The sequence below is a fragment of the Centrocercus urophasianus genome, unplaced genomic scaffold, assembly GCF_019232065.1.
Source record: "Centrocercus urophasianus isolate 14NV4802_14NV808 unplaced genomic scaffold, USGS_Curo_1.0 seq_10, whole genome shotgun sequence".
Lineage (NCBI taxonomy): Eukaryota > Metazoa > Chordata > Aves > Galliformes > Phasianidae > Centrocercus > Centrocercus urophasianus.
In genome coordinates this window covers 76,825,447-76,942,738 of record NW_024884142.1, presented here as the reverse complement: position 1 = coordinate 76,942,738, position 117,292 = coordinate 76,825,447, and the positions used below count along the sequence as shown (strand labels likewise).

The window sequence follows — 117,292 nt, the reverse complement described above, 5'->3', positions numbered from 1 at the left end:
AACTCGTGCCGTTTCCATTCCTTTCCCATCTTTCAGAGATGCTTTTGCCTAAAAAGTAGTCCATCTGCAGAAATCAGCATCTGCAGAAAGAGTCATCTTGGGTGCCATTCTAGAAAGGGCTCCATTTGACATAGTTTATACAGAAGATCCCTTTAAATAGTAAAATTTTCGCACATTTGTATTCAGAGCTGTTACGATTTTATTTTTGAAGGGAATGTAGGTGTTCGTGAGCAGTGGGTGGGAGACTGACAGCACTAGACCAGAGCTCGCCATTGCGGAACAACTGCTGCATAGCCTACTATACTGCAAACCTCTGTGATGAAGACACAAAGGTTTGAGATAGGCTGTCCTTCTCAAGCCTGTTACTGTCCCTGTGCCTGTTCTCTCCTTGTGCTCAAAGGGAATCAGCTGCTAAGATGGCCTGTGTGTGTGCACTTGCAGGAGCAGACACAAGATTACCAGGCCTTCCAGACAGTAATTACTTTTAAGCTTTAGCACTGCATTTGGATTTTGCACTCCAGTGCCAAAGAAGTAGCTTTCTGTGCAACGTCACACTCACTTAACCACATGCCTGGGTCTGTTTTTTCTTTATTTGTCAACTGTTTGTTCTTAAAAACGAACAGCTCAAACTCTGATGCAAAAGCTCTTACCAGCTTTCTGAGGGCTGGTACATACGCATGCTGGTCTCTTCAAGAAACCACCCTTGATATGCAGTTTTCCATAACTGAGGTAGCTTATGCCTCTCAGCATCATTTAATGGGGACTCTGCAAGGAATCACACTGATCCTTTCTCCCACTCCACCCCACTCAGAAACACAATGTGGGGAAAAAAAAAAAACAACACAAAAAACACCTCCAGGACAGAACCCCTCTGAACACTTAAAACCCTCTTTTAGTTCTTACCTGATTCCACATATGATAAGGTCAGTGGTGGTGCCAGCACAGTGTAGATACTTCCTCTTTCTTCAGCTGAGCCAGGTAAATTACTAAATTGAGTTCACACATTTTCCTCCAAGACTATAAAGAAATTTCCTTCATGCTATTTCTCTGGATCTTCCAGCTAATGTGCTTCAGATTTTGGTTCAAGTTATTCAGAAGAATTCTTTAGCCTATATTTTATTTCCTGGGTTCCTTTGAATAATTTAGGGTCAGACTACTGGCTGTAGTCTTGTACAGAGAACTCTGAGCTGCAAGCCTAAATACCAGAGCCAAGATGCTCCAAATTCTGACCTTGCAGAGAAATTCTGCCTCTGCACAAAATAACAGTCTCTTGCTGTGAGATCATCTAAGGCTTCTTGTTCATTCTCTAGATTTTATGGTAGGATCTTTTGTGATGAGTTGCAGCTCTGCCCTCCCTTCTTTCATGTTTTGAAGCACTTTTGCTGTAATCACTCCTCTGAAGCACCAATCTTTCCTTTGAGAATTTGGGTTAAAGTGACTGAAGGGAGTGACAACAAAGGAGTGATTGTCATCAGGTCCCAAGGATTTGATATGCTGTTGGTTATACAATGCATTTGGACAGCCCAAGTTGTGTGCCAGATTAATATTTGATGTCATTGGACTTGACTGGCTGTAAAGAAAGAAGCTGGAGACAGTGTTGGGAAAATGGCCATCTCCCTTTCACCGAGGAGCTGGTGCTCATGGAAGTTGACAGCCTGACAGCCCAATCTCCCATCCACCCATACACTCTAGCCGGTGCAAGCCGTGAGCTGTGGCAATGCAAGTTTTCCCATATTTAATCACTGGTAGCTGAAATTATTCTTGTCACCCCTATGTATCATGTTTACTTTATATTACCAGAAACAGCTTTGCTTAGTGTGTATTTTATCATTATTTCCTAAGTCATTAAATAACACTTATAGTACTGATGTTTAATCTGTCCTTACTACATATGTGTGGGACTCCTCTGTGTAGTCCATAAAGGTATGTGGTCACTTGATATGCTCAGAAATCGTACATTCACTCACATATGTCTTAAACAAGTAGAAGTAAATTTTGGGCTCTATCGTTAGAGATGTCGTAAATGGTCAGGTTTTGTTTGTCTTCTGATCCTTTATCTTAACTTATCCAAAATACTGCTAGGCTAATGAGGCCCATGTGACAGTGGTACTTCATTTAAAAAGGGGGAAAAAAAAAGTCTTGTGGCACACGGATATTAAAAAAATAAATCAAATAAAACTTGGCGTTGTAAATGGAAATCAATGGACTGCAAAATTGTATTTGTTCTAGCTGGATAGAGTACTTGCCGAGTTCCAAGCTGTCTGTCCCCTGCTGAGGAGAGGCAGGGTCTGCTCTATGTGTAGAGCAATTGCAAAGCTATTGTGTATAAACCTGCACCTCTCCATATCCAATGCAATTTATACCTTAAAAAAATAATAATTAATTTTACAACATCCCAGGAGATGCATATATTAGTCCTCTTTTACGGACAGCATGAAATGAGACTGGATATTTTGCCCAAAGCAAGTCCCTGTTAGGGTTGAAATTTTTGGCTCCTGGTCTTATCCTCAGGAAATTTGACTATGCCTGTCCTAAAATTCTTTCAGTATCTATGAACTGCAGACAGCATAATATCTGAATAATAATACTAGGTATAGTGTTGCTCTGTAATTCCACGTGACTTCTGGCTCACTCTGACTTCTAGCTCATGTGGACATGTCACCAAGGACAGTGTTGCTTCTCAGCAGTGCTACACTCAACTTGGCTGCTTTTCTACAAGTCTGGTTCTTGATCTTTTGATAAATCCTAAGAAAACCATATATGACATGGAACTCTGCTAAACTGAAATAATGGAATATCACCACATAGAATAAATAAAAATATTTCTATTATAAGCAGCTGATTACCACTATGTCTAAAATATTTGGTTTTTGTCTTCTTTCCTATTCTGTAATTTTGATAATGATGACTATTCATTTTAGGCCTATAAACAACTAGTGTTTCTTGTATGTCCTCATTGACTTACAATGCATGTATTTACCATACAAAAGGTAACTTCTTCAAAGAATTGTTATTACATGAAATGGCATTGCTCCAAAACCCTCCAATACTCTTTTCCCAGGATTTCTATGTGTACAGTCTTGAGAACCCAAGTATTTCATTCTGCAAAGACTGGGTTTTGAAGTTTATCATCCTGAGGAAGGAAAGCCAACCAAACATACTTTGAGAGCCTAAAGAAGTCTTTTTCAGGATGGAGGATGTACAACTGGACAGGAAGACTGGCAACCAGGATAACACCTGCCAGCTCTGGCAACAGGATGAAAGCTAAAATAGAAGAGAGAGGTAAAATTAGCACATCTAATTCTTTGAAGTTTCATCAGGTGATACTTGACATTAGAATAATGCAGTAAAGGATTATTAGAGCAAAATGCTGTGCTGTCAAAGAACCTGGATGCTACCAGGACTGTCCTACCAAGGAGTCCTGTCCTCTAAAACCGTTCTTTGAAAATGTTAACCATATGGAGTATGCTATGCAAAGCAGTTATCAAAAAATAGATACCAGCTCTGTCCTTGATATTAAATAGGATCATTTGGATTACTGCAATCAAATATGAAAAAATAGCATTCATTATGAATGTGAATTTACATCCCTTCAACTGTAGAAATTATCAGGAGAATATCTCATTTAAAATTAGCATTATTTAAGTAAGGCTTAAAAATTAAATTGATTGGAGAATAATAGCCTATCCAGACCTTTGGTGCCTTGAACTCCTGCGTGCATTTACTGCCAAAGTCTATAGTAAGAACTTTTTTCCTCAGAAGTATACAGAACATTATTCTTTTTAGCCCAAATCAGTTACACAGCCCAGATCTAGGGGCAGGAGTTACTTTTGGGGTGGTCCCTTTTGGGTGAGAAGGCTGATGGAGTCAGGTAGTTCTTTAAATGAACACCTTTGATTAACAAAAAATGCACAAAGCCTTTTTTCCTTGAACATTTAAAACAAAGGTCAAAGAAAAAGTGGGAGTTTCATTTGCAATTACAATTGTCTTTAGCTTGGGAAGAACTCTGCCCAAAATCCCATTCTTAGCCTTAGAGGTCACACTCCTGCAGGTTCCCCTAGCTAGGTCTCAGCCTTCCTGGCTCTCTGTCTTGTTTCTGTCCCTCTTCTATCCCACAAGGAATTGCTGTATTCAGGTTGATCTCTGCCTTAATGGGAATGCTAGCCCCTAGCCAAACCACCCTGCTGCTGGGTTCAGATTCCTGAGAAGCCTTGGGGAGCACCAAATATTTCTGTTATACGTCAACAAAAGAATGCTTAATTATTCTGTTCTCATCCAGACCCAGCCCACTGGATATGATGCTGAGTACTTTCTGAAAACCCCTGAACTCAATCATTTCAAAGGCTGCCCCACCACTACTGTTTCCTTAAAGCTGGAGCCCAGGAATACGTCAGCCCAGCATCAGGTGCTCCCCATCACTTTGTACAACCTGCTGGTGTGTCCAGATGCTGGATGTTTTTCGGAGTGAATGGTACTAGGCCATGGGCAGCAGTCTGGGACTTGACTTTGCTGCTCATGCTGGTATCCTGGCTACAAACTAGCATCATCTGTGATGGCTTTTCCTGTGTGGATTTCCTGACATGCTTAATGAGACATTACAGTGCAAACGGTATCAAATGGGAACCTACTTTATGGCTCCTTAAACCTGGGCTCTTTCCTTACCAGACACCATCTGCCATGAACTTGTCCACTGAACACTGTCATTCCTATGTCATACTGCCCAGGCTGGGGGGCACAAAGCTCTTCACTGGTCCATGATCTACAGTAGAATTTATTATATTTTCAGAGGTTTTCAAGAGGGAAATATGCACTTTCGTGCTTAAAAAAAGGACAAGTTATCTGCAAAGTATGGACAAGTTCTGGCAGTCAGCACAACATGTTCATAGATTATGCGCTGAAGGAAAGGCAGATCATTTCTTAGGGATCATAATCCTTATAGTCCTTTTTGGTTCTGTGTTTTCTAGTTCGTGTTTCTTGTCAGTTGGCCGACTAATTTTCCTTCTGTTTCAGAGGAAATGTGCTAAATGGCAGATCCCAGGCTGGTCACTCGACTGACATTTTATGTTAGGCTAAAACATGTGATCTTTGACCCTGACAAAAGCAAAAGTCAGCCACACATACACAATATGTATATATACACAGAGTGTGGAAAAAGAAAAGGTAAGAGACTAAGCCACACCACCACAAAAGTTATAAGTAACCAAGCAGAACAAAGGTCTGCCCTTAAATGCTAAAGATAAGTGTAACACTTTTTATGGCTGATAATGTGCCTTGCCCCATTGTTAGGCTGAGAACTTTTTACAGCTGAGCAAAAGATAACAACCAGCTTTTATGTGGCATGCCTTGTAAAATAATAACTAACAAGAAAGTGCTCTGCAAAGAAGGCCTGTATTGTTATCTCCATGTCTCAGAAAGGAAACCTGAGCAGCAGAGGGAACTTGCTTAAGGTGCCTTACAGGTGCAGGTGACTTTCCGTGTTCCAGCACAGATATCAGAAACAAGGATGGAGAAGCCAGCCTTGCTTTGTTGGGCAGCTGAATGCACTGCCCTGCTTACAGCAAGTATCTCTGGAATGCTACAGGCATTGGCTCCACTCCACAGGCTGCACTGCGGGCACTGTAGCAGCCAGTCTGGGGCTGTGATGGAGGCAGAACTGGTGGAGCAGCCCTGCACCATCAGCTGGGTGGGAAACTGCAGCGCTTTGTCTGCTTCTGAAAGTGGGACACCAGCCATGCTGGGAGGGCAGGAGGCTAAGGAAGGGCAGGGTAGAAAGGCAGCCAGGAGAGAGGATTTACTGAGGCTGTCACTGCTCGGGGATGCTGGCTGGTCTGGTGTCCCGCATGCCCCTGAGAAGCAGTGATGGCATCCACTGCCTCCACAGGATTGCTTGCCCTCCATCCTGCATGTGCAGAGAAGGAACAACCTCTATAATAACTCATTAACCCAAATTGCCTCCTGTTCTTATCTAGCTCTGCCACTGAGGCGTAGCAACAGCTCTCCAGGAAGCCTTGGAGTGCCCAGTGAAGGGCCTTCATGTGGCTCCCTGGGCCCACCAGACACCCTCCAGCAACATGCTGCCGTGGGACTGAGCAGCTCAGCAACCAGAGCTCGAGTATACAGCTCACCCTCTGAGAAGGTTCTTTCATTTGACACCGGCTTATCCTGCTTGAATGATGAGCTGCAGTTTCCACATTAAATCCCAGCACCTTTCACTGCAGCAGCCCTTGGCCTGCCTTCAGCTCTGTAGTGGGTGAGCTAAGAGCAAACCGTCTGCCCGTGTGGATGTATGGAGCAGAATGTGCATCTATACGTTGTCATGGAGATGCCATGGGATACATCCTCGGGTTTTGCTGGTTGGGCTTCTTCTGTATCACGCGTTTGTGCAGAAATGAGGCTTTTACTAAAATACAGTATCCAAGATTTTCTGGAGCATAAGTGGAATGTAGATCTGTGTCAGATCAGATGAGGTCACTTCATTTGTGATCACTTGCACGGGTCTTACTTTTTATTTTCCACTTACACTGCCCCTGATCACATATGCACATAGCATCAGTAGTTTAGAGAATTAAACAAGTCCGAAATAATGGAGGGGGGAGAGAAGCAGGCCATATACTTCAATAGTAACAATTCAAAGATGCAAGATGAGGTGGCAGGATACAGTGGATTTTGCAAATACAGTGGACTTGAAATAATCGATGGGGAATTGCCCTTAGGAGCTAACTTGAGATATGTGAAATCTCTGTAATTTTCCTATATTACCTCATGTGTTAAGGTAAGCAGTTTTATTGTTCGTGTCCATCTGATCTTCTGTTTTTCCTTAGTAATAGTCTCACAAATATAGTAACAGATATTTTCAGTGAAACAGGGCCTTCAGAAAAAGAGTCATTAAAAAGGAGAAAGAATTATTGATTTCTAAATTATACCTTGTCCATAAAAGACAAATCACTTGGCCAGTGAAGATCACATTCCCAATATGTGTAAGCAGTCAAGGACTGCAATCAGAGGGGCCGAGGCCCTGTCTACCTGATAATTACATAACCAGAAGCTAACTCCAGAAGACAGCACCATCTCACAGCCTGCAGACCATCTTCAATCTAAGCACTGTTATAAAAATATCACCTTAGTCTTTCTAAATAATGTGCTTCTGATACAAGCTTTGCTGTGTAGCCACAGCTAAACCTCTACCCAAGCTCTCATCTGATTGTGCTAGATTTTGTTTTCTAATTGTGCTTGGAAATGATCGTCAGTTGTTGGCCTCTTTCTGAAGTTATTCAGATCTGAGATTACTCTGGAGAACCTGCTGCATTTTCATAGCACTGCTGCTGCAGGTCCGCCAACCAAGAAAAGCTCCCCTGTGCCTGTTGACATGAATAATCCCCAGCATTTTTAATACAGGCTGTCTTCGCCAGTTGGCTGACACTTGTGCTATGCCATGAATAAAAGCTATTTGATGACAGATGAAAAATGGATGTGAAACACTTGCTGCTATATTTCCTGTGCTGTATGGGAGCTGCTCCCTATTGTTTGTCATGTGCAGGAATGTTAAGATGCTAAAAGCAACTTGAATGCAGACAATGATGACATGAGAGTGCAAGGCAGTAGAGAAAACAAGACCCCATACCTATTCTAATAGCCTGCATCTTGCATATATTCCTTGAACAGCTTTAAGTATAAGTTCAAAAATGTGTGTTTTAATGGCTTTACCTAGCCAAAGTGTGCCCTCAAATCAGCACAGAAAAGATTCCCCTTGTTACCTGGCTGGAGACAGTTTAGTTTTACCAGGGAAGAAGATGGGGATTCAGGGTAGATTGGACAGACTGAGAGAGGGAATGTTTGGCTAATGGAAGATAGGAGATGGACCCAGCTGCCAGATGAGCATGAAGAAGAAAGGAGCATTGAACCATCCAAGAACAAGATAAAATGAACAGGAAAGAGGAAGGACTGAGAAACAGAGGCAGGAGAAGAAGGGGGAGGAGCAAGTTCAGAGATTAAATTATGGGGGGCCTCAGAGGGGAGATTTGGAGGTTTCACTGGAGATGAGATGCTGGTGGGCCAATGTGTCACGGCTGTGGAATACTTAGCAGGAGCTTCCAGGCAAAGTGACGGAAGAAAGCATAAGGAGAGGAGGGAGGACGAGCTACTGCAGCACAAACTGCTGTGACATGGGCAGGAGTGTTCTGAAGATGGGCAGCAAAGGAAAGGCAGGCTATAATGAAGGTTTAAGACATCCTAACACCTTTGGAAACAAAGCTTACAGATGACCCCCTGAAGCCTTTTCATATGAAGAAAGCAAAATATGCCCAAGTTTTAAAGGACTATCAGGAAGAGAGCGCGCATCATGTACTAAGCAGACAACAATCCTTAGAAAACATATCCAGTGGAACGCAAAAGACATCAACAAGAAAATGATCATTCTCTACCATTCACTTGATTGCAGACCACGTTGATCCTTGCTCTGGGTTTTGCATTCATTGAGAAGGATCAATAAGCAGACTTATAATCAACTCTGAGCTTTCTCTCCCACTTCAGTCTCCGCCAGGGCTCTCTGGAGAGCCTCCCTCCTCTCCCTTATCGTCAGCTCAGAGCTGGAGCTGGCAAAGCACACCTGCCGCAATGACTCGCTGCTCACAGCCCTGTGCCTCCAATATAAAGTTTCAAGCACCTGATATTAGTATGACGCAGGTGAGCTCTGCAGCATCTGTACACAGACCTGGGTTTTGCAGAGCCTTCAGCTGCTGCAGGGCACCTCAGGGCCAAGCAGTGCTGCTATAGTTGAGGGCTCAAACGAGGGGAGGTGGGATCGTGGCACTTCATAGCCAGCTCTGCAGCAGTAAGGCCTCTTTTCTCTGGCAAATGGCTGAGCCAAGAAGCAGTATGACCACAGCAGCATGAGAAACAGAGAAAGAAAAAAAGAATTTCTTTTCCTCTAACAGCAAAAAAATAGTGTGTGTGAGCACATACAGTGTCTGGGTGATTGCAAGGCAAGACACGGTGACAGCATGATGGCATAATTTCCAGATGACATATCAAGCAAAAATGCTTTGGAAAGCTCTGCTAGCCAGATCAGCTTTGGAGATGTGTGACTAACAGCAATGGGCCATAATAATTATTTTTTAAATGTCACTTTAAGCACAGTTTTCTCCTGATTATCACTAGAGCACATTTCTGGCACAAAGTGCCTTTGTACAGTATATCTTCATAGTATGTGAAGCTAGCACTCAGCTCTAGGCAAGGATGGTAAAAAACAGTATATCATTTTGCTCTTGCAAGGAAGAATCTAACAATTTGGCCATCTGCTGCATTCCACAGCAGTGACAGCTCATGCTTGTGTTTGGTGCTAGAGCTGGGGCTGGCGATGCAAGAGCAGCCCTTCCTCCCCACCCTCCTCCAGACTTAACAGCTATACCCATCCCCATTGTGCCATTGCTTCTCTTGTGCCCTTCCCACTACCAATTTCCCTTCTCACCTGAAGGTGGGTGAACTGTCGTGCTGCCTTGCTGCATCTCCCTGCAGCTGGTCTCTGCTCCTCTTGGTTTGCCCAGCCTTGCTCTGCCATTGCCACTGCTCAAGGTGGGGATGCTGTAGCTCTAGGTCACTGGTTGCACAATGTTCATTCCCATGTCATGGCAAATGGCCAGTGAGAAGAGAGCTGCTCCTGCCTGTCCTCATGCAGCTTGAGTCTTCAAGCCTATTTCAAAGAAGAATGAGAAAGCAATTATTTGGCTGCACTGATTTCAGCCTCCCTGCATTCATTATGAGGGGACCTGATAAAACGACATCTCTGCAAGTAACTGCACCCAGGCTCAGAGATATCCACTCTTCTTTGAAATGCAGTGGTCAGCTCTGATGGCAAGGAGCTTGCCACAGCTGGGCTGAACCTTTAATGTCCCTGCTTGATCAGCAGTTGGACCAGATTGACCCAGAGTTCCCTGCTGCCATCAGCTGCAGCCCAGCTTTTCTCAGAGCCACAGCAGAGTAAATCCACTGCGGTGCTCCTGAGCCCTGGGCACATCCAGCTCCTGCTGCAAGCTCCTTGTACAGCACAAGTAGATAGCATGCCCACCAAGCTGCCACGGTGCTGCAGGCCCTCCCTTGCCTTTCCCACCCTGCATCTAAGCACACTGATGTGCATCAGGCACTCTCCTGTTCCTCTTACCCTCCATGTCTCCCCAAAAGACAGCTTCTACCTGCTGCTGGGGGCAGTGTGCCTGACTCACAAGGACTTGCTTTCTTTTAAAAAAGATGGATGTTTCTGAAGGTCACCATTTTTACAGCTTTAACATTCATAATCCTGTGATCCTGCAATAGTTACGTTCAGCATCTGAGTTACTACAGTGCACAAATTGTATTTGTGGTATCCTCAGAGGCCGAGTGCCAAGCTGGGAGCAGATAAACACATTGCACACGGCTTACGAGGCACAGAGGCGCAGAGCAGCCCCGTGCTCTCCGACACAGCAATTTGCCTTCTTGTGGCACATGAAACATATCAGCATGTGCTCATCGGGAACCAAAGACCCAAGCACAGGAAGGCAGACTTGGGGCTTAGCTTCACAACCAATTTTCCTCTGGTAGCTCTGTAGAAAGCTAAATATTCATGCACGCTAAATAACACTCGTTTCTTTAAGAGGGTTTGCTCTCCTAGCACTAATCTCTGCTGAATTGCTGAGTTCAGTGGGATGCATTCACCTGTGGGGTTTAGCGCAAGGGTCTCAGCATCCTGAATGCAGGCTGCTTTTGGCTCTCTATCCTGAGCAGGGATCTGGAGCCTGGGAGATGGTCGGGTCGATGGAGACGATGCTCAGTGCTCGTCATGGGGAAGAGGACGCGCATGCTGCCAGGCAACGGCTCTGCAGCGCCCGTGCCAATGGCTGCAAACACCTCTGCAGAGGCAGGTCTGCAGCACGAGCATCCAACCCGGTCTGCTCACTGCCTGGGGGCCTGTGGGCACATGCCTGCCAGGCAGGGAGATTGAACTGTGCCCCTCATGCCTGCAGGGAGCAGGGCAGAGAGGACAAGCCCCTTTTGGAGTCTGGGCAGGGCTCTGGGGGTCTCAGTGCTAGCGTCAGCCAATGCTGCTCAGTGGCAGCTGAGAAATAAAGCCCTTGCCCCACTGTTTATATTAGGGTGGGGAGGAACGGCAATTCAGGCACATGGGCTCCAGAGGGATGTCTGATGTTCTGGTCTTCATCTGGGTCTTTAATTGCCATCCCCAGGCTCTGCTGCAATCTGCCATACACAGCTTGGTAAAGGAGGATAGAACAGATTTTAATCACAACAGATATGCATATGTACATGCATTCACATATACCTATGCATGAAAAATTCATTCAATGGGATTAGGTACAATTACCTTAGGATGTGCAAAGCAGCAGTGCCATCCACAGCAAGCGTTCCCTTTGCTTACTCTTTTCAATGAACTACTTTGATTTCTCCAGTCCCTCATTCCATGAATATTCTTCCAAAAGCAGTGCAGTGGTCTGCCTACTCAGTTTCCAGAAGTTTGCCTGCAGTGGTAGTTAGGTCTTTACTACTTGATATCGCCCGAGGAAATGTTTGTAAAGATTCTTATTCAGCTTTTATTTTACAGCTTAGGGGCAGATACGTACAATGCTATGGAATAAATCTCTTTCCATCCTGCTTTGTCCTTCCTGGGCAGGATTTGGCCACAAGTATAGAAGAGAGACATAAGTTATTCTGAGACATGCAGATGACATGCACTCTCGACACTCAGCACAGCTCAGACCCTAGAAATACCAATGTGAGGTGAGAGCAGGTGAAGAGAAGGGCGAGGCCAGATAATTTATTGCAGCTCCCCCTGCGGGAGTTACAGATAAATCTCAAGGGATAAAATAATGTTTGCGGAAGAAGTTTGCAGCTGGGGGATAAGAATTGCGTCTCCTCCTGGTCCCAGGAGCAATTCCACTGTGGGGACAGAGGCTCTGCAGCAGTAGCACAGCACCATTCTGAAGCAGTGTTTGTCCCCGAAGCCCCCTCCCTTTCCCACTGAATTCCATCACTTGGGCTGTGGCAGGCGGGCAGCAGGGCTGCAGGCAAGCACCCCACCCATCAGCTGGCTTTTTGGAGTGCTGATGCCCCTGTTTAAGGGTAACACCACAAAGGACTACTGCTAGGAGGTTTGGAGCAAGGGCTTAGACAACTGCCTCAGTGTCCCATCGGTCCAGATGAAAGCCAGGGCTGAGCCCCAGGGCTCTGAGTCAGCTGGGTCCCGCTGTGGTGACAGGGAGGGCTGCCAGCTGCCGGCCAGCCTGGGCACCGCTGTCCCAGCACAGTGAGAGCTCCTGAGTGTGACAGCCAGCACGCTGCTCTCCTATGCGTAATTTGCTGCGATCGTGTTATAAATCAAGATGAGACTGCTAAAATTACATATGACCTCATTTGATAGATTATCTAATAAGGAATTTGCTAATGCAGTTTATCACTTAAAAAGCCATATGACTGTTAAGGATGAGTACTTTGCTGCAGCACATTTAAACCTAATTGTCAGAGGAGAAAAGCAAGCAGATTTCAGAGGTGAGTTAGAAGAGCATCCTTATGAGGATGATGTCTTCACTAAATCAGTGGTGCAATGCAGCAAGCAGGGTGGAAAGGAGTCTCCTCTGGATAAAGGTACAGAAAGCTGCTAGATGAGACCGGCTGTGGGAGCATTCTGCATGCAGCACTGATCGGGAGAGCCTTCCTGCCTGTAAATATCCGTACCCCAACGGCATGCTTGATTTTATTGTTTGACCTAATGCTATCTTTTGTCATTATAACATTTCAGTTCTGCTTCCCTGTCTTGCAAGTAGATCGAAAATCTCTGGTAGATTGAAAGGAGTTCTGTGCCCAGACCTCCAGCTCTAACTAGCTATTCTGGTTATTGTGCTTGTCAGAATGAAAAGAGTAATTGTTTTGCTGCTATATGTTACCATCCAATATTTTTGTTCTTCCAGTCCTGTGACTCATTTAAAAATACTGAACATCGCTTCCACATACACAAACAGAACTATAAAGCAGCTCAAGCCAATGAAACAAAGCTCGTTTCGCAGGTTTGTTAACCAAGTGTTCTGTTCCAATCCTTGATTTATGATTAATATAGATGTCTTTTTATTTCTTGACGATTTTATAAAGCTCATTGTGGGGTCTGAATGCCTGCATACATTCCCTGGATGGATGATACCGTTCAAAGCCTCCAAGAAAAACATTAAACCTGCTCACAACTCTCTCCGTGTGTGGGGAGGGGGAGGTGTTAGAAAAGTGACGATTTTGAGCTCCATTTTAGGCTTGGGCAGAATGAGGTGGAGACGTGAAAGAGCTCACAAAAGGCCACACAGAAAATCGATAGCAGAGCCAGGGCTAAAGCTCTTGACTTCCCTGATCCTCACTTCGTCTCCTGGCTCCCAAGAGCAAAACCAGCAAATGTCCCCTTCCTATCCCCTGAGCACACCCTGCTTCATTTGCAACCCTCTGAAGGTGGAGCTTGTTCTTTCTCAGAGGAAATCATGTTTTATGGCAGGAATGGGGAAGTTGGACATTGCTTTACAGGTAATAGGATGTGATCGTTGGCAGAATAAGGGAGAAGGTAAATTTTGCAGTGTGCTACTGAGTCAAAATGGTAGGTGAACCCTGTATTGACTTAAGTGAACAACTGCTGATTTGGGATTGTACAAGAGCTGCCGGTGTCACAAGAACAGCAAAACTACCCACAAAACATTGCAAATGCCAGGGACAGTGACCAAGTGAGCTGAAGGAGGATATTTTAGTAGAGTCATACACTGGAAACATGCAAGGAAACCCCCTGTGACATTTGCATCGAGGCCCACCTGACCACTGTTACGCCTCAATTAGTAATGCAGTCCCAAGAGAGTAGTCGGGCCTGCTTCTGGGAGAACTGGAGTCTGTTTCTGCATGAACATGCCAGTGTGTGCATGCATCTGGCTGGAATCATTTGCCTGCAGAAGTGGAGAACAGAAAGTAAAGGAAACATCACTGGCCTCGCAGAATAGCCCTGTTCTAATCCAGAGAGGCCATGTGAGGGCTGAGCACAGTTCATCACTGTGCCACATCAGTGCTTGGCGTTTCCCCCCAACACTAGCTGATACAAACTGAGTCAGTGGATTTTACATTGAAAACACATCTCTACAGCAAGCTGGGCTCACTTACCCTGCGCTGTCAAATAATGCCAGTCATAATCCTCAGTCACAGTTGACATAGACAAAAATTTCACCATGAAGCCCTCACTAGTCATTCCATGAGCCATCCAGCCTCATGAGCTCTTACCACCACCAAGATAAGATCTAGATAAGATACGATGATAAGCCTCATTCAAGACCAAGGGAAAACCGAGAAAACCAGGAAAGGTCACAAGGTTGTGGCTTTTAAGTATAATCATCGAATCACAGAATCATTAGAGTTGGAAAAGACCTCTAAGATCACCAACCGTTCTCCTTCTGCCAATACTGCCCACTGTACTATGTCCCTTAGTACAACATCTTCCTCTTCCTTAAAACACCTCCAGGGCCACTGACATAAAATCTCCCCTGAGCCTCCTCTACCCCAGACTGAACAATCCCAGTTCCTTCAGCTGCTTCCCATAAGACTCACGTTTTTCCCCCCAAAACACAGCCATTCAAAATAGACGTTTTTCATTCCTTCCAGGCAGTAAGCCCTACCATGTAACTGCAGGCACTGTGTTTGGCCATATGGTTAGTAATGCACTATGAAGCTATACACGTTATAAAAATAGTACTTAGTCAAATTATTCTTAAAACGTCACTTATAGGGCAGAAAATATCCTCTAGAAACAGACTGTAAAATTACACTTTGAGGTTGCTATCTGGCACAACAGTTAAATTCTCCTGCTGTGCAAATCAGGAGGTGGACTGCTTTGAAAATACGAGGTAAACATTCCTAGAAGGACAGAACCAGAAGGTGTGGCAGTGAGTGAGTTTCTGCTGATCAGCAGCTCAAGACCTCTCAGAACAGCTGAGGATGCACAGGAGAGCAAGGCCTGTACCTGAGGGCCACATTCTGCTCTCCTAAAGGACAGAAATCCCACCCCATCATACGTCCTCTGAGATCATCTGGGAGATCTGCAGCTGAGTCACCATTAAATAGCAATGCAGAAATTTCCAAGACTGTGAGCAGCAAAGTTTTACAGACATCCTATTATGTTCAGCTTACGTAATGTGAGTGCTTAGCTGCTCAGATAATACAGTTATAGAGCTTTGTGGAATTAAAAAAAAGGAAACGCTTCCTTCAGTTAGTAGTATGGCAGGAATGGAATTGCAGTGCTCCAGAAATAAAGTCAGTGCCACTTTTTTCCAGGCTTTATCAGATATTTCCAACAGGGACTTGCTGCAGCAAAGATGACACCTCAGCTCCTATAGTCGTGACATAATTTACACTGAACTTTGGCTTTTCAAAGCATTATCTTGCTTTTGGAAACAGAAGCCTCTGGTGACTCAGAGGTACAAAAGAGCAATGGTCAAGGTTCAAGCAGCAGTCTAAAGACATCTGTTTTCTTCCTGCTGAACTGCAAGACTTGCTTTAACTTCTGCTTAAATTCTTACTTCTGTTTGTACACAGCACCAGCATTTTGCAAAAGACAGGCAACTCCTATCTCCATCTTCCCTAAAGATAAACATGAGCCTTGCACAAGCATCTGCAGCAAGAAACTGCAGCTAATATGGTGGAGTAATGGCAGAAACATGTTATACCTAGAAACATTCTTTGCTCACAAATTTTTGAGCTTATCTATGTTACATAAAATACCAAGGAGTTCAATCTTCCACTGGTTTAAGTCACAGCTTTATCAAAGCAAGTGGAATTATGCTGATTTGTATTAGATGACCATGTATTTGAGAAACATCTTTTGGCCTAGGTGGCTGATGGACTCCAGTGGGGCTCTCTAGGGGAAGATAAAGGCAGCAGTAGGAAATGAGCCCTATAGAAAGTAATACGCTATGCTTTAGTGAGAAGCGTGCAGGGTGAAAAATGCACCCTGTGTATGTACAAGACACACCGTGTCCCCAATGAAATAACAATAGCTCATGATCCAGATGCAGCATATGCACACACATAGACAACACAAATTAGTGCTTACTCCAGATGTGTTTCTTCCACGTGGCTTCTGGTGACTTCCTCTGCTTTCTTTTCTGAAGTAGCATCTTTGGTGTCTCAGACTCCAAGTGGGTCATCTAAGGGCTCTTTTTCCAGCACTGCTGTAGTTGGAGAGATGTGATTTATCTGAAAGGCAGGCTATGCAAACAAACATACAATAAACTTATGCAGTTTCACATTTTTTCCACTCCGGAGATTCTTCCACCATCGCCTGACCCTTTGGTGCAAAACGCACCAGCAGCCTCAAAGCTGGTATGTAAACTTAACATGCCAGACAGGGGGAATGCTAAGGGCATCCATAGTCACACAGTTTCCATGATGGGAAGTGACTGTATTCATGCGAGAGTGGAAAACTTGGTGTACCAGCAGCCAGATCATTTGCTGTGGAATAACTCATTCACTATTGAGCAATGACTACATGGTGCAACTTCTCCTGGGCTCACAGCTGCCACGATCAAAAGCAGGGCTGAAAAGAGCAAGGAATGGTAACAGAAGGACTCACACTCCCTGCTGCCACAAAGCAGGCCTGAGTTCCAACCAAACACTAGCTATTAAAAATTGGCTCACGACAACATCAGCATTTCCTCTGTGGAGTCTCATGCCCAAGGGATGAGAGATATGGTGCCAAGCCATCTTGCTTATTGACAAGAATAAGTCCGCCAGTTCTCTGCAGTAATAGTAATAAAAAGGTCACTACCAGCAATGCTGCTATCCCATTACTTTGAAACCGATGCTCAGGACTATTACTTTTTGTCTTTATTTATTACCAAGCATTATTGCTTGGCAGGCAAAACTCTTGGACTGTGATGTGTACCGATCCTTCCAGCATCTAGGTTTTCACAGTGATATTAATACTCAAGAGTACTGGAACAGATCTAAGATAAATATCCTAGTGTCCTCTCTGCTGAGTCCTACACATCAGCCACTGAGTTCAGATGGAGAAACATTCGGTGTTCCAGAACAGGATGGAGAACAGCCAAGGGAGCTTTCTGTATGCAAACGGAACAGAATACAAACCAAAGCTGCTCTTTGGGCCTGCTACCGTGCAACACACACTGTTTGACTTCACACCCACAGCCTGCAGCCCCTTCTCTCCTACACTTGCACAGATGCAAGGCACCACCTCGCGTCCCAGTGCTGCTAAGTGGCTGGGTTGGGTTGCTGCAGCATTAACAGGGCCAGAATGAAGACAGGCAGGACAAATAGGAGCAGAGCAGGTGCCACATCCCAAGGAACAGTGCAGCAATCCTCCCTGAGAGGAGCAGCAGACTCTGTTGTTCAGCATGCTTCCAGCTGATCGCCATCCCCCCCTGCTGCTCCCAGAGCAAGGTGTTCCCCAGGTGCTATGACTTACCCCTCCCAGGCATCAGGCCTGTGCACCCATGTGAGGACAGCTGGGTGTTTCATGCTGAAACAGCCGAAGAATATATTCAAGAATCTTTGATAAAAGCTACAATTTTATGCACCATAGAGCATCCATCAAGGAAATGCGCGGAGCTAGTGCCACAAAATAATTACATGTGCAGAGTCCATTGTAAACACAGCTTTTGTGTGCATCAGCACAGCTGGGGACAGTGTTTAAAAATATAATTATGTAGTGCATTTTATGTAGTCCGTGAGCCATTCAAGTGATACCATCAGTTCAGCAAAATTACATGCAGCAGTTCTGTGTCTATTGGCCCGAGCAAAGAAACATTTTTCAAGAGCATTATTTTTTTTTTCCTGCTATGAAATAGATTTGTCTCTGATGCTTACGGGGAAGTTGTGTCTCTGTCATTGGCCACTTTCTCTTCTTCTTTCACCAATGAAGGAGAAAGAAATGGGGAGTTATTTTTGGCCCTGCAACAGACTCCAGCATCTAAATCAGTTAGTCCTGCAACCACTTGGGGTGGTGGTGGTGTTGGTTCCCTTTTAATGGCTTCACAGAGAAGGAATTTGTGATGTTTGACTGCTAGCAAAAGGAAACAAAGCAGCTGTCATTGGATAGAAGGGCAAAACAAGGTTAAGACACTGTGTAATGAAGCAGGGTCTGGCCTTTAACACTGAATCAGTGTGCAGCAAACGATGAGCCGTGGCCAGATCAGCACAGAAGAAGCTATTACTCAGCCATACATATGCTACAGCATAGTGGGTGATCTCCATCATAGCAGCTTTGCAGCTATGCTTATTTCTGACCCTCCCACTGTTTATTTTATCCTTGTAAAGCTTGTATCATATTAGCTGCAGAAAACATACAGGAAGCTTTCTTTTCCTTCTCATATAACTGCAGCTGCAGCTGAGTTGAGATGATGCAACAGTAAAATTCTGAGACAGTGCTTAACCACTGCTGCTAAACGGCAGTAGCAGCATGCACGCTTACCTGAGACAAAAATAGAGCTTTATAGATATTATCTGAAGGCCATTTTAAGGCCCCAACGCTTTCACTGCTTTGTAGACAGTAGCTTATGTGTGTTGGCCAAATCCCACCTGCAAAAATTACGTTTGACCTACCAAAATCTACACCCAAAAAGCAGATGGCTTTTGCTTTTAAGACCATTTAAATAATTCTGTACCTAGTTTTATAATATGAGATTCACAGGTGGGAGTAGTGAGATAGCTTCTGCTGCTAGTCAGGAGCTGCTTGGCACAGAAATAGGACTTGATGCTAATTTCTAAATATGGGATCTGAAAGCTGCAAAGAGATTTCCTCTTCTCTGTTAGCTGCTGGGCCAGGTGTGGCATACTGGATTGCACAAAAAGGAGAACATGGACCAAATTTCAGGCATCTGTATTCTTGCTCCATGCTCATTCTGCTCCTCCCTAAGAATATTGCGTTTCTTTTTTCTTAGTGGAACAGCATTGATTGGAAGACAGAAGATACAGCCTGCCGTGGCAGAGCCTACTGAAGTGGGAGCTGTGCACTGAGACCTCATTAGGATGATCAGCAGTGTTCAATAGAACAGCAGAGCAGCTGAAAGTTCAGCACAGACATGTTTCTAAAGGGAAGTAAATACAACAGAGCTGTTTGAAAAATAGCAGAATTGCCATATATTTATCTCCAGAGCTACTAAATGATTTAGGTCCTTCCTTCCCCACTGACATCTCTGTAAAATACATTTTGAAGATGTAGCTCTTTGTGCTCTCTGGTGGAGTCTGCATGCATTATCTAGATAAAGACTTGCATAGTGCATGCCACCTACGATTCACAAGGGAAGCTGAACAGCCATCATTCCTTTGCCTTCAATGCACAGACTGCTGACAAAGAGGTACGCTGGTGACCATATGTCAGGTCAGCTTACAGAAGGAAAATGCATATATGTATTCAGGCTTACATATATACGTAAGCGTATAAATACGCAGCGTATGGATACCGAGTAGAATTTTTATATGGCATTAGGGAAGACTGGCACTGGGGAGATCAAGGTAGATAAATGGCATCTATAATTAAACTTGAGGAAAAGCAAACTTCTGCATTTTTAAAGTTGCACTCAGAAGCAGAATTTTTGGAGAGAAATTTATCAACTGAAAACAATTGCTTCTTTGCAGCATGGAGGTATGTGGTGCAGTCAGTCAAAATGAAACTGTTACTGCTTCCTACCATGTAGACAAATGGAAGGTATAAACAAGCAGCACTTTTAATTCAATTTGCTAAGCAGAACTGGTCAGTAGCCCACTAAGAAATACTACACTGTGTGGTATCAGCATTGAATGTGGGAGTTTTGTGGCGGCTGAATTGTTTTTCTCCCTCTAAAATGGAACATTTTATATTCTCATGGGAATCTGTGATTGTCAGCTCAAATGTGTTTGTTGCGCTGAAACAGGATGCATTTAACACCGTTCCTGTGTACAGGGAGCTGGATTTTCAAAAGCACATTGTTGAACAAATACTTTGATACGGATATACGTCTGCAGTTTGCTTATGCAGAAGGCAGTAACTTTGAAAGTCTGGCTCAAGAAGTATCTCTGTAACAGGTGAAGACCAAATTCTTCTTCATCTATCTTATCCAACCCAAGTGAAATGGTATCTCTATGACGAGGTGACAGATTTACAGTCTTGGACCCTACAATGCTATACTAATTAACGTGTTTCCTTTGAAACACAGTAGAGTTCTGTCAGCAGATGTGACATGGGGAAGAGGCAGGAACGGACAGGCAATGGAACTTCCTCAGGATCACGTAACAGATTGGTAGAGGAATTCACAGCAGAGCTCCTGACTTGTGTGTCACACATTACTAATTGCACCTCAGGTCCAAACTGCTCACAGTATGCCTTTCTGTACAAATATCACAACACTGCTCTAACACAGCAGCATCAAAGAATGTGTTCACTGGACATTTGTTATACAGATATCTTTTAAAGTTCTTAACACAAAATTTACTTGAAGAGATATGATCTGTCCAAGTGCATTCAACGCAGACATTTGGATCAAATGCTAACAGAAAAAAAATTGATTGAGAAAAACACTTGTCAGTAGAAACTATTTTCGACAACCAGAAGGAATCTTCAAGAATAAAAATGTAAATAATTCACTGAAGTATTTTCTAGGTGAAGCCTAGCTGTGAATTTTGAGGCAAAAATGTGCAGGCATCATACTGATGTCCTAGAAATAAAGGAACAATGCCACTTCTACCTTTACCAGCAAAAGGATCCCAGCATTGACATTTAGAGCGGGGAAAATTAAAGTTAAAAACAGAGGGAATCTTTCAGTCTGTGTCTGCAGATACTCCTGAACAGCCACAATGAGGTTAGTGCCAGATATATTCATTAGTTACCAGATTTACCTAGCTGTATCCACAACTCTCATTCCTTGAAACCGATCTATCATTCTTAAAATATGGTACATATGTGAAACTGTTACCTCTTCCAAAACAGACAACTGCCCTGGCACTGCAGAGTAAGTAATACTGCAGGGTAAACAGTGGGTTTTGGTAACATGTTCAAAAGAATATTGTAAGAAGAACCGTCAACCCTACGACCTTAAATTCCTACAATGCTCTTCTTTAATCCCTCATACTAATGTTATTTATCCAGTGTTAATTAGGGACTCAGTTTAAAAGTGGTTTCTAATTTCAGGTGCCTCACTTAAGTCACTCAACTGTTAGAAATACGGCACACCAAACTCCAGCTGAAATAATGGAAGCAGTGGGCAGTGTGTACATAATCCCATCTCATTCCCTGCAGTCACAGTAATAGCATCCCCGCTCTTCTAAACACTGCAGCTAAGCCAACATAGCTACTCAAACTGTATTTCCTTTCAAATTGGGAGTTAGGAAAGCATTGGATATTTGGAGAACATGCATCCACGATATAATTTTTTAGGTAAGAAGATATCAACAGATAGATTTCTTGAAGAAAAAAATGCTACCCAAAATACCATAGCCACATTGTTAAAGAGAACAGGAAACATGAAACAAACTGAACCTGTAATGATGTCTTGGTGCTGTGCAGTTGCAGATACTAATCATCTTCACAGTTCAATTTCTCATCTACTTCCATGCTCATGAAATGGAAAGTTGAGAACATGGCTAACTTGACTGGCAGATAGAACAGGTAGATGGCAGTTTTGAACTGGGAAACTACAGGAGAGATTCAGCCTTCAGAACAGTAAAAAGGTGCCATGATGATCCTCAAATACCTCTGCTCATCAGGATGGTTCCTGCTACTTGCTATGCATGACAACAAGAGAAGTGGTGCTATGTCCTCTTCTCATCAACAAAGGTAACAACAAAACAAATTACTTAAGGAGTGTGTGATGAGCATCATTACCTAAGAGCACTGAATGTTTTTTTCACCATGGAAATTGTGTAGGTAGATGTGGAAGAAGTTCCATAGAAGTGCCTACCTGCTGTAATGTCCCAAGTTTTTATAGCTGTTTGCCAACACCTAGATCCAATTTTGGGTACCCTTTCAAGGCTCATGCAGTTGAGAACTTGGTCTGTTATAGATTCACGAGTTTAAGTCAAGCAAGGACTATTACATCCTAATGCACATATCACTGCTCTTTTAATTTCATTCAGGAACTCTGTATAGAACAAAACAACTATTAAATAAATAGTTGATATAATCTGTCTTTTCAAAAGTTATTCAGTATTACCTTAAGGAAGGGTATATCAAAAGTCACTAGGAAGTTTTTCTTTAGCAACGTGTCACCTCAAACTCTAAGCCAAATTTCTGGTTTGAGTGTGCTTAGCCTCAAGTTCCAGATAGTTGAGCTGCTCTCCACCATTTTGCCACACATTCTTGAGCCATTCAAGATATTAATTTTTTTTTGTGTGTGTGACAAGTACAGTATTACCATGAAATAACTTTATACTAAGTAAACAACTCTTGTCTTCCTTTAAAAACTAAATAGAGAGATTCCAGGCTACTATAATCTGTTTGTGGCTTTCAGCACAACTGTTAGAAATACCCGGGCAACCAATGTATCAGTCATAAACACTCAACGTTATTTTGGTGTTTGATTTTTACATGCAAATATAGAAATAGAGAAGGAGGAAAAAGTGTGTGTGCCCTAATCAGCAAGTCAGCAACATCACAAGAGACATCATTCAGGTTTAGACTTCATCTGTCTTACTTTGTTTACCTAAGTTCAAACTTTACCTTGTAGCACCATAGGAAAAAAAAAAACCAACAAACAAGGGAAAACATTGCATTTCCATATCTGAACAAAGATTTTAGATCCCTTGTGTTGTACATGGGACTGCTTAGCTGCTGCACAGAACAGCATTCAGACAAAGGCTGTGGCTGCAGCAGTGTAAGGAGCACAGCCAGGCCACAGATGCACCCCGCAGGCTGGCTAGAGGGGTGGCTGGGCAGCAGCATGCGTCCCACTGCCAAGAATGAACTGGGACTGCTTCCATGCAGCCCTTCTGTGGGTCACCTGTTTTGAGCTGGAACAGAGTGCTGATATTTGGGCTTCGGGCTGTGGCTATTCAAGGACTGAGTTCATGTTTGCTAAGCTGTTAATTACTGCGCAGGACTTAGTGTAATACCAATGACACAGCAGGAACTACAAGAAAGTGAAGAAAGTCTTCACTTTCTCATTCTGCACCAGTACCAAGGGGACTGTAAACCACTTCTTACTTGACATTATTCTGTCTTGAAAAGAGGTAACCATCCTAGGAACGGCAGATAGTTGAAAGAAAGGCAATTTCCAATTACTACACTGGGTAAAAGCCAGAGATCAGATTCAATTACATTGCACTTTGCAATTTACAATCTGTTGGTGCTCATTCCAGCAGAGGCTTGTTAAATGCTCTCTTACTGGAGACCTTCAAAATATGCTTACCTGCTGAAAAAGAAGAGGTTCTCAGCCCCCATCCTCACCATAACTTATGCCATCAAAATCCAGGCCAGACCCCAGCCTCCACTTAAGCAAGAGCTGCACATGGCTGAGCTCTCTCTCTGTACAGAAACTTCATGGGTTACAGAGCAATACCGGTGGGAGACCAAATTTGAAACGCAAATTCATTAGAATGCACAATTCTATCACTCAGATTCTGACAGGCACACTGGCCTACTACTTACATGCTTCTAAATCTAATACTTGAATGTCTTCCTTCAGTTTTCCTTTTTTGAGAATCACACTCTTGCAGCTTCACAGTGTAGTTGCTATTGCTGCCATACATCAAATCTCCAACTTGCAAAATCCAAAGGACCATAGACGTAGTGAGATATGCAGGAAGGTGTCCATTCAAGCCTCTTCTCATATCTGCAATGCAAATTATCCCTTAGGTTTGCCACTATAAGGAGCAAGCAGCAGTGCTTGCTTTTGGCTCTCTGTAGCAAATAGTCTAACTATGATATACGGATTGACTGAAGACACCAACACAAGATTCCAACGATGTGATGGCTCAGGAAAAATGTGAGGTGACCTATGACCTGTCACAACTAAGCAAATTCAGTGCGTACCATCAAGAATGCTAACAAAAATATTTGTGAGAATGGAAAACGATTACATTTTTACACTCATCCCAGAACTGAATTCAACCCATTCACGGATCTACTCCTTTCCCCTTCCTGCACATTTACTTGTGCAGACCTTGTCAAACACCAGAAAACATGTAAGAGAGGAACACCAACAGAAATAGCAGAACACATCTCTTAGTATTTAAAGATGAGACTCATTTCCAACAACAAAATCACCAGAAACAACGAATAGATCTTCTAACAAGGCAGATCAAAATGATCTAAACATTATTTGGGGGACTAGATATCAAAAAGAGTAATTTCCATCAAATCTTGGCCATTAATAACGGTAGAGTGTGAAATCAGAACACGCATCAATGGGCCACTGACCTTATATTGTGGTTATTTAAACTACTGTGTAATGGAGCAGCATACCATGAAAAAATGCAGTTCAAAGTGGGCAGCTACCACTGTAGATATAGATTTCAGTCTCTCATTCATTTTGTGTGTTCAATTCACATCTACTTCTTTCAAAAGTTGTGACTTCTTTGCTCCCCTTTCTGCATTTCATTTTTAATGCTTGCCTTGCTGGGTGCCGGTAAGTTTTCATTTTTGTTTTACTGCGTGGTTTGGTGGAAACTAAAGATACCTATCTGCTATTGTTCCTGCTAATAATGAACTACGTTACTAGTAACACGGGCTAAAGGGTCTTTGTATCATCAGAGCAATTTCAGAGAAAAGCATGGAGTCAAGCTCAGGTTGCATACATTACTCCAAAGTCACAGGAGGAACCAGGTCATGTAGCAGACGGCAATCTAAAACCTAGATTTGAACAGGTGTCAGTTGACCCTCCTGCCATGAAAAATGATCAGACACAGCACCCGAGAAGGATGAGTGGAACGTATCCTGAATGAGCTGTGAGAGCCCCAGTGCTCGCAGATGCTTACCAGCGCTGTGCTCCTCCCTCTGCAGCCGTCGGGAAGCACAGCTGCAGCATGTGGGTTGCATCCAGTGAGAGTTTCTGCCCCTAAGCAGTGGTGCTGAGGAAGTTCTGAAGAGGAGGAGGAGAAGCTGACTTTGGCAGCCTTGAGGAAAATCCCAAGGCAGTCCCGAGGTTAAACAAGCGGAAATCTGGGAGTCAGGCAGACTTGGAAATGCAGCAGCTGCATTATCTATGAAATGGAAGTCACGTGTTGATTCTGAGCTGCGAGTGTCATAGGGAAAAGGAGCCAAAGGGAGCTTTGGAGCCGCACGTTCCGAGCTAAACAAACTAAATGCTAACAGAAGGCACTGACATGAAATTGGCGTTTACAAGGAAGAACTTTCCCTTCCTCCCCCAGCCAGGCAGCCTGCCAGGCTGAGCACCAATGCCCAAAGGTCAGGCACCACTCCTCAGCCTCATTGGTTACCAGGATCTCTTCTGGAAACAAATGCTTTCACACCACCATTGCGCGTGTTACTAAGGGTTGCTGAGAGCTACGTTTCAATTAATGTGAGGTAATAAACACTGTGGTTCTGGGCAGCATTGGAATGACAGCTATCTCGAGTGGCAGCAGGTCATTACCCCATTCCTAGCAGGCAGGCAGCTACTGCTGGCTTTCCCCACCTGAAAGGGGACCAAGGGGCATGCACACATCACTGTGCCTGCACTGTATGAGGTTTTTGGATAAACTGAGTACTGTGGTTCCCATGATTATCAGCTCAGCACCATTACTACAGCCCTATATAAAATGTAATCATAGAATTGTTGGGGTTGGAAGGGACCTCTGGAGATTGAGTTCAGACCCTACTAAAGCGGTTCTCTACAGCAGGTTGCACAGGTCCAGCAACTTTTGAGGATCTCCAGAGAAGGAGACTCCACAGCTTCTACGGGCAGCCTGTTCCAGTCCTCTGTCACCCTTGCAGTAAAAAGTTTTTCCTCATGTTCAGATAGAGCTTCCCATGTTCCAGTTCGTGCAAAGCACCTCTTGTCTTGTTGCTGCACACTGCTGAAAAGAGCCTGGCCTCATCCACTTGACTCTCATCCTTTAGGTATTTATAGGCATTGATTAGGCCTCTTCTCACATATTTCTCCAGGCTGAACAGCCCCAGGGCTCTCAGCCTTTCCTCATAAGGGAGATGATTCAGGCCCCTCATCAGCTCAGTGGCTCTCAGCTGGACTTTCTCTGTAAGATCCCTGTCTTTCTTGAACTGGGGAGTCCAGAACTGAGCACAGTACTCCAGCTGTGGCCTCGAAATATGCTTCTGAAAAACCCAAACTCCTGCAGGTGGAGGGGCTGCTAACACCAATTCTGAAAGCTGGCTTTCATCCACATTACTGCAATGCCCCTCTTGCCAGTGTTGGAGGCCTGCCTACACCGTGAAAGCAAGCATTTACTCACTTCTGCTGAAGTGTCATTTATATTACTCAGAAGACATCATGCATCTGGGGTCACAGAAATAATTATTAATAATTAGGAAACACGCAGCATTTCACATTTCCTGCACAGAAGACCTTTGATTTTTTCTCTACTTGGCTGTACTTGTCTTGGCTACAAACTGCATTCCAATTCTTAATCTTGAGCTGTCAGGAAGTAGCATCTGGGCTAGACAACAAGGAAGAAGCTCAAGTCATATTTGAGTCTTTGTGTGTCATGCACATTTGAGAACAAGCTGCTAGGCCCATTGATGGAAGACAGCCCCAGAGTCCATGGGGATTTTCAGCCTCTCTCAAAACCGATCCTTGTGCAAACAAGGACTTCCTTTACCACCTAACAAAAGTTCTTAAAGAAAAAAAACTGAAAAAATACTTAAAGATCTGTTTAAAAGGCCTCATACTGGTTAAGAGAAAGACAGGGAATTGGGTTGGATTTTTTTTTTGCCACAGTACTGTGCTTGGCAACTCCATTCTGCTCTGTCATATGCACACATCACTGTGCTTGGCAGAAAAACTGCAAGAGCTTAGCAAGGGAAATGGCAAAATCACATATCCAGTACAGGTGGGCTAAAACGAAGCTCAAGGGAAATAAAAGATGATGTATCCATGAACACTGATTAAGTGTTCATGGAAAACAAAACTTATCTTTGTTGAGCTAAATAGTAGCTGAGACTGAACATTACACAAATTCAATAAGCAGAAATGAAATTGTATTTTTTTAATGAATGAAATTAACTTAAGAGAGGGTTGCCACAAAGACTAAGCAGAAATGTCAATTCACTTCAGACCAAAAATTGAGCCTTAAAAGATAGGCTTGTCTCTTCACCAGGGCTCATTTCATTCTTTGACAGGCAGAGAAAAGAAAGGAAGAAAACAGAGGAAACCAGTGCAACAGCTTTGGAAAAAAAAAATAAATGCATCTAAACTGGAAAACAGCAGCTCAGCATGCTCTGTGGGTTTTCTTCCCCCTTCTAACTTATTGCAGCATTTATTCCTCCACAGCGTATTCAAGTTCCTTGCATGCTCATAGCTTCAGAAAGGAGTCTGAGAGCAGAGTGGGAGTGATAGCTGAGTATATGATTTGGATTACCTGCGGCTTTCTCCAAAGATGCATATTTGTCTCTAGATTGGCTGATTTTGGAGATGTGCCAGGTAACACATAGAAGTCACCCCATTCTTTTCTTCTTAGCAATTACCTCTCCGCAGTTGGAAACAATTTTATTTTTTTTTTTCCCCCAAGGCTTTGTCATATTGCCAAAATATATTTGAATGCAATATCTCTTGTGCAGCCAATAATCCCTACTCCATGCAGTGTCTCGGACCCAGTGATGACAGAAATCTCTGCACAGGGCACTTCCCCACTTGTGCACAGCTTCCTGGCTTCACTGTGGCTCTGGAAAGATGCGGAGCTCACTGCACACAGAGTCCACATCAGCAAAAACCATCAAGAAAGGTTTGCAGGTTGCCAATAAACAACAAGAGATTTCTATGTACCTTCCTTGCCTAAGCAATGCCAGTGTCAAAAAACCGAAACAAAGAGGGCAAAGTTTGCTTTTCTGCTCTGTATCAGGGCAAGGAAAAGCAGGCTTATTCTTGCTGCTTTTCCTCTAGGTCTACCTGTTCTTGTTAACCTTGAATGGGGCAGATCATAGTGCAGAAGGCAGTGCTGTACTTCAGCTTTCTTGAATCACCTGGTGAAGTTTAACCTCATTATCAACAGCTCTCACTGTCACACTCAGAAAAAGGCCCTTGAAATCCACAGGCTATAAGTTAATCAGTGCTGCAACTCCCACAGAGTGCTTAGTACTGAAACAAGGATGACTGTGTTTCTTTGGAAGTTTGTCACATTTTATTCCGCAGATTTAAAAATTATGCCATCATGCATACCAAATTCATCTACTTCAGCTATTTTGCATGTAGGTCTTGATTTCACTAGTTGTTCAGTATTCTGCATTCATTTTGTGTTCAAAGATGAAAACCCCAGAGTCAGGTCCTGCTGAAAGCTCTGACTCACATTCCTTTTTGCTCCAGGGCCTTTCTTTCTAACCTTTCTATTCTCTCTAAGAAAGAAAAAAAAATCTTTTCCCCCCACATTTACCGATGCCAGTGAGAGTAATGGCTTTTGTTCATGGTCTTTATATAGCAACATCTCCATTCTCGTCCAGGTTTTTGAACAAAGAGCACGCTTCATCTCATCACCAGTCGCCAAAGTCAGTGGAAATGATTCTGTGGATTCCAATGGGTATTGAAATAAGATCTTAGAAAAACCAACATGTGTAGTTTTACTAAAATCTGTACTTTATATTAGGAGATCTTTTTCAGGAAAGATTTTAATATTCACATTGATTATGTAAGTTACAGAACAAGCCGTAGGCCCACAGCTGCCAAAGTGAAAATAAATGGAAACACTCACTGAAACCTTGGCTGCATTTCACACAAGACCTGCTTCCCTCAGTCTTCTACAACTAGGATGGGAAAGTGTTTGTCAGGCTAGACGACTTAATGGCCACCACCCGAAATCTTTAAGCACATTCAGCTCACTGGGTAGCCGCCAGTCGGGAGGCCAACGAGAAGCCAGTATTACCAGTGAGCTCCAGTCCTTGCTCACCTCTGACACATACCCAAGCCTTCTCCAGGTGACAGCTCACAGCTGTTCTTGTTCACTTGTTAATCCATTCTGAGGACAAGTGCAGCATTTCAGCTACAGTACCAGAAGTACATGGCTCACATGATGAAGTTTTGATCAGACGAAGGCCCCTGGAAAAGGGGAGGAAAAAGAAAAACTCCACTACCTAGTTGCTATTTGCAATACAGAAAATACCTCAGCAGAGGATCAAAATTTCAAGATGGATCACTTCTTGTTTTTTTTTTTTATTTTAAGCGATTTCCTCATCGGATCACAAAAGTTTTTGTTCCCTGTGAGCTTACCACAACTTCAGATGCATTACGTGCTAGGACTGCTCACGTAGCAGTGAGCACTGAGCAAGGTGACTACATGGTGAAGCACAGCTACTACTATACTGAGCAGAGCAGAGCTCTCTCAAGCAGGGGATTACTTGGTCTAGCCTCAGGCTCATTCTTATCACTTGTTTTAATCGTGGGATCATAATTCATCTGAGCTTAAGTTGCTCCAGTTTCCAGAACCAAAGTCCAAGCAGAAGAAAAAACCTCAATAACCTCATTTTCCTTCCTTCATTCCTTTTCCTCCTTCCTCGCAAGGGAAACACTATCATATTCTTGGGTACAGGATCATGCAACTCCCATTGTTTCTAAAGCAGGAGTCTCACCACTCCCAGTCTCATACTAATCCCATTGTCTCTTCCTAGACACTATCTGCAAGCTCAACCTAAGGATTTGGGGCATTACAAAATGGCCTTGCTTCATTAACATGAGCACTCACTGTCAGATCTTCAGTGCAGGTGTCCTGTATCTCATAGCAAGCCTGCTTCCCTTCATGTAAAGTGAAACTGAGCCCCCTGTTCTCCAGGAGGATCTAGTTCTCCATATGACACAATTCTGAAGGTAGATGCGTGCACAGATTGATTTGGCCCATCAGCATCAAGTCCTCTTTTTACCCGAGCTTCTGGGACACAGGTTGCAGCTCAGCAAAGCAGACAGATGTGTTTAACTTGATACAGGACTGTCCCAAGCAGTTGCACTTGTGACATTGCCTATTCACCAACTTAGATGCTTCGCTGCATCAGTTGGTGTGACCTGGCTTTGGTTCTGGAATTCTGAATTGCTGCTTCAAAGGAACACAACGAGCCTCCTTTTGCAGAGATATTGAACTCCACAGAAGGCTTAGCTAATGTCAGGGGAAATCATGAGTCCTCTGGAAATCTCTGGAAACGTAGGCACATCATGTACAAAGGAAGATTGTACAAACAATGCAGCCAAATAAGTAAATCTTGGAATAAAACAGTCATTTACTGAGGAAACAGCATACAGAGAGGAAGAATCAACTGGGAAACACTGTTTTGTAAAATTATTTGCCCAATTTCCATGTGAGCTATCAGTGAATCTTGGAAATGACCATAGGGATTTCCAGTCACTGAAGCACTATTGCCAGCTATTTCCATGCCCACAAAGATGACGAAGACCCACTGAACACCTCTCCCTTCTTCCACGTTGGTTTAAGGCAACTTTTCCACTACTTTCAAAGTGGTGACATTTTCAAATGACAATTCTGTCTGGCGTGGCACTGTCCCTCTCCTCCCCTCCACTTCCAAAGCACTGCAGGACCTGTCATTTGCCATTGCCACATGCACAGTGCTCAAAGGGGATGCAGAGCAGCTTCAGAAATCAAAAAAAACCAAAACACTGTGCATAGGAGTCCACAACTTTGCAATGCAAAGCCAACTTCACCATCTGCACTGCCACTGTAGCACATAGATCTTGGTGCAGGAAAGTCACCAAGACTTAAAGCAAGATCAGAGAAAGCTGCATTCCAGCCTGCTCTCCCAAGATGGGCTGCAGAAAGACTGTAAGTTAGGTCACTTGATTTCCACATTAACTCCACTGTATAGAAGTGGGCTGGGCATGAGGACTAATGCAGCAATAAGCCCAGTCTTCAGTCCAAATCTTGAGGCTTGACACAAGCATGAAAATGGAATAGTAAATATCTTTTTTAAGAGGTTCCACTTCTATCAAATATATAGATATACTTATCTCCAAGATTGCAGCTGCCAGCCAGAATTCTATCCATCTCAAAAGATGAACAGTTAATGTGATAATGAGAACATATCCTCTGAAATTAATTCCCTGGTACTCAGTTTGTCCAGCTTCAATTCATGGATTCTGCACAAACTGTTTCAGGGAACATCTCAGCTTAAGATGAGTTGTTAATAAACAAGATGATGTTATGAACACAAATTAGAAAAGGTCAATAAACAAACTCTATTTTAATAACATCTTTTCATTTTTTTCCCCAAGAGAAAGAGAGAAGCTAGTAAATATGTTCGTATGAAAACTCTATCTCCACTTATTCTGCTGCTGTTAATCAGCATGCTTAATTGCTTTGGGGCAAGCCTATTTGTATCAGCTGAGGATGAGCCTCTGCTAGATTTGATTCACCACTGGATATCAAAGACAACTATGCTAAAAGAGCAATAATAATACCGATACCAAACAAGAATAAGTTGCAAGAGAATGTGACCTCCAAGAAAAGCAGAGTGCACCTGAGGCAGGCAGCCTTACTGTTTCAGAAATAGTTCCTAATTAAATCTTCCACCTGTAAGTGGATGAATGGACTTCTTTTGATTGCACAATGAGCAGGAGAGCCTAACAGTCTGATAAAACATCTTACCCCCTGCACAGCCATTTGCAGCCTATCTACAGAGTGCCTTTTGAGGTACTGCCATGTTAAAAATGTTCTTGCCTGAAGGTATTACCTCACTGTGGCAGATGTCACCAACTTGGCACTATCTGAAAGGTCTATTAAAAGCAATGCAATTAATTACTCGGGTTGTCATCGCAGCACTGCTTTTGAGATATTTAAAATGGTTTATTATTGATAGCCTAATCCTGGAAAGTGCTGAGCATCTTCACTTCTACCCATGGACACCCAGAGAGATGAGGGCTGCAGCAGAGGCTCCCCAGATGCTGGACACCCTCAGGTCTGCTCTGGCTGCTCTGTGTGCCTCCACTGCTGGGAGACCTGACCCAGCAGCAGGCTGCCAATGGTGCTCAGAGTCTTGAGTCCTGTCTGCTTTAGTGATCTGAGGAAATTGTATTGATGGCAGCCTGTGGAGGCACCAGAAAAAGTGGGTGAGGAAAGACAAATATTTGTCTTCTTGCTTCCCAATACCCACATCTGTGATTAAATACATATACATTCATAAGCAATATATCAACTTAATTTCCCCCAAATTGAGTCTGTTTTGCCCATGATGGCAACTGATCTCCATCTTGACATCTTGACTCACAAGCTTTCTCATTCCTGTTTTTCCTACCTTATCCCCTATCCTGCTGAGGCATTGAGTAGTAAGAAAGTAGTTGGGTTGACTTTTTGCTACTAACTGGGGTCACCTGACCACACTTAGGTACCAAACATGATATGGACAAATGGTGAACCAGGAGCTACAGCACCTAGGGAAGCTCCTGGTGCCCACTGAGCACTGAAAGCAGCTGGAGCTGGAAGAATGCTTCTGCTGGCCCATCTGGCTGCATCTTATTTCTTTATGAGGAAGAAATATCTCTTGGGTTCTGCTATGTTTCTGCCAACACATTGGACTTCCATCTTGGGACGCAAAACACAATATAGCAAAGCATCCTTGAAAAATTGCTCAGCTTTCCTATGTGGCAGTAATGACTACAACTATTGCCAATAAAATGAAGAGGAACAAATTCTGGGAGAGGAAAAAATATCTATAGGTGTACAGAGGATAAGTGAAGTAAGAGTAATTTGCTGCATGGGTCTCTAAAGTACAAATCTTTGGTTAATTTCAGCTGTTGATATTGCTGTTGTTTGTTTCAGTTTAGACATATCACCAAGAGACAAAAAGGAAGCATCAGGTATAGATTATAGAAAGGAATTTACACACAGCTTCCTCTTAAATTGATTCAAATTATCTCAGATATCAACCAGGTCATGCAAACTAAGATATCCCTAACCACTGCAAGCAGTCAGAATAAATATGGATTTGAAATGAAAAAATGGTTAGTCTCCAGGCACCTCTTTCCCAGCATCCTTGATGGTATGAAAGAGAGTAATTGGCACATTAACAACAGTCATGTACAGTATTAAACTCTAACTTCTCAAGTGCTACCAAGGGCTGAGAAATATTACAGGGAAACAATAAGTCTGGTTAAAGCAGAAGGAAGACATAACTCATGCAGGTTTAGGACCTACTGAATTGGTCTAGGGCACAAAACCCTGGATGCAATGATATTTCAGATTTTTTTTTAACTGAGAATTCAATCTAGCATCTTTTCTTTTCTTTGCAGGAAACAATTGATGCCACAGATAATCCTGAAAGACCAGAGAGAGAGATGTGAAAAGAACCAATAACGAAAGAACTAGAAAATTCTAGAAGTGAAAGGAGGGAGCTACCAAAGCATCAGTGCACCATGCAGTTTGGCAGCTAGGTAAACTGATGCATTTTGGGCTGCAAGCACATACAGACCAGTGCTGTGCCAAGACACACAGGCCTGACCTGAATGAGGTACTTGTGTTACCAAAGCTCCTGTGGCCACATGGGCTTGATACCCCATTCAGTCTTAAAGGAGCAGGACACATAAGCTCAGCAGCAGGCAGTGATAGAGCAGCACACCAGCAGGGCTGCACGCTGGCAGAACCCAGGCTGACTAACATTCAGCTACAATGCAGGTTTCAAACCCATGAATGTTTTTCCAGCTGTTGAAAGAAGGACTGCAGAAAAAGAAATCATCCCAGAATCACTTATCTACACAGGCTGCCATGGCTGCCTGCACTAACTTCAACAGCTACAGTGTTCCTTGTAGCTGCTAGAGGACGTCCCAGGCATTGCCTGCTTGCAGCAGTAGTGTCCCCAATGAGACTCTCATTTGAAATTGGAAAAATTTGTCCTTGGTCCCAAAGTAGACAGTGTGGATGAGCAGGCCAGCCTTACATCTGTGAAATTACGTGGTAAGTTTACCATTGGAGTGCCATTCTATTCCACAATGATTTCTATTTTTCTTTTCTTTCTTGGGAGTTGAAAGAAAAGGATTAACGGGAATTCAGTTGACCTTCTGTTGTTAAAGGCCAAATCTTACTTGTTACATTCACACAAGGTGGCACAGCACTAAGCAGACATCTAACCTAGACAGGCAGGCTTTTATGTTATGTAAAGCATAAGCAGATTTCAAAGAAAAGCTACTATTAACCTCTGCCTAATTTTTTCTAAAAAAGATTTTTAAAGAATTTGAGAGCAGGACAAAGTGAAGGCTGTATTTCAGAATAAGGCCTGTTAAACAAAGGCCAGTGAGATAATACAGGACTTAAGCATACTGTAGTGCTTCCTTATATCTTTTCTATCAAGCTTGAACCCTTCCGCACGGAGTGCTCCCTCCTGTACTACATGCTGCACACCCTGAAACAACAAACTCTCAATCCCTGGGGTGCCCAGGTATTTATGTAACAGCAACGATCATAACTGTTCTGAGATAGCATATGGTGTTATTCCAGGAAAGATTAGATCATGGTATAGACCTCGAGTTTACTTCTTAGTTGGGGAAACATTTCTTGAATATAAAGAAGCAATTGAATTGATCTCTTCTTCCTTAATCACGTACTATAAGCTTCTTAAGGACATTCAAGCGATCTGCGCGACAAAATACTGCTCGAATACTTTTTCTTGCAGGCATTGCTACAGTCATGCTGTCACAAATCCTGCTAGTAACAATACAGTGACATTTTAGCACCATCAGGAGCAGACCAGAGCAAACTAGGACAGACAGTTAAGTTCCTGAATGACACAGATACAGAACCCAATTTCCCCTTAATTCCTGCCCAATGCAAGGAGTCAGGTAAACACTCCAACTCTTCCCACTGCTTCATCATCTACCACTTTGAAGAGGACTGAGTATCTATCTCAGACACTGACAAACAGAAGACCTATCACATAACGCAGCACCTCCCTCCTTTAACAAGGATAGCATCATTATTTCTAGGTTACTGTATTCTAAGCATATAAAGTGGGGCTGACACCATTGTATTATCCAGTCCTCAACAGCTGGATGCTCTACTGCTAAATTTTTCAGTGCGTTTGGATAAATGCTGTCTTTTTTGAATTCTTTCCATTTCTTTCCTCAAATATGTCTATCAACAACGCATGATCAAAACACAGAACTTCCACAGCATGGGGAATTCCAATCACAATGAAGTCCCACACCCTGCACTAGGATTTTTAACATTTCTGGACAGTCTTTGGTTCCAAATCAGCTACAGGTAGGCACATTAAAGCAGCTATCCTTTAAAAGGTTAGACCTGCAGGGTGATACCTAGGGGTGAATATTTGTTTCTCTATACTCTCCTAACTTTCAAACATTTTCAGTTCTTTCTCTTTAGTAATTTTGCTTGTTCACTCAAGAGCTGATGATTATTTTCCTCATTTTCTGACAGTAAGTGGGACTTAAGGATAAGCAAGGTACCACTGCACAGGAGAAGCTTACTGAATACCATACAGCATACACGGTGCTCCGAATTGGATAGTGTGGATTAGTTTTTACTCCATATTTCCAGTTACCCTGGACTCCCTTAAAATGACAGAGAAACAGCAAATATTCACATAAAAAACCTATAATGAAAAAACAAAATTTGAATTTAAATACAGAAATTCCCCTTAGTCAGCTATGCTTTTTGTCTTTGCAATCCCAGTTTACTTGATCAATCTGTCTTCTGATGACCTACAGAAAAAATAACTTTGACACCCATCTGCACAGCAGGCTGGGCTGAGAACAGAGGTTCCCTTCAAAATGCATTCTTCTCATTTCATGGTGAAACTGTGACAATATACCATACAATGTACATTTAAGGACTTTTAAAACTTCATGAGTCTGTTATATTCCATTCGCTGTTTGCTCACATACAAGACACTTACCATCATTTATCAGCAGTTCCAGTCAACAGGAGAGAACCAAGACAAGTGCAGACTTACCAGCGTGACACCTACCTACAGGAAGGGTCAGAAGGAAGACTGAGAGCACTACTGGCCTGTCAGCCTGACCTTAGCATTGAGGTCCTTGGAGGTGTTCAAGGCCAGATTGGATGGGGCCCTGGGCAGCCTGGTTTAGCATTAAACGTGGAGGTTGGTGGCCCTGCATGTGGCAGGGGGGTTGGAGATTCATGATCCTTGAGGTCCCTTCCAACCCTGGCCATTCTGCGATTCTGTGATAACCAGGTGACTCATCTACTGGATGACAGAAAGGCTGTTGATGTTGTCTATCTAAACTTTGCCAAAGCCTTTGACACTGCCTCCCACAGTATTCTTCTAGAGATGGTGGCAGCCCATAGCCTAGATCAGTACACTCTTTGCTAAGTAAAGAAGTGGCGGGAGTGCTGGGCCCAGAACAGTGGTGAATGGAGTTAAATTTAGCTGTTGAACACTTGTGAGTGGTGTTTCCCAGGAGTTGATATTGGGGCCTGTCCTCTTCAACATCTTCACTGAAGATCTGGACGAGGGCATTGAGTGCACTCTCAGTAAATTTGCAGATGACACCAAGTTGAGAGGAAGAGTCAATCTGCTTGTGGGTAGGAAGTCTCTACAGAAGGATCTGGACAGGTTGGATCACTGGGCTGAGGCAAATGGGATGAAGCTCAACACAACCAAGTGTCGGGTCCTGCACTTCAGTTACAACAACCCCAGGCAATGGAACAGGCTTGGTGCAGAGTGGCTGGAAAGCAGAATGGAGGAAAAGGATCTAAGGGGGTATTAGTCAACAGCCAGCAGTGTGCCCAGATAGCCAAGAAGGCCAGTGGCATCCTGCCTTGTATCAGAAACAGTGCTGTCAGCAGGAGCAGGGATGCGTCCCTCTGTATTCAGCACTGGTGAGGCCATACCTCAAGTACTGTGTTCGGTTTTGGTCCCACACTACAAGAAATACACTGAGGCCCTGGAACCTGTCCAGAGAAGGGCAACAAATCTGTGATGGGTCTGCAACACAAGTCTTATGGGGAGAGGCTGAAGGAACTGGGATTGTTCATTCTGGAGAAGAGAAGGCTCACTCTCTACAGCTGGCTGAGAGGAGGTCGTAGCAAGATGGGAGTCAGCTTCTTCTCCCCAGTAACTAGGATAATGGCCTTAAGTTACAGCAGAGGAGATTTAGATTGGATAGTAGGAATAATTTCTTTCCAGAAAGAGCGGTGAGGTGTTGGAACAGGCTGCCCAGAGGTGATGGAGACACTGTCCATGGGGGTTTTCAAGGAAATGGTATATTTGGCACTGAGGGACATGGTTAGTGGGCAGGGTGGTGATGTGTTGACAGCTAAGCAGATCATCTTAGAGGTTTTTTCCAATCTTAATGATTTAACGAATTATGAAATTCAGGCTTAAATGTACCTTTGGTACACACCTGTCTGTCTACACAGTTACTTTTTTTTATCACTAATTTCCTATCTTATGATCATGTCACTGATTGGTCAATTGGTCAATTTAGTGGCTTGTAACATAGTTTTGCTAAATCAATCTTTACAGGTATACACAGTGAAACTGGTTTCTAAAAGGAATTTTGTGGGGATATTTAGCTTGAAAATATAGAAGTCCTAGAGAGGCACATATTCTCTGCACAGTACCTAGTGGGCAGTTCTGCATCAGAGCATCCTGGGCACAATCCTCAGAAGGATGCAGACACTCAAGCCTTCCCTGACCCCATGAGCATGATGGCAATGCACAAAGAGAAGGGTCAGCTGAACACAGAAAGCTGCAGTAACGCAGTGGTGGAGTTATGACAATGCTACAATGTGACAAGCTACAAACATTACCAAAGTAAAAGCTTTCAATAATTCATTTTCCTTGCTCCCCTCCTGGTACTTGCCCTACAAGTCTGCTATCTACCCAAAACAGGACTTCATTTGGCATGTGCTTAACCTCAAATATGAAAAGAATTTGCCAGAATGAAATATGTGGGGTTTTTGGAAGATGCAGCTCACCTCCAAATAGATTGCATTTTCCACTCTTGAATAGCTCTAAGCAAGCATACAGGACAAACTGCCTTTGTCCTTTTGTACACAGGGCATCAGGAGCACCCTGCTTTGTGAATTATTCTACTACGCAGGTCCCGAACTCAACATTTCTTTTACAAGCATATAGGTAAGCAAAGAAAGGAAATAAATAAAAGAAAAAGCAGGCCATCTAGCAACATCTCAGTTTGACAAACATCACCGCAAAAGTTAGGAGCTTGTACAGACAGCCACGTCCATAGTACCCCTGTGCACAGTACGTGCAATGGGTAGTATTTTTTACCTTTCTGCAAGATGGGCAGTACATATCCCACAGCTACCAGAGAGAAGTTGAAAATACACCCCTAGGTGCAGCAAAATGTAAGACAGATCCTCACCAGTAAACTAGGACATGAGTAAATCCCCCATTCTTCTGAACAGTTCTTCACAATGACAACTCCCTCCTTCCCACACGCACACTCGCACACACAGGGAAGCGGGAGGTGGGGAAAAGCTGAGCTTTACGATGTTGTCTGGAAGCTCATCATACCCAGGCTACTTCCAAGCAGAGAAAGGAAGCAAGTTCCAAAGCCTCTGCTGAGCTCAGCTGTGAACCGGCACTATACCCTGAGACGTCTGCATGCGCTGTTGAGACTGGAGCTCACTGAACCAGAGAAGAGAGAAGAGAGTATTTCCATATCCCTCATCAGAAAATAAGAACGAGATGGGAGGGAATCCCCAGACCTGCTGAGATGGCTTGCAGCACTGGAACTGACAGGAGGCAGTGACAACCAAACCCAAGTAAAGTCCTGTGGCTCCTGACCACTGCCAAGATGCTGAGGGTGAGCAGAGATACAGAGGAGATGCACAGAGTGGAGGTAACCCTGGCACTGCTGACATCGCCGTGATGTATGGGTCTGAACAGTGCCCAGCTGAAGCTGCTTTGCAGCACTGTTTTTCTTCTTTAAATGCATGAACTTACCAAGCATGGTTATCTGACCTCAGTTATCATACTGTGAAATAAATTATTAAAAAAAATTAGTTTTTTGGTAGAGGATTAAGAGACTTCAGCAACTAGCAGGAGAACATGGTGCAGGATAAAACGTACAGCTTGTCACTTCATTTCCCCTTCTACTGTTACAGGATTCTGCACAGAAATAGAAACTACCTGGTTTCAGCTATCAGCTTGGACCTGAATTCGTCGCAGCATACATCAAATTTACAGAATCAGCTGCATGTCTAGAAATGGATCCATAAACACAGACCTTGCATTCAGTAACACTGCAACAGCTCTTGTGGCAGCCCCCCTCTATTGGCCTTATCTAGCCTTTGGGTGTCATCATAGCAGGGAGAAGGAGTGAAGGGGAAAAACATGTACTCATGTTTGTGATACAGAACAACTTCAAGCAGTGGAAGGTTCCTACTGCCCTCTGGTGTAACTTGCTTATAAAACTTCTGAGATGGAAGAATCAAACAAGGCAGGTTAACACACACTATATATTAGCAGCTTAAATTTAAACAGTGGTAAATGGAACATGGCTGCTAAAAATAATAAGCTTTGATTTCTTTTTTCTTCTAATTCTCTAAGCTCATACGCATTTTCTGTACATACACAGAAAATTGACCATAGGCCGATTCCTCCTTGCTACATTTTTGCTTATAAGGTTATGTGTTTTGGATTTTCTTAATACCCACAACTTACAGACTATTGAAAAGACAAACACGGCCTTATCTGTACCATTTGCCCACTCCCTTCTGCTTTAAGGACTTCGCAGGTGTTAATTAAGAGTGTACCAAGTTACCAACCAGTAAGTCTCTAGCAAAGTGCACCATGAAGATGGCTGGAAACTTCTTTGCACTACATAGTCAGCACAGTGCCAAAACCATACCAAATTTCCACAGCAGCAAGGCTGTCCAGTCAAAACTTCATATTAAGTAGTTTGCGTACAAAAGGAAAAAAATCTTGGCCTGAAGAACTTACAGTGAAATTCTCTGCCTTAAAAATATGATAGCAGTACTACTTACGTTGCAGATAAGAAAGGATGCTGGTCACTATGCAATAATTGTGTTTATTTGCAAGTTCACCCCTTTATAGGGAACTCCCTTTAGCTCTTTTTCTGATAGCTCATGTTTCTTTGAAGCTTTGTTATTTACGAAGACTTGCATAGAATAACTCAAACAGTGTTTTCTTCCATCTTTTTTCTTCTGTTCCTTCCCTTGACTACTTACACAAGCAGGAACTATATTACTGAAGAAGACTAAGGTATCGTGTTTTTTTCTCTTTACTGTTCAGGCAAACAAAATCAATTCTTGCAGAAGTTATATATAGGGGGAATAAACAAGATACTGCTTCTTGGTTTGATTTCTTTTTTCCCCCCTGAAAATAAAATGGACATCACAGCAATGGAGCACTAGCAAAACACAGACATTGTAGTTCAGAAACACACGTCTGAAAGAATGTATGTATAAGGCACACATACAGAGGCAACATGTAAAGAGCAGCTAAGATTTCTAGTGCCAATATATATTTGGATATATAAGTACTTACCATTAGAAGCAAAAGGAATCAAGCTCTCAAATGAAAGGTTTGAAAGCCTTCTAAGTAACTTGGAATGCCAGAATTTTACTCTCGTAGCTTGTTTCCTAAACTTTTTTCAATACTTGTACAAGCACCTATATTTAAGTGGGAGCAGAACTTCATGGCCAAGGCTGCTACACATGGACACTGCATAGGCAAGGCGTGACCCACAGAAAACTCCACACCTACACATATCTACATCTTCATACAACGCTAACAGGATACCTTGCATTTCTATCATCCCAAGCTGTGGATCAAGTTTCCTGTATGAGCAGCTACACCTTCAAAGAATGGACAACTATACAACTTTCAACAGGCTTGAAGCTTATACTTCTTAAAGGCAGCATTCAACTTTCAACCACAATCAGGCATTTGAGTTATTGAGAAAATCCCAAGCACAGAGCACATTACTGAGTCTGCAGGCAACTGCATCAATGCTAGCAAGATCAGTAATACACAGAATATACTGGGAATGGCTGTGGTCACTTGCCTATGAGACACAAGAGTGATAGCCTTTGGAGAGAGTCAGACTCCTGTTTTGATATTAGCTCTTAAATGGCAGTGCACATGATGGAAGTGCTTACTGTGCCTTTGTCTGAATATCTATATATGTAGCTGATCCTAAAACCAATGGACAAATTCGGGGATGAACTAAGATGCCAAAGCCTTCTGCTTCTAACTGCAACTATATAATTTTACTGAGGTCAAAGAACACTGGAGAAAACAGCCAACAGTTTGTTTATTTTAAAGACAGATGTGTGGAATGTTGACAAAGCACCGCTTTGCTTGACTCAAGTGGACCAACAAGCTTTTCAAGTAAAGCTTCAGGCAGCTCAAGTTACTGACTGGAGAAAGCATGCACAGACAGAATAAAGATGAGAAACAGGTAAAAGATTAGGATTAATGTACTTTGCAGCCATGTTTAAGAATCTCTATTTATGATACTGATTTGGTTAAGTGCTTGAACACTTCAGTATGCAAATAATCCTCATGATCAGAAGGGACTGCTTTCATGCTTAAAATTCAGTACACACTTAAGTGTTCCACTGAGTCAGTATTTAAAGGATTAAGGTCTGCTAATCCATTTAAATACTCCCCTCTACCTTAACTACCTGAAGAATGTGATCTGATTGATCTAGAAGACTGATCTAGACTACTATTTAATACCAATTCGCACCACTGAAAAACTACTGAAAGCCAATGCGACACCAACCTGAACCTGAACATAGGAGCTATTGCTATTAAAAGCAGTAGGGAAATTACAGGATGGTAGTATCACTTAAAGTGACATCATGTCTGGTTTCACTTTCATCTCCAGTTAGCTCAAACATTTGTACTAGTCTCCTCTAATATCTATTTCACCATGTAGAAAAGAACATTTGTATAGCAAAACATTTCAAATTTTAAATTATATGCTATTCCTCTTGGCACACAGTTATATCACAGAAGTTGATTACCCAAGCAAAAGGCTTGACCCCTTCCTTTGCACCGCTGAAACTGATAGCTATTACTGTCCGCAGGCTCTGCAAAAGTGAAAGTCCATACATGGAAAAGGTTACAGTGCTTCTTCATCAACAATTATAAAGTGCCCACATAGTGATGGGTGAAAGACTGATGAAAGATTCTGCTCTCTTCAGCATGAGGAGTATCCTTCTGGGACAGCACTGCACCTTAAAAGTAGTCAGGCTTATCTTAAGGCTACCTTCCTCTTCTTTACGGAAGTCTCACAGGAAAGCATCTAGCTGCCTGCATGAGTAAGAATTCAACTTCTCAAGCTTGTGTTGAGACTAAGCCCACGTGGCTGTAGTCTTCTTCCTCCTCATTTACCTTACAGAGATTCCAACAACTAATACAGCCCCTTCAGAATGTGATAAGCTTATCTCAGATGCTTTCAAACCGTTTTACTGACAGACGAAGAAGCAGAGACTGCTCCTGTCACTGGAGGGTCACAGAATACCACGTGCTCAGTCTACAAGTGCAGCTCCTACTTCCACTAGCTCAGGCCTACTACACATCAGCTCTACTGGATGCCACAGCTAGTAGCTGTCTTGCTAGAAAGTTCTCTTTCTTCGTAAACATCTCAAGACAAACCCAGATGTATCTTCAGGTTGTTGAGATTTCCAAGCAACCTTTTTCTCTTAAGTATAGGATTAGGCTTCGGGGCAACTTTCCTAGAATTCATCTTGTACAGCTATTAGATGCAGAACAGGATGATTACAGTACGAGAAACAATCAAATCCCTGCTAACAGTAAGTTGCACCAGTCACAATATGCATTTTCCTTCTTAAAGCATTTGTCAGTCTTGCAGGCCTCCCCAGCCACGTCCACTTTAGTAACTAAAGACAGGCATAAAATGGAGCCAGGCATTTCCATACAGCTGCTCTGCTACTCAATTTTTGGCACACACCTTGACACAGTCTTCCATGTAAGTCAAAATGCCATTTATCAGACATCAAGTGCATCTTTTGCTTAACACAAGAGAGACCTTGCTATGTGCAAGAAGTTACACGACAGGATTCCCACAGGGTGGACTCTTCCTCTGGGAAAGAGGGCTCAGCTGGCACAGGCTGTACAAGACATCACAGCTCAAGTCAACCAGACTATTTCTCTTCAGCAGAAGTTCCAGCTGTTCTCAGAAATCCCAAGGATAAAGTATAAGCCAAAAGAAAGAAATTCAGGCCTCATCCTTTAGGTTTTTTTGTTTGTTTGCTTGTTTTTCTCAAACAAACAACTGTAGTCCTTTTATTTGCTTTTTTTTTTTTTTTTTTTTTTTTTTGCCATTATTAATTAAAAAAAAAAAGTTGTTTGGCATGCTTCAATGAATACACCACCTTTTTTTGTTGTTGGGATTCAATATAAAAGTTCACCGATACTAATTATCAGACAAGCTTTAAATGACATTCAAGTTCAGTAAAAAGTTGATTCCATGCTCTATGGATAAGCCTTAAGCCAAATAGATGGCTTTGCCCTTCTGATTTTTTGCATACTATTATGGTTATGACCCATGGGGTATTTTGGCCAGAAAACTGACTCATTAGTCTGACCTGCCTCAAAATACGACCATCACAGCGCTGAAAGCTTCACACTGGGAACACTTAGCATTGCAGATGAACATTTTTCAGTGCCTGGGGTACTTTGTGCATCATTCACTTCTATTTAGCTACTTGAAGGCTTCCCATATCCATTCAACTGTACACTTGCTACAAGTAGGGCTAGAGCTCAGAATGTATCATTACTTTTCATGGAAACAATACCAGTTCATAAAAGCAAGACTGCTGTGCCTTCGGTTTCTGAAATGAGGCATGTACATTCCATGTCCCTAAAAAGTAATTCCAGGGATCAACAGAAGCTCCTTGCTTTTTAAGGAATAACCTTTACATTTATTAGTGAAATACTACTTTGAAAGAACTGACAACTACCAAAAAAATACTGGTTTTGGATACAGCTATGTCCTGTAACTACATGAAAGGTTTATACTTTGAAATCAGTGAACATTTAGTATGCCTGTCAGATGAACAGATTCCTGCTCTGAAATACCTGCTAAGTAAATGAGTTATAGCAGCACGTGACACAGGACCATCACCTAATGCAAGACATCACTTGCTTAAAAATAAGTACACATACTTGTCAATCATGGTTAAATTTATCATAGATTAAAAAGAGACATAGAGGATAAACAGGAATGTGATTGTGTGCCCAAGAAGCAATATGGATGATGCACAACTGCAAGTAAGGTTCTTAAGTCTTGCATCACCCAGTATCAGAAACGGGATGTAAAGTGTCACAATGGAAGCACAAAGCATCTTAAGGATGTGATAAGCTTATCTCAGATGCTTTCAAACCATTTTACTGACAGGTGAGGAAGCAGAGACAGCTCATGCCATTACTCATCAATGGAAGATGAAACATCTTAAACAAGAGCTACAGTCATTGAAAGAGGAAGTCAAGGAAGTTCAGAACACTACTAGTTCAGGGTATGTAGAACTGAACTATTCAAGTCTTTAGACCTGTTGCTCAAGCCTCTTCTCACTGCAGCATCCCAACACTTTCTTAGGAAAAAAACCTGAGAGGTGCCTGGTACACAGGTGATCTGGCACTGAGAACAGCTTTTTCTGTTTCTGGAAGTTTTTCATTTTTATTTAAATACAAGTTACTGTTTCTGCTGGACACTGAACTATTGGGAAACACCATCTGATAAAACACTGACATCTTCTGTTAGCGCTTAAGGTCTCTTTTGATGGAGAGCATAGAAAAAAGTCCTGATATAAAATTTATATAAAATATAAATTACCTGATATAAATTATATCAGGTAGCAATATATCTTTGATACAGACCACAGAGCTCCACTGATTAATTCCTTTTAAGCAGCAACAGAAGTTTCTGTGTGCTCTTTTCCTAAATTATTGCAGCTCAAATTTAAATGAGCTAAGGCATATCCTTTTACCTCTTCATATTGAAGGTCACTTCATCCACTTCTTCTGCCAGAATACATGCCATCACATTTCAAAGACATTTGTTCTTGGCATTGTTCAAACTGTTGTATTGTTCTATAAACAATACCAATCATAATCACTTCTTGGTGAAGAGCTGTAAAACCGTAGCTTGGATACCAGTAAAACATTTGCTAAAGCATTACAGATCATGCAAACATCTCAGCAGGATAAGCTACCTTTACCTTACATTACTGCATTTAAACTGCATGACACATATGTTTTTAAGAAGCTTGGGTGTTTCGTAAGATTCAGGGGGTGAATGATTCTCAAACCAGCTGTCTCAATTTTCACCCCAAAGAAAGGAGTTCAAAAATCTACTTGCAAATTGCATCTGTACACACATATTGCATGTAAAGGGAGGCATCACCAGCAGTTACAGACCAATAAACACAGAGTAAACAGAAACAAATCTAATTTTTTAGGAAGGAGGGAGTAGGTACATAGAAACAAAAAATGTGACCATGAGTGGGTAAGGAGCTACGCAAGCAGCTTACTTCCCACCAGGCCTATAAAGCGCAGCACTCCCAAAACAGAAGTTGGTTGAAGTCCTATGGCCAACTTCTCTGGAAAGAAAGTCGGTCCTTCTGAAACAAGAGAAGAGGTAACTGTCAACTGCATCATATCACTTTCATTTTTCCCATGGGGAAACTAGTAAAAACAATGAAATTTCAAATGTTATTTCAAAGAAGAATTTTGAGCATTCTCCGGTAAAAGCCAGCAGTAGGCTGAGATGCCTGTTTCAGGAATAATACACATTTTTCAATGTTCCCCACTTTCAAGATCTTTTTTTTTTTTTTTTTCCCCACAGGCAGCATGAACAATTCCTGACACAGAAGAATGTAAAATAAACCAATAATATAGGCTACTGTCACAGAAGTTATACAGGGTTGGACAGTGGAAAGGAGGTGGTGGAGTCGCCGTCCCTGGAGGTGTTTGGGGAACTTAGATGTGCTAAAGAACATGGTCTAGTGGGGTGATGTTGGTGGTAGGTGCACGGTTTAACTGGACAATCTTGAAGATCTATTTCAACCTTCAAGATAATACCATTCTAAGTTGGTATTATAAGAAATGGGGACTTAAGAGTTCTAGAGAATTACGGTCACTTTGTCGTTTGTCGACAGGAATAGCAAAAAGCACTGTGTGAAGTTTAAGGAATCCAACTCACACCTGATGGACTACTGTGAATATGACAACACTTGCGAAGGAGGGATTGCAGCCTTTCCTGCTTCTAAGTGCTAGTCATGGGTCAGCAGACACACAGGAACAAAGCAGCAATTATTAGAAAATGATGGCCACTAGTGCCCATATTGCATACAATTCTTATTGATTACTACGTCTAAGAGGCCAAATTAATCCTGACCACAGGCCTCAGTCAGGAATTTGCATTTCCACTCCAATCCTCACACTTAGTACTTTCCTATTTCTGTATTCTACTGTGACACTGATCTACTCTAAGATCATGATTGTACTTAATTGATTGCTGCTTACAGGCCACTTTGAGATGGGAAGGAAGTAGGAGTACATTACATTTGCAGCGAGCAAACAATTCTTATGTATAAAGAATTATCAGTGATTCTAGCACCCAAGTTTTCTTCTGTTTAAAAACTACAAGAAAAATGACTGGGGAGGTAAGTGATCTACAAAAACCCTACACGCATAAATCATCATCACAAACAGTCTGAGTGTGTATGAAAATCTATGCCCAACCATCCCCCCCAAAAAACCCTGACTATAATTACCCATTTACTAGCTCTTGAATTAGGGCACTTTCATAAAAATACTGCACTTCACCTAATGAAGGCTATCTGTACTGATGTGAGTCACTAAGCAAGCACTGCAAAAAGTTTTGACAGCCACCCTACCTCCCTTCAAGTGGTACTGCCTGAGGCACAAATACTTTTATTTGTGGTACATGGCTGCCACCTCCTGGCCATTTTGACACATACACTATCAACTACTGAATTAGAGTATTTTTCACGGAGACAGCAATAAATCTACAAGCTGAAGGATGTTATCTTTAGAAGTTCTCTGTTACCAAATGAAAAAAGAATATGCAGTACCACACAAATACTTCATGCCTGACAGGTGTAAGTATGCGACAGGCGAGGTCTTCCACTGTTGCCAGAAGTGCCTGAAGTACACCCAACCCTGCTTCTGAAGTTTGACCACAAGCCTCAGAATTCATTTCCTCCCAGCCTGCTTCACTTCCTCAGGTTAACACATCAGAACCCCGAGGACAGAAGCCATCACTCGACCTCAACTACCAGATACAGCTACAAGAAATGAACACATTTTGTAATGGACACATGCTACACATCCCATGCAGATGTTTAGAGATGTTTATTTCAGTAGATTTAAACAATCCATTAGTTCTAAGCCTAGCCTCTGATGAAGAACTTTTTTGAGAGTTACCAAATCCTTCTAGCTTTACACAATACCTCACAGTCTGTGCTCTAGAAAATCACATGTAGGGAAGTCAAGTGAAGAGCCCAAGTCTGAGTAGTCAGAACACTTGACTTGTACAGGATTAGCTCACCAACTGTCCAAAGTTGTGTTCCCTGTGAAGTGGCCCAGAGATAAGCAGAGACAGAGTCCCTGGGGAGCCAATGGGACCTATATTTTTAGGGGCAGAAAAGAGATAGGAAGAAGTGGGCTAATACAAGCTTCTAGTAGTTCAACATGGCCTACTAAGAGCTAAAAACCCAGTGGTCTGGCCAATGGAGGGAGAATCACACTCCTCAGACTAGGAGACTGTCAGGATTGCGTACAGAACAAACCTTCACATAGTAAAGCATCATTCTTTTCTATGATGCCCATGACAGCTTTTTTTTCCTTCAGAATCCCCACATTCTTAAGGAAAAAGACTGAACAGACTTCTTGAAGTCCACCAAATTTATGGGAATTAAATCTGTACTTCTTGCCAAGGTAACCTAGGTTCAATGCAGCAAGCTGCAAGTTATTACAAAGCCAAGCACAGCGGATATATTCCAGTAGTAATCAAGACAGAATGTCTGCATATCAGACAAGGATAAATATGCAATAAAATACCAGTTCTGCAGTAATAGCTTTTCACCCTAGATGGCCCACTAGACCACTACCACTAGATGGCATCTGCCACTAGATGGCATCTGCATTCTAGATCAATTTTCGCAAACAACTACATCAACTGGTTTGGCTCCTTTACATAATTGCTTTTATATTCTTATATAGCATTAGTATAAACTAGATTGAAGGATGTCTTTTCACCCTAGATGGTAAAGGCAGGGCAAGACAAAATCTTCTAAGACTAGTATACCAGTTTTTTGTTGTTGTACCTTTAGGTAAGAATCCCGAGAAGGAAAGACAGAAGGTACTTTCTTTTCATCCTATCTTCAACAGGATGGAGCATCTGGTCTCACAGTCCATTCTCTTCGTAAGATCTGATTTTCAAGATATCTGGTTAAATTAAGGTAATCAAGATGTCCATAATTCTCTTAATGTATTCCCCTTCCCAGCATTTCACAGAAATTATGCATCCTCTCTCTGTGGGAGTTACACTAAGGAATAGTGAGCCGAAGGATATATATAGAAAATATACTGAGGGTAATTGAAACTTGCTGATTTAGAGATGCCCAGAAATTCAAGCTGGATAACTGCAGAAATGCTGCTAGGAAGTATCCAGGGGGAACAATGTGAAATTCTTATAAGTACTTCATTACAGTTTGCTGGGACTTCAAAGCAAAATGATGGAAAAAACATTACACTGGAAAATATTTACTTTCCAAGGTTAACATCTTTTGCATTTTAGCAAGGTTGTGTGCTCCTCTGCTTCACATCATGAGCTGCACCACTTCGTTCACAACATACCTTTTCTCCCTAGCTAACCATTCTAGAGTGTTCTCTTGCCCCTCTTAACGCAACATGAGCAGGTAGTACTATCAAAGTGAGAAAAAAAATCACCAACTTAATTATTCTGCTCTTTGCAAACATAATTTACTTTTCTTTTTTTAATAAGCTACCTATAAGACTAGAAAACAAATCCTGCCTATTTGCTTTCCTTCCTGTATTTGACAGTAACTCAGATGAAGTTAGAACACTGAAACTTACTATCCCGGCACATCTATCATATTTCAACAGGATTTTCAAGTGATGCTTGTTTCTAGAGCTCTCCATAGGAACACTGTCCTATTCCAGTCTTTAAGAAAACTAACCTCCACCTGAAGATACAGAATAGCTTTTGCTGATTTTTATATATGTATTTTTTTTTCCAGCAGCTGGAACTAGTTCACACCTGCTTTCTCATAAGGCTGCTCCCAAAATCAGAGTTTGCAGTAAGCTAAACATGAAGCTTTATCTGCAGCTAATTGTTAAAACAGCAGAAAAGCAGCAGGAAAGGGAATGTGCTAGGCCACAGACATTGCTTCAAGACAGAAACAGAGTCTTCCTTAGAAAAGATTACTCTAATTACATACTGGCAAGGGCTTCTGGAACACTTATTTTGAACTACAGTTTCATCCTTATACCCTGGGACATACCGACACAGGAATAAATTTGGTGGAGAACAGAATGAAACCCTGTCCTTGTTAACAATTAACATGTTAAAATAAGTAACATTAATAATAATAACACCTCAACAAGGCACGCTGAGGTACAGAACAAGTAACCAGACAGCTTTGTACATCTCCCAGTGACTTGAGGTGTCTTCAAAATGATGCTCAAGCACTGCCAGTTCCAGAAATCCATGGCAGATGAGAACCTAGCAGAGCCATTATAAACACTTACCCTCATTTACAGCTTGTTATTTACTGTCCCAACACTGACTGTCATGTGGTTTTACAGTGTTCAGTCCAGTATGTTTTGAGGTTCCTTCAGCAGCGATCATCAGATACAAGCTGTAAGAATGCTTAGGTATAAACTCAAAAGTTATACATGCAGCCACCCGGTTAAGATACTGTCATCAAAATCTTGGTCAGCTTTTGCAATAAAGCAAACAAATTCAGTTTATAAGATAAGTGTACAGACACACTGAGAGTAGGTTTGAAAATCGCTACTGCTAATTAACAGAAGCAAACCAATTACAGCAGAGGAAAAGGTATCCAGGACTATGCCTTGACATTTCAAGCTTGGCACTGATTCTTCGAGCTGTTTTTTTTCCCCTACCGATAAGGAGGACTGAGCACAGTATTCAGTTCTTCTAACAGTCCGGACTCTTCAGAGATGCAAAAAAGTAGAATTTCAGTGTGCTCCAAAACATGAACTTGAGCTCAATTCTGACTTGCCTAAGAGAACTACGCATCCCTGTAATGCATATTAGCCCGTGTTGACTCAGACATCCAACATGTTGTGCTGTAGTTACCTCTGCTCTCTCGCCCTTGACTTCTCACCAGTCTATGTGAAGCTCAATGCTCATACTTATCCCCATAAAAATGAGACATGCCAAATGCAAGTCAAGTTACAATTCATGCAATTTGAAAGCAACACAATACAGACAGTATCATTTTGCTTCTGTGCTTTGCTAAGCTGTAATGCTAACTGCCAAGTCTATATAAGATGTCTTTCTCTTCCACAAACATGGCAGCAAGGAACACTCTAGACACACCAGCCACCGATATAACACTAACAGTTTGTGAAGCAGAAGTGAAACACCAGTAATAAAGGCCAGGCTTTTACAACTACTAGCTATGTAAGCCTCTACAGAGGGTACCCTTTTTTTTTATTAACCTTTGAGCTTTACACCAAAGGCGAAGCACAGGATATCTGTGTTCAGAATATAAGTTTTCTAGAATTCCAGCTATCCAAAACTGAGTAGCAGAAATGTCATTTAAATATATTTCCATTATTACAGAAATAAAAATGTGTCTATCAGCCTTTAGATACCGACTGGCTCCAGTAATTTCAGCTCACAGCTTGCACAGTCGGATGGGGCCCTGGGCAGCCCAGTCTAGTATTAAATGTGGAGGTTGGTGGCCCTGTCTGTAGCTGGGGGGGGGGGGGGAGGTTTGAAGATTCATGATCCTTGAGGTCCCTTCCAACCTTGGCCATTCTGTGATCCTCTGATAGCAATATCCTCACAGACTTATATCATAAGGCAAGCCACAAACAGGATCTCTTCTTATAAAGAGCATCTTACTGCTCATCAGCTCCCATTTCTATTATTTGGCAGTAATGCAGCATACGACTCCACAGTCCCTAGCAATTCCCAGTGTCAACTACACAGACAAGCAGGATCTTTATCTTAAAACAACCTTTAAACAGGGGTGTAGCATACTAACAGTAACTTTCTTCCTCAAGTCTGAATACTTTCCAGACATAGTTTCCAGAAAAATAAGAAAAAAAGCCAATGCATTGATACCACAAATATACCTACTAAGAGAACATCCTCCTGTAACTTCCCAGATCACTGATGTTGCTCTACTAAGCAGCACGTTAGAACTGTACATATGATGCTTACGTGGAAAAAGACACCCAGCAATTAATCCATCAGCAATTTCCATGGAACTGTTTTTTTGAGTCCACATTGTTCGGGCAGTCTGAGTCTCCTGGACATTGATCAAGGTAATTAAAAGTTGCAGACAGCAGGGAAATTTCTTACTTCTCTCCCAGCCCCCAACTCAACAATCCCAACTACCTTTGCTCTATACCCTAGAGAATATTCATGCAAGAGAAGTTCCCACTGAAGGCACAAGATTGTTTCTCTAGCTTGCAGACAAAGCAATTGCAGACCCTATTTCTGAAAACACCAATCTTTAAAAAGCATCTCATTGTACTGAACTCTTGAATTTATGAGCAATACTCATTTCACCCTGAATAGACTTTAAAAATACTGTCAGCTGGAATGCTGCCCAAGGAATGGGCTATGCCACTCAAAAGCAGCCCTTGCTCTCACCCCCAGCTTTCTGGTCAGTTCCCTTCTGGCACAACTTGCTGACTGTTTCATACCTCAAAGGCTCCGTATGATCAGAAAACAAGATCTCACTGATACTTCATGACAGCTGACAGTAAAACATTTTCATGAGCTGTTTACTTGTACCAACAGTATCACAGCATCAGTGTTTTCCATTATAGACTCTTCCCTGTAACAAGAATTATACTGTTAGTTTACTCACTAGTATATATGCTGTTAGAGTGTCAGTATTATGTAGCATTAATAAGCCATTCATCACTTTTTTGGACTTTCAAAGGGATTACAGAAGTGACTAAGATCCATGTTTGTCCAGTATTGTCTCTCTCTTGAAACTCAAGCCCCCAAATCTTTGACAGTTCCGAAGACCAGAAACTGGCTCAGGTATTGCTTCAAAATATCACTGCTATACTTTGCAGCACAGTATTTTAAGTCAAACTTGCCAATCACATCTTATATCACATCTTAATTCCAGTAAGAACTGCATATGCTGTTCTTAGTTGCTGATTCGACATGATTCAATTAAACACCTGAAGTTATAAAGAGCTCCTGGCTTCTGGGCTGTCTCAATTATTTCAAAGAACATAGTTTCAGGCCCTCATTTCCAGAATAAAATTTTTACAGTTGTAAAAATGCTCAAGATCTACATGAGCAATGCACATGAAAGCAGAAATAGGATTGTAAGTTTTGTTCTGATGTTCCTGACTTGCTTCCAGTATGGAAACCTCAACCCTATCTCTAATGATCAACATATTAAATCCTGTAAGTTTTCTCCCCATACAGACTGAAAGATGTCAGCAGACATCCCAGGCATATGGTGTGGAAAAAGCATTCAAACTCTTGGCCAGTGATTGCTAGCATATAAAGCAAGCAATTCTTTCAGGATAATACCTCTAGATATGGCAACAGTTTAACAAGATAAGTATTTCTTATTTCTTTAGGATACTTCATAAGAAAATTATACAGCACAGATGCTGCTACAAGAGGAACAAGTGAGCATGTCAGGTACTCACATAAATGGAGCCATATATACCTAGTCTTTTCATGATACAGAAGATATTATTCCAGAAACTAAGGAAAAAGACAGAAAAGTTAATTCAGTTGATGGGTAACGTTCTGGAAAAATGCTGGCAAAAAACAGCATTTTCAAAACTTGCAAACCTAAATCTCAAGTAAGCAATGACTTCAGAGCATGAAGTTACCTCATCAAGGCTTAAGGAACAGATCTGAATTACCTCATCACACACCAACACTGCATTCACTCACTCTCCTGTCATCAGTGACTTTCAAAAGAAACGTCTGAGCAGTAATGCATGTAATCTACCTCTATATTTTATACTGCATTAAACCGGTGCTTGCTTCAAGACATGGTAACTTAAACCACTGTTCAATAACAGACCAATCCAATATACATCAGCAATGTGTATGCTGCATTAAAAAAAAATTCCACACTTAAGAGCAAATAGTAGTAAAATAACCAGACAGACTTCATTCAAATGAATTAGACAACTTTTACTAAATGAAAAAACTACATTTAAAATATGCATTTAAAACAAAAATGGAATTAGAAAAGACTTAAATCCATTTTGAAGAACTTGCTCACTGTGTCAGAAAGCAATATAACTCTTGCATTATATAATGTGCCAGTTCATAAAATGCAAGTTACCAGAATTCTCAATTTAACGTTTTCAAAGACAATACTGAAGTCGAGATTTTCACATCTACTGATGCACACTTAGAATGGTATAAATCTGAAGCCTTCCCCCAAAGAATCTTACAAATTCAACAATATTCAGTAAAAGCTTTTGTGTTTATATCCAATAAGTATTGCATCCTAAAGCATCACAGATCTGTGCCTTTCGTTTATCCCTCTATACTTTGTATCTTTTCTATATCTTGCCATTTACCAATGTTTACCCCTTCGAGAAAGGAGAGAACTGAAAAGAAATACTGCATAACTCTCAATCATGTACAGAAATTATTGCTACTATAGTACACTACAAAGCAGAAGTCTATACAATAGTATATGAAATTTGATCATGAAAATCCAAAGGATAAAATCTTGAGTGACATAAGCCTTACAATCATGTTGGACATTCATTTAGCAGTTTTAGCTCACTACTAGTAAGCTGGCCTATTGTCCACTGGTGAACATCCATTTAAATACACCCTCTTATGAAAAAGAATGTCAGCTTTCAAAGGCTTAGCAAATAAGGATCTTCATGTTCTGTGGAACTACGTAAAATGAATTCTGATACAGGTAGGGAGTTACCAGTTACCTGGAAGCTAAGCATGCCAAAGGTGTTTCATGCTAATAAAACTAAAGCCAAGGTACCACATAATCAAGTTACCAACTAATAGGCAATACCATTTTTGTCCTAAGTTAAATGATGTGCCATAGCACAGTGTAATGTCAATAATTTAAAACAGCGTAGTGTACAAATTAATCGTGTGGCAGTTTAAGTTAAAAAGTCAAGGCAGGTTTTCCTATCTCAACTTACGTTGGCTGTCAAGCTGTCCAGTCTGGGCATGTCGGTAATAATTTGCCTTTTAATCACTACCATACTCTCAACCTTGCATTATAATGGGGCACATATTTGAGCGGCACTACTATGAATAACACGAGGATAGAGGGAGGATAAGAGACCAACGGATCTTCTAATTCCCTTCCATATTTCAATTTCAAAGAGAGCCAGGGAATATGACCAGATACCATATTCGCATCATTCTAGCTACAAAATAACCAAAGTAAAAGCAATCAAGCAACAATAAGACCACATTACACAAATGGAACATCATGCTCTCATCTGGTTTAACTATCACATCAAGTTTTAACTGGGATGTTGGTCAACTTTAAAAACTGTGGTAAGTGTGAATATGCAGTTGCAATAGGTTTTTTAATTTTTTATTTTATTTTTTACTCTATGCTGGATATTAGAAGTTGGAGCTATACTTGTTACAATACAGTGTCGCACATCTTTCTACTAGAAAAATTAATAAAGATCCTTTACCCGTCTCTTTAAGTTAAACGTGTGACATCATAAAGGGTGTCAAATGGCTGGATGGTTTTACAGTGCACACTTATTATATACTGTAATATGGAGTTTTGTCCTTGACAGATCTGATGGTTTTTTACATTATTCCTTTCTTCACCTCTTCTTCGGTGGATTAGCTGTGCGAGGTGGAGTGACTGGACGCCCAGAATTCAGTCCACCATACTGGTACTTGGCTTTCTTTTCAGATGGCTTCAATATCTTAGAGAAAATAAAGAAGTTCTTTTCAGTCAGTGACAGCTGAGAACATTTCAAATACCCTTAAGTCAATGTGAGGCCTCATTCAGAAAGAACAGGGTGGGGGAGGACTAGAAATCACAACACAACCGTACAAGTTCCTGAATCCTACAGACAACAGCACTAAGAAAACTGTTTCTAACCTCTAGTTCCACCATTTTACTGTGGTGGAAGGGAGAAAAGAAAAGGAGCTCAAAATATTGCATCCAAGGAGGAGCAAGGAATAAAATTTGAGCAGAATAACCGCACTAAATGAGTGCCATCCACCCAATTGTGGATGATAAACAAATTACTCAAATAACATTGAAATGAGCATGGAAACAGAGGCAACAACAAATACTAACACCTCACACACAGTCCAACACTTAAAGGAACACTGAATATACAAATGCATCATACCTGAAAGGAACACATCAGAGTTTCGTCCACACTCATCATGCCACCTGCATTGTCAAACTCTCCACAATAATTTGGAGCTGAGAATAAGGTGACCAACTGCCGTTTAGCAAAGAATTCATATCCATCTTCAACCACCTGTCAACATCATAAAAATTAATATAGCTCACAAAAACCAAAAGATACATTTGGAAGAAAAAGGCAAGTTTTAAGGCAAACAGTCCTTCTACTGAAGACACAAGAATTCAGCAAAAATGTATTTTATCTCTGTCTTTAAAGAGGACAGATTCACTCTATCTGAACAGTGAGTGCCAAATCAAGTAGATTTAATTGTCTGACTATCCTAATATTAGATATGCATCAGTTTCACTGTTGATATCATTGTACTTGGAAGTCAGTTTACACACTGTCAGTTTAAGGAATTCCAGTGTTTTGTTTATATGCAAACTTGGATACATTTGACCTAAGGGCTCAGAGCACAAAAGATCCACATATCATCTTAACTGCAACGGTAACCATGAAGTTTCACTTGCAGTACAGTGATGGTCCTACAAAACTTCAGAGTAGCCAAGTACAGGCTTCTGACAACTTTGATGGTTTAAAAGCAAGCTGGTTCTGCTGTGCTTTCTCTAAGAGCACAAAACACTCTTAAAATACTGCAAAGTAGCACAATACATCAGCTAAGGATATTCCCACTTCCCTAGAATAGAACCTTAACATAATAGACTGAAAGTGATACACAACAGAAAACTGCAGACTTCAGTCGAACGCCAGTCTTTTGAAAGATGTCATACTTTTATAAAGAGCTGAAGCATCTGTATGAATACAAAGATACTAATGGTAATCATTGAGCAGTTGAGACATCTCAGCAAATGTTCGACACACTAATATTTTCTAGTGTTTTTAGCAGTAAAACCCTAAGAATGAAAGTGTTCTGACAGAGCATTTGAGTTTAACTGTAACAAAATTAAAAACCTATTTTTCCTTCACAGGACGCCAGAGCTTTTAAGATCAACTAAATAATAAAACTGGAACATTACACACAAAATTGAAACCCAATGCCCACCTAAGCAGGACATTTGCTTAAAATCACTTCCTAAAAATTGCAAACAAATAGCCTAAAGATTGTCCATGCCTAAACCAGTTTTGTTTTCTGCGTATTTCAGCAAAACAAGCCTATGCCAAAGTACTCTATAACTAAATTGAAGGCAAAGTTTATGTCCAGACCTGTTTGTAGAAATGTTCAAGAATTACTAAATACCTTCATAAAGACAAGCAGAGATAGTTATCTAGTAGCTGTGGCTTAAAGCATGTAATACTGAAGTAAATTCAGTAATGCAGAACTCCAACTTCAGTGTCATTCTCAAATTCACTTTGCCACTTTTAAACTACATATTTCACCTCTAGTATTAACATACAGTAGTTTAACAGTAAACAGATGAGACACAGATCTGAGGAAATCTAATGTTAACGTTTTACTTAATTGACACGAGATAGTCAGTTCTGTGAGCAAACAAGATGCAGACATACAGTTCCTTTATTAGGAACATTTTGTTTTTCCTAGAAGTAAAGCAATACAAAATAAGTTCAAATACATGCTACACATAACCAATATCAAACACACACGAAGTCTAGAAGTTTTAAGCAGTAACAGAATCATTCCTACCTGGTGAGCTCGACAGATCAAATCCAAATCGTGACGATTCAGAAATTTACTGACCACATCAGCACCAAAAGTGAAAGAGACCCCGCGATCATTTTCACCCCAACCTTGCACATCTTTGTCTGGGTCAGACCACAGCAGGTCACATAGTAAGCCTTTGAAAAATAATGCAAGTGAAGATATTAGTCTTAAGAGGGCAAATACAAGTAAAATAGATTTACTGTAATCGCCAGAGCAGCTGTCCTAGAAAACAAAACACACCCTAGCAACAAATTCAGCAGTATCTGAATTTTGACTCAGGCAAGATGGTCTGCCCAAGTCTGGAGAATACAGCAAGGTATTTTTTCCTTTAAAAATGATGGTACCTTGAGATGAAAAAATCAAAATCAAAGAACTCTGAAATAATATTTACTTGTAACATTCAGCATATTTACACAGAGCATTTGAGGAATTTAAAAAACAATGCAGTGCAGCAAGTTTTCAAAGGCAACCACCAACTTCACAGCTTGCCAACCAGCTGAGTTTGACAGACACACTGAACTGTCGAATCCTATGCAGGACCAGTCAGAAAAAACAACAAAAATTTGTACCAGAAACTTCTGAACATGAAACCTTTCTTACCATACATGAAGAACTTTGACTGACTAAACCAAAATTTAATTTCATTTTCAGCATGGTTGAACTGCCATGATTTTTTTAAGAAGTCTCATGCCAAACAGTTTGGAACCTAAATTCAAGTAATTAAATCTTTATTATTTTAACATTGGTGAATTCCTTTTCCCAGCTGCCAACAAGAGGTCAACTAACACTGGAGTTAAATTTTGTACTAAAGATGATCCTTTGGTCCAGTTGCAACGCCTCAGGCCAATAAGCTGCAATACAAACAAACCAAAAAGCATTCAAACTTTATCTCAATTGACACGAAACTGTACTCTCTCTGCCTCTGATGACTAACCCTTAAGTATTTAAGCACTTAAGTGCACTGTTTCACAATCAACAGTAGGAATCAGCTGGCTTTGCTACCAAGAGTTCAAAATTTGATTTCAGTGTAAGCCAGGTTATAAGCTACACAAAATATTGAAGACATTCTTCTTTACAAAGCAAGATCTGCAAGTTATAATCAAGAATATCGATAGAATATCGACAGCTATCGATAGAAATAGTGCTACTATTTTATTTTTATATCCAGCTATCAAGTTGGTCTTTGGCGACACAGAGACGTCTTTAACAGAGACCAGCACTTTGCTTTTAGAAAACAACTCCGAGTATGAACAACTGCCTTTTAAATCAGGTACCTACCTCAAAACAATCTGCTGAATACAGACTGCATTTTAAAATTATTTTACTGAAATTTAGTCCTATGCTGAATATATTTTTCACAAGTTTCATTGCAGCACCTGCTGTTTTCTTAGCTGGGATTTCCAACAAGTGGCAGAAGCTGCCAGTCTGAACTACTTAGAAGTACTTCCTTTTCTACTGCCCCACCAAGATACCAAACAATCTTTAGAGTCACACACAGAAAAATACAAATCTGTCCTATAATCTTTAATAGCTGTGTAACAGAATCCTGCAAAAAGTCAGTCTCACATATACAACTGAACTATGCCAGTCAGATGAGTTTATTTTTAATAGCAACACCCCCCATTACAATAGCTTAGGCTGACTGGAAGAATGTAACACAGTAGACATGAGATATTCAGGATTACACAAAAGAGGGAGCTACAGGTTCCCAGTATGTGAATAGTTAGCAATGTTAACCAAAATAAATAAATAAATAAATATACCTAAGTACTTTGTGAGGGTTAAGTAGTACTCTTGGAGGCAACTGTTTTAAGTCACCATAAGAAGTTAAATTTGGATAAGTAGCTTCTAAACACCATGAAAAAGCCATGAAAATAAAAGGTCTTTAAACTGCAGTTGAGATTGGAATGGCTTTTTCTATCACACTAGAAGAAACCATTGTAATGATCTAATCTAATCAGCACAAGCCACAAAAACATCTAATAATTTTTGCATCAATGTGAGCCATCCCTCTACAAACAGCTTTCAAGGACCTCAACTCTCACGGTGAGACTGCTTCAGTTTACTTTCTGCAAGACCTGTTTCCGTTCAGTCGTATGTAATGGCTTCCATCAGTAGGCCCAAAAGAACCAATCCTTCAACATCCCTGCCATTTTAGCTCTACTGGAAAACATCTGTCTGCTTCTGAAAACCAAATGAAGACAGTAAATCAGTGATCAAAAGCTTCACAGCTCCCCCCACAGCCCTCTTTTTCTTTTTCCTTTAAACTCCCTATGCTTATTTTTAGGAGGTACTAAGAATACATCACTTTAGATGAGTGTCCATGGAAACTGGAACTACAAGGGCAAGGGCATTCCTGAAGCAGGGGTGGCTCAAGCAGGAGCATCAGCCTGTTGAATAAAACTACCTCTTCTGAAAGCTCCGATAAATGTAAAGTTTGACTCATTTGTAATGATATTTACGTTGATATGAACTATAAATAGTGTAAGAGGAAGAACTTCAAGTGCCATTTATACTACAGAAACACTCATTTACCAGTCTAGTAATGCATCTGTTTCAAGTGTGCATATACCATCTTGCACAGAAGTGTAGTTGATCGAGGTGCAGTAGACGGATTAAAATCAGACCCTGGATTACTCCTATGCACCAGCACTGAAGACATTACAGGAAACAGAATTTTACTTTTCCAAAGTTTAACTATAACATCGTTTCAAACAATGAAGAAAAAAAAAAAGAAAAGCTTTGAACATGATATTTCCTCTAAGTTAAATTAACTTCAGGCTATTGTTGAAAACAACACGTAAAATCTCACTGTACTGCTTGACAGCTTTTTTAATCCTCTAGTAATAAATCTGGAATAAATGGGACACTAAAGAAGATGTTTAATACCATTCAAAAAGAGAACAGAAAGCAATGGTAATTTGCATTCACTATCTATAAGCAAAATACAATCTCTTAGCAAAAGAAAGTTTCAAGACTACTCAATGACACAAGCAATGTAATTCCAATGACAGTAAAGTTGAAGAAGGAGATCCTACTAGTTAGACGGGGAAGACATGTTTCTACTGGGCTCAGGTACAGAGAGGCTCAAACATTTCAAATAATACTCCGCAACCTTTAAACAATTATGTTGATGTATTAAAAAGTTTGGGTGTGTCTAATCAAGGCAAGAAAAAGAATGAATTGTTTAATTTTATTTGAACATCTAAGTTTGCTTTAAGGCAGGCGTGGATAGTTTGTTATGATAAGCAATAACAACGTGGGCAGTAACCTCTAACAGTATCAGTCAACTGAGTCATCACGAGGAACAAGATTCACGTTCTGCACAGAAATAAAGCAATACTGTAGTGAAACAGAGTTAATGACTTCAGCCACTGCACTGCCTGTACAGGAATTGATTAAACCTACTTCATCTCAAACACCCATTTATTGTGAACTCCATGCCACTCACCTGTGTCAGGAACATCTGTAGGTCTCATAATTCTCCGGATCTGCTCCATTGACTGGAGATCTGGAGACAGTCCTGTAAGAAGAAAAAAAACCAAGTGATTTATATACATATTTTACCTGTTAGAAAGGATTCCAGAGAACAAACAGGTTTAAAGACAGATCATCCATTGTTTCCACTGCAATACAAACAAAAGATTGTTCTCACTAAGACCATTAGGCTCCCAAACAGTAACACAAGTGAAATTAGTGAGGTGCTTTGTTTTCCTACTGTGATTTCAGCCATACATAGAATTCTACAGGTAAGCAGATTCACTTCAATAGCCCATTAGACAGAAAACCACTGAAGGACAATTTTCCCATTATCTTACACAAGTAAAAGAGATGCAGATCTGTGCAACCAATTTACTTTTAAAAAGCTAAAGAAAAGTATAACACATCCAGCTTTAAAACACCATAAGGAAAAGCAGCCAGCAGGTATGACTTACATCGCATTCAACTGACAACACTATTTCAAAATGTTACCACACACTGAAAGGCTGGAGCACCTTCCCTATGAAGGCAGGCTGAGAGAGCTAGGGCTCTTCAGCCTAGAGAAAGATCTGGGGGAACCTTCCAGCAGCCTTCCAGTACCTGCAAGGGGCCTACAGGAAAGCTGGAGGGGGACTTCTAAGGGCATGTAGTGACAGGATGAGGAGAAATTGCTTTAAACTGAAAGAGGGTAGATTTATCCTAGATAGTAGGAAGAAATTCTTGGGAGGGTGGTGAGACATTGAAATGGGCTGCTCAGCAAGGTTGCAGATACCCTCTCCCTGGAGGTGGCCAAGGCCACGCTAGATGGGGCTGTGAGCAACCTGGGCTAGTGGCAAGTGCCCCTGCCTACTGCTGGGGAATTGGAACTACATGATCTTAAAGGATCCTTCCAATCCAAACCATTCTGCGATTGCATCAGTTGAGCAGCAGCCACTGGTCGCTGTAAATGAATAATAGATTTTGCAATTGCAATAAATCATGAGCACAAAAGGTAGTAATCTACTACAGCTCAGCTGCTTAGTCATTCATAAAACCACAGTGTTGATTATTCAAGTCGCTGATCACAAAGAACACACCTCTTTTTGTATAGTTTCACCCTATTAATGTTTAATTGCAGCAAATGATGGGGTTACCAAGTTGCTCTGAACTCTACTGGTACATGCTCCCTCCAGAACTGTTTTTACTTAACATGACATTAACTAAAGGTTCTGAAGTGAGTAAAATATTTATATCACTTAGGCTAAGACCACCTCGTTAAGGAAGCCACAAATTTGAAAAGAGCATTTAGTTCTGACATACGATAAAACATTTTTTATACTCGCAAGTCATACCCATTTTACTCAGTCCAGAATTTTGAGCATAACAAGAAATCTGTCACTCGAAAGGAACTGCTACATAACATAATCTCAGCTGACATCTAGGATAGGACAGTAGCAATGGATGCATAGGATGAACAGAGACTTCAACATATTTGATGTAAGGAAAGATTTGAGAAATTTTTCCAGTATTAAGATTTTAGATGATTTTTATTGAAGTGGTCTTCTCATAAAAGCCTTCTACCCACATCAGCTTGCCAAAACCATCTTCATGATAATACCCTTGAGGTTGTGAAGGATGGCAGAAAATCTAACTTTAGATAACGCATCAAAGGAGTTTTAGTCTATTACAAAACAATACAGGGAGAAAAACAAATTCAAATCGACAATCAGCTTTTAAACTTCGACCCACTTCTCCCTCCCCAAATCTGATCCATTTGCATGTAGATTACTTCAGCACAAAGGTGTGTGGGTTCTAGGAACTACCACACCCTGAGATAGTAATGGGCAATCTCAGTTAAGTACAGCCAGTTTGTGACCTTCTTTGGTGTTACAGCTCCAAGCATCTCAGGTTACACCCAAAACATGGAAGTTTTTCAAAAGAGAAATTCAAAGTCATGTCTCAACCCTGTAGCTGTTAAGTTCTACGTTATTTTACATTGCTGTAAAATCCTAAAAACCCAAGAAACTACCTGAATGTTTGTAGACCTCTTCATGGCTTATCAAGAGGCCGTTTGTCCCCAAAGTAACATTTCCTTTGCACAAACATGAATAACTCGTGCCTGAAATTCACATCCATGGACAAAAACTGTGCATGATCAGCATCAAATGAAGGAATAACAGAGGCAAACCGGTTGCTGAAAGTCAGGTCAAGTTGTTACTTCTACAGTGATTGCTACAAACCATGTATTGAAAATAAACACAACTGACTTAAGCTGTCCTGTCAGAATGACAGATAAGCATTCAGCATACAGTCTTTTTGAGGTGTAAGAGCATACCTTTCCTAATGGAAAACAGAAGCAAGTTATTACTCATGGCAGACTCATCAAATCCAGGCCACAGATTTAAAACTACTCATCAGGTAGAGCTAGTAAGGTAAGACTGATTGTTACACACTTTTACATAATAATCCAGAAAGCTCCTCTGCTCTTTGGATACTACATATGAGAATCAAGACTCCTTGCATCATGTCAGTAACACCACGGTCTTATCTATCGTACAATCTTATGTATATCTACTAAACTGACACGAAAAACATCTTAGAGCTTAAATGGTCAGACAAATGTGTTCAGTCAACATAAAACTACAGCACAGCATGTAATCACAAAAGGATATAATCACAAAGACGCTCCAAAAATTAGAACTAGAATATGGTGTCAAAGAGAACAATACTGTATATCACACAAAGCAGAGAAAAAGGGAGAAGGTGGGAATGGTTATGGAATGAGCTTTAATAAGGTGAGATGAAGATCAAAGTCAGAAGTAGTCTTTGTTTCAGAAGTGAGGACAGCTTTGAAAAATAAAGATAAAACACTAAATTGAAACACAAGAAAGTTTCAACCTAGAGGGAAGAAGGAGGCAAGCTGAAAGAATATTTGGAAAGATCCTTAGAAAGCAAGAACATTTGGAGACAGGAATGGCAGGAAAGGTTTGATTACATTGTGATGTCTAGGAGAAATAGCTGACTTAGGATTTCAAACTACTGTAGAAGTCTACTGGGATAAATTAGGTGCCTTTATTTACTATGCTATGCAGTTTTGCAAAGTTCTATGATGTATCCCATCGGACAACATTTTTTTAAGAAACTATGCAAAAATGCACAATATAGTAAAAAAAAAAAAAAAAAGCACTACCTTATATCTACCTGCTAGCTTCAACCTCCAGCAGAGTTAGTGTTGTTGACTCAACGTTTACTACAGTAGTAACATCATGAAAAGGTGTTGACAGTCCATGACTTCAGGGAATCCGGAATGTAGTTTGGACAGGGTTGGAAGAGGAAAAGGGAAAGCTTAAGTGCTGAATGTCCACTTTCATTGATTAGGAGCACACAGCACGTTTCAGAAGCTTTTCACTTGATTTCACAGCCAAAGATAAGCTGTGATTGGCAGTGTTCAGTATTTCAGGTACAGGTGAAACCTGTACAAGTTTAAGTGACAATTAATATGAGAAACAGAATTTACTGTTCTATTGAATAAGGGGAACCTTAAAGCATACATGTAAAATTTTCCAGCTTCCTTAAAGAAGCAGTGAACCATCCCCACTATACCAGTATTCCTTTTTCTTGACAATAACGTGCTAGGCTTCTTGTTCATAATTCATGTCTGATACTTGTGTGTATATGCAGCTTCATCACAGAATACAGTATTCTACTTGACCTTCTAAGTATCCTTAGTGACTTTCTACCATCTAAGCTTAATTACTTACCTGAAATATTGAGATATTTTATCACCTTTTTTTCCTACTGTTCCAAAATAAAATAAAATACAATAAAGTACAAGGATGGTAAAGAAATGTATTTCAAAAAAGTATGACTTACAACGGCTTCCTTGGTGCATAAGAGATTTTGTACAAAGGCTGCTCTGAAAGCTACGCCTCGTTCTTTTATTCTGTTGGCTTATGATCTAAGAGGAGAAGTTGGTGATATGGCAGTAGAGGTTGAACATTCCCATTAATAGTTACATTTTGTTGCCATACAATACATGTCAGCAGAGGGGCAGTCTGACAAAGTGGCACATCATATGGAATTGCATATCATAAAATGGTTTGAATTCTAATGGACCCTTAAGATCACCTAGTTCAAACCCTCCTACAATAGGCAGGGGCATCTCCCACCAGACCAGGTTGCTCACAGCCCCATCCAGCTTGGCTTTGAATGCTTTCTTTTTTTTGGGGGGTGGGGGAGAAGGAAGATGGGGGCATCTACAACCTCTTTGGATAATTTGATTATCTGTGTGGCCCTATTCTGGACATGCTCTAACAGCCCCCAGTCCTTTGTCTGTTGAGGGCCCCAGAACTGGACACAGTACTGCAGGTAGGATCTCAGGAGAGCAGAGTAGAGGGGAAGAATCAACTTCCTCCATCAGCTAGCCATGATTCTCTCCATGCCAGAATACAGTTGGCCTTCTGGGCTTCAAGCATATGTCACTGACTCATTAAATCTTTCATCAACTGACACTCCTAAGCCCTTCTCCACCCAACCTCTATTTGTGCTTGCAACTGCCTCGACCTAGGTGCAGGACCTTGCACTTGACCTTGTTGAACTTCATGCAGTTGGCATGGGACGAACTCCCAGTTCTGCCCAGATCCCTTCGAATGGCATCACTTCCCTCTCGTGTGTCAAGTGTACCACCCAGCTTCGTGGCATCTGCAAGCTTCTTGAGGGTGCTCAGTCAATTTCACATGTGAAGCAAAAGGTGTCTCACTGAATACCTCCATGTGATAAAAAGAGCACCCACTGACATTTGCTCAACATTTATGAAGACCAAACGGTGAACGTTAGCACAGCGAGGCAGTGAGTGGTGTGCTTCAGCAGTAGCAACAGCTTCATGAAAGACAAGTCATGTTCCAGACAGCCATGCACAGCTGTCATACCACAAAAATGAGGAGTACCTTGATCAGCTCAATCACATGAATTACAGCCAGGGAAAATACATACAGAGCTGAATACTGGCTTCAGTGCATCGGAAACTATGGTGGGAACACTGGAACACTGCAAAACTTATACCAGGTGGCTCCCATGAATGCTCTCACATGAACAGGAAGAACAAATTCATCAGGACAAATACTAGGCTGAAGGTGACAGTTTCGCAGATCATGTCATTACTGGTGACAAGATGTGGTGTCACCACTGTGAGCAACAGTCATAACAGCAGTCCATGAGTGGTGACGTGATTCCCCATCAAAGAAAACATTCAAAATGCAGCTCTCAGTAGGTAAAGTGAAGTGCACTGTGTTTTTTTTTTAGAATAGGAACGGGGTGACTCTCCTGGATTTCCTGGAAACTGGATAAGCCACATCAACTCTGCTGCATCACAACGTAGACTAAACTGAAGGCTCCAACTTCTAGAGTCAGGTGAGAGAAGAAAGTTCCTCTTGCCAGGCCCCATATAATTTTCAACAGCGTGGAGCACACTGACAATCTTGGCTGGACTGTCCCTACAGCATCCACCATGTAGCCCAGATTTGGCACCTTGAGACTTTCATCTGTTTGGGCCGATAAAAGATGCATAGGCAACATTTTCTTTGCTATGACAGCATTGTTGCTGCTATGCAACATTGGGTCACCTCCACTGGTGCAAGTTTTTATTTATTTTAAACAAGTGCAGCATTTAAGGCTCTTGCTCATTTCTGGAAAAAGCGTGTAGCTAATAGTACTGTGCTAAAAAACAGTGTTTTGTTGCTGAAAGTTTGCTCTATCAAGTAGTGCCACTGTGCTTTTTGTATCTGCTTTAGTTTCCACGGGAATAAATGGGAGGCATTACTTTCAGAGCAACCTATAAATCCTCCTTGTAATTGCAACCTTTAGCTCGTAAGACAAGTACCAGTTAAAACAGAACAAAAGACCCCCACCCTTCAATGGAGAAAAAAGTAACTTCCCTAACACATCAATGCCACCTGGATGCTGCTACAGACTCAGTTGTCTACCACAGTGTTAGTTTTGGATTTACAAAGGAAAGCTAACACCAAGTCATGCTTAAGACTGATAAGCTTAGAGTAGCAGGCACTGAAGGCAAAACCTGTCAATACAGAATACAAGTGTCAGCTGGATCACTCCATACAGGCACAACCCTCAGAGGAACTTGAATAAAGGCAGGGCAGCAGTCATCAATACAATATCACAGTTCAGAGAAATCTGCACAAGAATTTTGGGTAAACATTATTTCTAAATCCTATTGGAGCTGTTCAAACTAAGTTTCCGCAGAGCTCTCACAGTTTCTGTTCACCGCCTTGGCAATGCGGATATGATACCACACCAATTCTGGATCAAGCTGCTAAGTAAAGGCGGCAGTTGCAAAGATAGATGGAAAACAGTGGGATAGTTCTTGCCGCTACAGAAGTAATTTGTAAGCACTATCAGTTGTTTAAGTTGTTGGAACAGTACTCTACAAGGTCCCAGATTCCTCTAAGCATCACCAACCAGCAAAACATGGGGTGTTTCCTTTGACAAAGAGTGCCTGAGTTAAGTCCCAGCGTGGGAAGAAGTCAAAGCTTTCTTGCAAATCAAACACTTTTTTCCCCCACTACAAAAACTGTATAGCAATGGGACAGGTGACCAGAATGTATGTTTTCCAACAGTCAATGTCCTTTGGTGTCAGAGCCATGATTGATCCCATCCGATATCAAATGATGAAACTCATGATTATGAATTCAATGATGAAATGATGATTATGTGGTCTCAGGGGTCTCTTCCACCAGCATCCTACAAAACCAGCTAAAGAGACCAAGACCACAGAGCTGCAGTTACTTGTGAAGCTTTTTCTTTCACTTCACAGCTAGGGATTCCAGTATCTGCTGGGCATCAGTAAATAGTTTTGGCAACAAGTCACGAAGCAAACATCAGGCATGAATTCTCACATTCAGAATCCTCCAAAGAGGGATATGTATTGACAGGAATACTTAGATGCATTTGCCATTCTGAGACAAGTGGTCATTTATGACTGGAAAGCACAACACCTGTTGGCTGCCAGATGTACAGAAAAATGCAAGACAACAACGACCTTTGCAGACAATATACACCATCAGCTGAAAAGGAAGTATGCACATCCACTCAATTTGATACAATATTAATCCAAAGAACAGGTTAGACACAGCCTTTAAAAGTAGTCGTCCATTTACCTCCATGACAGCAGAAGATCTTCTCATCCACAATGGCTGCAATAGGCAGACAATTAAAGCAGTCTGTGAAGGTCTTCCAGAGCTTAATGTTAAACCTCCGCTTACCTACAAGAACAGTGTGAGAGATGAGGAAAAGGTGACTATTTTCTTAAAGCCAGCCTGCAATATATATCACAACCCGATCAAGGATGTAAGCTGTCTTCACAGCTTTATTTCTAAAACCTGAGTACACTTAGAGACTCCTACAATACCATTTCAAGGACAACAGAATAGAAAATAATTTCAAGTTTAATATCCTTTTGATGTGCACTTCCAGAAAGTTTCAAAGCAGGTTCACAGAACACTGAAATTCTTACAGCATATGAATCATGAGTCATTACTGTAAGTACTTCCAAAACACAGTATGAATATACATCAGGCTTTCAGAAGAAATAGGTCTAACTTACATTCATCATAGAATCCATAGATCCGGTTGATGCTAGCACACTCGTGATTTCCTCTTAAGAGAAAGAAGTTCTCTGGGTACTTGATTTTATATGCCAGAAGTAGGCAAATTGTTTCCAGAGACTGTTTGCCTCTGTCTACATAGTCTCCAAGGAAAAGATAATTTGCTTCTGGTGGGAATCCTCCATATTCAAATAGTCGAAGCAAATCTGTATACTGACCATGAATATCACCTGAATAAAGACGTTTATCAAGGGTTAGTGCAACAGTGTAAAGAGCAGACACATCAAGAGCTTAAATCAATTACTTAATAGGGGATGGTGGAAAAAAATTAACATTCTCCCTTAAAAACAGACTGACAATAGGTACCAGAGAAGTGAAAACTATGTTATAAACTCCTAGAATGGCCTGGGTTGAAAAGGACCAAGTGATCATCTTGTTTCAGCCCCCCTGCTATGTGCAGGATCACAGTGTTACTGTGTTACACTACAAAACCAAGGACTTACTAAATGCAACTAACTCACTATTCACAGAACTATTTATTAAGTCAGTTGGGACACTATGAAAATCTGAAAAACCAAAGCTAAAGAAGTTTTCAAACTATGCTTAAGCTTTCCAACCATGCTCTCATCTGGTCATACAGAAATGAAGTCAGAAAGACAATCAGCAATTAAAACACCATAACACATCGCATCAGACTAAGCAGAAGTTACCTGTGAGTTGCCCATAAGGTCAAAGGTGGTACCAAAGTTCTACAGTAACTTGTACAGTAGATGCGATATTTCAGCTGACAGTAGAACTCATTAACATTAACAAAAGTGACTGAATGCAAAACGATAACTAAGAAACCTTCACTAAAAGCTGTATGCTGGTAATACAGATCACCTCTTGATCCCTTACACTAAGCATGTCATCAATACACTTTCAACTGTGCTGTTTGTCCCGTGGCAAAATACCTGTCTTCATTAAACCTAGTAATTTTCCAGTAGAGAACTAGCCTCCATGACCATAGCAAACAAGCAAAATTAACAAACAAGATATCCCCCCATATGCCTACAATTTGTTTCAGAATCTCAGACCAAACAAAAAGACCTTCACATCTTGTGTGGAACTGTGTACCCCAGTAGTGACATGATGCTTTATTCCCCTTTATCTTTCCATGAGAAGCTCAATACGATCTTCTTCCAGCAGACAACGCTTTTAATTATTTCTTGCTCAAGGAGGGGATTTACATCCTACTTTCCTTTTAAGAATGAATATTATCCACTACCCAACTGCAGGCCCTCTCAAGTTCTACCAGCCAAAATCATTTATGCATACACTACAAGAAGAATTCCTACAAGAAATCAAGACCAGAAGTACACGAGTTTCATCAGTGTGTCACCATGATGTTGAATCCAGTACTCCAGAACTATCCAAGTAGTACTCAAACTTCATCACTATCACAAGTACTCATCACCAAAGTAAATATACTAAGGAAATACTTTATGTTCGTTGTTTGAAACTACTTTGTTACATGCATGAGCTAAAGGAATTAAAGGACATAAATGATGAAGGAACATTTAGTAGGAACTACTCTGTGAAGTGACCAAAGCATTTAACATTATTCCATTGCAGGCACTTGGTAATTTAAAATACAGCTTCATACGGGCACAAGTTGAAGCATATCCGAGTAAAAACTGCTATTTTAAAACTGACATTTACATAAGAAAGTCTTCCATCTTATGTTAGAACACAGCCATTCAGGATGTAAAAGCTTTATTTTGAACTGATCAGAGAAGACAGTTCTATAACAATTTCTCAAGCACTACCTGAACACATTAAAACAGTAGTTCAAAAGAGTACAGCAGCATGTTGTGCTTCTGGTGAAAGCCATCACCACTCTTCCAATTCTAAATAAATACATCTTGACAATTTCTCTCATGTTTAATTTAGATTCCTGACACTTCTAGCTGCTATCACTTTGTTTAACATGTAATTTAAAAACAACAAATCTCTTCTGTAACTGTGCATTTGCTACCCCTACTACTGTGCATCTAAGAGACTTCTAGGCTGTCTAGGTTGAAACAATTGAGAAACTCAGTTTGAAGGAGCCTAACTATACTTTGCAGATTTAACTTAATATTAAGACCGTATGCAAGTATTCCAGTTTTCTTCAGTCTAGGAATCAGATGACACAGGTCTTTTCCTCATCACAGCATAAAACACAAATGTAGAAAAGTTAGATTTTTTACCTTCAAATTTATGTCATTAGGCAAGCTTGTCCTGTTCCTCTCTTCCCCCGTACTCAAGCAAGCAAACAGCCATTTAAGAGTGACTCTGCCATTAGTGTTATGTTTGTTCTTAAATAACTGCTAATATTCTAAATGTATGGCATATCACTACAATTGCTCTGCCAGAAAGTTTTAATTCTATGATACTTCAAGCAGTCAAATTCAAGCATGTGTCTGCTGTTAATAACTCGAAGCCTGATTACAAGCCAGCATTTACAATACTTCAGTAACAGTTGAAAATGCATGCACACCTATTAACTGCATGTTTGAAGGAGTCTAGCATATTCTAAAGGCTTAGGGTGGTAAAGAATGCAGTTTTACTTCTATTGGATAACAGCATTTGATGATACTTAATATAAAGTTTGAGGTATGTTTTACACGTTAAGAAATTTTGATTTATGATATTTTTTAAATTGAAAGACTAACAATGCTTTCTTCAATTTTCAAATGGAGACTAATGAAGTACTCAATTTCATCTTATATAAAGATCTTTCTTCAGTTTCTGCTATGAAGGGAACAAGAAAAACAAACATTTACTTCTTAATGCTTTTTAAAAATACTCTGAGATAATATCCAAGCAGTAGCAGCTCTGTGCAAGCCCTTAAGGAAGAACAAGGGACAGGTTGCAAGATGTGCACTAGAAAAGAGTGCATGCAGCTCTTAGTGCCAATCAGCACTTGCTCCTAAGCAGCAGCAAGAGCAAACATCAGTTGCCTTTTCTTGACTTCATCCAATCTAAGTTGAAAACAGCCTTTACAATTGAGAAGGTCTCCATCACTAATCTGTATAGCTCAAGTCAAGGCCATTTGCGTACCTCAGTATCTTCTTCATCAACTTTTCCTTTCATTCCAGTTAGCACACAGCTAAATCAACACACCTACATAATATACATACATTAAGCTTACATACCACAGATCTTCAGCGGTGCCTCCAGTTCCAGGAGAATAGGCTGGCTAAGAAATATTTCTCGTGATTTTATGCACAAGCCCCGCACTTCTGCTTCTGTCATCTGAACAATCTTCCCAGGACGACATCCTCGCACTGAAACAAGATGTTTAACAATTAAAATAGCTGGCACACACAGATGCCTAATGACAGATAAGCGCAGATGAGCTGCGTTTGAAGTCTGTATCTGACAAAAAGAGCAGCACACATCAACTTATCTATTAAAAGTGGGAACTGCATATTCCAGCCAGTTCTAAAATTAAACTTTGATAGAGGCAACCTGCGCTTAAGCTCAATGCGTCCCTGTTAAGTCACGGTCACAGAAAGTAGCAATTCAGATCTTGTTTTGTACATGTTGGGATAAATAGCAAATTCAAAATGTGTTGTAGTGAATTATCAGATAATGCTAGAGTACTCAGAGCAGGCAACAAAAAAAAAAAAAAAAAATGAGAATGGAAATCTCAAACATTAACACAAAATGATCTAGGCCAACTAAGTTCAACAAGGCAAGCTAAACACAACGAAAAGACAGGTGTGTTTGTGCTTTCAGCAGCTGAAACTGTCCTACCAGGAACATGACATTAAGCTGTGTCTGTGTTGAAAAAATCTTCATTCATATATTATGGATCTTGAATTACAGGAACCTCAGCATCCAAACAGACACTCAATTCACCTGAAATCAATTCCTATATCCACAAGCCAAGTGTTCCTACCCATACCTAGTACTAAAGTTTCCAAAGACATCCACACTGCACTCCGACTAACATCCTCTGGCAAGCCTACCTGCAGCTGCTTCTTTCCATGAATACCTACGTGATTCTTCTCTCAGAAGCTCCAGTGCGTACGTGAGGCAGCAAAACAGAACAAACGTCTACCACCCTGGCTGATGTGGTTCAGTTTTGCATGTTAGTATAAACTAACAACCAGATGCAAACTTATAGAGCAGAATACAGCAGTATCCACATAGTGTTCTGCCTCCTGCTTCACATGGAGCAACACAGCATTAAACCACAGTAGTAGCTACAAGAAAAAGTGCTACGAACCTTTAGCAATCTGAGTCATGATTTCAAACTCTAAGACAGTAAGACTTAAGTATTTGCTGCATTTCAGTAAGTCTTATGAAAGACTTGGTTACAAAAGTCTTGGTGAAGCAGCCACAGAAGAGATGAAGAGGCAAAAAAAAGAATTGGTACTTCAAGTAGGAAAGAGAAGATGTGAAACTACACTTTGGGACAGCCAGCAGGAATGCAGCAGAAAGAAGGCCAGCTTATCTGCAGCGACAATACAATGCTCAGTAGAATCCCACAAAAACAAGGCTAGTAGGAGCACCATAGGGAAATTTCTTTCAGGGAAACTCCAAATGTGACATGTGACTCCAAATGACTGCATGCGACATTTACTGTATGGTAAGTCACACGCCTTCCTCTAACTACATTAGAGAAAGCAGACAGATTTCACTAACTTCTCTGTAATCTAACACCTTAATACAGGAAGAATGTTAAAAAATACAAGGGCAGACAAGACACAAAATGATAGGAGAACAAATGCATAGGCTTCAGTTGCAGCACATCTCAAATGTCTACAACATGATGCACTTAAATGCATCTTCAGCCTCCAAGGGATTATTGGCAGGAAATAAATCTATCTAGACAGCTTTGCACAGGACTTGACTACTCAATCTGCAGGTACCAAAATCCTCTAAACTCCTCCATGCTTTTCAAATACTTGCACTCCAGCAGCTTATACAACTCTCTTTCACAGACCTGAAACTCTCTGTGCTAGACACAACAAATTCTCACTATACCTAAGAAAGTTCCCATCTGAAAAGAGTACGGTCTTAACAGTTTCAATTACTCTTACTGAGGTAGTTACGCTACATTTTAAACCCATGGTTGCCTGATGCCTATGACATCAAGGTCCTACTGCACAATTCTTCAGCCTAACTAGCTTGTCTGCCACATTCGACTCCACTATTTGCTTTCCTTTAAAGCCTTCCAGTAAGCAATTAAGTTTGCTTCTGTATTTAACTATTGCCAATGTTTTGCAACACCAAGATGAAGCCATGTAATAAGGATTAAAACCAAGAAGTGACTTAACTACACACACATTACACCCAGTCTACTTTTGGAACTCAGGCCCAGGAAATCCACCATAGACAACAATGATGTTTCCATAAATGGTCCCAAAGCACAGAGACCAAAACTGAGGCTGCAGTTCAAGGAGGGCACTTATAACACTAGCTTTGATCCAATCAATATTTCCTAGAACACTGGCATTGGCTCCCTTTGAAAAAGATGGGTTTAAACCTGGAACAAATGCTTTGCCAGGATTAAGCCACTAAGTGCTGCCTGATTTCTGCACTAGAACACATACTGAACATGCAGCTCGTGACTTTCAAATCAGCCAACTGCCACAGCACATCCAGAGTTGTGGTGCCAGTTCCTGACCTTTTACAATGCAGCCTTACATGCTGCAGCCCCTTAACAGGAAAGCCAACAGGTTGGCAATTCATTACTAGACACAATAAATAAATAAACCCAGCTTCTAAAACTATGCTGAGCATGTCACTGGGAGACAAAATGCCTGGTGACTGCAGCTATAGGCAGCCCCGGGGGAGGGAACAGCCCTGAGTCACCGGGCCTTTACAAAGGCCTGTCCATCGGAATCAGCAGCAGCTCTGCAGGCACACAAGCTCACTGCCATTTGAAGAAGCAGAGCCTGGGCATTCTTGAGAAATCATCTTCAAAAATGTATTAAAGAAGCAAGTTTTCTCCCATAATCCCCGTAGTCAATAAGACAAATAATGTAGTGAAAAATGAGAAGCTACTGTGACCTCAGAAGCCTCAGCATATCGCTGGACTCACACTCAAAGGTGATGAAAGGTTACCCAGCCAGGCAGCTGGAAGAGCTGGGCCACTGCCCTGGCACAAACAGACAAGCAAAACTAAGCACATCTTTCACCCACGTACACTACAACTAGAAATCTGTTTACGTTCCCTTGGCTCAGCTAGGCACTGTATGGAATGTAAGTCAGAGCATCTCTCACCATATTTCGTTTCTGAAAAGACAACTCCTCAAGAACTGATCTAAAAGGAAGTCATGAGAACTGGATCAAGAGCACAAGTTGCGTTTTTCAGACTTCTTTGCAAATTACTATAGGAAACCACTATTAAACATGCTAGCCACAAATACAGATTTCACAGTGCATGCGCCTCACAGTAAACTTTAACAGTACTGGGAAAAATCAACCATTTCCAATGGTTGCTGTTTACCAGAGGAGGAACAGTAGCTCAGCATTAGGTATCAATTAGTTGTCTATGATGCAGACACAGAGAACAAGCATTGACTTGCACAAAAATCTTTGTCAGGGACAACCACTCTTCTAGGTCTCAATCCTGCATGCATAGCACTATGCCAGAATAAACCTTTACTGATAGGAGCTTAAACTTTGACAACCTAGTGGAGAACAAGGCATTACACTATACATTGTATTGTGAAGCTATTATTTTAGCACAATAGCTCTGACAGTAAACCAAACCTACTCTAAATACCGTTAAAGTGTCTCAGCACCTACACAACTGCTGGTAAGCACCTTGGTAAATCTAACAATAGGAGCCAGTAATTTGAGATGTGAGTTGCAGTGCCAGGAAAGAAACTTGCACGCTAAGAAGGGGTTTTTGCTTGTTTGTTGGTTCTGTTTGCCAGCATCTTTCCAAACCCATGCCAGAGACCAGCAGATTTTGTAAGGCTGCCACACTTTCTAGCATTACAACACCAAGCAAAGCAGTCTGAGAACTGACTACTGGAGGTTCTGTGAGTTTTGTTCCTTCTGCCATACTACCCCACAGAGTTGAGCAAACACATTCAAGCCGGTCTGCCACTCTGTCTCTGATGTGCCTCTCACTTCAAGTAACCAAGCTTTTCATTTTGTGGTATCACTAATAGAAGTTCCTTCTACTACTGAATCAGCTGTGGTACACACAGCTGTCCTTAGCACAACTGTGTTCTAATACCACACATGTGCTGAAAGTGTGAGTGCTGTCTGATAAACAGGCCATCACTAGACCCCAAACACACTTCTACCAAGTTGGAAAAAATACTGGTGCCAGTATAATTGCTATAATGAAACAACTTCCATCTTCCCCTACACACACATTTTGCATGCACCCTTGCAAGCCCATAGAGTAAACTGCACTAGGGAGCACACCTTTTCCTTCTAGCACAAAGACACAACAAAGAACTTTAATCTAGACAGCTCCCCAGACTGGAAGATGCAACCACTGTGAACTTGGGTGACAATAAGCTAAGGATTAAGCAGCCAGTTGTTCTTCTGGCAGAAGCTCCAACCAAGGTATTTCCAAAATTACTGTTTTCAAGTTCTATTTGCCAAACCAAATCTTTAACAAGAAGCAAACAAAAACCACAGCACAAGACTGCAAGCACGCAACTTTGCCAATATCCCACAAGTGTATATATTCACTCATGATAGTCTCTGGAACATTTAATCATTGGCACCAACCAACTGAACATTCAACTGTTTGTCTCTTGTACAACAAAGTATCCCGGAATCTTTGATGAACCCTGAACAGCTTCTGAACAGCAGGAGTAGAATGGATCTGGAAGCTAAAGGTACCAGTACTGTTAATTAAAGAAAGCACACTGCTGAACAAACAGCCACTGTGCATGTTACACAGTGAAGAAAGCTCTGCAATAGTGTGTACCATCTCGACTCTACACAAACAACAGAAGAGCTAGCTTTTTGGGGAGCTTTTTCTGAAGAGCTACATTGCTCAGTCCAAAAGGTCTAAAACCACTGACACCTATCCTCAGTAGATGCCCTCAAGATGAAGAGTTTTGCTGAAGAACACAGTGTTGGACCATGAGCTCACTTTAAAAGGATTTATTTAACATCATACAAAATGACTGCAGAGTAAAAGACTGTTTAAGCCTTCAATTTATAAGCAGGGAAATAACCAAACAACTAAGTGTTCCTCTTTCACCAGAAGTTGAAACTACATTCCTGAAGTTCATACTATCCAGCAGGATTAATGCTCATGGAGAAGCACCATTAGAAGCTATCTAAGATTGCTTCAGGGGACACTCAAATCAGTCCACCACAATATGCAATTTAACCTACATCAAAACCTTTGCCAGCTGCATTTGCTCCTCATGGGCCACCTGTCTGTTTAATACAGAGGTTCCATACAGCTTATGGTCTCAGTCATTCATAATCATTTATTGTCCCAATCATTGCTGGATCCAAAGTTGAAAGATAAGATCACAGCAATCACTCCATTCCATAAGCAAAATATGTAACCCTAATACTTGTTATTGCTCTATATTTACTGTGTTTACTTAGCTACACTTGAAACAAAGCCCCCTTAACCAGCAAAGTATGAGGTAGAAACCTCTCACTGTGCAGTAACATACAAAAGAGTGGCAAGTTCTTTTCCACATTACTTACAAGGTTAAACTAGCATTAAAATCTCACATAACAAAGAACATCAGCTTCTTTCTCAAAGTCAGACTTAATTTTTCCTCTAGAGCAGAGCTAACAAAATTATTGATTGGAGACAGGCAAGGGCAGATTACAGAATCGCGTCCTTACTCCTGATGAGAAACAAGGAGGAAGATGGCTGAAGACATATTAAGAAAGCTACAATTTAAGATGACTTTTGCACTTCTAATTCCTCAGATACTTAAATACCATGGTTGCTGTGTAGAACAGGACTAGAGGGAATGGCCCCAAGGTACACCAGGTTGGATATTACAAAAAATTTCTTCTCCAAAAGAAGATGGTCAGATGCTGGAATAGGCTGCTCAGGGAGGTGGTAGAGTCACCCTATCAGGAGGCGTCCAAGAAACATTTAGATGTTGTACTGAATGAACCTGATTTAATGGGAAAACACTGGTGGTAGGTGGACAGCTAGACTAGGTGATCTTGGAGATCTTTTCCAACCTTGACAATTCTATGATTCTAGACACATTAAAACTTCATCAAGCAAGCTTGGTATTCAATTGCCAAAAGACAGAAGACAGTGCTGTAAAACAAAGATGAAGTAGTCAATGCTAAAAGACAAATCATTGGACGTTTTGTGAAGGCAGTAAACAGGGCCATTTCTACATGAAATTCACAAGGCAGACACAGATGGCATCAGCAGTACTCCAGGCTGCAGTTCACAGTAGATTTCCTTACACACACACCCCATTCCCTGAGTACACCATCTGACCTCACCAAGCTGTAGCCAAATATAGTATGCTTGACTTCACACTGATAAACTACTTATTGTCTTTTTTTTTTTTTTTTTTAAAGTTACATACCTATTTTGAAATGGCCACTCACAAACATTTGATGAAATACTCAGGCTAGAAAATCCTCCTGTTTACATTAAATAAAGCACTGCTTCCTTCTTTTATGCTATAATTTAGCCGTAACCTCTGAACAAGACAAAGACAAATATTCTGCAGCAGTGTTAAGTGCAACAGTTACTGAATCATGTAGGTAGGCTTAAAGCAGCAAAATAATCCAACAGAAGAAGGGAACCAGCATACCTTTTTTGACACTGGGCTCTTGGCCTACAGTACAATTTTTCAAGTCAATTATCTAATTCATCCTGCACTTATAAAGCCAAGGATGAACTGGCTCACATCTGCACTGCTGTACAAACTCAGCAGAAAACACCACTCTTCTTGTATCCCTTCTCCCCATTTAATGCAGTACACACTGAGGAACATACAATGAAAACAGACAATTTTATCTCTCCAAAGAGACAAAGAATACTTCAAAAATGATTCCTCAGCCAAGAACTCCTCGCATTGTTATCATTTATTCTTTCTAATACCAGCTTGTCCAATGATTTCACTGCCAATCAGGCCATAACCTTTGATCTTTCAAGATTCACCTCCACGGTGTGATCTTATCACAAATCCACAATTGCCTCTCTGTATCAGCAGTGAAGTTCATGGAATTGCAGCACAGCTACAGTATTGTATGTGACCACCAGGCTGCCTGGGTAGGATAGCCAACTGAGACATTAGCCAAATCTGAAGCTCACTGGTAATAATGCATTAGTCCAACAAATCTGTAGTATTTAACAGTAATAAAAAACATCCCAATTATTTCATAAGCAATTAAATTCACCTTTCACCTGAAAAATTGACTCATGCTCAAATATAAGTCTTTGTCACAATCTGTATTATCTCTGAAATAATAAGAAAACAAAGCTGGTAGCTTTCTTAGAAGACATCACCTCACACGGTGAGATCACAGTTTTATTGGGTGGATGTAAAAAAATCATGCTTTTAGCTGAGCACTGAAGCTATAACCATTCCCCGCATCTACACGAAGCTTGACAACTCTCCTCTTGACCTTCATAGTAGACTCAGTACTATCCAAAAGAGCAACCCAGCTAGCTTCACCAAAAAACAAATTTGTCTTAGAGCAAGTTTATGTTAAGTTCCATTAACTGAAATCAAATCATTAACACGTCGCGAGACTTAGGTAAGCAAGCAGCTCGGTCCTGTACAATGGTTTCACAATCAAGTCCTCTTCAGAGATCCAGTTATAGAAATGGCTGAAGTCCAGCCCAACTGGACTCATACATAGAGACAGTTACAGCACAAGAACAGGAAGCCCAACACCCCCATAAACGTGGTAGCCTAATAACCACCCATAGCTCTCTTATAAGAAAAGGCACAGTGACTCCAGCATCTCTGCTTTGCCACAGAAGCAACTTCACCATACATACCCAAAGCTTAAGTTCACTTACAGCCTGGGTTAAATGTAAACCTGGTACACCAAGCTAGCCCACCATTTTTGCAGATGTCATGGCATTTCCCACAGAGGGACGTACGGTGCACCTAGACGGGACAAAATACAGCATGTTCCACATCTTTTGTAGATGACAATCTTACGTGTGCGTAATTCTGGACTGTCTATAGATAGAACAGGCTGGGAAGATCCATCCACCAGATGGCATAGCTGAGAAAGCAAGAACAAAAACAAAAAAAAAAACACAAGAAAACAGCACACTGGGTGTTTAAAAAAAATATGACTATCTTCTTTGTATACTATAGTGCAACTAAGCCTGATCCATGTCTAGAATTCTGAATACCTGTATAAGAAAAACTCTAAATTAATTCAGTGCGTTCACTTTTGTGGTCCCCCATCAGTTCAAAAATGTTTCAGCTAAGCTAAAAAACTGTGGTTGTATGACTTAAGTGCTTGCAGAATCTTTTATAAGCTATTTCTGTATCAAAATATATCTTATCATATCCCCAAAATCAATCAGGCACACATTTAGAAGCACCATCTCTAACAAGTAAGCAAGTATCAGACATATTATAACAGTCATTGCAAAACAAAATCTTATCATTCATTAATTCAGCAGTGAATTAAGGAATAAAAAGGATAAGTATTCAGTATATGCAAGAACATGGAAATAAACCAACGTCCTAGGAGACTATCATCAAGCATTAGCCTATGGCTCAGCTAAGCCTTTCTGAAAACTGCCCCCAATTTAACTCAAGAACAAATCAGTCTGGCCTCAGGCACTCCGAGGATCCGAACTACACGTTCAGGGTAAGCATGCATGCATATCTGCTGAGTGTTAGTAGTTTGTCCTTGAGGAATTCTCCGAAGCAGCCCAGCCACAGGCCTCCTCATACTGATGTCTCAAACAAGAAGAATCGCATGCAGGGTAAGATGATCTACTGCAATCAAAAGGCAAGTTTAAGGTGTTATATAAGACAAGAGGTGGTCTTGAGCAACCACAGTGGAAACAGTTACAAGAAATCTAATTAAGAACACAAGAACTCAGGCTAGCTAGCCTCACAGCCTAGGAACAGGTGTCACAAACCAGGAGGCCAACTATAGCAGGGAAGGTTCAGGCCACAGCTTCTAATATGCATTTACTGCCTTTAAAATTTATGTGCAGCCTCAGACAATTGTAGACTACCACTGAAACTGAACAGTATCCAGTTTCACCTCAAGTAACCAAAAGGACTACAGGCATCCTGCACATCAACATTTCATAAAAACATACTATTGATCATGTTAACGCAGGTTTTGCTTTGTTAACAGCCCAAAAGCCACTTTTCCTCACTGTTTTAGTCAAAATTGAAGTGGTCATAATAGAAACAAACAGTTTACTTTCTACAGACTGCTCCAGAGATAAAAGCTGATAGGAACTGCCCTGTGCAAACAGCATGAGGAGAGATACACACACAGAGGCATGGGTCAACTAAGTGACAGCATCAGCTCTGTAACATGAGCTGCTAGCTGCATGAAAAGGCTTCAGCGTGAAACACTACTGTTCAAACTGCAGCTTAAGATACTGTATATTAGCAGTAAAACAAAAAACATTACATGTAAGTCCATGTGCAATGCACTATTTGTTTTTCAAAAGTAACCTGGAAGAAACTATTCCTTTTCAGATACAATATAATATGTTGTACAAAGTGCTCCTTCTACTCTGTTTGTAAGGGACAAGAAAAATCATCCTGTTTTCATGAAGAATCTTCCTGATCTCTGCTCAAAGAGATAAACTAGCTGACAAACAGGCGCAAAATTTATTTCTTAAATTGCGTACACATAGCCTTAGAAATTAAATTGCCATGAAATGAAAAGCATAGATGAGGTTGCTTAGTCTCAGTATAGCCAGTAATGACCCAAAGGGCTAGAGAGTTGCAACGCATTTATGGCATATGTGAAAGGTAACAAGTATTTTAAAGGTCTTAATCACCTTTTAAGCAACCACCAGATGGGCAGTGAGGAAAAGTACTTCTCATTTTTACTTATTTATTTTTAGAGCCTCTTTCTGTAAGTAAGACAAAAAAAAAAAAAAAAAAAACCAAAAAACCACACCATACACACACACACATTAGGAAGTTCCAAAAAAACAAAAAAAAAGTACAATAAAAAGCCAATGTTTAGCGGGCTACTGCTTAGCTTGCCTCCTCATACCTACCTACTAATCAGGATTTCAACATGCAGAAAACGCGGAGTTTATCTGTAGTAGTGATCAGAGATAAAGTGACTGATAACAGCTGCAGCTTCTTTCCATACTACACTACAGTGTGTATCGTGAAACACAAACATAAGTGCAATTGCCCAACGCCTTCATGTCTTTTTCAACATTGGTTTTACTGCTTTTAATTTACAGTTTCACCTCCAAAAAGGCTAGCAATTACCCAAAAAACAGAGAGTTCTACAAACTCTGCTCGGCAATAACTTGGCTAAGAAGAATTTTCAGACTTAGGAAACTTGTTTCTATTCCAGAACAGTACGTACTCCATACGTTTCTTTATATAAGCCTTCTGCAAAGCGACCTAAGTACACGAGGCTCCCATCTCCATTTGTGGCAAGGCAGTAAGTGAAGAGCGCGTATCCGTGCGTGCAGCACACCGGGCACGGGCTGCGTGCGGGATGGGCCAGCTACATGAGAAAGGGCCTGAGGAGACCGAACACCCGAGACAACTTACGAGAGAAAGAAAACGCTGGTAACAGTACCGCAGCTTCTCCGGAAAGACGGATTCACCTTCCATCCTCACGACGAAGGAAACCCGCACGAAACCCACCGCAGCCCCCAGCAGCGCTGCACAGAGCGCGGGCAGAGGGCCGCTGGCCTGCCGCTCCCACACAGCCCCAAGCCTAACGCCGCTCCCCAAAGCGATTTCAACCCCGGAAGGCAGCGACCGACCCCCGCCCGCGGCCGAGTCTCCCCCAGAGGGCAGCCGCGGCGGCGGGAACCGCTCCTCAGCGGCTTTTCCGCCTTTTCGACGCCCTTAAAGGCGGACGGCCGCCTCAGCGCGTATCCCCCCTCCCGGCCCCGCCGGGTACCCCCACAGCGTCCCCTCCCCACCGCGAGGAGCTGCGCGGGGCACGGCCCGGCCGCCGGAGCCCCCCGAGCCGCCCAGCCCCCCCAGGCCCGAGGGAGGGGCCGCTCAGGCTCCCGCCGAGCCCCGCCCGCCTCCCGCCGGCGCCCCCATTCTCCCGCGAAGCGGCCCGGCACTCACCTTCCAGCAGCCGGGTGATGAGGCTGTCCACGTTCAGCTCCCCATCCGCCATTTTGTGGCCACCACACTCGGTCCCGGGCGGGGAGAGGGCGGGGTGGAGGGCGCTCCGCCGAGCAGCAGGAGGAGGAGCGGGCAGCAGCAGCAGCAGCAGCGGCGGCCGCGGAGCAGACGGCTCCCCCCGCCCACCGCCGGCAGTCCCCTCCGGCCGCCCGGCGTCACAACGCAGCCAGCCGAACGCGCTCCCGCCGCTCCCTCGCCGCTAAATGGGAGGAAGCGGCCACCCCGTCTACCCGCGCCTCCTCCCCGCCTCAGTAGCCGTCGCCGCGCATGCGCCGCTCTCCTGGCGCTGCGCAGGCGCTGGAGGAGTAGCGGGCGGTGGGGAGCGTGCGCGATGGCTGTTAGGCGGTTTGTTGGTCTGTGCAGCTCACTTGTTTCTTGTTGCTGTTGGATTTTTTTTTGGGGGGGGGAGGAAAAAATACGCTAAACTGAGTCGTCGTAGGCTGCGTGTAACTTGTGTATTACTTCTTCTGCTGCTGAAGCCGCCTGTGGAAGCTCACAATCAAAAACCTGTCAGAACCGGAGTGACGTGACGTGCTCTCTATAGCCCCGTGCTGGAGCAGTTGTCAGAGCAGCCCCATAACCACCGCAGTTTGTGTGACGCTGTGGCTGGTCCTGCCGAGAGTACCTGTTTGCTGATATCTGATGATGGCTTTTAAAAAACAAGTACCGTGGTACCACGTTGGTTTACGCCAACAGCTGCTTGCCTTGGATGGACAGAAATGTGTTTTAAAATGTACGTGGTGAGAAGGTGCAGACTGGGTCAGCAAACAAATAAATGTGTTGGCAAAATACGTACCTTGCCTTGTGCTGAACAAATGGCAGGTGTTCTGGAACAAGCATGCCACTTATTTATGTGCCTAAATATAGGCGTTGATGAAAAAAAATAAAACAAAAAAAAAACAAAAAAACACACTTCTGAGAAATCAACCATTTTTTTTTTACCCCTCCGACCCGCCCCCCCCCCCCCCCCCCCCCCCCATTGCCTTTAGTATGTCTCCTCTTGCTGAGGAGAAAATGAGGAGGAGAAAACAAAATCAGTTAGGGCAACGCAGAGTGATAGTTAGGCATCAGGCAATGCCAGGTGTCCAGGCAGCCAGGTAGAAAAATGCTCCTTTGAAATATGTAGGCAATGATTGTAAAGCTTTACTTGGATCACTGAAGGAAGAAGAAGTTCTAGAGAAGAAAATGTATTTTGTATCTCCCTTTGATGGCAGCATACATAGAAATATAAATTTCAGCTCATCTGCTGAGAGCATACATGTGTCCTTCCTTATTTCTGACAGTAGTAAAAATCTAAATAACAAATCTTCATTATTGTTTTTTTTTTTTTCAAATTAGGGAAAGCCGTCATTCAGCTCTTAAAAAGATCTTCCTTGTCCTAACTACTAAATCCTGCCAAAACTAATACATACATGGTCCCTCCTGGCCCTTCAGGATTTGTCCTAGTTTTATTTCTTACAACTGAAGTGCTGTGAAGATTATTTTAAGTCATCAAATTCAGACATAATTTTATATTATCAGAGAACATTTTGCATTGACAACAGAATAGGGATGAAGTTATCCTTCACTGTGACATAAAGATAGAATTAATTTGTCTTCAAAAACTCCAGAAGATACAAAACTTTCAGATATGTTGAGTAAAACTTAATTCCTTGACAACTGTTTTTACTAGGCATGTCAGTGTGTTCCAGTGGCATATCATAATATAAAAATGATTTAATAAGTGGAAGCTATGGAACAGAATTCAATGCTGCAGAATGTGGAAAAATACATTACTTCTTTCCTTTGTAGGTACTCCGCATGTCTCTTTTTTAATTTTACCACATTCACATTGTATCTGAAGCCATACTGATCTATATAACTTCAAGCCTTTGCATACTTGAGAACCTCTGGCACACTCATGAAGCTTGGCTTTCTACTCCACTTCTCTGCTTTTCAGTTTTTGGGAGTGAGAGATGACATTACATAATGAGGAAAGCCCACTGATGCTGCCATTGCCATCAGTACAACACCTTACCAGCCAGCTCCTGGCCCTCATACCAGCAGGTCTCCCCTCTTCTTTCTCATCCTCCATGCACCTTGCAGTAAGAACATGGCTGAAGCAGTGTTGTTCCCCAGCTGTACAAGGCTGTCACATGGGAGGACAGGCATCTCGCCGTGCAACAGGACTGCACTGAATGCTCCTGCTTGCTTTGTAGCTTGAGCAAGGAAATGAGTTGGTGGCTTTCTTACTTGTAGATCAAACTTGATAGATATTGTGGTTTGCATTGGCAAAACTACATTACAGCAAAAGGAATTAGAAGATCAGAGAATGAGGCCTGTTGTCTTTTATGATTCAAAAAGTACTATTTAATGTGGACTGAATGCATTGTCTTTGATCAAGGGGAGATGTTCAGTAATTTCTGACATTACGGCATATGCATGCAGGCCGAAGACATCTAACTGATGAAAGTAGCAGGAGAAGCAGAACGTTGCTGATTTGCTTGTGGCAAATTCTCATTAATAATACTCATCTTTCTAAACTTCCTTTCAGTTACAGAATCACAGAATCACAGAATTGTAGGGATTGGAAGGGACCTCCAGAGATCATCGAGTCCAACCCCCCTGCCAAAGCAGGTTCCCTACAGTAGGTCGCACAGGTAGGCATCCAGGCAGGTCTTGAACATCTCCAGAGAAGGAGACTCCACCACCTCCCTGGGCAGCCTGTTCCAGTGCTCCGTCACCCTCACCGTAAAGAAGTTCTTGCGCACATTTGTGCAGAACTTCCTGTGCTGCAGTTTCCAGCCGTTTCCCCTCGTCCTGTCTCCACTCACCACTGAAAACAGTCTGGCCTCACCATTCTGCCCCCCACACCTTAGATATTTATAGACCTGGATCAGGTCCCCTCTCAGTCTCCTTTTCTCAAGGCTGAACAGACCCAGTTCACTCAGCCTTTCCTCGTAGGAGAGATGCTCCAGGCCCTTCACCAGTTATTCAGTTATTTTGAAATCTCCTCTTATGTCCACAAACAGGGCTTTGCTGCTAACTTTCTTTCGGTCTCTGTGCCATTTACCATAAATGCCCTGCGTGACATCTTTCTTATCCACATGCTGTCTCAAGGTATCTTTTAATTCAGTACTGAATATGTAAAACTTGAACAACAGATATTTCCAAATACGGTGGCAAAAAATGGTGAGTTACCAAGTGTCGCTCTCTAAGTCCTTACTCTGCTGCTGAGCAAGTTGTGTCCCAGGTATAGAGCCCTGTCTTGACAATATTGCCTACTCTTTCCTGGTTGCCTTACATGGGGTCTGCTATCAAGTACTTTAAATATTGACTTCAGCATTATTAAAGTTGCTTTCAGAAACCACAGATCTAGCTGCTTTGTCCTACTTGGTCTGTCCTCAGTTGTCTGACTGAAAGCACATGGCAATGTTTGACAGCTATCCACTCACTACAGCTTATTTCTGACATGTCATATCACCCCTGTGGAGCCTAACTTAGAGCTGACTACCGCTGCTGTGTAGGTGGAAAAAGCTGCATGGCCCATTGTTGTTTTTCTATCCTGTAATTAGGTACATACTCTCCCTGCGTGGAAGCACTGCTGCCTCAGTGGCCTTTTTCAGTTTCTGACTAGAAATGGGAGTTAGTGATTCCAGTCAGCACAGGGACATGTTTTCTGAAGCCTGCTTACAAAATACTCACAGGTCTTGATTTTTGAGCAAGAAACCACATCCAAGTACTCTCAAAATAGACAAGTAGTGCTGATTAATTACCACTATTTGGTTGTAAAACCAGAGGCAGACACAGAAAGCCAAGCAGATCCTACCCTGTAGCTCCTTAGGACCCTTCTTCCTTTCTCAGTATTTACATTAAGGCTGGGTGAATAATAAGTTTTGTTCTGTACTTTTAGAGATTTATATATATATATATATATACACTATCTAATACATAGAGCCAAAACCAAGACTTTCTCAACTTTCATAAGAAATGATGGAGAAGGGCAGTGGGTTGAGTTCAGAGCCATGTACCCAGAATGTGAAAAACTTTCCTGTGAACTGCAGTGTCCTAGATGGGTTTCTTTTGGGAGTTGTGACATTTTGTATAAATAATTAAATATCAGCTGCAGGAGAGATGTGAGTTTGGATCTGTGTCAGATGAAAACTATAATCATTCAGCAAAAGAGCCAGTCGATTCCTTTTGATGTAGCAATGATAGTTTCTAGAAATAGTTAAATATTAATAGAACCAAAAATGTAGGCTATTATTAAGTAATACACTGTAAATATTCTGCATACATTTCATACTTATTCTTTCCACTTCAAAGAGCTAACAGGCGATTCAGATTCACCCTCCTCAGATTCTTGTCATACATTTGCTCATGGTTACCTGGGCACCCTTGGTGAGTTCTCAGTTTTAATTCCCCCATTTATAAAATGAAAATAATAACAAATGTGAGCCTCTCCAGACAGTGAAGAGACATAACTGAAATACTGAAACTGAAATATAAAAAACTGAAACTGAAACACATATGAGATATTTGGTTGATATTCAAACATGTTTTCCATAATCATCAAAGCTTTAATAATTGTAGATTAATACCAGCCCTTGGTTCCTGTGCATGTAATACATCCTGATTGCCTTTTAAGAACACTGAAAGGGCAGAGTAGGTCTGGATGTGAAATTATTTTATCTGCAATTAAAATAAGAAAGCAGATTGTTGATTTCAAAGACCAGTAATAAAAAAAATAATAATAATAAATACAAATTTCAATCCAGTAAGCCTGACCTAGAAGTCTCATTTTGGAAAGAGCAGTGATCCCTGCCCTGTCACAATAGCTCCAAGCTAGTGTGAAGACTTGGCAAGGTAAGAATTAAGAATTGCCTTGAAGGCATGAAGGAGAGCCTTTCAGGACCTCATACAAAACCATGAGGTAAGATGCACACTGTGCCACCATAAGTGTGGCATGTCACAGATCACTTCTCAGTATCAGAACTGTTCAAAAGTGGAAGGAGTGCTTTTTATAATTATTATTATTTTTATTAGCGTATGATACAATCTCAGTTCCCCTGGCAGCCTGCCTTACTGCCCACAAACTATCAGAAATTTGCAACACTTGCTGTGGCGTTATTCCCTAAGCAAGGAAGGGGGAAGCAAAACAAGGCAAGTCATTTGTGCCTGCAAGATCTGCAGATCTCGGTTTGTGGAATGTCAATTAAGCTTACTATTCCTTTGCTGTAGAGAAGAAAAAAAAAAGCCACGTTCCTACCCTCCTGTTTCCCAGGGAGGAACAGCTGTGAGAAATGAAAATGTCTGCATCCATTTTCCTAAGTAAACACAGGACTATTTCGTTTCAGCAAAAGCAGATGGTCTGTGCTCTGTGAATATGCTGGCATTTGACACTAGCAGCCAGAGTTTCACAGAAATAAAATGCACGTAGAGCATTAGAAAGACTCCTCTAAACTCTGAGGCCGAACTCAAGAAATGAAGGCTATAAATGCACTAAGAATATCCTTGAAAAACAAACAAACAAACCAAAAAACCCCACAAAAAACAGCGTTTATCCAGAGATCTCAAAGGGCTTTCTAAATATTATTAATCACACTACAAAACAGTCCACAAAGCAATTAAATTTCTTTATATGTTTCTCACAGAGGGTTACACTGAAGAAGAGAAGATAAATGAGCTCCTTCGGGTTATGCAGTGATTCACAGTCTGGCCTCCTGTGTGTGCTTTGACCATCCACATTTCTCTTCTCTTGCTAGTACATCTCTAGCACACTGTCCTCATCCGTATTCCCATGACAGGATTTTTCAGTGTGAAACCCTCAGAGTTAATAGCACAGGGACAAGACTGTGATATATGCAGCATGCATAGCCATCACTGGGACATCTGCCTGCTCTATGGGGAATTCATAATACGCTAAAGTGATACGCCAACAGCCCTCCAACCTGCTGCTAATGGCTGTTGCAATGGGTTTTAAGTGTCTGAAGATACTTAATTATTTGGTGATTTTTATCGATTGGGATTATTGCTTAACATAACTCAGTACTAACGAGACATCTCTTCTTTACCTGTCTGAAAGTGTTTTCCAAACAATAAATAATTAAACTCTACAATCTCAATACCATTTTGTTGGGCAACTGGGAGACGAATGTGGTTGGCACGGGGTTAATCAGAGCTTTAAGGGCAAATCTTCAGGGCTTCAGACATCAGAGGCACTGGTAGTGTAGCTTTTTAAGGTCTACAATGCATCTTCAGGTGTTGGCTTCCAGGAGAGAAGCCACGTTGTGCTCTGCTTTATTCCATCCACTTCAGGTCTGAGGGTGTGCCATACCTGCCCTACAGTTGAGGCAATGCTATAATTTAACATACTTCGTGATCAGCATTTTAAGAGTTTGAATTTGCTATTTCTCCATTATGTAATTACGTAATAGTAGTAACTTAACCAGTACAATATTAAGTGGAGTTCTGCTGTTATATCTTATGCAAATTAGAGATAGTTAGCAATATGTTACAAAATGGTTACACATATTTCAGTGTGAGACGTAATAGGTTACTTGGATTCAGGGGGAAAAGGAGATGTTGTGGAAACCTATTTTATAAAGGGAGAGATCTTTATTTGTATCTCATCACCCTGTGGCTCTTTTACTAGAGAGAAAAGTGAAGAGCTTCAAGATATTAAAAACAAACAAACAAGCAAACAAACCCAACTCAAAGCAGTGTTTTCTGTGTTTTCAGAGAAATGCAGATTTTTATTTTAGATACAAAAACTAATGATATATACGTGAGGAACTTGAGGCTGAATTTGTGTAATGTGAATCACTAACAAAACAGTGGTGAAATAGCTAATCATTAGGCCAGAAGAACATTTATTTCAGTTGTTAATCTGCTCATAAGAAGCAGATATTCTTTAAATTCAAAATATACTTCAGAAGAATTTACAAGGAATGGAAAGTCAAATTTCAGTCTCAAAATGTGTCAGCTAACTTGACTTCTACCAAACTGTGACACATGCTGGTCATTCCCATGATCTCATTTGTGTGGTATTTTTAGTATCTATCAGGTAATCTAATTTGTCCTAGATGTTCCTAAAATAATTTGTCTACGTACAGTACAGCTTGAAAGAGCAGGATCTGGAAGAGACCCAGAAACCACGAACATCAACCCACGTTGTGTTCAGTAACCTGAAGCCTGGCACGCTCAAAACTGTGCATCCCAGCCCAGCCGAGAAGACTGAGGATGGTGATGTGAGGATGAAAGGAGAGGTGGTGAGCAGGGGAGCGGGACAAGCAGCCCCAAGCACTGCTATGGTGAAAATGCCCCTGGCTGTGGCCTAGTGGGAGGCTGCAGCCCTGCGCCCCGACTGAGTCACTGCACCACTCTGATAAGCCACGAGCCTTATCGTGGCTCAGCCTGCCATCTGCAAAGCACTGATAACGAAATTTAAATACTTCAGAAGAATGCAGCAAGGCTTAATTGAGGTTTCTAACATATTATGGACGCTTTACACGCTGTACCAGTGCAGCATCTAAGGTATGGCTGTTACAGAGAATATCGCTCCCAGTGATGTTCCTCCTCAGCACCCTCTGCAAACACTCTTTTCGCACACCACTCATGTTCATCATCAATGCTCAGCTTCGGTGCCACTGTGTTTTCTGGACACCTTCTAACATAAAATTCATGTTTGGATTCCTGGGTGATAACTTCAAACACCAATTTTCTTCTGCTGCACTCTACGGACTTTTTTCTATTTTAATGAAACCTAGCAACCATAATGTAAATTGGAAATAACTACAGCCTATCAGACTATTGAAATCCCTGAAGATCTGAATTATTCACTATTAACAGAACTTGTATAATTATAGGTTAAGACATCACTTAGGCATTTAGCATACACATCATCTCCAGTGTTAATTTTTAGCTCTTGATCTGTATTAGTATCAGCTTGCTAAATTAAAGGATATGCCTCCAATTAGCCTAAATTTAACATTCAAGAACACATCTCTGGTGGGATGATGCTCATAAGTTTAGAACATCCAGGCAATTTCAGATGAGATTTGAGGCTCCATCTGAAGTGGAAAATATTTTCTTGTAAACACTTCCAAGACTTTCATAGGGGCAGAAGTAAAAGGGCAATGCTGCATTTTGCACACAAAAGGATGCAGTCTTTGGCCCTCTGTCCCTGTAGAGGAATTCAGGAATTAGCAGAAGTGGTGGGTCGTTGGGTGAGGCAGTAAAGATGGATTCTCAGTTGTTGTCTACATTTTTATTTTTATTTTTTTTAGTGTTCAGTACCTGCCTTAGATGATGAGCTCACTCTACATAACCTTAAGTAATCGCAATTCCGTTTGTGACAAGACCTTTCAAAGCATGGAGCTACGAAATCACATGCTAAACAGAAGCTGAGCTGTAAGATCAAAACACTTTGTCATGACCGCCCTAAGGAAAGATACACGTTTTGACAATGTCCTATCATGCGTGCATTCCATAAGAGGAATGTATAAATTCAATAAAATACATTTCAGTAGTCACTAGTGAACTTATTAATGGTGAGAAATGCAGTATCCTTGATCTGCTGTATAATTATCTCATTCAGAAGACATTTGCTAATATTGCTGAGTGTCTCCATAAGAAAAGTCTAGGCAATAAGAAATCCTCTTCCTGGGAAATCTTACAAGTTTATAATGGCAACCATAACAGAGAAGGGAGAAAGCACTAAACTGGAAAATGCTATTAAAAATTAGACTAGAATCCAAATTATTCAAAGCTTAGTCATGAGTCTCACGCAGCAAAGCTTGTTGCAGTTACATGGATTTTAGTGAAAACAATCAGAATCAAAAGATTACATACTAATGCCTAGTTGCACTGTACCTAGAAGAACAGCAGCAACAACGTCAAAAATAATTTCAGATTACAGTTCAGTGAAGTTTTTTGTTTGTTTGTTTCAATTTATCTGGGAGACTGGACTCTATCCTATAAAGCCTTTTGTCATGTAAGACAGTCACAGTATTGCATATATACTGATAGTCGTATCTCAAAAAATGCACTGGTGCCCCAGTCTTAAACACATTCTTCTTTCAATGCTAAATTCCCAAACTATGAAGCCCATGATCACAGCCATCCTATCAGACACTGAGTAAAGCCTTTGGCTGCTCAAACTCAAACATGCCAAGTTCTCCATGTGCTCACAGTCAACATGGATGGTAATGGTACCTCATGTCTCTATTTCATGAGGTTCCAATAACTTATTTCTTTGTTGGTATTATTTGTCCCTGCTACCAAGATTATTACCGTGTCTTAAATAAAGAATGTGCTCTCATATAAAATCTCTTAGGACCCATGAGACCAAGGACCAGCACTCTCGTGTCCCAGTGCAAGGCTCCTTGCCCACACCTCTCTCATCACCCCATGACTCCAAGCCCAGTTTCAAACATGTCAGCTTTACTGCAAGGGGCATTTTCCTCTTTCTCAGACTACACCACTGGTCATGGGTTAACAGCATGCTCTGAGTAGTGCTACACATCCAGATCCCAAATCCCATTTCCTGGCTGCACAGTTTAGCTGGTAGATTTTGTCTTTTAAAACAATCCTCCTGCTAAATGCTTAGCTAAGGAGAGAGACTGTTGCCCTCCTGAGCAGAGCAAGACTGCGATAAGGTTCCAATACCTGCTGGAGCTGGCCCTGTTTGGGATTGTAGTATGGGCACAATAGCTCTAGAAGTCGTGTGCAGCCTAAATTGCTCTTGGTACTTCATTGCATAACACTACCTATAGGCCTATTCAAGGCAGTCTTCTGTCTAGCATTTGGGGTTTTCATTCACTCTGTGTTTGCTGGTTCCTCTAATTGATCCTACAGAGTGGCTGCATGTCTGTCGAGTGCTTTGCATTGCCCTATGAGGGCAGGACCTGCATGAGGCAGCAGTCTGACTCTGTCCTCAGCATTGTCTCATGCAGACATTTCTCTGAGCCCTTGCAGATTTCTCTTTAGAGCTGCCAGATGTTTGAGAAGTTCAGGTTTCTCTCATCTACTTTGGAATTTTAGGTTTAATTCTCTAGAACAAAGACTTTTCCCACTCTACTCAAACAGCTTTTGCCTCAAGCTGTGTCTTTGCATGGCCATTTACTTCAAAGATTTTAAAAGGATTTTTCCTCATACTCACCAGATTACTTGCTGGTGAAACCATTCATGCATTTGGCTCTTTCATCTCATTAAACATATGGATTTCCAAAATATTTGTGGTACATGATCTTAAAAATTTCTCTTTTCTTTTTCCTATTTCAATCCAAATACCTGCCTTTTATATACATATATGCAGAAAAAAAAGTAAAGAATAGTTGTTTCTATATCTGATTTGTATTTCTGTGAGGGGAGGTGAACACAGAGCTCACTAAAACAGTGATGACTACAGACAAATACCACAGGCAGGTACTGTCCTAGGTAAGTCCTACTGCCCAGCTGCTGTAAATCCTTTAAATCCAGCTTTCTGCCTGCCGTTTCCTGTATGTCCGCCCTGTGAATTGTGAAAGCTGTCTAGGCTGCCAGCAGCCTTAGAAATGTTAGAAGAACCTATAAGGAAACACAGGGCAAGGACAAATTTTTCACAGTTTTGTGCTTGCCAGGGCACTGCTCTTCTCCATACCAGCTTCTTGTAGTACTCAGTGCATTGGTGTAGCTGTTCCACGACAGAACAGGTATCGTTTTCCCTCCTAGCCAGCTTCTGGGGCAGGGCAGAGTCAGGCCTCATATATGGCCAGGGAGGGAGAGCCTTTTGCAAACAAGTGACACTTTGGTAAGACATTCTGACTGAAATCACCTCCTAGTTCCTGTTTACACTCAAAACTTTTGTCATCCTGGGCTAGCTGTACCTGTAAACCCCTCCCTCATAAGGAGAACATTTTTTGCCGGCGAAATGTGATCCAGGTTGGCAAAATCTATAAGCTCTAACAGCAAAACATCTTTATAGTTGGTTTAACTGTGTCTACACTAGGCTTTTGTTGAAGTAGTTATGTCGTGAAAATCACCCCACAAGACACAAACTCTGGAACTGAAAACTGAAATCTTAAATCTTGTCTACGAAGCCAGACATCTCTATGCTTTAGAACAATTATGGAAAACCAAGGTCAATTTGGTGGCCACAACCTCATTGTCAGCAGAGACATAGCTACATCTCATTCAACATCATATTAACTAACCAAGGATCTGGCATGGTACAATCTAATTTGATTCTTACATAGCTGTGGTTGAGTAGAGACCAATCAATCTACATTAAACTGTATCATATATTAATAGGGCCAGGGTGAAGTTTGCTTTATTTGTGCTTCTTTCTCATTGGCTTTACCTACTTATTTCTTCCAACACGTATTACTTTGGTTATCAGCTCCATGAAGTCTCTTGAGTCATTTTTCATTTTAGTCTTTTCATATTCATTTTCCTTCTTTGACAACATGAAATGTAAACATATATAAGCTACCAATGAAGAAAAAATACCTGTCATTTCAATGGGTACCTCTCTGGATCTTTAAATACCAATTACCTAAAGTTTTTTTAGTACTTTAAATTAAGCAATTAACAAGAAAAATATAGTAGATTATCATTATGAGGCATAAATAAAGACATTAATATGTCTTTTTTTGTATCAGTTTCTAAAAGATGTCATTAGCCACACTCATATTAGTTTTCCCAGCAGACCATAATTCAGTCTTACATTTCTAATAGTCCACCACATCTTAACCACTTTTCTTTCACTTCAGTGTTGCTAGGTTTCCTCAAAAACGCAAATGCTGCCCTTCAGAAAACAATAACACAAATTGTTTAAATTGGCTTGAGACCTGAAGTCCAATAAAGTTACTTATTAGATCACACAGAAAAGCAATACTACCTTACAGCACAGGTTTCACCTACTGTGAGTGCAAAATGCATCCTCTCACGAAGGGCTAGAACCAGACATGCCCTGGAGTCAACCACCTCTCAGTAATGAACCCAGAGGAGGCAGATGTAGGCTTCCATACAAGCAGTAATTTGAGAGAGCACCCTCCACCACCAGTAGCTACAAAAGAACTTAAAGGGAACAGCAAGGACCAGAGGTGCAACCTTGGCACATGTTCTTGATCATGGGATACACAGTAAATGCAGGGGATGAGGTTTTCAGAGATCCAGGAGAGGCCAGACATTTTTGATATATTTCAGTATTGTTTTCTGACTGCAAGATCAGTAAAGGAGTAGTGATTGGTGTTCCACTCCAGGGCTCAGAGTCTCCTAATAAAATGAAATCCTTGCTTCGCTACTCAAGCAAACAGACCTGAGAACAGTTTTCTAAAAACAAACAAAAGTGATGCAAATGCAATTTTAATGCTGGCACTCAGCCTATGAGTATACTGCACTTACTGCTTTTGCTTTGGTGGCAGGCTGGATTCATGATGTAAATAGGCATACATTGCTGTTTAAGGTCAGTCTTGCTGGGCTAACAGTGGGGTTTTCTCCAACTATATATTTACCATCTATCAGAGTCATCAATATCACCACAGGAGAATATCATATCTTCTTTGCTGTAAGTGTGTGTTATTGTCCTCTGCAGCACCACCTGGTTTCCCAGTAGAGGTAACAGTAAATAATACTCGCAGCAGTGACACAATGCACCTGCAATTTTCCAAGTGTGGACACAAAGAATGATGCTTAACAAAGCAGAAACTTTCTTCTTCAAACCATACTGCGTTATCTTGGAAAATAAACAGTGTAATTTAGATGAAGAAGTGGGAAGCAGACAAGTCCAAAGCTTCATCTGTGGCACTGTGTCATTTACCCCCAGTATCACACCTTGTGAGTGCAGACCAGGTGAACAATGACCACAGGTTGTTATAATCTGATGGCCCAAGAGAGAAAAGGTGGTAGGAATGCTTGATTTTTCGTGAACCTCTCTAACCGTAACACAAAGACCTGGAACTGAGCATCATGAGCAAGTTAAACATCCTTTCAGCTCTCAGCTAGAAATAATCCCTTTTGATACAGATGGAGCAATGATTGCCTTGCCTGGGAAGCTCACTAGCTTTGCTATGGCTATTGCATAAAATATGAGTACAGGCAGATCCCCTCCCCATCCAAATTTAGGTCATTGATTTCAGAGTAATTACCACCATTTACACCGCAGAGGAATCTGCCCAACTGGGTTTATTTGCAGTGAGGTCAGTCTGAAGATTTTTGGGAGCGCTACATACATTTTTCAGCACGACTACTGTAGATAACTGCCCCATATTTAAAGTTACAGTGTATACCTCTCAAATGAATTCCATCAGATTTTTTTTCCCCTCTCTCACACTGTACTGGATTTCAAGCCTGTACATTAATTTTACAGGAATAAAGGACGCTGCCTTAGATTTCTAACAGAGTTTTATGGTACTGTTGCTAGAATAGCAACTTTTATTTCTTTTACCCTTTTTCTTCTATGCATGCATTCATTAATGTAGTCTCAAATTCTGTTGTGTTTTTTTGTTGTTGTTTGTTTGTTTTTGTTTTTTTCTTGTCCACCCCAGGGCTCCTTTTCTTGTCCTTTTCAGTAGCTAAGAACACCCGGGTGTTACTCTGGGAATTCCCACTTCACTGCAAACTTGTACCTTGTACCCATTCTCCCTCACAAATGTGATACTGGATACTGATTTGTGTTAAACTCTAAGACAAAATCCGAAGGCAAAATATACATGGCATTGCAGATTACAAGACATGAACAGAATATCTTTTTAAAATATCCTAAAGGAGGAAAGATGGCTGCAGCCACATTGCACTGTAACTGCTTTTTCAATTGCTCCACCATACACAAACAGCAATGAACAGACTTTGTGATTAACAAAATTAAATAATTAAAGCCTCCTCCAACCCTACTTGAGCATTTAGTTAGCCAAGGAGTTACTTACCTCCCATCTGACAAAACAATGGGGATTACTATGGTTAATTAAAAGAAATAGTTAATAATTTGGAGACCCTGAGATTTAAATATAGTCTTTGAACGGTTGAACAATATACATTAAAATAATTATTAAAAAAAAAAAAAAAAGTGAATACAGCTCTTTTTTTTCCCTGACCCAGCATTTCACATGAACTGCAACACCCCAGTGGTTTGGGCCTGCATGAGTCTATGGAGGAGACACAAACAGGGCATACATGCTGACAGCGATACGTGGATGTTTTCAGTGCTGTAGGGAATCCAAAGCCAAGCAGGAGATGGAGTCCGGGCAAGCAGAGGTATTGCTTCTCCCCATGGCAACACGGTACAATGACTGAGACCTGATGCGTCTCACAGCTCCAGGTCTGTGCTGTGATTGACCTGGACACCCTGAATCAGCGAAGCAAGCAGCAACACATCTGCTTTTCAGTATCCATAATCAATATACTGCAGGATCCCTTTTCCACCTTTACAACTGCCATTACTATTTCACTAACGTAGTATCATATATCTTTTTATCTGGTTGGAGTCTTTAACATGTAAAATAAAAACCTACTAAATAAAAACCCAAACCATATCTTCCTAGACACAGTAGTAAGTGCTTCCTTGTAATATTCAGAGCATTTCTCCAGGAAATAAATATTTCTTCGCAGGGTTGGTGGGGGGCCTATTGATCTGTTGACTTCCGTGTCAAATAACCTGACTGACTGTAACCTCCACCCCAGGGCTCCTTCATTGCTGGCTGTCCTCTTTTTCCAGTAGCTCAGCAATTGGAACCCTGGTGGGGTATGCAACATGCAATTTTTCCAAGTAGCTCTTTCTCTTGCAAACAAGCCTAACAGTCAGAAGTTTCATGCTCATTAGAACTTCTCATTTCAGAGTGGATCAATTTTATTTCTATACTTTAAGCAGACTTAGTGCTTTGCATTGGATCTGTGAGTAAAATTAACTGAAGCCCAAAACTGACTTTAGCTTTGGGGAAGAAAGTTCATTCAACTGGAAGCTTGATGGTCATGATTAAGAGGAAAGTAAATTTTACCTGAGCTGCATTTTGGTTTGGAATACAGGCATATTGAAAAACATGCATAGGCATGCAGAATAGTTCCATAAAGTAAGAAAAATGAGTTTATCAGATAAGCATATGCATTATTTTTTTATCCAGTCTTGTTCAAAAGAAGTTAATTTCTTTGTGATCAACAGATTACGTGAAGACTAGTTCAGAACCTTTGGAGAAAATTGTGGTTGGCTGTTCATTTCTGAACTATGTCTGAATTAATAGCAAGGAAAAGAAGAAAAAAGAGCAATTCCATGGCAGAACAGACACGCGTGGAGAGCCACAGCTCTCTTAGTAGAGCTGGGAGAGGAACAAGTCCTAGGAGAAGCAAAGGCATCTCCAACAGCCTGGCATGAAAGGAGTGAGGTAGAAGAAGAGCTGATTTTTCTTTCAATTCATGATATGAACAGAAAGCTTTGCATCTAAGTTGTCAAAACGCTTAGAGCAGAGAACTGCTGGACTAGGATCCTAGGTGTGGCCTTATCATAAGGATTACTTAAAAAATAACAGTAATAGTAATGAATATACATAGGGATGGGGACAGAGAGCTGTGATATACTTCTGATACCATTGCTTTATTCACTTTTTTCCTTTGCTCTTCTTTTCCTTAGGTTCTCTGTTTTCCCTTCTTCCTTTCACTCATTGAAGCTGTGTTAGAGAAAGCATTCTCTTCCATGTAATTCAGTGGGCTTTAGATCAAACCCTAAAACGCATCTGTAGTTCATTAAATTTTAAACAGGCCTCACAATCTTTGTGCCATATTTTTATTGTTCACATGAAGCAATGACAAAATTTGGAATTAGACCGAAGAATCAAACAAGGGCTAATACTCTACCTCTGTCACAAATCACATGCCAGATCAGCTGCTTCATCTTTGAGAAAGCTAAGTTCTTCTAAGCTGTTTTTCACTGCTGCTACATAGTCACATCGACTGATACAATACCTTAACTGCTCTTAGAGAGAATTGTGATCACAGAAGCACAGTGAATTCTTTCCTTTTTAGTAAGCTGCCCATGAAAAAAATATTTTATAGAATCTGATGTAACTGATTTAATGCTGTTTTGTAGTAGTGTACAGATTCTGTACAACAGCTTGCTTTTAGGAATGTTTGATTTTTGAGCAGTGATCACTTTATTACTATTATGACTAATCCAGGCAAAGGAAAATCGTGGCTCACTGTCCCTTGCCCACGAGTTGCCCTCCTCAGCATGCTGAAAGCATTAAGTGAGTTAAAATTTATGGCTAAAAAAGCCATTCAACTTTCAGCACAGAGAAGAGTTGCCTGCTGACTTAACCTGATAAGTAACTACAAAGAAACAAAGAAGGGGGAAGAATGACTCAGAATTAGTTTCTCTGCATAAACAATGTGCACTTCAGTGTAACAAACACTAAGGTTACAAAACTGAATCAGAGTGCCCTGCCCATGTATACAAGATACAGGCTAGGCCAGCCTTCAATCCACGAGACCAAAAGAGACCTGATGTGGAGGTGGATAATTAGTTCCATAGCTGGTGCTTTGGCCAAAGACATGTAATCAATGATTGAATTAAAGCAATAAAACAAGTACAATGTTTACTTTTCCTACAGAATCAATCAGCGCTAAAATACTGCAAGCATCTTCAAACACTAATATTGTCTAAATCTCATAGTAACAAAGTGCTCACAGGTGTAACCTGTAAGGTGCTCCTATAGCTCTGCCAAGGAAATCTCCCTGGTGGGGGTCAGGCACAGCCCTAGCTTCGTGGTTCTCAAGCTAGGGTTGCAATTCAGTATATGGGGACTTTGATACCCCCTTCTGCTTTCTCTCCCACTTTATTTTCTTACAAGCTGTGTTATCAAAGACCTTCACCTTGTAAAGCTTGTTGCCTTGAACTTGGACTTCAGAAGAAATGCATCAAGCCCCCATGAAACCCAAGGGAACGAGATTAATTCTTTTCTCATTACAACTGTGACAGTACTGCTGTTGTCTCCTGATCAGGTCATACTGGAAAAAAAGCTGATTTCAGCACTAGCTGGAAAAGGATTAAAACTAGATGCTCTCCCTCGATAATGCTAGGATTCTCTAGGACACTGCTGGAAAAACAAAACCAAGCAACAGAAAATGCCCTACAAAAGTGCATTACAGGCAAGTGGTCTAAGCAGGGGAACACACAACAGTGGCAAATGATTCTCATGTCCGAAACAATTCTTCCTAACCACACATCATCTGTGCACATCAGTTGTGCTATCCCTCTCATTATATTTGCTAGTGCTGTTGTAAATATCTGAGCCCCTAAGCAGATTTTCTCTGCAAAACCTGTGGGCCAAATTCTTAAGAACACCTTAAGGTCCTTAAAATGATAGGAGTGCAGTTGTGTATATTTCAGCTCATCATCTTTGTTTTTGTTTTTGTTTTTTAGTACAACTGTGACACCCTTGCATAAGGATCAGTGGAAATTCGCCTGAATATGAGCAAAAGCACCAACATATTTCTCAGGTTTCTGACCAACTTTTATATTGGTTAATCCTGACAAAAGTACAACTACAGTGTGTTGAGGCTAATGCCTATGAGCCAGCAGCCATGTCTCCTTCCTCGACTGTTCAACTGCTTTTCAATTGTTCATGTGCATAGAAGAGAAATAAATAAACAGCTAAGCACACATCTTGAACACCCTAAAGGTATTTCAGTCTGGGATGGACGGGGCCCTGGGCAGCATGGTCTGGTGGCTGGCAGCCTTGCCCATAGCAGGAGAGTTGGAACTGGATAGTCTTCAAGGTCCTTTCCAACCTAATCAATTCTGTGATTCTATGAACTCTAGTCTTCTGCTGGCTACTGGTTTTCTGAAGAGTTCTTTTCACCTTAAACGGTAGTCCAATTTAGTAGGAGACCACACAGTGGAATATCATGTACAAGTGCACTTCAAGAGCTGCCGTGCTGAAACAGTTGATGGTTCTGTAAAGTTAAGATGTGTATTCCAATTTGATCAATAACATACTTCATGAGAAGACTGAGTCGTGATAAGAGTGTTTCTGTAAATACACTCTTGTTCAGTCGCGGGTTGCCTTGCCTTGATGCTGGAATTGCCAGGGTAAATGGTACAATCTAAGCAGCTGATCATTACAGTCCCTGATGGACTTAATATCCCTGAATTAACCCACAGAAAATGATGCATGTACTGAGCTGGCTCATACAATCACTGGTTCTAGTTCCTGCCCCATTTTCAAAACATTCCTGAAGCAATTCCTGAACCACAGCAGTTCTCAGCCTGTATTCCAGCCCTGACAGAAGAAACAGTTTGAGCTTTTAGTTTCAAATATCTCTCAAAACCACATCACTCATGCTGATTTAAAGCAGTGGTAAAGCCTCCACGCAGTATCACTGGCTGAAGATACTGGGGATGCTCCTGTTGTTCCATCCAACTGGCACCACAAATCAGCTGACTGCATATAGAAATTTGCTCAATGCCTGTAATTTACCAGACTGTCATCTCTGGAGGAAGCGTAGTCGAAGAAGAATGACATAGTCCTTCTTTTTTAATTTATTGTCCTGACAAAATACATCACCAACATCTAGCTCATAGAAAATTCTGCAGAGGAAATCAAACTCCAAGGATGGTCTGTTCTCATTGGAAATGAAGTAAAAAGTGAGTCATAGCATAGGCCTTGATGCAAACACAAATGACCTTGGAGCAGCAATCAAACTTTGAAAGTTCACGATTCACAGAAAACATCAACACAAGTAATTGGGCAATACAAAAAATCCAATCCAGCATTTGCTTTGAGTTTGGCACCCATGAAAAAGTTAGCTCCCAAGGAAGCTTACGATATGGAAACCATGATCTTGCATATGATACCATTCATACATTGCGGTATGCCATTCCTCAGCACACCCTGGTCAAAACTCCATCACCTCTGCACTTGGAAGGAATTAGATAGAAATGCAAAAGATCACTAAGAGCCCAAGGTTGATGAGCAGAGCCAAGGATGAGTTCCAGGATGGTTGGTGTTGAACCCTCCCATCAATGAAGCTTGGTGTACGGAAGCAGGTTTGCCAGGATCTGGGGAGATCACCCTCTCCTGCCCATGCTCTTAGTACTGCTCAGTTTAGCACACACGCTGCGCAGGTACTGGGGATTTGGCCACACCACTGAGCAGATCTCCCACTGCACATCAAGCAGTGCTCTGCTTTACCAACACTGATGTGCAAAGCCTCATAACTCCTTCACACAAGTGAGTTAAGACATGAAAACTCAACAGCCTTAAAAATTTTTTATTACTTCATGGTTGGTGTCAAAGAATTCTGAAGGAAGAAGACCAATGTCAGAAGTTTGAATTCCCGTTATTTCTTTCAGCACAGCCCATAATAGTGCTGCACAAGACAGCTCAAGTCTATTTAGCTGAGTGAATAAGGACTGTAATTCTCAAAATTCTTCAGAGGACATGCAGAAGTCAATGCCATCCTAAGTCTGCCACTAATTTGCTATGGTTAGGTCACTTATATTCTCCATTATTCCTATATATATATAAAAAAGACAATTCTAATGACAGTTTTACTTACAGAAATATTGGAAAATGTTATGAGCTACAGTTTTCCCAACACTGGATACATGTGAAGCACTTAGTAAACACTGAATGTTATCACCAGTGCTTGTTTGTGTGGTTATCAGTACCAACAGCAGAGGAAAGGACAAGAGAAAGCTACTTTATCAGAGACAGGACTAGGACTGAAACACGTTCAATATTTACAAGCCGATTACCCTATCACAACTGCAGATTCCAGCACTCACCTGGAAGTCCAGAAACTGTGAAGTCACATAAGGATGTTGTGTTGAGGGACATGGTTTAGTGGGAGCTATTGGTACACAGAATCACAGAATCACAGAATCACCCGGGTTGGAAGGGACCTCAAGGATCATGTAGTTCCAACCCCCCTGCCTAGCAGGGCCACCAAACACACACATTCAGATCAGGTTGCCCAGGACCCCGTCCAACCTGGCCTTAAACACATCCAAGGACGGGGCATCCACAACCTCCCTGGGCAGCCCGTTCCAAGGCCTAACCACTCTCCTTGTAAAGAACTTCCCCCTAACATCCAACCTAAATGTTCCCTCCTTCAATTCTATTGGTAATATACCAATTCTATTGGCAATAGGTGAACGGTTGGACTGGATGATCTTTTAGGTCTTTTCCAACCTTGGTGATTCTATGATTCTATGATATTTTTTGCTGTTCGTAATCAAGAGAACAACTCTCTCATCTCCTCAAATATGTCTGACCCTTGTTTTTACTTGTTCTTCACATGCAACTTGCCGTTTCATATTTTAAAATTGCTCTATATGCTGAAACAATGAATTAGTTCAAATGTCATATGGAGGAAAGACTCACAGACTTGGCTGATAAATGCTGTGCTTCAGACTAGTCTGTGTTTCCGTAGCAGGTGAACGGACGAAAACTACTAAAATGATCATGAAGTACAGGGTAAGGAACTCAGGTAGTAGATAAGTAATGGCAACGGGCCTAAGATGGCTTGTACTCCAAGGATCTGGCCAAAAGCTAAGAGAAAGCTTGCCAAACATAGCTTTTCCCCAGCAATTATGTATCTTTCAGAAGCCAGGCCAGTCCCAAGTAATTTCCTCTATTAAACCCAGCTCAACAATTCCTTTCTTTTGCAGCAGCACTGGGAAAATGTGCCCAACAGTACCATACACATCTGTAAAAGTAATTTAGCTGCCCAGGACAATTATTAGTATTTCAATTTTCACACTGTACTACTGAAGACATTTGATACTCATCTATGGTTCATAAGGAAATACATTTTTCAAAGCCATCTGAACTGACACCTTTACCAAAGACCAATTTCTGACTCACTGAAATCAAGATCCTGGTCAGCTATAAAAATCACAGTGAAAAATAGGCTCCAAACAATGATGAAACACAGGCAGATCACTAGCAGCCTAAATTCACACCCTGGCATGTATCAGCAGTTACCTACAAGGATGAGACTATCCTTGTAGGTAAGTCTCATCCTTATATGCGTTCATATTTTTGCTCCTTTCTTTGATCCATTGAGATCAGACTGTTCACAGAAGCAAAGAAACATTTGATCAAATAAACTTCTATGATGAGATTATGCCCTGTACTGCAGTTCGCAAAGCAGTGCTGTTATGAGAACATGCAGTGCTCTGCCATCAACTGCTATTTATCTGCTCATCCATTTCACCAGATAACCTTTCCTCGCACTGCATGTACTTGTACTCTAGTTCAAGCTGACACTAAATAACATGGTTCATCACTAATATTGCTCTGGCTGAAATCATGCATTAGTTGGAGAAAGATGCAGTTGATATTCTAGGGGTCTTTCCTACAAACGCATCTGATGTATTTATACACTGCACACTGAAATATGTCATATGTCCACCTCTATTCAGGTTGGATATTAGGAAAAAATTCTTCTCATAAAGAGTAGTGATGCTTTGGAACAGGATGCCCGAGGAGATGGTAGCATCACAGAAGGTGTTCATGAACCACATGGAGTGGCACTGAGGGACGTGGTTAGGGGGTTCGGTGGGGGTGCATCGACAGTTGGACGAGATGATCTTACTGGCCTTTTCCAGCCTTAATGATTTTATGATTCCAAATGCACACGCACACATATCCCTCTCTTACTGATGCTCCTGTTGTAACACACGGGTCCCAGTAAGATGTCATGAGAAAGTGGACAGAACACGGTGCCACTGCTCCTCCTCTGGCAGCTCTGACAGCTCATGCTTATTATTTGGGTTGTGGTCACTAAGGAGCCTAGCAGAATGTTTAATTACTCACTTCACTATAGCATTTAATTTAATTAAGCGTATAGCTTTTTTAGAAAAATATAGGGCTAAACAGAGACGAGAAAACATGTAGTATTTAAAAGAAACACATGTATAGGAAACTTTTGGAGTAATTTCTAGGTACCATATATTTCTGATTGCAAATCAACCCTCATATACCAGTCTCTATCAGTACCTGCGCTTGGCCTACACTTAAAACATGACTGATCATCTTCTGCAAAAACAGTGGCAGTTTGATTGCAGTACAGACTTGCCTGCTCCCATCCAGAGCCCCCAGCTCATCAGCAACCTTCATCTCAGCTTGCAGAATACCTGTCTGTTATTGAGGTGCCAGCAGTAACTACATCATGAGCAGCAGAGCCAGCAGCATCTGCTCCAGTGACAGGAGTGGCAAGAAACTCAACACCAGCAGCAACAACTGTAGGGTTGATGACATCAGAATGTTCTACTCCCTCAACTCAACCTTATCTATTTATGTCCTGGTTTCATCTGGGATAAAGGGTTTTTTTTTCCTCTCCTTCACAGCATCTGATGTGATGCTGTGTTTTGGCTTTGGGACAAAAACAATGCTGATAACATAGCGATGTTTTAGTTATTGCTGAGCAGTGCTGTACAGAGCCAAGGACATATCAGTGCTACAGCCTCTTGTACTGTCCTGTTAGCAAGAGGGCTGGGGGAGCCCAAGGATCTGGGAGGAGGCAGAAACAGCACAGTTAACCTGAACTGGCCAAAGAGATGTTCCAAACTATATGAAATAGTGTAAAAAACTATAAAACTGAGGGAAGCTGGGCAGGCAGGCAATAACATGATGATGATTGCTATAATCCTTTTTTTTGTTTTCTGTTTTAGTAGACTCATGAGTTCTACTTCGGGTTTTTTTGTTTTGTTTTGTTTTTATTCTCTCATCCATCGCATTGAGAGCTGGGGGAGTGAGTGAACAACTGTGCAATGCTGAGGATTAAGCCACATCAGTTTAAAAATATGTAGGGTCATTGCCCAAGTCCTACCATGGCACGAGGAATAATGTTGTTTGATCTTACTGATCCCTGATTCCCACTGCTTTTGTCTCTATTGCCAGCTCCTCCTGTTACCCAATGAACAGTATACTCTGTAAGAGATTCAGGGTACGTTGTCTCCGGGAAGTAGGAATTAATTTTTAAACCTGTCTCTACTGAAGCCTTCCAGGTGTTGAGACAAGCTGTAGGCTAAGCACTTGATAGTTTGTCTCTGTAACATGGCACTGCTGCTAGAAACACAACAGCTAAACTACTGCACAAGACATTGTTTTTTAATTAGGATTCTATTACATTGGAAAAGTACCTTTCTGCTGAAAAATTAGAATTAGCCTATGGTTAAATCCTCTCCTTTGTCCTGTATTGGGCAGCATGCCTCACTGCACAAAGCCTTAGTGATGCACTAACCTCCTTTGCTCTACATGCAGTCAGGAGACAGAAGCCTTGAACTAGGTTTAAATGTGTGATCAAACATTGGCAAGGCAACTGACTTCTTGCAGGATTACATATGCGTACACATTATGCAACTACTTGTAAGGTTGTCCCTGGAAAGGGGTAGGAAGGGGCTGAGCATCTTCTGTGTGCAGTAAATAAAATGGTGGGGAAGATTTTGTGTTCCAGGTATTCCAAGTGCTGCAGTGGTCAGAGCAGTGGAAAATGGCTGCACCCCAACTGAACAATGACAAAGCACCTGAATTGCCTTTAATCTCCAGTCAGAACAATGAAGAAAGACCAATTGTTCTTCTGGGCCATGTTATGCCACCATTTGAAATGAAACAAAAATAGAGCATTAAAACCAAATGTGATATCCATGATGCTGTGGTAGCAAAATCTACAGAGAAGTGAAAAACCCAGCAGGATTACAGAAAGGTGCTGTTCCCAAAATAGCTTTCTGGATAGGAAATGCTCCTTAGTACAGTTTGCTTTTATTGCTATTATTATTATTATTTCACGGCGCATAATAAAACTAAAAGCCCAATTCAGAGATTTGAAACTATTGACTCAACCACTCATCAAACACATTAGAAAAAGTTAGTTCAAGGAGCACTGCAATACAAGATTCCAGGGCTTGTATCTTGTGATCATCTGAAGGTACAAACCTACTTTTGGCATTGATAAATACATCTTCCTTATTAATTTTTTGGTATCTCACAAGATACTACTATGTTTGCTACCTTCATTTCTGTCCCTTGACCTAAGAGGTCCTGTCTGCCCCAGCTCACTGCCTACTTGCACAAAACTCTTAGCAATTCAATTACTCATGAGTCTGCTCTCCATCAGCCAAATTCAATCAACCATTGTATTCAACAGTTATTTGAAGATGTACAGAGCATGATCACCCAAACCTCATTTCCTGAAGAAATCAGACTGGCAATACTGACTTCTAAGGGTGATTATTTGCAATGGATGCATGACATAAACGAGAAAATAAGAAGAGAAGACGACGCCAGAAAGACTGGAACTAGGTAACGAGAAGCTAAGCATAGTATTGTGCAAGAAAATGAGCATTAGTCACAGTCCAATGCTGACAGCTGGCACCGGCTAGCAAGACATTTAAAGGAAGGGTAGGAAGTCAGGAGGGAGATGGTAAGGTGGCTTTTCATCCATAGGTTTTTTCCTATACGCAATGCAGCACAGAGGGAAGCATCGTAAGCACTCAAGAGGAAAGTAAACTAGGAGGAGATGAACAAGCAGAAGTGGTTATGTCAAGTTAGCCAGGAGCAGCTGCTTACCCCTGGATTGAACTGTGCTGCTTCAGGGAGACCAACATGCCCCTGGCCTGGCCCCATGGCTGGCAGATCATCCCTACCCAGGTCCTCCCTGTCCCAGCCCAGGGGCTCACACACACTGCTTCTCCTGCCTCAGCCAGACCAGAGCTTCCCTTAAAAATCCAACTTGTTTCAACACAAATGGGCCAGGAGGGGTTCCTGCAGGAAGGTCAGTCAAACTTTTTCACTGCCACAGCTGTCAGCAAAAGCAGCACAAGTCCAAATCCTTCACAGAGCAATTGGTCTGGGGGACCGTGTTTTCAGGCACTATTTTTATGAAAGCCAGAGGCTTGGTATTTCAGTATGGAGAAGAGGAGAGGCATCTTGACATGCCTGATGTCCTGTTTGTGTGATGGGAGATGTCCAGACTCCCTCTTTACTCATGGCAGGTACCAGTAGTGTGGATGGACAAAGCTGGATTTAAAGAAATGTGCTAACTCTGAGACATATTTTGGCTGATGTGGGACTAGTGAGAACCAGACCACAGAGGCCAGGGACTGAGTGATGAGATACATGGGCCACAGCAACAAAGAAAGGCAAGAGACAAGAGAGACTGCTAGGGGACAGCAGGCTTGTAAGAACTAGGACTACTCTCCAGTTTGGCTGTTTCATGTCCCATTAGACAGCATCAAGTTGTACAGTTGGTCATTTGGAAGCAAGCTTGGAACAGATAAAAGTAAGAATTACTAGTTGAAGCAGTGACAAACCAGACAAATGCTGTTCAGCTCTCCCTCCTCTACCCACACCAGGAGCAGACGTGGCAGGCTCATCACAGAGCCATTTTCCAGCTTTCTGCTGGCAGCTACCTTGTTCCAGAAGATTTTTTTTCCACTGGCTAAGCCCATTGTTTTAAGGCCCGTGAAGGCTTTAAAGCTGCTTACAGACTGCAAAGTGACCTTTCCACATTGCAGTCTCTGATACCGACTCACGAACTGAGAGATCCTGAACAAAAAGAGCAGATCTGCTTTCGTATTTCTGAAGTGTCATTCATTCATTAGTTATAAATAATAAATGTAGCATAATCTTCAGAACAGATATCCAGCCTATTTGATATTACCCCGTGCCTGTGATAAGCTTTTTATGTTGAAATATTTTGGGCCTCAACCACTGCCATCAGCAGAGGAGCTCAGGACCAACAATGTGATGGAAAGAGGAAGGTTACTCTTTTCAGGAGTAGGACTCGATGAACATTGTGGAGCTCTTCCAACTCAGGATAAAAATACCACACATTGCACTCTAAGACATGAAGACAAAGCATGAGGTGAGCCAAAGGCAAACCAGAGTGGGCCCCTGCTCTTTCCATCACATCCCTGCCACCAACATTTGTGTAAGCAAGAAACGGATCTTTTCTCCTTTTCAGTTCACTAAGCTCACATTTGCTGTGCCTCTGCTAGCACTAAAATACTGTAGCTGTTATGTCCAAATTTGTTTGCGTTCTTTCAAGATGTTTATTTAATATCTCTGTACTAATGAGTCAGGCTTCTTATACAATCCACAGGACATCAATATTGCATGTGCTGGGGGACCAGAAGCACAGGTACTAAATGCTGTGTTTCGAACAGCAAGTGTTTTGTTAACAACAAATAAATGAGCGAGGGAACACCCAGATTCAGAGCAAGAGTAAAGCATGTGGAGGTTAATTGGCAAAGAGCCACAGCAGCCATTCTGTGGGGGGAATTTATGGTTTATAAGCAACCCAGTAAAAGGCTGCATTAATCACCAGATTACACTAAGCGCTTGCAAATTTTAATAGTGTAAACCAGTATTTTTTCTACGTGCACATAAAAAAGCCTCTCATTTTAAATATAGAAACATGTAATCAGATTCCTAGAAGGGCTGGTTGTTTTGTTGTTGGTTGTTTTTTTTTTTTCCCCTGAGAAAAGTATTAATATTACAAATAATACCACAAACATCTCAGAGAAATTGATGGAGAGAAGGATAGGGGGAGAAATTCCTGGTGCTGCTGCGGACCCTGGAGCTTCCACAGAAACCCCCCAGTGCCCCAAGCACCTCCCTTCTCCCTGGGGGGTGGCCCTCACGTGGAGGGCACAGCACCCAGAACTCCCCAGAGACCCAGGGAAGTTGCTGCACACGCCAGGCAGACAGCCTAGCTGGAAGCCTGTTGGAAACAGTATGCTAAATACCCTATTGTGTGCTTACACAGTATTTATAGACACCATTCGTCACATGGGCACTACATGCGTTAAATCCAGATGTATTAAAAGATTGGTGTTGTTATAGACCTCAAAAAAGGGCTCAGAAAAATAAAATGGCTGCAGCCCTCACCTTACTCCTGTGGATTCCAGCAGGTCTCCAGCACTCAGCAACGTTTGGTTTGCACCCAGACTCAGCCCTGACCAGTGGTACCTGTCAGAGAAGCAGTGGGAAGCAACATCAGGTTGACCTCCTGGACTAGGTCACAGGCCTCACAGAAACTGCATCTAATGGGAGTCAAAACCTCGTGGAATACAATCAGAACAAACACAGAGTAACATTGAAACAGACTAAAAATCTTCAGAACTGGCAAAAGCCACAGCTGAGCACAAAAACACAGTCTCTGCAAGGCAGCATGAGCAAATGACCTCCTGCACCACTGCTCAGCTCTAACCCCAGGCAGCCCTGACCATAATTGGTCACAGCTGGGCTCCTCCAGTCTCCTTCAGCTGGAGGGAAGTCTGCAGCACCAAATAGAAAACACATGTGAACTGCAGACCTTCTTCAAGGAGCTGCCAGCAGCGTTGTGGATGTAATGGCATGAAGAGAAGTGTCTGAGTGCTTGCAGGAATGCCATTCCTAGAGTGAAGACCAGCTTTTTGGTCACCTGGACATAAGTGGTGTGGCCATAGCAGATGTGCTATAGCCTAGAAAACAGGGCAGCAGCAGGCAGCACAAGCATAATAGCTTTTTGTGCAGGAAGAGATAGGTATAGTGCCTTGGCAGATGCATGTATTGTCTACTTGGTTTTGGTCCCAGACCTAAAGTGAATTATTTAACTTCTCAGGTTGACTTTCCCTGGCTTTTGATGTTATTAATTGCATTTGTCAATTCATCAGCAATGTCTGCAAAAGCACAGCATCACTTGGGAGGTATTCTTGAAAGAAAAAGCACTTCACTTTCTGTGTGGCACCAGTAGCAGAAGTAGGAATGAGGTGGCATGTCCAGTTGCAGGAATGCTGCTGCTTATTCTCTCCATAAGTGACCTGCAAGGGCAGAGCACTATTAAGCACCACGCAGCCTGCAGATTTGCTTATGTGTGCAAAACCTCCTCTGCACATTTCAGCACCGTCTGCACTTCTTGTGCAACAGGGCAAGCTGTGATGCAGTTTACTTTTTTTCGTAACAGCCATTAGATTCTATCTTTTTGCTTTTTTTTTTTTTAATTTTTTTGTTGTTAGGTGTTCTGCAGAAAGTCAAAGCACAGACAGCTTTCTTCCACAAAGCAATCCAATTAGTTAAGATTATGAATGGATTAAGATTTAAGACTCTGCAGAGATGCCTGGATGAAAATCCTTTAGGTTATTTAGTTCTTAGTCAGAGACAAACAGACAGGAATGGAAGAGAGCAGCACACGTAACCTAGGACTGCTGGGTGGAGGCTGCCAGATAATGAAAGGTCTCTTCTGTATTATCACCCTTAGCAAAGGGAGGGCCAGATAAGCTGGGACAACACAACTTACAGAGAAGGGCAGGTATGTAGGTCACCGTGCCATACAGAAAAGCACAGAGCAGAGCTGGGCAGCCTTGTAGAGTCATAGAATCACAGAATATCCTGAGTTGGAAAGGATCCATAGGGATCATGGAACCCAATGCCTGGCTCCACACAGCACTACCCAACATCCAAACCCCGTGTCTGAGGGTAGTGTCCAAACTATCCTTGAAGTCTATCAGCTCAGGGCTGTGCCCTGGGCAGCCCGTCCCATGCCCACTGCCCTCTGGTGCAGCCCTGCCCCTAACCCCCAGCTGCCTCTCGCTGACAGCTCCATGCCATTCCCTCGGGCCCTGTTGCTGTCACACAGTGCAGAGCTCAGCGCTGCCCACCACTCTCTGTGAAGAGCTGTAGGTCACCATGAGCCTCTGCTCAGCTCCTTGGTTCTGGGCTGAGCATCACCCTTAGTCTGGATGACAGGCGGCTGTCCTGGCCACACGTTGAGAAAGAAAAAGCTTTGAGGAAGAATTTCTGGGATTTTGTAAGACCCAAAATAGGGAGGACAAACAGGTGCAGGGAGTTTGCAGACAGCTGCATGAACGGCATGAGCAATTTCTTCTCCTTGGTTCCACTCATTCCTGTGATCAATCTTCTAACCAGAAAACGTCAAGGAAGGAATAAAGGAAGAAAGATTTCTGTCCTAAGGCATGAAACACAAATAGGCAGACAGCAGGGTGGATGCGAGGCTTCAGACATCCATTTCTGGGAACGGGTTAGGAGAGCTCAGGATCCAGCTCCAGCAGGGTGAGTCACCAGGCAGCCCGCAGCTCCAGCCTGAGAGCTTCCACCGCTCTGCAGATAAAAGTTGCCAGCATGTAAATGCCAATCAAGTGGGCACAGCAGACTTAGCTATGATCGCATGAGATCATCCCAGAGGATCAACTCTCTGGTAGGAGTCAGCAAGGGTCAGAAACGCTGACAGCCATTTCTCCATTGCTTTCTAGTGAGCTCCGTGAGCCACATGAGCCCAGGGCACCACAGCTGGCACCTGCCAGGCAGCTCCCTTGGTGGGACAGAGCAGTGACACATGGCCGCTTCCTGGTCCATGAGGCGGGTATTTCAGGACACAGCATTTTAAATAACTGTTTGTATAGGAACAGCTCACTGCCATGCACTCATCAAATGCTTCTGAGGTTACTCAGTGCAACAGGAACACAGACTAAGTTCCCACCCATCTCCATACTCTGGGTACCACATACAGCCTGCACACTGCCCAAGTGCCAGGGCTCAGTGAGCAGCAGGAGCTGCTTTGGCTGCTGGAAACATTTTAGCAGCCTTTAGTCCAAACTGCTTGAGCATCCCAGCTGAATCTGGTCTTCTGTTCCTACCCACTGTTTATAGTGACAAGGTGTGCAGTCTCTAAGTGTGGTTTGTTTAATCCCAGGAACTAATAGCGGCTGAAGGCTGCTGTGCTGCATCTGGACCTAGAAGAACTGTGGGAAGAGCCAGATCAGAACGCCACAGCTCTTCTGGCAAGCACAGACTGTGCCAAATATATGAGATGAGGAGCAGACAGATCATTCTGACCAACTTAGTACTTAAGCAAGTTTGGCAATTGGCAGGTTTAGAGAGACCAGGCAAACAAAATTGGGTTCCATTATCAGCAAGTCCAATTGGAATATCAGGAACACTGTGAAGATTGTATCGTGGATTTCACAACATTTGGTGCTGGTTTACACAGCTCTGTAATTATGTGAAAATTGCTACTTTCATTTAAAAGCAAAAAAAAAGTCTCCACCCTGGAAAGTTTAAAAAACATTAACCAAGCCCTCCAAATCCAAAAAGCGAATAGAAAAAAAGCACATCAAAGTAGTTATTAAAAAGCCTGAATCACTCAGACAACCCATGATGTGCGGTGGTCTGACTTTAGCTGATAGCTGCTGGCTGCTCAACTGGAGAAAATGTGGTTTTCTGGAAGGAGAGGCGATTGAGGGGGAATATCTGGTTTTAAAAGATAAGTGTCAAGTCTAGTGGCTGTGTGACTGGGAGGAAGGTGTATTTCCAGTTCTTGCACGTGTTTGGTGTGAGAGATGGAGCCAGGGAAGATGCCGAGAGCAGAACCTTGCTAAATCTTTAATGGCTATCTCTGCTCTTGTTGCCTATCGCCATCTGTGTCCCTTATGCACCACCACACAAGTTTTCAAATACCTGTGAAGTGCATCACTAACTGGGATGGATGGATGTCTAGATATTTGTGTGCATGTGTTTTAGATGCCCTCAAGCTCGCTGCCACCCGAGGCCTGGTATGAACCAGGACCCACCATGCACAGGAGTGACATAAATTCCCCCCAATCCCACTTTAATTACCCAGCAAGCAGGGCCTAGCATTGAGGCAGGCCTTGCTGCCTTGTGCTGCAACAGCGCGAGGAAGCAGCAGTGCCTGATGATGCAGAGCTGTACAGTAGCAGGGCAAAGCAAAGGCTGTAATTAGGAAACCACTTCATTGTGCAGCAGGCGCTCTAATGAAAGCGGCCAATGGGACCAGCTGACTGCATTTGCATCGACAGCAGCCTGCCTGCAACATCAATCTCTGTCATCTTTCCCCTCTCCAGCACATTTCTGAATGCTTGGAATGAAGCAATCTCTCTGCACCACATAGACTGAAACCTATCCTTTGATTGCTCCCTGAAATCTGTTCTTACTCATGGAGTGAAATGGCCACCACGTCAGGATGGCCTTTTTTTTTTTTTTTTTTTTTTTCCCTGGAGTATTTTGCACAGTTTGGCTTAGAGAAGCCAATAATTTTGCTGTGAATGGTGACCGGATAAGCCTCTTGCTTTCAGCTTAGCTTTCAGCATATAGGAAGTACATACAGGAGGGGGCTTGTCTGTTCAGAGAAGCTGTGGGTGCCCCATCCCTGAGGTGTTAAGGCCAGATTGGATGGGGCCCTGGGCAGCCTGAGCTGGTGGGGGACAGCCCTGCCCATGGCACGGGGTTGGAGCTGGGTGATCTTCAAGGTTCCTTCCAGCCTAAGGCATTCTGCGATTCTGCTGCCCTTGCTGTGCCAAGCCTGAGCCTGCAGCATTTTGGCTCTCCAGGGCTCCCCATCTAGCAGCTCGTACAGCATTACAGATGTACTGCTCTTTTAACCAGCAAAGAAAATAAATCTTCCTTGCCATAAATGCTAATGTTCGTGCACAGAGAAACTCAAAGTGAGGCTACAGGGAGAGAGAAACATTCCCCATGCGATGATTAAAGTGCCAGTCCACGAGCGCTGACGTCAGCGCATGCTTTCAGGGCGGCAGAGCACTTTGTATTTATCCTCTCCTTGTTTGTGCTCCATCTGGACAGGTTCCAATGGAAAAAAAAAAAAAAAAAAAGGAGAGAGAGAGAGAGAGAAACAGAGAAGCCTTTCTGATACATTCCTGGATTCCCTCAGTTTCATGCAGGGAGCAGCTCAGAAGCACCTCATGCCTGCTTGCCCGGTTCAGTGAGATGGAAGAGCCCCAAGGCAGTTGATGCTGAGGGCAGACTGACTTATAACCAGGCTGTCATAGTGAGCAGTCAGCTGGCACAGCTCCAAGGATGACCAAATGAGAGCATGCTGCTAAATAACGTAATTAAATAACATTATCTCAGGATTCAACAGTTTGCAGAGGCCACCCTGTTTCCGATCAAGCAGATTCATTCCAGCTCCCAGCTGCTTTTGTATAAAGTCACGGTGGTTCAAAGAACAAAATGTTTGAGTGAGCTACAGGTTTCTGCTAAGAACGGCCTGGTGGGAGGAAGCAAAGGGCAGCTCTTGACTGTAGGCTGCTGTCTGCAGGCTGAAGGATGAGCAGATGGCCTTTTTCATGGATGGAGCAAGCAGTTTGTTGGAGGCTATGAGCTGAGGGCAGGCTGGTGAAGATGCTGAGAGGCAGCTTTACTTGTGGAAAGACACTTCTTTTCCCTTTTCTGTTGGTGTCAGGGAGGAACGCTTTACCGTGTTGATCTTGGTGGCACAAGGGCTGCAGCCCTTGCTGCACAGCTTCGTGCTGCAGCTGGCTGAGGATGCAGTGGTGCCAGAGCCACGTGCTGGAGCTGCCGAGCAGTGTGGGTGACACCACTTGAGGGTGGTTTCAGTCTGCTGTCACTCTCAGAGCTGGCAGGGCTGTGTGGCACCAGCAGCTCATGTGGATCACTGCAGGAGGTGGCTGCGCAGGAGGCTGCCTTGCAGGCACTCGTAGAAAATCTGGATTTACTGCAACCTTCAGAAGAAAAAACTCTTCTTCCTCTCTGAACATTCCGATGCCTTGGAGTTAGTTCCTGCTTCAAAAATCAGAATGGCAATATTAAAAAAAGATCAAAAGGTTCCAAATCAGTGTTATTTTTTACAGTATGGTTGTAGCTGGAAAATAAATCCAAAGGCAGACATCCTATGCTTCTGAATGTTCTGAAACTAAACAGTCTTTTAAGGAGCTAAATAGCCTTGCAATAACATTCTAAAAGGGAAAATTTCACTTTGGGTCAATTTTTTCCCATTATTTCTCTTCCAGCAAGGAAAAAACTTCAAGTCAAACCAACGAAGACCAACAATGCAAGAAAAAAAACCATTTCAGCAACACCATTTCTTCTCAGTAGGACTTCTCTTTTTCATAAAAATTCTGTCCCAAACAGATCTGAGATCAGATGCCCAAAAGCCCCAACCCTTCCTGCTCCAAGCAACACATCAGGATCACTCCAGAACAAGGTGATACAGAGCCCATAGCATTGCACCCCGTAATAAGCGCAGCCTGGGCCCCTCTGAGTGTTTGCTGTCCCCACATGACTCTGGAGCACCAGGGCAGGCCCTGTTCCCGGTGTCCTGCACGCTGCAGAGCTTGCTGCACCCACTGCTCCTCCCCACTTGTACAGGCTGCTGCTGTTCTGCTGAGTTTGCATTCAAGAGGGGAAAACCAGGCATAAAACTGGCACAGCGACCAGTCTGCTGTGTTGGTGATTGAGTGATAAGTCGTGCAGTGGTTACACAACCGGGCCGTGTCTGTGGAGCCAGGGCTTCTGAGTTTAATTTCCTGCTCAGCCACTGACTCATCACCTCGCCTGGGGTAACATCACTTCACCTCTCTGCACACACATTTCGTCGTCCTTAGGGAAGGTGTGGGGGGTAATAAGGCTGCCTCACAGGAATGTTGGGACACTCAAATTACCCTAATAAATATTTGTAAGACACTTTAGACGATGTTTCAATAAAGGCATCAAGTATTTCACTGTAGAATAAGTAACAGCCAGGAGAATGTCCTAATTGCCAGGCTGGTTCATTTGCCTACTGTACACCATAGGTTTCTGGCAACAGTACTGAAGGATGCCTCAGGTAGGGGAGAGGTGAAGAGGTTGTTGGACTTGTGCAGCAGCAACAGCAGGAAAATGTCAGCTCGTGCCACAAAACAAGCGTGTGGTGGATGGACGTTATGCTGTGGGCTGAGAAGCATTTGTGTCATTTTCAACCCAGACTCACAAAAAGGTAGCACAGATGACTTTGAAAGGGATGGCATACAGATGTTCACTCTTGTTAAGCACAGTCAATAAAAGCCACGTGATTTCTTCAGAATTCATTGGCAACTCTGGGGACTTAGAAAGCATTTAGACACGGGAAGTTCTGCTATTACATATCCCCAGAGGTGTTATCTTGCTGCTTACAGCGAGCACCTCGCCATTGGGATTCACTGCCCAGGTGTATCAGGGCCTGATTCCCAGAAGATCTGGAAGATGTATTCAGGGTTATTATATTATTTGTGTAGTCACACAATTTTTCTTTGGGAAATCAAGGAGCTACTGTACTCCAGGCCCTAGAGGCTGTATTTACACACAGATGAACTTTGAATGAAGTTGGCCATTGCTGATGAAAGGAAAGAGCTGAGCAGAGCCAAGCCAGCTTGGGAATTTTCAAGGTACACATTGTCCAACCTACCCAGCTGCATCCTCTCCACTTGGTTCTAGCTCCTGCGTTTTACTTTGATCTGTAAGGCGTTTCAGAAGACACCTATGAGCAACCTGTCAAGTGTGTGTAAATCCCTGACAGGCGCAGAGTTGCTGAGCTGGCTGGTGCCTGTGACTGCCACGGAGGGCTCGGGCTTCAAACCTGAGCTGATGTGACAGCATTGAAAGCACTTTGTCTCATTCACCCGCTGTGAAATGCCCAAGGCCCAACTTCCCTGCTGCTGTTGAGCTGCTGAGCAGCCTTGGCTGCTCTTTTGTTTTGGGGATTATCTCCTATTGCGACCTAAACAACACATCGTGGCCCTCAGGTGGTGCTTCCAGTCACCTAACAAACACAAATGGTAGCAAAAGGGGTTTTGTTCCCTTCACAGCTTGTT

The 117,292-nt window shown here is 41.9% G+C and overlaps 1 protein-coding gene and 1 long non-coding RNA gene across 4 annotated transcripts; both read right to left on the bottom strand.

Moving 5' to 3' along the window:
• Positions 1 to 28,524: 28,524 nt before the first annotated feature.
• Positions 28,525 to 51,922, bottom strand: LOC122171785. Its single transcript, XR_006172106.1, has 5 exons — positions 51,543 to 51,922; positions 49,874 to 49,983; positions 48,427 to 48,547; positions 29,045 to 29,180; positions 28,525 to 28,649 (listed from the first exon to the last, which is right to left on the bottom strand). It is a non-coding gene; the product is annotated as an uncharacterized LOC122171785 (long non-coding RNA).
• Positions 51,923 to 53,483: 1,561 nt separating this feature from the next.
• PPP1CB (protein phosphatase 1 catalytic subunit beta) lies at positions 53,484 to 82,799 on the bottom strand. Of its 3 annotated transcripts, XM_042839032.1 has the most exons (9): positions 82,138 to 82,215; positions 79,425 to 79,515; positions 71,620 to 71,751; positions 68,440 to 68,670; positions 67,994 to 68,098; positions 60,814 to 60,885; positions 57,345 to 57,496; positions 55,682 to 55,816; positions 53,484 to 55,246 (listed from the first exon to the last, which is right to left on the bottom strand). In XM_042839032.1, the coding sequence occupies exons 1-9, from the start codon at positions 82,198 to 82,200 to the stop codon at positions 55,142 to 55,144; spliced, it is 1,086 nt and encodes a 361-aa protein (XP_042694966.1). In that variant the 5' UTR covers positions 82,201 to 82,215; the 3' UTR covers positions 53,484 to 55,141. The 3 variants fall into 3 exon arrangements, with proteins under 3 accessions (XP_042694966.1, XP_042695046.1, XP_042695115.1); XM_042839112.1 differs by lacking the exons at positions 79,425 to 79,515; positions 82,138 to 82,215 and adding an exon at positions 82,672 to 82,799; XM_042839181.1 differs by lacking the exon at positions 79,425 to 79,515 and having other exon boundaries at positions 82,138 to 82,156.
• Positions 82,800 to 117,292: the final 34,493 nt, after the last annotated feature.

Excerpts from the sequence above, each read along its gene's own strand:
- PPP1CB (XM_042839032.1), bottom strand. The coding sequence starts at position 82,200 with ATGGAAGGTGAATCCGTCTTTCCGGAGAAGCTGCGGTACTGTTACCAG. Across the intron at positions 60,886-67,993 it reads GATCTTCTGCTGTCATGGAG|GACTGTCTCCAGATCTCCAG; the intron begins GTAAATGGACGA and ends TTCTTCTTACAG. Across the intron at positions 57,497-60,813 it reads TACAGATGTTCCTGACACAG|GCTTACTATGTGACCTGCTG; the intron begins GTGAGTGGCATG and ends TATTTTTCAAAG.